At 44.2% G+C, this 142,759-nt stretch overlaps 5 protein-coding genes across 10 annotated transcripts in view; 1 reads left to right on the top strand and 4 right to left on the bottom strand.

Annotated features, from left to right (window-relative positions):
- Window positions 1-32,686: 32,686 nt before the first annotated feature.
- On the bottom strand, window positions 32,687-87,926 carry TGFBI (transforming growth factor beta induced). Of its 3 annotated transcripts, none has more exons than XM_085591287.1 (17): window positions 87,903-87,926; window positions 49,952-50,050; window positions 43,454-43,518; window positions 42,328-42,485; window positions 41,235-41,399; window positions 40,457-40,603; window positions 39,622-39,763; window positions 38,848-39,060; window positions 38,572-38,709; window positions 38,194-38,339; window positions 37,894-38,030; window positions 37,260-37,390; window positions 35,272-35,396; window positions 34,308-34,410; window positions 34,040-34,119; window positions 33,566-33,590; window positions 32,687-33,407 (listed from the first exon to the last, which is right to left on the bottom strand). In XM_085591287.1, the coding sequence occupies exons 1-17, from the start codon at window positions 87,908-87,910 to the stop codon at window positions 33,352-33,354; spliced, it is 1,938 nt and encodes a 645-aa protein (XP_085447413.1). In that variant the 5' UTR covers window positions 87,911-87,926; the 3' UTR covers window positions 32,687-33,351. The 3 variants fall into 3 exon arrangements, with proteins under 3 accessions (XP_085447413.1, XP_085447414.1, XP_021405109.1); XM_085591288.1 differs by lacking the exon at window positions 87,903-87,926 and adding an exon at window positions 55,766-56,080; XM_021549434.3 differs by lacking the exon at window positions 87,903-87,926 and adding an exon at window positions 54,177-54,380.
- Window positions 87,927-89,211: 1,285 nt separating this feature from the next.
- On the top strand, window positions 89,212-94,356 carry LECT2 (leukocyte cell derived chemotaxin 2). 2 transcript variants are annotated; one of them, XM_085591289.1, is made up of 7 exons: window positions 89,212-89,299; window positions 89,858-89,990; window positions 90,818-90,969; window positions 91,483-91,653; window positions 91,976-92,090; window positions 92,594-92,745; window positions 94,112-94,356. In XM_085591289.1, the coding sequence occupies exons 1-7, from the start codon at window positions 89,254-89,256 to the stop codon at window positions 94,210-94,212; spliced, it is 870 nt and encodes a 289-aa protein (XP_085447415.1). In that variant the 5' UTR covers window positions 89,212-89,253; the 3' UTR covers window positions 94,213-94,356. The 2 variants fall into 2 exon arrangements, with proteins under 2 accessions (XP_085447415.1, XP_077642883.1); XM_077786757.2 differs by lacking the exon at window positions 94,112-94,356 and adding an exon at window positions 93,143-93,380.
- Window positions 94,161-107,385, bottom strand: FBXL21P (F-box and leucine rich repeat protein 21). 2 transcript variants are annotated; one of them, XM_021549471.3, is made up of 7 exons: window positions 107,276-107,385; window positions 103,920-104,041; window positions 102,406-102,546; window positions 99,513-99,962; window positions 98,690-98,812; window positions 98,032-98,203; window positions 94,161-96,900 (listed from the first exon to the last, which is right to left on the bottom strand). In XM_021549471.3, the coding sequence occupies exons 4-7, from the start codon at window positions 99,882-99,884 to the stop codon at window positions 96,257-96,259; spliced, it is 1,311 nt and encodes a 436-aa protein (XP_021405146.1). In that variant the 5' UTR covers window positions 99,885-99,962; window positions 102,406-102,546; window positions 103,920-104,041; window positions 107,276-107,385; the 3' UTR covers window positions 94,161-96,256. The 2 variants fall into 2 exon arrangements, with proteins under 2 accessions (XP_021405146.1, XP_021405147.1); XM_021549472.3 differs by having other exon boundaries at window positions 103,920-104,015.
- Window positions 107,386-123,570: 16,185 nt separating this feature from the next.
- Window positions 123,571-126,147, bottom strand: LOC110481057 (uncharacterized). The gene is made up of 5 exons (XM_085591291.1): window positions 125,921-126,147; window positions 125,783-125,827; window positions 125,657-125,683; window positions 124,810-124,938; window positions 123,571-123,814 (listed from the first exon to the last, which is right to left on the bottom strand). The coding sequence occupies exons 1-5, from the start codon at window positions 126,026-126,028 to the stop codon at window positions 123,707-123,709; spliced, it is 417 nt and encodes a 138-aa protein (XP_085447417.1). The 5' UTR covers window positions 126,029-126,147; the 3' UTR covers window positions 123,571-123,706.
- Window positions 126,148-132,843: 6,696 nt separating this feature from the next.
- SLC25A48 (solute carrier family 25 member 48) overlaps window positions 132,844-142,759 on the bottom strand; it is a 14,778-nt gene continuing 4,862 nt past the window's right edge. Inside the window, exons 3-8 of one of the 2 annotated variants that reach the window (XM_085591290.1) lie at window positions 141,317-141,388; window positions 140,406-140,658; window positions 138,969-139,217; window positions 137,633-137,766; window positions 135,215-135,344; window positions 132,844-134,649 (exon numbers count right to left, since the gene is read on the bottom strand). In XM_085591290.1, the coding sequence (XP_085447416.1) occupies window positions 135,222-135,344; window positions 137,633-137,766; window positions 138,969-139,217; window positions 140,406-140,658; window positions 141,317-141,388 (831 nt within the window). In that variant the 3' untranslated portion in view covers window positions 132,844-134,649; window positions 135,215-135,221. The remainder of the gene's footprint in view (window positions 134,650-135,214; window positions 135,345-137,632; window positions 137,767-138,968; window positions 139,218-140,405; window positions 140,659-141,316; window positions 141,389-142,759) is intronic. The other variant, XM_031506012.3, reaches the window with a different exon arrangement.

The raw sequence follows: 142,759 nt of genomic DNA, 5'->3' as shown, positions 1-142,759 counted from the left end.
AACTTTACAGGAAAGGACATTTAGTGTTGCCAGGAGGGTGAGGAGGTCAGACAACTGGTGGTTAGTCTCACCCTGGATTACAGGCAGGAATGCCTGGCTGGGGAGGTGGGGCTGGGCTGGCCACCGTGGCACAGGCTCATGGCCAGTGGGACATTGGGGTGCCCCAGTGTGCCCCCCATTTGCACCAGACCTCTTTTGTTTGGGGGTGCAGAGCACACAGCGATCTCATTCTGCATAGCCAAACTCCCAGGGAATGATCAACAAGGAGAACTTAATGCCCTGGAAAAATTTAGGAGATTAAGTTGGAGTAAAGACTACCAAGGAAATATTTAGGAAATCCCACAGAAATCAAGTCATATTCATCCTTGTTAACCATGAAAATGCCCAAGATCAAAGAGACCTGTGTGCCCTCACTGGGTGGTCCCAAGCTTTCTGGGCACAGAAGCCAGTGACAAACCATCCTCCCAGTTGTAGGTATTCTCATAAGGAGCCGCAGGCATTGCTGCTTCATTGCACTCCTGTAAGGAAGAAACATGGTGAGGGTGCTGCCCCTGAGAGTATCAAACCCTGCAGAGTGCTCCTGAGGGGACAGCGGCATGAGAACTCCTCAGGTCAGCTCTAATTCGGCCAAGGTCGCTGAAATAGAGAGTGAATAGAGAGTAAAGCCTAGAATAATGCTGAGCCCACAAGCTGTATCTTAGTATCAAAGTGTAAGATCTCACAATGTTTTTCCTTTGGTGCTGCAATGTCAACCCCACCCCCGGCATTTCATTGTAAGTTATCTCAGATATTCACTGTGTTCAGTTTATGTTCATCTCCATCTATTTTTACAAAAAAATAAACTCAAATGCACATTGGAGCAAGACAGTATTTCTCTGGAGTATCATAAGACTGCTTGATCACATCTTTTCCTAGCACTTGGTCCATAAGTTTAAGAATTATTTTGTTACACTGAGTACATAGTTGATAGTTTAATGGCTGGGAGTGATTGTTCTCAAAATATGGATGGAGTTGTCATGAAAATACATAGCTAGGGTTGCTAAGGCATGGTTAAATTAAGGCATGCATTGAATTCTCTGTTGTTTTAGCTGTTCTTTCCTTGCCATGTTTGGAGAACATCCTATCCAGTGCAATCCTCCAGGACATCTTCCTGGACTCCCCATCAGGCTGTGACTAACCCAACGCTTTGAGTCACCAATCTGCCATCCCTGGGCTCTGGCCAGGCCCGTGCAGCAGTTCAGGGGCTGTGACTGACCTCCAGCTCTGCCTGTTTTGCAATACCAGGAATTCCTTCCAACCCCTTTGAACTAAACTCTGAACAGACTTGCACTTCAACACAGCATTTGGCTCCATGATACACAGGAAGATTTTCAAAAGCATGGAAAAGTTCAGACAACAGTCAGAACTAGTTTTCTAGAATTTGATTTTTAAGGGTTTTAAAAGCACTGATAGCAACAGATGGGGTCCGAGGAGATTTTCAGAAACACATATTGAAAGTGTCACTCTGGGTTTGCCTCCCACAGGCCCATGCAGCAATTTGTTCAGAGAAGGGCACCACAGCAATTCCAATTATAAACTCAGATAAAGAAGATTTTCATTGAGTATTTCTGTACTTCTGATAGACCACAGCATTTCTGGCTTCTCTTGAGAGAGCTCAGCTGACACTAGTTACATCTCTGGTCATGGGTGACCTGTCACTGGGAATATTTTAATAATACAGCCTTGCTTACAGACATTATGTGTGTGGGTGGGGTATGGGAAGCATAATTACCCTAAAAGGGGCTCCCTATAACCAGCCCACTTCAATATTCTCAGTAGGTTTAGTCTGTGCCTCCCCTTCACAGTTTATACATCCCCACACACAGTGAAAAAGAATATGTACCAAATCCTTATTTTTGAGCAAATATCTGTGGGAAAAGAACATTATTGTCAATTCCATGCAAGGTCTCAAATCCATGCAGGTATTCGAAACATGACTAAAGGGAAACCTTCAGATTGAAATTCAAAGAGAAAAAAAAAAAAAAAAAAAAAAAAAAAAAAAAAAAACCCAAAACAACCAAACCCAACAAAAAAAAACACAGCCCAAAAGAAAATCAAAGGCCAGTCTATGAACATGTGGAAATAAAATTTTCAGACTTGCTAAGTGAAACAGAAACAGAAGCCCTATATTTATCTTGGAACATCCTATTGCTCTGGACAAAGGAAATTCACAGCAATAAGAGCTAGCAAAGAAAATAGTTTATCATCAAATCTAGTGACACAGACTAATACCTAATCATTGCAACTGCAATCAATACCTTTCTTGTAAATTCAGCAAATAAATATTCAATGCCCTGTAAGTGAAGATGACCCCCCAAGCCTGCAGTGAAGATGACCCCAAGTACATCCCAAGCACATGGGAAAAGGATCAAAACAAAAAAGCACATGATGGTTCTTAACAGAAGTGACATTATCCGTGGCAGGGACAAGCACACATGGCCTTCAGATCCATGTAAAACAATACCAGGGCTGCAGCAGGGCTGGGACTGGGAAAAGCAGATGCTGCCCAAAGCAGGATCTGCTTGCAAAGTTTAATGTGCACAACACACATCAGGAAATCAGAGCCCTTTCATGAGTCAGAAGAGCTCATGGAAAGTGCATTTCCAGCAAGCATCAATGAAGCAAGTGACAGAGTCAAGGGGCAGAATTCAGCCCAGGAGCCCCAAGTTCATTTGGCCTGGTTGAGTTTGTCTGTATGTTCAGCTTCTTGGTAAGAAAGGAGCCAGCTACAGAAACAAGGCCTGGCTTAAGGTCAGGAGCTACTGAAAAATGTAGGAACAATTCTGCAGCATTTCCTCTTAGAGATTCTGTTATTCACAGCAAGGAGCAGAACATTTCAGCTGGTGCTCATTCATATAAAATTAAAAACTCACACAAAGCACAAGGGTCCCTGAGACTCATGGAGAGGGGGGAAATCACCCCCAAGCCATGTATTTTTGACTCCTACAAGGACAAATTCAGTTTAACCCTCAAATCTAGAGCTGTTTATGCAAATGTAAGAAAACATCCAGATTTTAATATGTGCCAAATTCATTGCTTTGGCTAGAGACTCAGATTAACTTTGGGCCAGTGTAACAGACTAAATGATGTTGTGAAGTCACCTTCACAGTGCTTGCCATAACTTTATGAACCAAATACAAGATGCAAAGAGTTTTAGAAGCATCCACAGGCAATATTGGCCTCCTCATACAGTACAAAGCTGTGCAGACCACATGGAAGTTCCAGTATTGTTTCTGACAACTAAAACATCTTAATTATTTTAGCATTAAAGGGAGTTAGCAAAAACATCTTAATTCTTCTGCATTCAGAGTAATAGACGTGGAAAATTTAAGCCATGTTTACAACTGAGTTAGAGCTAAGACACAGCTCAACCATGAAAAAAAAAATAAATCTCACTAGATAAAATAGACAAATATTGGTGGTGTTTACATTCACGGTGTTCATGAGTATCTCCAGAAGAATTATCTCCATGAATGGAGATAATTCCACACTTCCATCTCCATGATGGAAGGCATGGAGCTTCCTCTGTGTGTGCAGTTGGGAATTAATTCTTTTCTGTGCACACAGCTTACAGATGGGAGAGAAAGAAACCTCCACGCTCAGCTACAGCTGCCTGTAGGAATAGGAAAGGTCAGGTCACCACGTTTCAGGTCCTCCATTCCTCTCCTACACCAAGGTATTTGCAGAGAAATTTCAGAGCTCTAAGGAGGCAGCAAAGACTAAAACTTTTCCTTAGCTGTCGTTACCAAGCACAAAGAAGTGATGCTCAGAGTCCCAGCAAGGAGCTGCAGACATCTGCATCCTCAGTCCTCACCACTGCAGCACTCCCAGCCTCCATGGATCTCCTGGGGGATCTTGTGCAGCCACTGCACAAGCCACTGCAGCTGTGCCTGGGGTCAGGTGAACAGCAAAGCTCAGGCCAGAAGTGACCTGGGAAACAGCTGGGTCTGTGCAGGGAGGTGCCACAGCCCCGAGCTGCTGTTGGCTGCCTGCCTTGCCCAGGGCATCCAAAGGGCATTCAGGGAGTGCAGGGGCTGCCCAAGGTTTGGCATGTGAATGAGTCTGTCAGGGCAAAGGAAAAGCAGGTTGTGACCTAAAGCTGTTCTTTCCATTCCTTTCTAGACAAAAAAAATCTTATTCCAAGGCCCAGAAGATTATTAAGAGCACAGGGGTGACACCTTCACTAAAATGATTTTGAAAAGAACCCTGTGCTTTTTCAGAGTGTTATCTTAGGGAGTGTTATCCCATGGGCATCACGTGAGGCTAAAACTCCTCTCCACAGCCCTCACTCTCAGTGAGCCCAGCCCTGGCACTGGCACACGAGCTGCCAGCCAGGGAAACATGCAAAGCAGCCACTTGAAAAACAAAATTCCCCACTTTCTCGTGCATGTGGAATGAGCATGATTTATCTGGGAAGGAATTTGCCCTCAGTGTTGATCTCCTTAAAAGAGACTGTAACTAAAATAGCTACAGGCCACTTGAAAATTAACCAGTTGTCGTGTGCAGTGGCCTTCCCATTATTTCCCCTCATGCTAAACCCAAACTCTCATCCCAGTATCCATGTCAGTGTGTCCTTAGCCCCTCTTCCCAGCAGACAGGGCAGAGATGGGTGTCCCTGCAGGGTGATTGCTAATTCCACAAAGGAGCTGGAGCACCACTCTCACTGGCAGCTGGAGCAGAAGCGCTGTTCCCAGCCTGCCTGGGCAGAGGGCTTCCCAACAGTGGCAGAGTTATTTGGGAGGCAGGGAAGAAGCCAACTGACAAAAATTGCTCACCCAGACAAACAGTCAGGACTGCAAGTATCAGGAAGCAGGATTAGAATCACAATTTGTTGGCATGGACATTATTGGCTTAATATTGTTTGTGAAACCTAAAATGAATTGACTGTGGGGAAGGAGGGGAATCAACCACCCACCAAAAAAACCTCGCAAACAAAACAGTCTGTCCTTTGTGGGTCCGTATACAAACTCTCCCACACAGCCTGGGACCAAGTTTTGGATCAAGGCCTCAGCTTGGCTTTCATTTACTGGCCAAAAACAACGGAGTGGATTTACAGGGGGGCAGGGCTGGCAGTGTGAGGGAGTTGTCATCTCCTGGTGTTGGCTGGGCTGGTTCATGTTTCCCTGTCTGCATCCCAGCTGTAGCAGCCTTTGCAAGGAGGAGGGAGAGGATTCCAACTCACTTTAAAAAGGTCCTCATTCCTGATGAGTGCTCAGAGCTGGGTAGGATTTAACCCCTAATACCTACAACTGTCTGTCACCAAGAAGTGATATCAAATCTGAAATGCCTGCGGTGATGGGGCACACCTTGGGCAGGAGAGCTGCTGAGGGCAGGGAATGCCTGGGGAAGCTCCAGACAATCAGGTGCTGTCCCACATTAAGGCATCATCAGGATGTTTGGTCCAGCATCATAAAGATGATGATACCACCTGATGTAACAGCAGGTTTACCAAGTCTTTTAACTCAGGTCATTATTCACAAAAATCTTTGGTTCAGTCTTTTGTTTAGAAAAAAAAAACAAGAGGTTTTAATGACCCTTTAAAGACATCACTAAAAGGACTGCCAGACTAACTTGCCAAAACAGCATTACTGAGCTCCTGGAAATTCATGGCAAGGAAACGTGGCTTTAATGTACCTCATTGAACTCCTCTTATTCAGAGGAGTCAGCAGGTGTATTTCTGGGAAGCACTCGAGATGCTAATGGAGACAGCATGCAGTCAACAGCCTGTGCCTTTCTAGAACTGGAGTTTCACTATTGGAAGGAAAAATACTCTTTTTCTCTTCTACCCAGAGGTCTCCAGAAGCAAAGGGATTTTTTCAGTCTCTCAAGATCCAGGCTTTTTATTGCTCTCCACTGCTTCAGCCAGAATTTGTCCCCACCTCACTGTGCATGTCACACAGTTCAGATACCTCATTCCAGCAAACTTCCCTTGATGGACCAATGCCTAAATACAGAGGCACTTATTTATGTACTACTCTTGCAGTCTCAAAGTAAATACTAAGTGATTTTCTGGAGCACAATTTGAATATCTGCCCTAAACAGCTGATTTTTGCTCTTGGAGCAAAGCAGCACAGCCTGGCTCAAGTGAACCAATGTCCACAGGAACAAAATCAGGGCGATGTCACAGTGAGACAGGAAAGATCTGTTTGAGGCACAGAACACCCTCACTGTCCTGCTCACTCACCTGGGGAACTGCTTTACACCTCACCTGAAGCACCACTGCAGTTTCTGTACTTGCCTGAAGCTGTTGCAGTTCCCAGGACCCAGCACAGCCTCTCCCATTTTCCTTCCTGCAGACCCCCAGCAGGTGCAGTCCCTGCCAGCCCCACACTCACACAGCACTCAGTGCTCCAGGCTGAATTCCTATTTTTTTGTCAAGAAGAAACTGAAAGCTGCCTCTTGTACTTCCCAAGAGAGTGAGTACTGACAGTGACTTGTGAGCCCACTGTTTTACCCCACAGATAAAGGCTCTCAAATTATTGAAGATTCACTGATCTGAAAGCGGGATGCTGTTACCACTGCTTATCCTGGCCTCAGGCAGAGTGGAAGTGGAACAATTCTGATCTTTGCTTCCAAAACTGCTCCATCTGATGGTGAATAGATGTAAAACATATCCATAACCCTAGAAATGCCCTTTGCTCTAATCTTCCACCCCAAACACCAGCTCTTTTGGCACCTCGCAGCAGGGTGCCAGTGCTCACACCCAGCTGTTCAAACACCTCTTAGCACAGAGGCTCAAGTGCTTAGGAGGGGGATGTTATGCAAGTGCCAAGCACAGCTACCTGTGGAAGGGACCCCCCAGACCACCAATTCCAGTCCAACACCCCGAGGGCAGCAACCTGGCACTTGTGTGAGAGCTTAAAGTAAGGTGATGTCTGTCCCCTCCTCCCCACGCCTGGCAGTGCTCCCAGATGCAGCCTGGCCCCATCAGAGATGCTGTTGGTGAGTGTGCAGAGAGCAGTACCACCCCCAGGTTCTGCCAAAGGAACATCCTCTACTCCTGGGACCATAACAGCAAGGGGAGAATGAGAGGAGGGGAAGAGACAGATCTTTATTGCTTGCCTTTGTGCTCCCCAGGCAGAGCAGTGCTGGGGACCTCTCCCTGCTGGCCAGTTCTCACTCCCCCACTTGCTGCTGGTGCCAAGTGTGTGCAGCAAAGATCATTGCAAACAATTGCATCCTAACACAAGTCAGGAGACAGTTGGAGGAGATAAAAATGGAATTATTCTGTTATTTCCCACAACAGAAGTCTAGATTGTGCTAATGAGAGATGAGGATGCCTTCTGCAAGCAGAGCAGCTTGAAGCAATGATGCTGTTTCCCTTGTTTCATTAGACCTTCCTGTGTGAAGAACACAATCCTTCCTGATGTCTTGCATCTGCTTTGCTCCATATCCATATTCCTTTTTCTCCACTTATTTTCCTTTCCATGCAGGTATTTGTAGAGCAGTACAGCCAGCAGCTGATGGGCATGAGCTCCCCAGCCCCTCTGCCCTCCTTTTCCTGCTGTGCAGTGGGTTTCTGGAAACAATGTTGGATTGCTCCTGCTTACTAAATCAGTCCTGGTTTTTACAGCACCATTTAAACTACTTCCTCAGGAAATTTCACAGGCAGGCATTGATTTCAAGCAGAAAATATCCCAGCAGGAAACTTAAAAAGGAAAGATGTGCTGTAATTATATCTGTTCTGGGCTCACAAGGCAGAGGAAGCCGAGATATAAACTAACACATGCGCTAGAGCTATAAGGTGCAGTAATGCTGTCATTAATACAATTAAAGCACTCCAGAGCTCAATTCAGAGCACTGTCCTTGCAAACAGAGTTTTGAAGTGCACAGCTTTCTATTTGGTCACACACGTGATCCCAACAGCATCAATGCTAAATGGCACAGACCATCTCCTCTCATCACTCCAAATCCAGTTAGATAGGCACAAACAGTTAAATAACCCCGACAATTTCTGGTTCACAAAAAGAGTGGACATGCAAGTTCGGCCTTTCAGCCAATTTCTAGAAACAATTAATGTTTTGATAGAAGAAAGAAAACTGCACAATAAAAGGGGATAAAGAATTGGAGACATATGAAAGTACTTCACACTGTCACAACAGCGGACATTCATTTTACACAGCTTCTCTAAAACTGCCCTTTTCTCACCCAGTTTAGGATCTGCACATAGAGTCTGCCCTTTACCTAACTGAAAATTTATCTGTGGTGCCTCTTTCTTTCAATGCATACATTATTTACAAAGCATGGATGGGTTTTAGGGTGATACTAATTTTCAAGTGAAATTCCCAGATGAAGAAATGACGGTTGTGGTAGAGGATGACTAGATTTACAACTTCTTTTGTTTCAATTAAACTGATATCAGGTCTGTTCTCTGAAAGGAAAAGCCTACAAACCAAAAGGTATATCCTGCTCTGGTAGTGTCCCAAAGCCAACCCCCTCACGTTGGGCAACGTGGACAGTCCAGAGCCAGACAGTATCACATACAGGTTTAGAGAGGGATTAACTCTGTTAGACAAGATCATTGGGGATGAGATTGAAACTACAGACCTCGTAGAACAGGCTGCAGGTGGGCATCAAGAACAAGAATGTTTTCACTTTTAATGTCCTTGAACCTGTACTGGTGAAGACAACTTCCTGCAGGGCCAGTCCTTCTCCAAAGCAGCAAAACCAATAACTTCACTCAAGAGGTGAATACAGTGAGGATTTTGCTGAGGTTTAGCCATACTATTGAAAAAAAAAAAAAAAATCACTATGCAATTCTTGTATCTGAAAATAGAAATTTGATGTTTTTTTCTGAAGTAACATTGTCATTTGTATTTGTGACATACAAATATCACATTTATTTATAACAGAGGGAAACACTAATTATTTTACATCTCTGCTCAGAGCAGATTTACCTCTTGTAGTTTGCAGAGGGAAAAAAAAAAAAATCTTATTACTGGTACAAACAGGTAATTCGGGCATAACTTTATAACAATGTTTTGTGGACGGGCATTTCTGGAGACGCTCCTTTCTCTCCTGGTGACTTGCTCCACTTTCCTCACTGGAGAGCTGAGGAAGAAATCAAGTTTTGATTTGCGGGCTGGGTTTTGCATTGCTGCAGCACAGCTATTTATACTCTGGAACAATGGGTGACCTTGGCCCGGCGCGAGCAGCCCGTGCTGCATTGTCCCGAGCATTCCCACCCCGCTCCTGCGCTCCCTGCCCTCCCCAGGGCTGCCCAGCCCTGGGACGCAGGGTGGGGACATCACAGAAATCATAAACAAAGCCAGGCGAGCCACAAGGCTCGGCAGACAGCGTCTCCAAAGGCGGGGAGAGGTGATTTCTCCCTCCCGCGGCCAACAGGGATAAACTTCCCTGCTGACCTCTGTCATGGGATTGTTTCTGTGCTGCCAACAGCTGCTTCTTCCAGCACAAACCTCTCCCTGGTGGGTTTCTTCCTGGCAAACAAGGCAGGTGTCCTGGTTTTCCTGCCGGGCTGTTTTTGCACTAAGGAAGCGGCGATAGGAGAGGCGCAGGGCGCACCCCGCTGCCCGAGCCCCGTGCCCGTCTCCCGTGCCGCGAGGGAGGGGGATGCTGCAGCGCCGCCGCCCTCGGGCGGAGCCCGGAGGTGCCGGGGGAGCCTGGCCGGGCTCCTGGGCAGATGCCCGGTGTGTGGAAGCGGAGCCGCGGTGTGCCACCCCGGCAGGGCCAGCAGCGGCTGCCAGCCCGGGAAGGAAGGGGTGTCAGGAGTGCTTCCCTCGCTGGCCGCGGGGCCGGCACACAGAGCCGCGGTGTCCTGGCAGTGTGCGGTGCTCCGGGCCGGGCAGTGTGTGCTCCTCCGGGCCGGCCGGAGCCGGGATCCATCCCCAGCAGAGGGACCTCTTGCCCCGGGCTGGGAGCGCCGGGCTCCAGCCCTGCCGCTGCAGCATCCCCCGCGCCCAGCCCCGCTCCGGCTGCCCGCGGCGGATCGGTGCTGCCCTGCTTCTCCCCAGCAACGCCTTCAGCTCTTCCGGAGGAGAGCCCAGGATTTTCTGGCCTTATGCAGGCAGAGTCTCATCTCCCGCAGCACGGGGCACGAGGCAGCCCCACCTTGGCTGAGCCCCCTCCCCGCCATCGGAGCTCCCCTGGAACGTGTTGGCTGAAGACAAATTCCTGCAGTGATGGCGAGGAGCTGCCACCCTCACTTTGAGCCCAAGCTCGGATGAATATCTCTGGATACAACTGCTAAGCCCCAGGAGAGCAAAGCCCTGATCTCATTTTCAAAGAAAAGACACATGCTCCTTGTTCCAGCCTCAGCTGCCCCATGTGCATGTGAGGAAGGAGGTGCAGGAGTGACAAGGTGCTTTCAGCCTTACAGCTTGGCAAAGCTGCTGAGGAGCCACCACTGCAAGAGATAGGGAGTTAAACATGTCAGCAACTTCTACCCTTCCACACCCATCCAAACCAAACCTTGGTGAGCAAGAGAAAGTGCACATGCCCATGAGACAGATCAAGATCCAATAACCATTCACTGGGAATCACATTCCTTTTCTATCCCGTTTAGACCAGAACTTTGTATTTGCAGTTTAAATCCAAAGAGAGAGAAACCATTTCCTCCCCCACCATAACATTTGTGTAGGGATTTAATTCTGATTTTCAGACATCCCAAGCAGAGTGGAATTGAATTAGTACATTTGCATACAAGGGCTTAAATAAATTGATTCCTCATCTCCCATTAAAATCCACTTTCTTGTGGGATCTTCCCATCCACACCTTGGAGGAAAGATGGAATACCCATTAATGCCCCAAACCTAGAAGCCAGATACAATTAACCCCTCCATGGCTAGACTGGAGGCTGAATGGATGAAGGGGACATTACCAGTGTCTGTTTAAGGCTGCACAATTTCCTCCTCCCTCTCCTAACAGGACCCTCAGCTGGCAGGTGCCCAGGGCCAGCAGGAGCCTCCCATGGAAGCAGTACTGAATCCAAACTGCTCTGGTGGGAGATGATTTTTTTCTCTCTAGCATGAATCTGAGTATAATTAGGCTTCCACAACAATTAGATTAGAGGTTAGATTGCCTCCCAAAATCCCCAGGAGAGCCACAGGAACAAGGAGAGGATATGGAGCTGCAGTTTGTGCCAGCACACACCTGCAGCAAACCCCAAGCAGCCTCACAAGCAGCACCCTGCAGGTCACGTAGCAGGGCACGTGTGACCCACAGCAGCCACTGCCTCCCCTTCCCCAGAGCAGCAAAGGCAGCCTCAGAGCAGGAAGGCTGGATGGGCTTTAATTGCTGACCCTGTTTGCAGAAGAGGTTCAGGGCTGAGTAAACACACACAAACATTTATGAGCAGAAGTCTGCCATTAGGCCCAGATTCCAGATGGTTCCTTGGACAGGCTCTGGGGTCGCTGCTCTGTCGCAGCATGTGTGGTGCTTCAAAACCTTTCTCTGGAAATGCTCAAAGCACAGAGGTTTCCTTCCAGACCCACATTCTCAGCACCACCTGGTGCCTCCATCTCCCACATCACCAAATTTTACAGAATTTGGCTTAAAAAGCCCCTTCTGCCTCACATCCTCACCAAAGAGATGGCTGGCAGTTTCAAATTTTATTTTTTCTGTTAAAACATACACCAGTTGTCAGGAGTTCTTTGCTCACATCTAATGGCACCACAGTTCAATCGGGCTTTGAATGCACCATAAATCATATCTAGATTTTTAAATATAAAGGTAATTTTGCTGTGGAACAATTTTCAGTGGTGATAGGAATGGTAGTTCTAAATGGTACCTCAAAAAAAAAAAGCTAGTCATCCATATGCACGACTCCACCTGTTTATTATTAAACTTTGTACTGTTTAATAGTGAGATGGCAAAACTCCCATCTCAAAATTGCCCCCAGGCTTTGCAAACATCTTGTGATCTCTTGCTTGAATGATAACGTCCAAAATGAGCAGCCTTTCCATGAGTGAGAGATAATGACTGCAAGAAAGAATCACCAGGGCTCTGCATTATGTGCAGATTAATTCTTGTATTGATGTTAAGGGGGTTTCCTCTCCTGATATGATAATTTCCTTTAGCTGCTGAACTTGGAAGGAAGCCATCCCTGTGCAGCTGGGCAGGGCTGCAGTGTACTGGCCATGGAGGTGGTGTTTTTGGAGGGGAGGGGGGCTGCTCCCAGCTCTCTGCTGCCCCAGTTTCATAGTGTGGTGTCAGGGGGAGTCATCCCACAGACTTCAGCGGTGAGATGCTCCAGCCACACTCTGCTGTCTGGCAGAGGAGGAAATCCCCCAAGCTCTCCCTTGGGGTGCTGCCCACACAGGGCAATTTCTGAGGGGGCTGCTGCTCTGTGAACACAGCAGGCCCTTGCCAGCTCCTGAATGTTCCAATAAAAAGCTCAGGTGATGTTTAGTCTTAGTTTTCCCTCTTTGGGCAAAGGGTTTCTCCTCACCTGGTGTCCTTAAAACACCCCAACCTTTCCTGGCCCTTTGATAGTTTAAAACTATTACTCTTTGTCCTAAAAAAGGTCAATTTAAGTTAGATATAAGGAAGATTTTTACAATGGGGGTGGTAAAACACTGGCACATGTTCTCCAGCCAGGTGGTGGATGCCCCATCCCTGGAAACGTTCAAGGTGAGATTGGATGAGGCTCTGAGCAGTTTGGTCTAAAAGGTGTCCTGGGTCATTACATGGATGTTGCACAAGATTACTTTTACAAGGTCCCTTCCAAGCCAGACCATTCTATGGTTCTGAGACCCATCACTTGTTTCCTGCTCCAGCCTTTTACCTCCCCTCCTTGGCACCCCCCAAGTCCCTCTCCAGCCCCACAGCTTTCACTCAGTGGCACGCATGTGCAGATGTTGTTTTGATGGGTGATTGAGCAACACCTCCCTGCAGCAATCTCCAGGCAGCACTGCACCAACATCTGCTTCAAACCCTGTTTCCTCAGTGTCCCAGATGTGATTTCAGCACAAAGTCACGTTTCATCAGTAGCTGAAGCAGTGATGCTCTCAGGATTATGTGTTTGCCCCATCACACTGAGTGCTGCCCATTAGCACTCCACAGGCTTGAAAGAAACAATTCAACAAAAAACAAAGCTAGAAAGGGGAAAATATTCACTACGGCCAAGTTGAACTCCCACTGAATTCCCTGTAAGTGTTTCCACTGACTCCAGGGGGAATTTGCTCCAGGGCCAGTGGCTTTCCAGGAGGCAACCTATAAATGGATAATATTTCTGTGTGAGTCATCTATATGTACAGCCAAATTTAGCTTCTTTCTCCACTAGGTCTTTTGTCTTGTCGTTTCTGTTTATGTAAGGAGCTCTGTCCTTCTGTCACCTCAACACTTTCGTGATCAGACACTTGACATCACACACAGGGTGGTAACCATGGGCTGCAGAACATGAAGCATCACCTCCCAACTTTCTGCTTGAACATGAATTTATTTCTTCCTTCATGGAATTGTAGAATTGTTTTTGTTGGAAAATACATTTAGGTTAATCAAGTCCAACTCAACACTGCCAAGCTCACCACCTAAGCCACCTCCCCAAGTGCCTCATGTCTTTTAAATCCCTGCAGGGATGGTGACTCCACCACTGCCCTGGACAGGCTGTTCCAATGCTTGACAGCACTTTCAGTGAAGAATTTTATTCCTCATATCCAATCTAATCCTCCTCTAGCACAACTTGACACCATTTCTTCTCATCCTGTCACTTGTTACCTGGGAGAAGAGACCAGTTCCCACCTGGCTACATCTTCCTTTCAGGGACTTGTAAAGAGCAGTAGGGTCACCTGATGTCACCATTTCCTTATGAGCATCACCTTCTAAAACTGAAATGTGTCCCCTCTATTTTGACATAGCACGTTGCCATGAAGGAGAAAGAGGGTTTCAGAAGAAACCTGGTTTGTAAAGGTGTTTTGTTAGATGGCACCAAAGCATGTGCTTGCCCAGACTCAGGCCCAGGGAGCACACCCAGGCATCTGCAGTAGTGCTGTGGTTGTACCAGCTGCAGTAGTTGCCAGCTAGCTATTGCATCCTCCCTCACTGATAACTTTGTCTAAACAACAACATAAGAGCATGGAGTCTGGAGAAAGATGTCTGGAATTCACGATGGGAAATGGCTTTCCAAGTCAGAACAGGACACTCAGCTGTTACCTGAAATCTGGTGAGCAGCAAGGGAGCAGAGAAGGAGCTACACCCCCAGCTTTGTAGATCCAGACACCAGAAATTAACCAGTAAATTCTGTGGCTGGAGAGTTCAAAATGTTTAAAAGAAATAAGCAGCCTTATCTGTTAAAAGGGTTTAAGCAAAGTGAGACCAAGACAGCTCTTCAAGAACACCCAGAAAAACAATCAAACATAGGAAATAAATATCTATCTGCTTCCCCAAACTACCACTCAAGTCAATTTGAAGCAATTTAGAAGCACCTGATGTGTTTTGAGAGTGGATTGCTGAATACACTGTTAGGGAGAAGTAATGTAGTAGAGAAAGCATTGAGAAGTGATGAGACCTCCCTCAGACCATGTGTTTGAGGCAGAAGAAGAAACAAGATCTGTAATTACTCAAAGGAAACATTTCCAGAGCCAAGAATTATCCAATTAAAATAAAGGCAGATAAATACAGGACAAGCCTGAGGACAAGCAGCAACTCCATATTCCCAAACTGGCCCTCTGTAAGCATTTTCTGCCAGAAACTGGACTTTCTGGAAAGGCACAGCCAACCCCCACTTTGGGGGATTCTTATGGGCAAACAATTTGTGCCCTGAAAATACGATGATCTCATTTGCCAGCCTGTGTCCTGCTGACCTGTACCTCAGGCACATCACATCAAAGCTGAGGCTTTCACCAGCCACATCCCTCCTCCATGAGGAGACATGGCCTCAAAGGCTCACAGACCCAGTGCAGAATGGGATATTGTCAGGGAATGGCACCTCTAAACACTGTGACAGGGTCACATTCAGAAAGCAGAAGAAATGCAAATCTCCATCTCCTTAGCAGCTGTTTTTCTGCAGGAGCCAGGAGAGATGTGCTTGGCTGGCTGCCTGACATGCCTGAAACACATCCCTGCCCATTTGAACCTGCCCAAACTTCACTCCCTGCACTGCATTCCTGCAGTACTTGGCTTAGAATCCTGGAATTGTTAAGGTTGGAAAAGACCTCCAAGATCATCGAGTCCAATCTTTGCCCTAATTCCCCTCTGCCAGTTAAACCATGTCATGAAGTGCCACGTCCATTTGTTTCCTGAACACTGCTAGGGACAGTGACTCTGCCATTCCACTTAACTGCATGATTGGCCAAGTGTAATCCTAGAAGGTGCTGAACTCCCACATTTTTCATAGGCTACAGCCAGAGGTTCAATGGTAATGTCAGAGATGGTCAAAGTAACTTTTTTTCAAGCTGTGGAAACTGGGTGTGGAGTGGCTGCCTCCTGTCACCTTCCTGGATCAGCTTCCCTACACACCTCAGTGCTTTTGTTCCACACCTCATTTCTTGACGTTAGAAGTTAAATTGTCCTCACATTGAAAAACAGATTTTCTCTGAGGGAGGAAAACGTATTAAAATATAAATATTAATGTAATATTACCTCTAAAAGTATAGTTGAATGACAGTTCATTTTTCCACCTTAAATGTAATTCTCATCTTTGAAAAATTCCATTAAATTAAATTTAATTAATTTATAGCAACAAAATTAGAATCTAGATACCTGGAGAGATTTCCTTTCATTTACAATTCTTCCGCTTTTTTAATTGCTTGGCTCAAAAGCAAGCAGGGATTTTCTTATCAGTCTTACATGCTTATTGTTAATTTTCTTCTATAAACGAAACTCCAGACATCTTCCTTGTAAAAGCATGTCAGAATTTACAGTGGCACCAAACTAAAGCAATAATTCCTTCAGAAACTAAGCAGATTTCATTATTGTCAACATGTTTTTCACATTATAGAGAAAGGTTGGACAATTCAAATGTCATATAAAAGGTGGGATCATTTTACTAGAGGAGAAGACTGCAAGATCTCAGTCCCTTGATATTTTAACAGTTCTAATTTCTCCCACAAGGCAGGGAACAGAACTATAGAAATACATAGAAACAAAACACTGAAACCTTGTAAAATGCTTCTAATTCCAGCAGAATTTGGACCAGCACAGGTATGCAGAAATAACCTTATTTTGCATCTCTTTCAACTTTAAGAGAAGGTTTTGGCATCGCTTTTGGCTGGAGAGACTATTGCTGCATGAAACAGGTCTGCAAGGGGGTTTGTTAAACTGAGGAAGAAGCCAAAGACCTTCAGAGAGAAATTCATCCTGGAGGCCAATGTCTAAATTCCTCTTTAATTCTCTATTTACCTTGTGCAGCCCCAGGAATTCCAAGAGTGCTGGGAGATCAGACATTTATGTTTAGATCCTCTCAGCATCCCATTAATTTTATTTTTGTTTTTAAGGAAGCTTTCTTTGTCTCTTTCTCCTCACTCTCTCCTGCTATAACCTCTTCTTTGAAATTTTAGGGACTACAAGAGCAGGTCATGCCAGGGGACAGTTCCTCAGTCTGGGTGGAAGAGTACAGCAAGGGAATAACAAATGTCAAGAGTCCTTCTTTCTTTAACCCTGAAATTCATTGTGATTTAGAGGATCTGCAGGGCAAAAAGCCCATGAGGTTGTAGGAGAAAGCGAGTGCACAGAGGAGAGCACAGAAAGAAATCTTCTACCATCACACAAGAACAGAGGCACTTTCAATCTGTCATCACTAATGGCAGGACAGTTCAAGAGCAGCCTTTAAAGCTAAAAACACATAGTTAAAATGTGAAAGGGTCCAGAGGAGAAACAGAAGGCCAAAATAAACCCCCCAAAACTTGAGGAGCCTCATATCTTTAGGCTTTTTTCCACAAGAAGAGACAGAGAGGGTGATGCTCAGAGACCTACATCTGTCCACCCTGGAGCTCGATTTCTCCCCCACAGTTTATGTACAGGGTGCTGCTGAACTGGTGGCAAAGGAAGGACTTAAAGGATTTAAGAGAATACTTTTTCCATTTACTAGCCCACACACAGGTTGTTCCACTTTTCAATGGAGTAACAGAAAGTCCACCAAGGCCTGACACTGTTAAATAAATTGAAATAACCTTAATTACATGGCAACCGACACATATTTGTGCTGATGTTTAACAGATGATAAAGAAATTGAAACTTGAGATTCATAGTTGATTTTTGAAGGATTTCCTGATGAGACCTTCAGTGCTGACTCCAGAACAGTTCTGTCCCAGAGAGACTGAGGCTCCAGTGTGCCTTAACATCACTACCAGTGATTGCTAGAAATGTTAAATCAGGAGCCAGGGGGTGAGTGCATGGCCCTTGCCTGGCTCTCCATCTGCATCAGCATTCCAGATTGCATAGTGGAATAACAACCACACAGAGAGCCACAGTCTTTGAAAACCACAGGGCCCAGGCAAAGACCTGAGCTTTTTGGTTGCAATAGAAACAAAATATTTTGTGACTAAAATCAAAGTTAAACGCTTTCTTCAAGACCTTAGGGTCATGCTTAGAATTTAACATGTTGACTACAACCAAGAAAACAAATGGTACATGGTAGAGCAATAGGCAGGAATTCTAATGGGTTTGGTACCTAATGGGACTATCCTGGCTTTGGTTTTGACCAAGAGTTACTATTCAAGTACTGTGCCATCAATTTATTTTTTAAATTAAAAATTAGTCACATCTGAAGAGAGGGAACTGACAGCTCTTGGGTTGAGGCTCAGTGAAATCAGTCCTGATTCTACAGGGCCAAGCAATGGCACTTCTACTTGCCATGGAACATTGGTTAATTGTTGGTTAAAGTGGATCACAGTACAGTAGCATATCTAAAACAACTTTGTGCATGGTGAGGTGGCTGCAAAGGAAAACCCTGGACACAAAAAATATTGTAGACAGAATGAAAGCTTGAAACAGCAATAAATTTAAGGAAATGTTTTCTGAAATCCCTAGGCTGTCTATGTACAGTCTGAATATATTAAAACTGCTGTGTTCTTTCCACAACTGAAATACTTGACATGCTTGAAGGAACCCTATATAAATAGGCAAATAACTTGCTTATATTTGCTTTAGCAAAACTGCCATTTTTGATGGCACTGGGCCGTGAGCATTGATACAGCAAGTTGTTTTCATTTTCAAAATGGAACAGAAAAGAGGAACAAGCAGCATGAGAGACCATCCCAGGAAAACAACACAAAAATTTGCAAAACACCATGACAAGCAACATTCTGCAACAGCTACCTCCTGTGCCCTGCTCCTGTAGGAGAAACTTCAATGTCTGGAAAGAACAGCTAGTGCAAAGCAATAGGTATTTCCAATGAGAAATTCTAGTTTCTTTACCTGTCATTAAAATTTTCACTTTTGTGTGCAGCCTTCCCTGACCTCCTTTTCCAAGCGCTTCAAAAGAACATTCACTTTCCATTAGCTGCCTACCCTTCGCAGGAGATGGTTGCTTTGGAGAAACCAGCCAGAAGCTTATTCAAAAGGCTACAGTTTGGACATGAATGCAAGAAGGGAATAGCTTTCAGTATTAAAAAGACATTTTCCATTAAAATTTAGATGTCAAGTGAGTAATTCAGCATGTGGAAGGCTACTGCTGGGAAGAGATGTTCGTGTGGTAGTTAATGAGCAAAGGTCATCCAGCCCTTACAGGCTCTGGAACAGCCTGGCTGCTGGAGACGAGACAAGAGGAGCTGGACTCAAAGTCTCATGGCCTCAGCCCAGCCTCTGCTAATGAGTCATTCTGATCTGGGAACATTTCTTCAGCACAGCTGCCTTCAGATCAGAGCACTGACATGCATGGCTGAAGTCTTCAGAGACACAGGAGAGTCAGACACTGTTTCCAACATCCCCCTCAGGAACAGGGAGTTCAAATGCTCCAGGCTCCACTTATGGACCCTACTTACTCATGCAGTACAAAGAACAGCAAAAAAAAAGGACAAGAACAGCCTGAAAATGGACAAAGTGTTTTCTCTTGAAAAATACCCAGAGATGCAGAGCAGCAGATCAGGTTGAGGGAATGCACAGAATCCCAGAGGAGCCACCTGGGCCAGCTTGTTTGTGGGCTCTCTTGAGGGAGAGGAATCCCAGACACCTTTACTAGAGCCAGTTCTTTGCACCAGCAACAGAAGGGAGGCTGAGGACTGCTCCTAAGCATCAAGAGACACCTGGAGACCAGCATGACCTGTTTTAAGAAAGTTTTGCAGCTACAGAGCAGTTCTCAGTTGCCCTGTTGCAGACCAAGATCTATTCTACCATGTGTGACTTAAATAGCTTTACCTTTATTCCCATGATTTAATGAATTTGGGAGTAGCAGGAAAAACTCCAAAAAAACTCCAAGTAGCTCATATATTCATCCATTTGCTTCTGACATTTCTTCTTTCCCTTCTCCTCCCTTGGCCTCTCAGGGCCAATAACATTTCCATGCCATAAGCTGGAAATAATTAAGGCAGAGACAACAGAAAAACATCCTTTACAGATTAGTTCACGTAAGTAATTGCATTAGCCTTTTCAGCAAACTGTGTTAAAGCCAAAAGGCTCCTGGCTTCAGTGGCTGCAGGAGGTTCCAATTATAGTCACCCTTGAACAAATAAAAACACAGGCTTGCTGCAAGTGACAGCAGTTCTGCTCCTATAGTAATGGTGTGACACAGTTAGGACATATCTGACTGCCAGAGACATGGATATCTATTCTCCAGAAACAAATTACTAGAACCAGAAGAATGTGGATGGAGTTTATAGTAAACATCATTACACTACAACCTTACACTGGTGGTAGGTTTTCTACATAAGGCTCATAAAATGCAAGGCATCTGTCTGTGCAAAATGTAGAGTGATGGGGAAAAAAATCCTCATTAAAATCCAACAGATGAAACACAGAACAAATTCCAGAGTCTCTGCCAGACTGAGCTAGCAGCAATTGCAGCCACTGGAGAACAAGCCTTTATAGATGTCTGTATCCCATCAGCACATGGTTACAGCAGGATGGGTGCTGGAATCCTGGATGCTGAGAATTTTAGACTTTCTGTGCTGAAAGGCACAGACTCACAAGAGAACACTGCATTTCACCTGAGGCTGTGGAGAAGACTTTAAAAAATGATTGATAGTAGGGATTACTGGGTATGTACTTGGTTAGAAGTCTGTAATATCACAGGATGGAAAACTTAGTTTGGGGTTTTAGAATATAGAAATAAATGTGAAGCAAGATGGAGGTTTTAGGGTGAAGACAGGTTGTTCTTCTTGACCTTCTTCCTTCTTCATGGATTTGGGTGATGTTTTATGATTGGACAGAAAAGTCTGCATTGTGGACTTCGGGGGATCAGTTATTGGGTTAAAAGGGAAAATAATCTAGGTGTCCTTTCTTAATTGGATAGTTTCGTTTTAAAAGACCTTGCTAATGAAAAAGCTGCCAAATTCACTGTAGTGAGACTGTTCCACTGATAAGAAATAATAAACACCTGAGTCTGAACATGGAATGCCATCTCAAGTGCCTTCAATCCCGACCACGAGAAACCAATAGATGGGGAATCATTCCCAAGAAGATTTGTGCCATGCTCTGAAAGGCCACACCAACGTGAACATGCACTGTCTCCATGGATGGAGCTGCCCTAGGTAGCCCTGGCATTACATTATATACTGCAGTACATAGATTTTGTGTCTATTTACTTAATGTTTATTTGAGTGGAGAAGCAGATTGCCCAGGGAAGCTGTGGATGCCCCATCCCTGGAGGCATTCAAGGGCAGGACAGAGCTGTGAGCAACCTGCTATAGTGGAAGATGCCCAGGGGAGTTGCAACCTGGTGATCTTTAAGCCCACACCATTCTGTGATTTGCTGGTGTGATAGCAGTAGCCAAAGCACCTTTAGGGCTGAGCTGCAGCAGCATGGGACTTGCACTTGGTAATCTTCAAAGGTGCCTTCCAACCCAAACTCTTCTGTGATCCTTCCAGCACCATGGGAGCAGGGAGGGGCCAAGTCAGGAGCTACTCACAGCCACAGAGGCAGGCAGGTGTTGAGGCCATCACAGAAAGGGCTGTGAGCTGGTGCTGCACCATCACACACTTAAATTCTGGACATGGTTGAAAATAGAAGGATAACAGAAGGTTCCAGAAAGGTGTGGACTGAAGGAGACAACTCAAGGGTACATCCATGAATAGATCCCAGGTGGGTGAAGATCTTTTAGAACTCAAACACAAGTCTTTGCTTTTGGATCAGTGTGTGGCACATACAAGTCACCAAAGGGTGGGACTGTAAGGGGTAAGTCAGCTCAGGAAGATAAATGTGCTCCAATCCATGGGGTGAACAAGCCTGGAATGGCTCAGAGGTGCAATTCCCAGCTGCTGGGCACTGTGCTCTTGTCTCTGAGCCTGACATTGTGCTACAGCCTGAGCTGTGTGTTGTTGCATGTGAGTAGGTTCAACCACAGCTTCCAATACAGCAGAGCCTCAGAGCCTCAGTCCTTCTGAAAGATCCAGTTTCAAGGGTCTAATGGAAATTTTGAAGTTGTAGTCATTGCTTTTGTGATGAAGAGCCAGAAGCAGGCTGTAAATAGGCAAGGTAAATTCTAAGACATGGGAGGATTTAATCAAGCTATTCCACTATTGCAGTCAGGAAGAGTCAAACCTGCTTAAACCTGACAAATTAATTCTCTACATTGTGGAGCCAAGAACAGATGCAAACTTCCTCCTAAATTCCCAGATCCCCAGCAAGTTCGGTGTGCTTAGGGAATGCCTCATGATGGCCCATAGAGCACTGGGTGGCAGCTTAGGTACATCCTCTCCTCCAGACTCCAGAAACCACCTGGAGCTTTGTGAGGAGCCAGCCAGCTCAGGAACTGCCCAACATTAGTTCACTGCACTGCCTGAGTCCTCCCAGAGCCTTGTATGATCTGGATGTCTTAGGTGGGGAAAAGCACTAAGCTGCACCTCAGGAATGGGAGAGTTTCCTCTTGCCTAAATCCAGCCCAAAATACCAACCACAGTTTCTCCAGTCCAAGTGTGAGCTATGCTGCAATTGTCTCTATCTCTGACCAAAAGTCCCACCCAGGTTAGAACAAGAAAGATTTCATTGTGCCGAAATTTTACATTCAGTGAATCAACAATTCACAGCAAAGAAGGATTTCACTGGAAAATTCCTAAACCAGATCTAATTTGCTCCTAAATGTAATAAAAATTCCAGACCAGATCCTCAAGAGTTTCAGCTCCAGTGCCCGAGGCGAGGAGGAACGATGGCACCTCAGCAGTGAGCTGGCACACAGCACTTTGGGCAGCTGTTTTCCCAGTTTACCTTACATAACCCAATTTGCAGTGGGCAGCTGCAGTTAGATCTGTAACTTGCTCCTTTTCCCCCACCTTCCTGCTCCAGCTGTTGGTGATCTCTTGCTCTGAGCTGTCTGAAATCCTGCGTGTGGCTGTGGCTGGTGCAGACCAACGTGCTCATGATTCAGTGTTTGCCTTGGTCTGCAGTGAGTCAGCCTTGCCTTCCAGGACATGGCATTCTCCTCCCATGTGGTGTTCTCCACAAAACCCCACCAAAGAGACTCTTGGCATTGCTCTGTTCCTGCCATTCCCTATGAATCCATGGAGTCTGGGACACAAATGTCAGAATAGAACCTTTGCACCTATTTATGTTAAAATAGAATTACAAAAAATGGGTAGGAATCAGGTAAAGCCTGTCGCCCTGTTATTTTGAGAGTTTTAAAGTTCTGCTAGAAGTTCTTATGCTTTCTGACATTTACATATTTCAACTGAGTTTTCTCATGCATGTTCATGTAAATAATGATTGTTTTACATTTTTCTTTGTAAGAAGAGAGAATTGATGGACTATTGGTTTAACCAGTGTGGTTGGAGAGGTGACAGTTTCACCCTCCAATCCACTGTCATTTTTGCTATTGTATATGTAGTGGAATCAGAAAATAAAGATAGCTTTTTTGGGTTCTTTTTCTTTCCTTTTACATCTAGCCTACTTCTGTGAGTTATTTCGTGTCACAGTGTGACAAATGCCCATCCAAGCTAATGGGCACAGAATAAGAAGTAACTACAGCCCAAAGCCACCCACAGCACCCTGTTCTGGAAAGAGCAAAGTTCTTTCTAAGCCAGGTTCTTATTTAGAGCTTAGTGGTAGGTAGCCAGAGTTTTCTCATCAGTTAAACAGAAAATGGATTTGATTGCTAGCCTTTCCAAACTGGAATTGTAAATAGAGCTCCTTGTCACAGCCATAGCATTTGACCACAGCTCAGTTGCTTTGCCTTGTATCTGTTGTTTTGGGATGCTGCTGAATCCCTGTGGCCACAGGAAGACGTTGACCATGGAGAACCCAAACAGGAGTCACAGGACAGCAGACAGGCAAGAGCTGGGGCTGTTCCATCAGGGCTGATGCACAAAGGCTCAGAGCCAAGCTCAGCTCTGAGTTTCCTTGTTTCTATCATCGAGGCTTTGAGCAGCCCTTGGGTACAGCCCTTGGGAAGGATTATGAAAAGCAATACCTGGAGGGAAGGTTGGTGTGGAAGAGCAGCCAGACTGACACTGTTAGAGCTGTAGCACAGCATCAAAGAGCTCAGGGACCTACAACTTACCCCAGGGCAGGGAAATGCCTTAACTGCTTTTTCAAGCCTCACTTGGTGACACTGGGTGTTCCTGGTTTCTTTGGGGGCTCCTAATGCTTTACTCCCTGTTAACTCCTATTTAAGTATTAACTAGGAAAGAGACAAAACATTTCCCTTTGCTAAGAGATGCCCCTCCTGACTGCCACACATCTGTGAGGCTCAAAGCCACATTTCTTTTGCACTCTCTGGTTTGAATTAGACTCAGGAACTTGCTCCAAATGCCAAAACATGGAGAACTCGTGACTCATGCTCCATCATGCCTGTCCTGGCCCTGGGGATCCTGGTCCCTCCTGTCAAGGAGGGAAAGAAAAACCCAGTGACACTTTAAGGGGTATGGCAGGAGGGTGCTGCAGACACAGGGAGCTGCTAAGGAATCTGTACATCGTGTGTGCACTGAGCCAGGATTTGAGAGCACAAGTCAAGCCCCAGCTGCAGGTGACTTAAGGTCTAAGATGGATGCATTCCACAGCAGGACAAACAGCTCCTGAGGGAAAAGTCACTCAGGCATGACAGAATATAGCTTGGCAAGCCTGTGCACTCAGAGAGATGCAGCATCCAAGGGAGGATTGACTCTGTGGTGACAAAGAACTACCAAGGTATCCTGTTAAAAACCTTGTGACTGAGGATATCTATGGAGATAAGATCCAATGGTCCCACTTTTCAGGCTGATGAAAAATTCCACTTTGTTTCCTACATATTATCTGGAGTGACAGTGTGAAAAAGTAATGGCAATGGGAAGTTTTCTGTCATGCGTGGGGAGAGAACAGACAGGATTTCTGACTGGAAGGATGGAGATTTGGCCCCGTGTGCATCTCCCAGGGTGCACGGGTACCAAGTGAGAGATACCAAACCTAAAAGCTGAAAGGAAAGTGGTATTTTAGAGATTCAACTCCTGCAGTTTTCCCCTGTCATGAATTTCTGGATAGCTGGCAACGTAGCACACCTCATTCCCAAGGAAGCTGGCAGGCACCTCTGAGCACCTTTTGTGTCTGTGAGTGTTCAGCCAGCATCACTCCCCTTCATCCCACACCAGGCTGAGACCCTCCTTTATCACAGTTTCACAATAAACTCAACTACTCACAGGGCTGCCCCCTGGGTGCTTTATTTCCCACTCAGAATTAAAACAGATCCATTCAAGTAGAAAAGCTATGAATAAATTTGCTGCTGAACTCCACACTTTAAACTGCAATAAAAGCTTCCTGAGATCTTACTACCATTAGTCTCTAAAATTTACAAGATTTCTCAAAACTTCATTTCCTTGGACAATCTTTTTGTCTCTTAAAATGGATTCTGCTCATCAAAACCCACCCAGAGGGTGCAATGCAATCCAGTCTATGCACTCTAGAGCTCACCATGCACCATTGACCTGCTTCAAAGAAAATTGACTCACAAAGAGAAAGTGGATAAGGATTTGCTACCAAAGGCCAGAAGTTAAAACCAAACAAATTCTCAGCATCAGAGAGCTCTTCTCATTCCACTAAGGTACTATAGTGTACAGAATTGAATTGAAGAAAAGAGATGAAAAATATCTGTATATGGAGGTAATTGTGGGATGGTATCAACTGAGTTATTTTGATAATTTATTTTTCAAAAGAATCAAAATTGTTGATCTACACCTCGTTTTGAAGATGAAGAATACAATTTCATATTTTATATGGGCACTGAGGACCTTTGCTTTATTCCATCTCTATTTTAATATCATTGACTGGGAAATTACATGAATCAGTTTTTCAGTTTTTTTAAAAGCCCAATAATGCTTTTTTTTTTTTTTTTGCCTGAAGTTGTGTTTAATGAATTCATGAATGGCAGAAGTTGTTTAAAACAGCTAATTCCAGAAAGATTTAGTGTTACTTTTTCCCCATGTTTTAGTGCTCAAAAATATTGTTTCAATACCAGGTACTGAATTATCAGGAATAAGAAAGTCCTAGAAAAGAATTTTAGTGGGGAAGTAAGGCTGGGGAGGAGGAGGGAAAGAGGGGAAAGCCCAAAACATAAAGTGTAAAATAAAATAGGGCTCCATTCCCTCGGGTGGCCACTGCCCCCTTGCCTGATCCCTGGCCCATTGGTTTTAAGTTCTGTATTCTTATTTTTTTTCCCCTTGAAATTACATTAACCATGTCTGTGTTGAGATACAGCCTAATTTTCTCCTTTAAAGCCACCTCCTATATCATTGTGCAGACACACTGCTTATATGCAGATAGAAAATGGCCTGGCTGAAAGAACCAAGACTTCAAGAAATCATGAACTTCCCTCAGGATATGGAACACTGGAAGCCTGTTGCTATTTAGACTTTTTTTTTTTTTTTTTTTTAAATACTGATCTTAGCTACAGTTTACTTTCCCCGCTTAGAAACGTGGAAAAGTTTGTTCAGCTTAAAATTTCCTGTTTGGCATCAGCAGCTGCTGGCTATAATATTTATAAATATTTCAGCAGACATTTCGAGGGAAATCTGGTTGCAATTAAGCAGTGAGTGATGGGGCTGTGCCGTCCCTCATCCAGGCAGGACCGAGGTGACCCCGGGGAGGAGAGGGGCTGCTGCTGTCTGAGCTGGGTGTGACACTGGTGGTGACACTGCAGGCAGAGTGTCAGCAGCCAGCAGCCCGGCTGCAGGGGGTCTGCCTTCAAACAGCAACGTGAAATCACTCGCCGGTGGTGTCCAAATCCAGTAGCTCAGCAGGAACATTTGGTCAGCAGGCCTGGGACCACCTACTCGGAGCCTTGCTCACTGTGCTTCCCTTGCCCCAGTGCCCTCAGGCATCCCCAGGCTATGCAGTGCAGAAACTCATCCAAGCAAAGCAACCCTCCCAAAGCTCCTCGCATCCCAGTGTGCCATCCTCTCCCTGGTACACCAGCCTCAGTTTCCCCCGATTTTCATCAATATGAGCTAAAGATCAGCAAGTCAGAGTGAAGGGCAGAAGGAAGAGCTCAGATGAAGAAAAGCCTTTGATTCCTCTGGCAGGTCTGTCCAGAGCTTTCTGAAGCATTCACCTCTGCAGAAGGAAAGGCAGCTTACTGCCCCTCAGGCAGCCACCCCCTCACTTCAGGGCTTCCCAGGGCAAATTTCTTCTCATCTCGTTTAAATAGCCTCCAATATAATCTGATATGGTCCTTAACAAAATAAAGCCTCCACACATCTCAACATTTTCTTGGACTCAGATTTTTGTGCAATTGATGAATATCATCCTGCATGGACACACTTTCAACCCTGGGTGCTCCACTGCTCTGTGCTGGGCAGAGAGGGAGAACGTGGCTCCCCAGTGAGCCAAGCAACCCCAAAAAACAGTCAGTGGTGTTGCCTCAGAAACCACTAACCTGAAAGAGCAGCTGCCCATTTTGGTGCAAAGGTTGCTGAGCAAGGGAGAGATTACTCAGAGGAGTGGCAGGTGGAGAGGACACGTGCCAGTGAGCTGCTTTCCCCCCTGCTCTGGTTGTTACCTCCCTGATGCTGCACCTACACCAGGGTGTAAAGCCAGGGCACTCCAGAGCCTCTCCACTGTGTCCCGGTGACACCAGCCACATAGCCAGGGCCAGCTGGGGCCTCACGGCAAGCAGAGTTCCCCACAGCCAAGCCCAGGCAGTCAGGTGTGAATGAGCATCATTCCTGCCCTGTCTGCACTCCTGCTAGAGGGCATCTCCCATGTCTGCACCAGGAGCTCTACAGCACAGGGAATGGTCCAGGCCATCCTACTGTGGCTCACAGTTCAGTGCTGATCCTGCTCACTGTCCCATCTGTTGGGTCCTTAACTCAAAGCCTCTGTAGCTTCAGAAAACTTTGGAGCACAGGTCATTTTATTACAGTTTACCTAGCTTATTTCAGAGCTACACCAGCAGGAGTGTAAGGCAGAGGCAGCCCAGAAGAAGAAAGACCATAAAATAATTCTGCAGTAAAAAACTTTTATGGGAGAAGCGACTTTAAGTTCCTCATTTGCTGTGTTACGTAAAAAGAGGCAAAATATGCTGAGCAAATAAAAGGCAGAATGGCACAGCCTCACCCCCAGCCTGTTTCCTGTCCTACGCAGCAGCACCACGAACTCCTTAAAGAGCAGCATTTCCTGAGCCTCAAGTGCTCGCAGATGCTGCTGTCCTGGAGCACTTTCTGCTGATGCTCCTCAGTTCCCCTTGCCTTGCGTGACTACTCTGCAGCTTGCCTTTGTTTATTCCACTTTTTCCTGCTCTCTGGTTCTGAGCCACAGAAAGGAACCAGCCACTTTTGCTGCTTCGATCCCTGGCTGGTGCCAGCGCACGTCCGCGGGCAGCGGCGGGTGTGTCCCTGCCACTCACATGAGCCACGGTTGCAAAATCGGGTCCCTTCAGCTTCCAGGGCAGGAATCACAGAGTCACACAATGGTTGGAGTGACTGAAAGATCATTTAATTCCAAACCCCCTGCCATGGGCAGGGACACCTCCCAGTAGGCCATGATGGATCTATCATTGTCATGGTCAATAGTTCTGTCTGAAAACTTTGTGTTCTGGGTGATGAGAAGGGTGAGGATCTGTTGCCTGGGTGAGGATCTATTGCCTGGGTGAGGATCTGTTGCCTGGCTATAAGCAGGACCAGGTGTAGCCAGGCTTGGTCCAGTCACACATCCTGAACTTTGAGATGCCAGCTCCAAGCTGGAAGCCACATCACCACCTGAGCATGTGTGGTGCCCAAACACATTGGTAAGAGAACACACAACTTGTGCTGAGCAAGGGATTAGGATGCCTAGAGTTTACAGCAAATGGATGGATCTTTGTATCTGTTATAAAACCAGCCTTAATTATAAATTAATGACTGTTGTCATGGTCATCATGATACTTGATCTTCCTTCAGAGCAATCCTCTGGCTCTTCCCTTGTGGAGGTTGGTAACTTCCCAAGTGCTACATGTACAGAGATAGTATTGTAATCCTTGGGGATTATCTGGGATTTCCACCTAAAGGCTCCTGACAAAGGTTGTTTATCCCAATTGCAAACTTTGAGACAAAGGTAGAAATCTAGAAGACTACAGAGCAACACTGGTAGAAATCCTGAAATCCAGGAATTTATCCTCCTGCCTCTGCAAAATTTAACAAATGCCCTGAGATGTCCTCCAGCTTCTGCACAATTATTTTCCAAACAAGAGATCTTGATTCGTCTCCCAGAAGGAGCAATTAAAATAGAATGAGTTTTGCATTTGCCAGCTAATAGGGCTTGATGCACAAGCTGCATGTGAAAGAAATGTGTGATTTCCAAATTGAGATGAAGTCCCTTTGGAAATGCTGAACAGAGAAAGAACAGACAAGTCAAAAGCCAGAGGCAGCCAAGCCCTCTGAAAAGCTGCAGAAAAGTCAAGGGTAAGTGTAGCAGGACAGATGTCTTGGGTCAGCCCATGGCACTTCTGTAAAGAGCTTCTCAGTATCGTGAATGGCATCATCCAGCAAACCAACCCTTGCTGTCACCTTCCTTTCCAGGAGGTGAAAACAAATCCTTAGAATATTCTCCCTTAGCAGGAGATGCCTTCATGTGGCTCACCAGACACTGCTACCCTCTGCTCCTGCACCAGCTGACTTCTAGGAAAAGTGCTGAGCTTTTGCAAAGTCATCATAAAAATCTTACAAAACAGTAAGGGATCATTCACTGCTGGAAAGAAGGTCCTCCTAAATATTTTTCTTTGGAGAATTTACAGGTTTCTGAAAAAATCTCTCAAATGTGTCTCCAAAAAGGGCTCCAAAGAAAAACAAAATCCTGCAAGAGTTGCCTGAGCCACAGCTGAATGCCTCTGATCCCAACTGCTCCTTTGAGCCTGTCTTTCACCAGCAGTACCATTACCATTGTTTTTTCTCTTCGCTCCTCCTGGGACACCAGCTAACTTTCCAATAAATCACATGTAGAAGCAAGAATTTCCCTACAGCACAAAAGCAGGAGCACAGTTTTCCAGTGACAGCATATGGGTGGCTTCCCCTGTCTTCAGGTGACCCTTTCCAGAGGTCACCCCCCTGCAGCACATCTGGCTGAGCTGCCTTGGCTTCACTCAAGCCTCTGCCTGGCCTTTGACCCAGGCAAAGGCTTTTGCCTTTCCACTGCTCCCACCGAGGCAGAGCTGCCTTTGCCCCCCCCAGCCCTCCCAGCCTGGCTCCCCCACCAGCACTCGGGGCAGGGCAGCTCCAAACCTCCTTCCTTAGCCAAGCACACAGAGCTCCAGCATCCCCTGACACTGGAGGAACACGTGTTTTCCACTACAGCCCTGCTTGTGAGATCTCCCTTGGAACAAAGCTCTGCGCTGCTTTTCCTCTTGCCTTAAATATCTTTGCAGAAGGCTGCCAGATAGCAAAAGAATTTTCTAGAAGAAAAGCACCTCTGGTTCATAACTCAAGATGCAAATGAGCAAAACCACAACATGAAGCTTCTCAAAACACAGCATTTTGAATTCAACATTTGCTTTCCCAGCCCTTCAGAGGCACCACCTTCTGTTCACTGCTCCAGCCCTGGAGCACTGGGGCTCCTCTGGCTCAGGAGTGACCCACGAGCAGCAGCCTGGCCGTGCTGGCATCATTCTGGGACATAGAGCACACACTTAGAAGCTGTATTTTTCCTAAATGGATTTCTGCATGCATTTAATTACTTTGCTTAACTGGAACTGCTGCAAATGAAGGAATCATTATTCTAAAAAATAAACAAGGACAGCTGCACATCCCTGCAAATTCTCAATAGAAAAACACTCTTGACTCCTAAGGAGGGAAAAAACAAGATTCTCTTCTAAAAGACTCTCATTTGGTCTCAGTTTTCTGGTTTTGCCCCAGTCCTGAAGGGAGTTCCCATGGGGCACAGACGTGGTTCAAGGTCATGGTGACGTTCAGCCACATCCTGGGTTTCATGTGGAAATACTCTGACAACACTGAGAAACCAAAACCCCCTGGTGCAATATGGCTCTGTGCTGAACACCCCAGTGCTGTTTGGCACTGAAGGCCAATCCTAAATGCTGCTCATCCCAAGGCTGCCCCGACCCTCACTCAGCAGCTCCTGAATCGGGCTTTGCTTCTCCCCTTCCCTGAGTGTGGTTTTCTGAAGACTCCTGCAGCTCTGGGAGGGGAGGGGTACCCAGGGCAGTTCCAGCTCCTCCATCACACCACAGCCCTTGCCTGGGCCATCCTCAGGTTCCCACACCCAGCTGGGCCCATGGGAGCTCTCTGCCCCTTGGCCAGCACTTCCCCAGGGAAGTTATGTTTTGCCTCAGCACCAGCAACTTCCTTCTTCCTTTCACTTCCACCTTTTATCATATTTCAAAAAATATTTAAAATATTTCTTTAGAAAATGACAACTAAGTTTTTATTCCCATCATTTCAACACTGGTCATTTCCCTGTCTTTCAGCTGCTCTCCTCTTGCTTCATCCCTGGGCACCCCTTGAAGGCTGAAGCGTTAACATCTCGCTCCCCTTGGTAGAATATTGGCAGCACTCACCCTCACATTACTGCATAGGGGACAGTGACAAATCCATGGGGAAAAAATATCCCCAAAGTGTCACTGAGTCAAAGCAAGGGATACAATCCCTACTGATCAACTCAGACAGCTCAGCCACTGATCGAATCCATCTGTGTATCCCTCCCTGAACACAGAGGGGTGAGAAATCAATTTGGAGCAGGGTAAGCATTAAGAACTCCCAAGAGTTTCCACCATGAGCTGCCTGTGGGAAGGCACCCTGTGATGCTGCCCAGGTTGTAGGATCACAGGGAAATGACAGAGCCAGCACAGCAGGGAGAGCAGCCCCCACCCACAGCACCTCAGACGATGGAACAGGCAGCAGGAGTGAGGGAGGGAGCCCTGCCAAAGGACCAGGGAGAATAAGCAACAGGAGAGAGCAAAAGGGAATTGGGTTGAAAGGATAATGCATCTCTATCTACTAGAAACTAGGGACTCATAAACCTGGTGAAAAAGCAAGCCAAAAGCAAGCCTAGCAAAGCCAGGCCACACAAAAAGCACAAAGGAGACCATCACCCTATCACCACACCTAATACCTGCCCAGGAACCATGGAGTGAAAAGCCAGGGCTGTATTTCCAGAAGATGAAAACTGTTGTCCCAGCAGATGGGACTGCCCATGGTTATTAAGCTCAGCTAAGCAGTTTCCCCTGCTCCTGTCTACACAAGTGGCTTCATTTTGCAATGAAACAATTAGTCACCAAGCCAGATGCCAAGAAGCTGTAAACAAGGGGCACTCACCTAGATGAGGAGCAGACCTACTTTCCACCCTTTTAAGTTGTGAGGACTTTATATCTCTCAATTATGAAGGAAGAAAAAATAAAATAGAGCAGATTTGACATGGATTTCCCTCTTTCTCAGGCTTTGGAAGGAACAGTAATTAGTTTAACAGCAAGAAGCTGAGCCTCTCCCAAAATCCAATCCCCTGATACAATTAATCTACCTTGGGCTGCTGGGATTAGGTGGCTGAAAGTGTTCCTCCTCAGCCTGAAATACCAGGATTGTATCAGGCCAGAAAAATAACAAATAAAAATGAGGGGGGTGGGGAGAGGGGTAGTGAAGAAGAGAAATAAAAGAAGAGATAAAAGAAGTGCTGGGCATTTTTCACACATTCAAGTTACGCAGATTACTCCAAGCATGTGGGATTTCACTTTGGGCTTTTTATAGAAGGAGAACTATCAGGGTATTTCTCTGCCAGAGCAAACAAAACAATCTGAGTATTTTGTGTTCTGCACTTGACACTCTTTTTCTCTTTTTTGCCTCCTACTCCTGGGTTTCACCAAGGTAATAACTACCAGGGAGTGACTCTAAGCCATGATGGGGAGTAAATGCTGTTGGCAGCATGGAATGTGAGCTCCAGCTGCCAGCAAAGGTGGCTGAGCACCCAGCAGGAAGGATGTGCATGGCTGCCCTGTGCTCCTTGGAGAGTGGCAGTGACTGCTCGTGAGAACAGCAGCAAAGGATGATCAGAGAGGAGAAGTGCTCTGCCATTCCACCCAAGTAACTGTTTGACCCATCAATGTTGATCCAGCCCTCCTGGATTCAGTCTGATTCCCCTCCTTCCCAGTGCTCAGGTTTGATCACCTGGTGCCATCAGGCAATTCAAACCAAGCAAAAACCCAACCAAGCACTGTCATCACTTTCCATATTTATATTTTTGATTTTATTTTAAATTTTTATTAAAAAAACAACCATTATTAAAAATGAATCACTTACTGGAAGGCTTCAGCCAGGGAGAACTGTCATTTTAAATCTCATGAACAAAATGCAGCACAGTTATAACCCATAGACATAAAAAAAAGACCCCAGTTAAAAAAAAAAAAAAAAAGAATACGTCAAACCATAGTTTATAACTATGCAATTTTCTCAATGTCAATAGAGAGAATTTTGTTAAAAGCCTGCAGATCAGAATTTCATGGAAAACTTAAAATCCAAGGGAAGAAGGGAGGACATGCCTGTTTAAAAAAATAAAAGGCCCTTGGATGTACCTATCAAGCACAAAAAATTGAAAGTTGGTGAATAATTTTATTTTAAAAATAAACAAAACAAAAATGAAACAAAACAAACAAAAAAACCTCAAAGCATTTCCTTGGTCTGCGAACTTTAAAGTCAAAACCAAATAAAAATGATCTTAAAATATATACATATATATGGCTTTTCATTTTTCCTATCCGTTTCATTGCAAACAAAAATAAATTTAAGGGTGGCATTTGGTTTTTAAAAACGGTTCTGTCCTTCTCTTCAGCTGTCAGCCAGAGTGGATGGGATGGAGGCACTGACTCGTGGTTGCTCACGATGGGCTCAGAATCCCCCCGAGTTCTCCTTCAACCTCGCCAGTATCCGGGTGTACACAGGGGCTGCCAAGGAGAAGAGCGAGTTGGGTGGGCAGACACAAACCATCCCCCTGCCCCTCTCTTCCCAGTCTTGCTCTTAGGGGAAGGGAACAGGAGAAACCTCTCTTTAAGGATGGGGGGACACAATGGAAATTAGGAATGAGCTGGAGAGGTTGTTTTACCTAGTCGAGGATTCCTCTGAGAAACCTGCATGGAAAGAAAGCACAGGGTTTGCATAAATGCATCACTCCAACAGCCACAAGAACAGTTTGTATGTCAATAAAGTTATCTTTAGTCTCCAAAAGCTATGGATGGATGACTCTTCATTATTGGAAGCTGATATATAATAGTACCATGCCAAGGTTACATTTACAGTGTGCTGCAAACGGAAGTTTTGTGTTGCAAGATGTATTATTATTTCTTATATTATTAAATATATTATATTATATTTATATTCTATTATATTAAATATATTATTAAATTATATTATTAAATATATGATATTACATCATGCAAGAAGACAGGATGGATCATTCCATGGAACACATACACTCGCTTTCCTTGGAAGTCAGCATATGGATATGACATGATCTTCCAATAATTATTACCAAAATGCGATTTCAGCAGTTTAACAGTGAGAGGTTTTTCCCTTTTACCTTGGATAATGCAGATGCCTGTTTGAAGATTTCTAATGCGGGATCTGCAGGCTCGTCACCTCTTTCTTGTGGCCTTGAAGCTAAGGGTGGGACATTGAGAGCATTGAAATACTTGTCAGAGCATGCAGGCTGCTTCCTTCCACTATTTTCTGCTGAAAATCCCACAACAGACTAATATTTCCTCACCAAACTGAAGCAATTGCCCCGTGTCCCCAAAGCAGCTTTGCTGTAACAAGGTTGCTCTGGACATTTCTCACCATGGACCTACCCTGTGGCTGTAAGACAGAATTCACTGCATAAATGACACCATTTGTGGCCATGATATCACTTTCAGCAACAGGCTCCTTGTTGATATGTATTACGTTGTTCTTCTGTTCAGTAAAAGAAAAAATAAAAATGTAGATAGATGAGAATCTTCTGTCATTTCCAATGTTATTTAAAAAAACCTTCACTTTGCATTCATTCATTTACTGGATGGCTGAAGCACTTTCATTCCTCTTGCCAATTAAGGAGAATATAAAGACAACTCATAGCCTGAGCAGTTTGTCCTGGAATGGCTGGCAGGCTTTGGACTTCCTCAGTGCAGCTGGTTGGGAATGCTGTCCCATGGCAGCAAGCACATCCAGCAGCACCCTGCCAGGGGGATGGCTGTGGGGATGGGATCAGGACAGGGCAGAGCAGGAGTGGACATGGGAAGAGTCCAGGTTGCACGTTGGCCAATTCAATGCACCTGGAAACACAGTCCCTTCCATTTTTTTTTCCATTGTGTTTTCTTATGCATAGGGTGGGTCGTGATTGCTTATTTTCTGAAATGATTTTTTTCCTCAGTATAGGATCCTACATTCCCTTATGTAGTGTAGAGTTTTTGAAATGAAATTATATATCTAAATAAACTCTGCTGCCCTAAGGGAGCCCATGCAGGGATCATTTTCATTACACAAAAAGATATGTTAGCTGAACAAGCTATTCATTTCATTTATTTATGTTTTCCCTCCATGACTCAAGGTTAAATTTATAGCAGCTCCTGGAAATCATTTACAACTGGTCTTCTGGGGAGAAAGCTGAAGCAAACCACATTTCATTCTTCCAGCTTGTTGAATTGAACCATGGCAACAGTCCCTCCAGTACAGCCCAGAAAACACTGGTGGCACAGACATGCTTTGGTCCATGACATGGACAGCCAAGCACTGGAGAGCCCTGCTGACCACAGAAGCCCATCTGAGGTGACTCACCATGCTGACCTCCAGTTTGTCTCCCTGCATGGATTTCAGCCTCACCAGGGCAGTGACCGCGCCGCTCACCAGGATCTCGTCAGCCACGTGGAACTTGAGGATGTTGGCAAGCTCCTTGGCATTACCTGTGGGAAGAAAATCTTCACATCTGCAAACCAGCATCAGCAATTGCTTCCTATATCTCACGTGCTGGGATGGAATTACTTGGAAAACACCACAATTTCCTGAAAGTGTGGAGAACAATGTAAAATTGAAAAAATAAACCAAACCCAAAAAGCTGGCAGAAGGACCTGGTATGGGCATCGAGGCCGTTCCTGGCCGGGCAGGTCAGGTTCCCAAATCCAGAAGGACACTCTCCCAGTGTCCCACCTTGGTACCTACCAAGTCTGCCCTACACATGAATTCTCTCTTTCTTAGGTTTTCATCCCTCATTCTCTCACTGTGCCAAGTGAGAACCTGCTTCTCGGAATGAACCTGCTTCTCTTGCTGCTTTCACTTCCCAAGGAAGTCTGGGATGAGGTGGGGAAAAACCCATGTGAAATAAGGAAGAAGATAAGGCATTCTGGTATTTTCAAATGTCACCAAGGCCACTGTCACTTGGCAACAATCCTCACAGCTGGGTAGGAAGGAGAAAAGTGCTGGAGACACTAATGTCTCATGGACTGATGCCCTGATACCACCCCACCAAGTCTCTACACATACAGCTGTGCTTTGAAACAGATTTTAGGAAGATAAGGTGCTTTCCTTGCACCATCTATTTCCCAGAAGAGGTGGTGACACACACAACACAGGCCAGCAGCACTTCATCTTCTCCTTCAGAGGACACAGGGCCACTGGCAAGCCACACAGACACACAGAGTCACTGACAAGTCCTACAGACAGCTAGTGCAAAGGTGGCCTCCATCCACAGAGCAGCTCCCTCAGCAAGATGGACTTTTTCTTTCAATGCTTTCAAAGATTGCATGCAAACTTTTTTCCATTATGGTTTTCCTTGGGTGGCCATAGTTCATTCTGCACATCCTCACCAGCAGATCCACTTCTTCATCACAGGCATAAGCTAAACATTTGTGTGAGAAAAGAACATCTGAAGTGTCTACATCTGGGAATCTTCATTCCTGCAGCCATTTACAATGGCTGCAAAACACTTCTGAAATATTTATATATTAAGCATAAGACTGGACTGATACTACTGGTTCCTCATCCCTGCACTTAAAAGGATAACCAGCTACCATGGGTAGATGCTTCCCAAATTATGATGTCAATGTTTGGCTGGGTTTTAATGACAAGAAGACATTACATTCAAATACCTGACATTGTTTCCAACCACAACCAGTTTTCAACATGAACAAAATAAAAGATCATGCTGCTTATCCAGAAGGGAATTATTAAACATCCCCGTGCCTTTTTCCACATCCAGCCTGCATGCCTTTGCTTTTCAGGATACTGGTCTTCATCTGAGCTAGAATGTTGGCTTCCCAGGATTAGACTGGACCTCCTGCTTTGTCCATGTACATGGAGAAGGAGAAACAGCCCCAGCCTTTTATTATTTAAATTTCATAGAGTGTAATTTGAGGCTGTATGTGGATCATGTCTTCTCTTTGCAAAACTTACTGCAGACACATCCTATGTTTTCTAGAGTCACATTCACACTTCTTTCATCCTTGAAAAAGGCAGAGGCCTCACCGGTTCTTTTAGAAATATCTGGGAGTTCTCACTTATACCACCAGTACAGCCAAATTAAAAGTCACAGTGAGTTTGTGACACACACTACAAACATATCTTCTAAGAACACAGGCAGTAAGCCCCACTTGGGGAATTCAGTGCAACTCTCTGCATCCTCAGCTTCTGCTCATGCAACTCCACTGGGTAGGAAGCTCATGCTTCCAACAGACGGAGCCAAAGAATGAGATACAGCATGAGATACTCCTCCCAGTATCACAGCAGTCACACACAGCAGCTTATCCCCTAAAAGTTCTGGAGATGCTCACCCAGCAGTTTGTTGAGCTCCCCCTGGGGCATGGCTTGGAAAGCTTCATTTGTGGGAGCGAACACCGTGAAGGTTCCCGGCCTGTTGAGGTTCTCTGTCAGCCCTGCAGACTGGATTGCAGCCACCAACGTACTGCAAAGCAAACATGCATCAAATGCTTCACTGCAAACCACTTCACTGGTCAGCAGCGTGCTGGGCTCAGGACAGAGTTACAGTTGTGAAATCCTGCCGGGGTCCAGCAAATCAAATATCAAAATGGTGATTAGGGAGGAAATGAGCCTGTGGAGTCCAACCAGAACATCTGAGAAGTGGCAAAACAGCCTGGGAGTGCTGACTCCATGGGGACCTGATGGTATGGAGAGTTAGAGAGGTCTGGCTACAGTGGATCTGGTGGGCAGAGATGGCTTCAGAGCCAGATTCTTACAGTATTAAGGGAACCACTTACTCTTGGCTCACAGTTGATTGAGGGTTATTTGAAGTTTCACTCCCTATAATTTAGAGAGACCATGGTTTTGGATGAACTTTCTGTGCTGAAAAAACATATACATTGTCATGACTACGACCCATAATAAATATAAACTGCTTTGGCAGCTGTTCTGATTCTAATTGGCACTTGGGAAGAGCAGAAAGGTCACCTGAAGCGATGGTCTGCCTTGAGAACATCCATCACTGAGCCAGTCGGAGGAGTCAACATTTTGTCCACACTAAAGAGGGTCCCAAACCTTCCCCTCTTGTCATGGGCAGCAATGCAGGCGTTTTCAATGCAAAGGTTCTGCAAACACAATCACAGAAAAGAAGGCTTCATTAGAATATGCTTCAAAAGAGAGATGTTGGTACTTTCCACAATGCTCATTTCCACTTTTGATGACAGCTGCAGCATCAGAACACTGAGCATCACTCAGCACCACAGAGCACAGCACACGGGAAGGACTCACATTGCGGTACACAAAAACTCTCAGCTCCTTGTCCCCCAGAGTCTGAAGTTTCTGTCCATGATACAGGTATTTAGAGGAGAGCTGGTCTTTAACAATGTGGTTCAGAAGCAAGTTTCTCATGTTGCTGTCAATAACAGGGAGTCCATCTGCAGCAAGAAGTATGGAAAGAACAGTGATTCACTTAAAATTGAGACACTAAAAACCATTCAAATACAGAGCATTATCCACATTACTTTTAAACTGTAAACCTAGATGCCACTGCCTCAAGGCATTTGAGAAAAGATTTTCGTATTTGTGCACTGAAATTTGGCTGAAAACTGTTTGAAGGAGATCTGTGGCCCAAACTGATGGAAAAAAGGGATTTAATCCCTGATTTACCTTTGAACACATCATTCACTGGGGCAAGGAGGGTCACTTGCTCACTGCCAGTTAGATGAGAACTGAGACCAGCTTGTCTGAAAAGGTCTGTAGACTTGGAAACTTCAGATTCTTGTGCCAACTCAAACACAGTCTTAGCTGAAAAGAAAAGCAACACATAGTGACCTTGCATTAAAGGTTATCCACTCATCACTGTGCCCCCTAAATCCAGGATTTCCTTGGCAAAACAGACATAAGACAGAGAGCAGAAAGAATGCTGCAGAGAGGCACCAGTACCTGAGTCTGGGATCAGCAGCTCATTGACAAAATGCACAACGCCGTTGGTTGCCAGGACGTCCTTGTTGGCAATGATGGGCTTCCCGTTGAGGGTCAGCTCTTCCCCACTGCAGCCCACGTCCAAGGTGGTTCCTTCCAGAGTCTCCATGGTCAGGCCAGCAATGATGGCCTCAGCACACATGGCTGACTTCAGGATGTGATGGTTCAGCAGGTCTGTGGGAGAGGAGAGGGCCTTAGTGAGTTGCAAAAACCAGCTGTGAAAGTATTGCAGCTTTCAGGGGTCCAGTTCAGTGGACCCCTGAAATGACTCCATAAAATGCAGTCATTTTAAATTGAGCTGATTTTAATTCCACAGCCTGTGAAATAAAATGCCTAAAAAGAATCACTTTTTATACACTTCTGCCAACTTCAAAAGGCTTCATGTGGGTACTTGACTCACTTGTCAGAGGAAGTTACATTGATTACATTTTACTTTTCTTGCATCTTGCTGCATAAATGGAAATCATCACTGCAAAAACTGCTAAAAGAAAACTCAGAAAGGGGACTGCTTCAGCTCTCTCATCCATATCTGGATGCCACTCCTGCTATGTCTACACATCTACAACCAAAGGCAGCTTGGCTGTCCAGTTTAAAAAGATGGACTCTGTCACATCTGTTTAGTGCAGCTATTGTCAGAGTGTATCAAGCAGCTGTTGAATTGTCCTTGAGAAAAAATTTAGAAGAACTGAAAAATACTCTTCAGTCTCTCAATAGCCTCAGCAAACAAGCACTTACCCCTCAGGGCTTCTGGGTCTCCCAGGATCCTGTTCAGTGTTTCTCGTGGGATCTTCTCAAAGGCCTCGTTGGTTGGAGCCAGGAGTGTGTACTGGCCTTCGCTTTCCAGCAAGCTGCTGAGGTCAGAGGCAGCCACAGCAGTCTTCACAGAGATAAGGAGAGAGGGAAAAACACATTCAGCCAGAATACAAAGGTTAAAAACTTTGTCCAGTGGCACACTAAGGGCCAGACTTCTTAAGGCTTTTATAATTTCAGAGGACTTCAAAAAAATCCTGAATAGCTTCATTCAGTACTTTGGTCCCTTTAAAAATTTGACCCACCCCCATGGTTCTTTGGTGTTCCCAGAAATTTGAGTACAAGAGCCCTTTTTTTTGGCAAGACTGAGACCTAGTTTGAATACCCAGATATGCCTGGAAAGGCTCACAGTACTTCCAGTGAATAATTCAGATCAGAACCCACAGCTGGCTAACTGCAAATCCCCTGTGCCTTTTCCCTAATTTGGCAAATATCAAAGCAAATAAATCAGGACACATCTAATTGAAACAGTTAACATCTCCAATGGTTAAGACTGCCCTACAAGAGTGAAGAGACAGACTCAGTCTCTCTATTTTCTGAGCAGCCATAGAAGGGTGACAATTATTGTCATAAAACCCTACTTGCACTCATAACAAACACTTCTCTTCCTAAATCAAAAGGAGCTACATTGGTACAAGGATTTCATCAGCAGCTCCAGGGTCACAGCCCAAGACACTGACAAAGCTCTTCAGGATGATTCATTGGGAGTGGGATGCCTGAGCATCTCAAGGAGACGTGGAGCAGCCATGTGCTGACTGACCCGGAGGGTTTCCAGGCTGTCCTCAGTCTCAATGATCTGCTGGATGCTGTTGGTGGTGGTGGCAATGACTTTGTCGATGACATGAACCACTCCATTGGTGGCGTGGTGGTCAGCTTTCAACAGCCTGGCACAGTTCACAGTCACAATCTGCAGAGGAAAAGACCCATGGGGTGTTACTTGCACTAAAACCAGAAGGTAAAGCAGCCTCTGCTGCTTTTCTATTTCTATTTCAAATGCAGTGAGAGGAGTTGTATTTCCTTAAAATACACACCAAAAGTGAGAGTGTTCTATCAAGAATGTTTGAAATATTTCAAGCTTAAAGAGCTTTGAAAATCATCAGTGGTTTTGTCTACCCTCAAGACCAAGAAAATAATAGAACCAATTCTTGGGCAAGCAGAGTTACACAGTAGTGTGGGAAACTTCCCTGCAACAGCATTGAGGAAACCATCTGCTTAAAAATATTCTTTTCAAACTCCTTCATAGTATGTATCTTGAATCAATAGCTGTCAACCTAGGTGTTACAGAGTCCTGGAGGTCCCAGGAGCTGCAAGGCAGCTAGAAAGCAAGCCTGCTGTGGGTAGGTTTAATATGAGGCAGAGCTTCTTTAATGCAGGTGACCATGCACTGGAACAAGCTGCCCTGAGAGGGTGTGCAAACATCCACTCTCACTGGAAACGCGCAGAACCACTGGCACAACCTTGTGCCGTGTGCTCTGGGACCACCCTGCTTGAGCAGGGAGGTTGGGCCAGGTACCCACTGCAGTCTCTGAACGCCTCACCCCGTTGGGATAGTGGTGGATCTGGATGGGCAGGTTCTGGTACATGGAGCTGAGCGTGGTGCCGTGTTTCAGATCATCCGTCAGGACCCGTTTGTCCACCATGTGGTAGCGGAGGGCGTTGAGCAGCTCAATGTTAACATTACTCACTAAGGAATCCAGAGTTTCCTGGAAATCAGAAAAATCAATTCTTCAGTACTGAGTGCAATTAGGTATCTGTTAGAGAGTACCAGGCTGCTCCCAAGGTGCTCCCAACGTGGGGGTGTGGGCATGAATATTAAGTGATTCATTCAGCCTCATGCCATTTGTGTAAATTAAGAGCTCAGCTTTCTCGAATCTTTATCTTTTGCCAAGAGCTCTGACACCCAGTCCTCGGCTCACAAAGGGATGATTGCAGCTCCAGAGTGGGATCATTGCATTGAAATGAGCAGTAAGGCAAAAGGGTCACTGACAAATACACTAAAAGACCTTTCCTAATAGCATCATCCCTGCAAGGGGCTCTGCTGGGGCATTTGGGACAGAGGCTTGGCAGTGGCAAGACCCATAAATATCCCTCCTCCCTGCCCTAGTAGTTGTTCTTGTTCACAGGGATGCTTGACTGGGATGGGAGCAGCAGCAGGACAGCAGTGACCACTTCAGGAGGGGAAATATCACAAGACATGGAAAGATAAAATCAAAATGAACATAAAGGAAAATGTATCTCTAACTGAGCACGGGACACAGTCATGTGGGAATTACTGAGGCTCCAGCTGGGACTGGCTATTTGTACAAATTAAGAACAACCAGAATGGCAATGTATGAGTTAACAAGAAAACTGGTAAGGAATGGGAAGCTTCTTGCTTCAGGTCTCAGTTCAATCTCTAATGGTAACAGGCAGGGAAAGCTGAATGAGGGGATTTCTATATCCACATCTCTCTGGTGATGGGATCCTTCAGAAGCAAAGCTCTGGAGCTGATGGGCCAGTACAATGAAAACCATCCTGGAAATCCACAGTCCTTCCTCTATCAGTACTGTGTCTATCTGCCAGACCCCTGCAGAGCTGGATCTCCACTAGGGAAAATCAGAGGAAAAGGAGGAAGCAGAGGAATTCTCTTACAGCAGACAAGGATGCCCAGGCCTCATTACTGGGAGCAAAAATTGTAAAACTTCCAGGTCCTTCGATTTCTGGCCTTAGGTTGGAGCGGTCGGAGTAGAGCTGTGTGGTGGCAGACCCAACTACTCCCAGGGTTTCATAGATGTTGGAAAGTGGCAGAGCTGAAAGAAGAGAAGGTCAAGTTCCCAAAAACATCATTCCTCCTTCTGGCTGAATTAAATCATAGCTGGTGAGAACACTGGGAAATTAAGCACATCAGGGGATTGGTGTCTGTTCAATAAGTAGATAATAAATAATTACAGCCTGACAGCTTCACCCTCAATTACAGCAGTGGAATCCAGGATCCACTATATTCTTGCAAGTTTGAATGGACTTATTCTGGGTTTATACTAATGTGATTTAGGCAAGCAAATATATTGATTGCTTTCACCCAGTCCTGTTTGTATTCAGGCTTTTGGGATTTGGTGTTGGATATTGCTGGTCTCAGTGCCCACTGACCAGCCCATGTGGTTAACTTGGAGGCATCAGACTTTTGTGGAATGAAGTGTTCTCAAAGCAAAAGCAGAATATGGCTTTCTTCAATAAACCCAGTTTATTCCCCCCCAATATCAACTGTATTTTCTCCTAAATAAAGCTTTGCTAATCTCATCCTTGCCAAATGTTCAAGGCCAGGTGGGACAGGGCTTGGAATAACCTGGTCTAGTGGAAGGTGTCCCTGCCCATGGCAGGGGTTGGAACTAGATGATCTTTAATGTTCCTTCCAATACAAACCATTCTATGAATCTATAAAAATGCAAATGAGCAGAGATTGGCAGAGCTGTCTATTACTCTATCATTCCTCTGAATTGAATTTCCAATATAGATATATTACTTGCTGGAATATGGCTTTCCCATGCTCGATTAAGTTCAATTACATCCAAGGTTCTAAGTTGTCTGGAACTTTTAGCATGCTTTGGAGCTGATCTGACTCTTGGCTGGTGCTCCACCGAGTCCATTTTGGACTTGTTCATGGCAATATTGTGTAGAAATTGCAAAAATCAAATCCACTTTGAGCAATTTTTTAACATTTCCCTTTACTAGGCAGCTGTATAATTTTAAGAAGTCTAAAAAATGTCAAACATATTTTTACCAGCTGGGCAGCCTTTTTCTCCAGGAACTTTTTCATATCCAGGACAGCACTCGTAACTGATTACTCTGCAATAAGAGATGGATACAGCAGATTAACCAGCAGTGTCTCACAGCTTCTTCTCTATTTGATATAATTCTGGGTTCATCCATATTGGGGATATTTCCAAGCAGACTCTCCATTAGAAATACAGACTTCAACAAAAGACTAACCATACTTTTATCTCCTTCAGGGCTGCATGTTGCCAGTTTCTCCACAGAACAAAAGCAGACAAAATTTCTTCTAAAAAATCCACTTTCCAGGAGACTTTATACAAACAGTGGCTGGAAACTGATTCCACAGTCCCAACGAGACTGCTAGTGCTGGTTCCTCTGGGCACATTTCCCATGGGATTTGGGGATCTCCTCGGCTGACTGCTGCTGTCACATCTCATCACTGTTCAGGCAACACCCACACTCCACCGTGGCTGTTTGACCAAACCAGCCAAGCGTTTCCCTCTCATTTCACCCTGCTTCTGTCCACCACCAGAAATTATTTGCTTACTTATGGCAAAACCCACAAGACAGGTCTGGAGGGAAAGGGTTCTCAGATATGTGCATTGGCACAAGGAGTTGGGAAAAGCCCTGCAAGGAGAAACTCCTCCATGGGTGGGATGTGCATCCACAGGGCAGTAGCAGAGCTCAGCTGTGTCCCTGTGAGCAGCCTCAGAGAAGCAATTCCTCCTGACTGGCAGCACTTTACCCCATAAAACCAGAGGGGTCAGAGGCACCAATCCAGGCTGTTCTGATGATTTGCAGACCCTAAATAAGCAAGAGCTGCCTGAAAACTGCATCCATCATCTGTAGCTCAATGAGAAACAATCATCTGATTATCAAAGAGAACATGGCTTGAGATTAAGAGGGAGAAGAAAAAAAAGAAATCAGGAAAACAAAAATCAACCCAGAAGTTGCTTGCTTATTTTTCCCAGGGGATTCTTTCACCTATTGCTCTGTGCTTGGTGTGAAAGCAACAAGGCCACCTGATTGATGGGCTGAGAGAGCCAGGGAATAGATGTTCCTCCCAAGGACAAGCATTTCCTCTGTGCTCCCAGCTGAATTTGAGACAAGTAGGATGCTGTATTGCCCAAGGTCAGCACACTCACTCAAAGAGAGAGGAAAATCCTCCAGCTTCAGATATTTGTCATCATTTTAACAAACAGTAGAAATGCCTGGGGTTTAATAGGGAATTCTTCAGGGTAATTAAGAGCCAGAAAGTGAAACAAATACCTGCTTTTGTGTGACAGAAGCAAATAAATTCTGTGTCACGGTTTCCTAAGAGAATTACAAACCAAACCCAGACTGATTGTCTAGACATTATATATTCCATGTGGGAAAGAGTTTGCCTAAAGCAATCCCTTCCTTTGACTACTGGAGATCTTAACACCCTGCTGCTCTGCTTTCCCAGCCCCCTGTCTTGTGTTCATTGGAAACACACACTTTCTTCCCCCACCACTTCCCTCCCCTACCTCCAATTTTTCTCTTTTTCACCCTAGAAACTAAATCCAGTCTAGACAGTTCCCTTGGTTCAGACCTGTAATCAAAGATGAAGAGCTGATTAAAGAGAAATCATTCCAAAGTGCTGATGAAGGCTTTAAAAGCCTCACTTATGGATCAGTTGGAGACCAATGAGCTGCTCCAAAGGGGCAGGACATGGATGCACACAGCCTCTGGCACACTGGCTCAGAGCTGCCCCTGGTGCCTGCCAGGAGGGGAGGGCACAGGGAAGGGATGCAGACACCTGGTCAAGTGGAAGGTGTCCCTGCCCATGGCAGGGGGGTGGATCTGGATGGTGCCTGAAGTCCCTCCCCAGGCACACCATTCTGTGATTCCATGACTGCACCTCCTGCTTTTCACTGGGTTTGTGGGCATCTCCAGCAGGAAGGGAAGCTCATGGCAAGAAGCACCAGGGCAGAAACGGGGCCAGCTCCATTTGGGCAGGGACTCCCTCAAATCCCCTGTCTCACTCTCCCACTGAAGGTGGCCTTCAGCATCACCTGGTGTGTGTCTGGCACATCACCATTCCGAGCTCTGGCAAACTGCTGCAAAGGGCCAGAGGAACACAGAGGTGCTCAAGGTTGGCACCTACAAGGAGCCAGAGATGAGGGTCATGAAACACAGATTCAGCTTCAGGCATTTGGCCTCCCATGGCTGGTGGACCAGCTGGAAACAAAAAATCACCCAGCCCACCCAAAGGCACCACTGAAGGGGTTGCTCAAGAGTGGCCCCAGGGTCCTGCAGCCACCTCTAGTCCCCAGAGAGGAGCAGCAGAGCCGTGGCTGAAGGATGCTCTGCATCTCAGTCTGCCTTCCCCCACACATCCATAGGGAGGGAGGCTGCTCTTGACACACCCTGCTCCATCTGGGTGAGAGCCACACTCTGCTGCCCAGGGAGGAGAACTTCCCTGGAGCAGCTCCCAGGCACTGCTCACACCGTGGGTTCTGCACAAAAGCCTTTGGAAGTGCCCAGTCCCTCCTGCAGCCCGTGCGCCGGGACACAGCGATGTGGGTGAGTTAGCACTGCCCTCACACAAAGGGCATTTGTCATCCCCTCTGCAATGCCTCAACCACAATTTCCTGGCCTCCTCAGTGAGTAATTTCATGTCAAATCTATAGTTTTTTAGCCTCTGGTTTTGAAACATTATTTCTTTAATGTCTATTTGTGTCCGCCTGCAGAAGAAAGCTCCTTTAGTTTAGGCTTTTATTAGTCATTGTTCCACTGCTGTTGCATTCTTAGGAGCTGAAATTAAATTTAAAGTGCATTTTTCAAGGTAATAAAAATAAGCTTAGGCATATATTAGTGAAAAAAGATCCATTTGTAATAATTTCCTGTAATAAAGCCCATATGTTTTGTTTTTGTAAAATAAGTGCCAGTATTTTTTTTTTCTAAACTGAGGAAAGTACATCACATGAAAAAAGGAAAGTTAATTTAAAAAGGGGGAAAAAAAAAAGGGAACCTATTAATGGGTTATTCCTCAAAAAATAATCAAAACCAAAATTTATGAATTGTCTTCATTCTCAAGACAAAACAGTGTGTGGAGATGTGTTCTATTGCAACCCCAATTCTGGAAGAATGAGTCCAGTGCACAAGGGAAGGAGAAAAATATAAAATACACAGACAAAATGATGAAAATATACCTTGAATGAACAATTTCTTTGACTTTGGAATAACTAACAGTGGAAAGTTACCTAATTACCAGAACACTTTTGTCTCAGCACTCCTTGAAATCAAAGCGGTTTCAGACTTCTTGCCAACTACCTTATCTCACTTCATCAGCAAAGATAAAAACTCTACAAAAATCCTCTCCCTAATTTCTCTGTAACCGTGTGAGCCAATACTTCAGCAGAGAAAAAGAAACTAAAAAAAAAAAAAAAAAAAAAAAAAAAAAAAAGCAGATAAAGAGGTAGAAGTCTCCTTCTGATGCATGAATTAAAATTTCCATTCTGCATAAACAGCCCCAGTGGACCTACTCCACCCCTGTGGGCCAGAAAATGCCTCCCAACCACCAAATCTACAAACCCTCCAAGGTGTAACCCTTTGTTTGTGCCAGCAGCCACGGAGGAGCCCAGCACAGCTCCTGCTGCTCCCCAGGTCACTGAGCCCTCCCAGCCTGGAGCAGCACCCAAAGGTGAGGCACACTCAGCCAAGACTCCAGAACAAGCACATCTGTGTTTCAGGCTGGCTTTCCTTGCTGCTCCAGTCTCTCCAAGCCTCCCCACACAGGATGTGATCCTTCCACAAGGAGTGAAGTCATGCTACAGGCTGCAGCATCTTCTGCCTTCCTTGCTGAGGGATGAATTTCTCTGCTCAGAGGCAGCTCTGCAGGAGCCCAGCTTTGCTCCTCAGCAGTTCCTGCTCCCTCACTGACTCCCTCCCACTACCTGTCTGAAAAGGTGCTCAGAGCAGGAAAAGGAAAGAAACCAAAGCAGTCAAAGTTATGATCCCAAAGCCAGGCATTTTCACCTGCACCACACACAGCTTGTGGCACCACTGACCGTTCAAGCAAACACAGGGGAAAACAGCCAGGTCAAATGTGAAGTAGATGAGATGGGCCAAGTGTCTCCTCCCCAGGACTGCTGCTCTCAGGTGGGAAAAACATTTCAGGAGGAGGAGAAAATGACCAAGCTTCTGCAGCTCCACCATCCCGCCGGAGCTGATGGAGGGGATCCCCCTGCATGTGAGAGGACCACCCACACAGCTTTAGGAGAGGACTGCTGACTACAGATCCCAAGCAAAGGCTGGATCCACCCAGTTATGATAAATGTGCCAAATCCTGATTTTTTTTTTTTCTAGGATTTAAGGGTATTCTCAAAACCTCTCATGGACCAGCTTAGTCCATCAGGAAGGGCCAGTTTGGAGGTTCATGCTGAGCACCATCAGCTGTGCCCACCAGATCTCCTGGGCTCTGACACCTGAGCACGCCACAGCATCAGACTCCGGACACTGCTGTAGGAATTTGACTGCTACAGCATAATGCATCCTGTCCTTTATAGCCCAAATGACTCCTGATTGCTTCCATATGCCAGGCACACCACGTCCAGTGGGAGCCATTCAAGCAAACATTTGTAATCAGAGCTGTCCCAGGGTCCCCCGGAAAATCTGAGTCAAAGCACGTGTCTTTTGTTCTGCACCAGCACTGCTACAGGAGAAAGCAGGGCCTGGGCTCAGGAATGGCTGGGAGGAGAGAAGACAATAACACCCATTGTGGAGATGAGGTAAAGTGAAGAATAGTGAGCAAATTCTGTGCATAATGGAAATATTACCTCATAGGTTAACATGCAGGTTAATGGTCTGTGCACTTTTCTCTCAGTGATGCATCACTGGGTGAGACACTTGGGTAAAAGCAGAGAAAATGAGGTAGAAGAGATCACCCCATCTCCTCAAATGGAATAATGAAATACTGCCAGATGCCAGTTATTCCACCTCCTCCTCGAGATAAGTGGATGAGTGTCTGTGCCAAATACTGCTGCACACTTGGTTTACATAAGTTTAGTTTCTCACTTGCTTCAGAGCTAAAGAAATCCATGGCTGGACTGCTTTGCCTTCCAGTGACCACAGCAGCAAAAGTCTCCCACATACACAGCTGAGTCGTGTTTTCTTTGGAGACATACTGAGCTACTCTGTTATCAGAAAAGGCAATGATGAAAGGCAACTCGTCCATTTCATGTCAAGGAGCACAATTACTCAGCCAAGATGACAGCCTGAACTCAAATCACCCAAGCTAAGCCTTCCCAAAATTTTGTTTGTAGAATTAAGGGGAGGGCATGTGGTTGCTTGTTTTTACAATATTGCTTTTCCTTTTCTTTTCTGAAAAGACAATTGGACATAAGGAAAGCAATGGTACATGCACACTACATGGTACAGGCAGCAATACATACTCCTGAAGTACAGACTTTTCCTCCTTAGAGCAAATTCACGTGAAGTACAATGGAAAGCCAAAAGCTGTGCACAGCCATGACTCCTGGTTTGCTTCTTTCCTCCCCACAGCAGCAGCACACATAAATCCTGACAGCCAGGTGTCACAGCTAAACCAAGGCTGTGGTTGATGGCAACCACAATGCCTCAGTGAAGAGCAGCATGTTGCTATAGATCTAATTACAATTCACACTGAGCCATACGGGAAACAAATGAGATTATTTTCTCCTCTCTCTTCTGGACCCTGGAGATCTGGGATGAGACCTGGCCCACAGCTCTGATCCCACAGCCAGGACTGCTCAGGGAATCTTTGCACAGAGCCTGGGTGCAGCAAGGGAGCCCAAAAGCCCAGCCTGGACTACAGCAAGGGAAAAGTCTCTGCTCCTGCTCTAAGGCCTGGCAGATAGTCAAGCATGCATAGCCTTTATTATCTGCTGACTGCATCTTTCAAAAGAATGTCCCGAGGCTGCTCACACAGATTCTTCATGCAACAGCTACTTGAATATTACTGTTTGCAATGTTAGATGTGGAATTGGCCTGCAAGTCTGATTAACTTTCCTGGTGGAGTCAGAGAGTGTTGGCTAAAGCTGACACCTCTTTCCTTTTATTTGTTTTCCCTTCCAAAGCAAACAGATGGAGATGAATTTTACATTCTCTCCAATATCCATCAGCTCCGGGCTGCCTTTTTTCCCCTTTTTTATTTCTTAAATCTAGGCAGCATTGACCCTATCATGGAGACAGGCAGTACTAGAAAACATCTGGCACACACTTCATTACAGCACAGAGAGCTATATAAGTATATATAGAAATGCAATTAGAATAAACCACCAGGGTTTACATTTACATGGCACTTTTCATTCTTAACATCAAAGTGCTTTAGAAAAACAAGCATTTCTTAGGGGGTAAAAAGCTAAAACAACTTTTAACATAGACACACGTGACACACACACCATGGGCTCTGACATCCCACATCTGCTGTGTGCTTCTGCCACCCAGCACCCACTCCACAAGGGGGTCTTTGGGAGACCCTGCCTGGCACTCGGGGACTTACGTGGACTTCCCGCAGATCTTCCTCTGGTACCACTGCTTGCAGTTGGTGAAATATTTCCTGTTGGTGCCGATCAGCTTCTGCACCGCGCACACGTTGGGGCTGCAGGGAACAGAGCAGAGGAGGGTCCTGTAAGCCTCCCTCTTTCCAATGCTGACCCCCAACACACAGCCAGACCCCACCTGACAGTGCCTAAAAAGCCAGCTGGGATGGCAAGGCAGGAAACCTTGAGAGCTGCAAGTCAACTTGCTCAATTTAGCCCTACAATGAAGTGGAGGAAGCAGTAGAAGAGATCTCTCCTGACTCTGCCAGAGTGTCTCTTTCTTCACTGAGTACAAATTCTTGACTTTTTTTCCATGTTCCACCTCTCACCAAAATGTAAAGAAATCAAGTGAAAATCCTTCCGTCAGAATTTCCATGGTGAACATCTACTTAAAATCAAAAATCAGTTAAATCCAAGAAAGTTATGCAGCAATACAAATCCTTGCAAAAGAAACCATTATTTTATTGTCTAGCACATAAAAAAGGATAAGAGATATTTTATCAGTCTACAGACTTGTATCAAACCTAGAACTTTGGCTGTATGATAGACTTGGCAAATTCTGGACATGGATGCTGAGCTGAATGAGGGGAAAAGGGGCAGTGGCACTGCCCTCCCCTGTTTCAACACATCAGATATGACAGCACAGATCAAGAGGGGCTGCACCAGCCCATAAGGTACCCAGAGCTCCTCCTCAGTCAAAAACCCAGGTGGTTGGTGTTCCATGTGTGAGTAACCCTGCTGAGAGCCGACTGCAGCCTGCAGCTTTCTAAGAAGTGGTATCACCATGAGCAGAGATGTGGTCAAGCTGGAGCTGGAAGTTTCTTTGCTGCTGGTTTGGCCAGCACAGCATTTCCCTGCAGTGCCTAGCTCACCATCTCTGTGGTTTGTGGCCAGCAGCCCTGGCCACATGTGTAGGCAAAACATGATCAGCACAAAAGATATGATTTATGGATCTGGGTTGCAAGGCCATCAACTGCCTCTGGGCTTGACCAGAGGTGTAGCAAATGCTCAAGCAGGCTGAGGATGCTTAGCCCAGCTGAGGCTGGATTCCCAAAACCACCACCATGTCCCAGTTGCAGCAGCATCACTAAAAGTATACACAGTATTGGCTGCCAAGCAGATGAAAGGAAAACAAATGATTAAGCAAAACACATAAATCATCACTTCAGCCTGTCAGAAGTGCTCTGTGCTGTCCAAGGCAGATTTTTCATTTGCACAAACGAAACTCCCAATGGGGTCTGGAGATGCTCTTGTGAAGGTCTTGTTGATGTGCTGAGGAGAGCAGGCAGCAGCCTGTGTCCCGCTGCGTCTGGCCGAGGCGCTGCCCGCTTGCCCCCCAGAATGAACAAAAGCAGAGTTTGCAGCCCAACCACCAAGTCCTCCTGTGGCCATGCTTGCTTTTCAGCAGCATCCCAGATCGGGCCAGCCTGCCATCATTAACCTGAGGGTCTCCTGTAGCTGGCTGACTCCAGTGCCAGCCTCTGCGGGAGCCTGGCTTGCCTTCAATGAGCCTTTGTTGGTGTGGCTGCTGCAGGGCCCTGCCGAGGCAGCATCCGACCCTGTGTCCCAGGCACCTCCATCCCGCCCCGAGGGGAAAGAGAGGACCCGTGGCACCTGGGGAGACTCAGCTCATCGTTCTCTTGTTACTGCCACGTCCAGTAATGGTAGTTTGTTTCTTCATGAAAGGATTTCATTCAGTTCCTGTATATAAGGCAGGGAACAAGGGGCAAGAACCTACTGAAAAAAAGTTAGAAATTACAAAACCAAACTTTCAGCTGGTGCAAACTGGCCCAGACTCAGCAACTTCCAAGCCAAATCATCACTTAGAGAGATGTCTGTGCTCTCTTACTCAGCCCACCTTGGCCACCCGGCCCGGCCGTGGCGAAATATGGTTCCAATTACATGGAAATTCCAAACCTTGCCTCGATTTTAGCATCTGGCTGACGGCAGTGGACAATCCCTCTAATATTCATCTTGACAAGCCTGGCTACTGAAGGACTTGTTTGATCACTTCCCCCACATCCCCAGGAGCAGCCTGCCAAGAAAACCCTTGTGCCTCCAGGACAGGACTTAACTGCCTTGCTCCCTCCTCCCTGCCCGGGACTGCAGCTCTGCGGGGCCGCTCCTCCCTCCCTGACTGATGGGGGAAAACTTCTTTACAGTTTTTCCTCAGTGTGGAAAAATCCCCGCTCAGGAGTGTGTTATCAATGATTCCCGCAGGCACGCTGTAGTAGCGGCTCCCCGCATTGCATGTTCTGGTTCCTTGCCCAGTCTGGCTTAAAATGAATTTGTCAACACTCTTCTCTCTCCTCATTGGAGTTCATCACCTCTGCCACGCCGTTCCCAGCCAGCCGCGCTGACTCCAGGATAAAACTGCCTATTGTTCCCCTTCAGCCAAAGCCTTTTGCTTGGCAGCAGCAGCTGGGAGCTGCTGGGACAGGGGCTGCCCTTGGGAAGTGGCTGAGAAAAGCAGGGCTTAATGTACAGCCCCAGATACCTGCAATGGATGTGGCCACGGCACTCCCCAGCATCACGCTGTGCCCACAAAGCTGGCTGGGTTTGGGAAGAGCACTCCTACATATTCATCTTCAAATGTTAATGTTCCTTATGCACTTTTCAGCTCCTCTCAATGACTTGAGCTGGTTCATTTTAAAAAAAAAGTTAATTAAGACATACAAGTTTTGCTGTAGAGCCAAGCTCTGCCTCCCAGCTCACCCTCGGCTCAATAGGGGCATTGATGGTGTGGGGGATGCTGACAGCAGTGAAAGGGTGGCAGTGCTTGTTGCACATCCCTCTGGAGCTGGCTCCTGCAAGCAACACAACACACCCCACATCCAGGACGTTTTTGGCTGGTTTTGTGCTGCTGTATCTCTTTGGCACATCATTAATCAATGCTCAAAATTCCATGTATGTTCAAAAGTTAGCTTGGTATAAATCACTCTCTCCATCAGAATGGGAGCAGTGAGCAAAGAGCTGTGGTCAGCTACACTGGGTTTATCTCAACTCAGATGGAAGTTTTGGCATTCCAGCTCCTTGTGTTTTCCAAAGATCTCGGGCACCAGAGTGGACCAGTCACATCTTACCCAGTGCCTCTGGTAATTGTGCAGGGAGTAATGCAACAAGCATCTCTCTGCAGAGATGAGTGTAAAAGCACTGCTCTACACCAGGATTGCCCTAACTTATTCAGCCTGAGCAAACTTCAATCTCAGGGCTATCAGCAGAACTATTTATTTAGTTTCACATCACATAGAGATGGTGAACAAGACTCCTGTATTTCTACGTAAATCACTGCAATTCTGGCATTACTGACCTATTACAAATAAATATCAGCTCAGAATTTGCCTGTTGGATTGTGTCCCCAGTCATGCATACAAACAACACATCCCTTGTCATAAATTCTAACCTAGATCCCTGCCAGAGCATGTGTCAAATTGCAATATTTAAATCTTGGGAGTTTTTTTTTTTTTTAATTTAAAGCATTTCATGACCCTGCTTCCAGCAACACACTTAAACAGAAGCTTAAACTCAATCACTGTCACTATCCTGAGAGATGGAAGCCAGCTGAAAGGTCTTCCATCCTTTCACCATTCCTAATTCTTAATAAATTTTTAAAACAGTGGGAACAACTATTAACACTGGGTTAGTTTTCTGCTTATTATTGAAGACTCAAAGTACTCACTCCATAACAGGCTGTGTATCAAGCAAGAGAGGTCCACATGCATTTTTCCATAGGCCTTATCTTGTAAGGTTTATGAGTAAGTGATTATTTCTGTCAAGAAAACTTCCACGACTAACTGAGGTTTCCAGTCAAAGAGTAAGTTGATGCTGACTGCACGGAGACATTGAAGTGATTTTTCTTTTTTTTTCTTTTCCTTAAAATTTATAAAAATGACAATTCTTTCAACGAAATCTTTAATGGCTCAAAATCCAGGGACCTTTATACCCTTTTCCCTTAACAGAGATAACCTCAGAACCGACATCCGCAACACTAAGTTCCGTGATGGAAAGGGGGAAAAGCTCCCGAAAGACAAAAAGTTACGCGGGGACGAAAGAGAAGGAAACGAAAGCAGCGGTTACCGAGAGCGCTCCGCACGGTGCCCGCGCAGAGACCCCGCAGGGACCCGGGCAGACCTGGGGAAGAAAAGGCTTTAGAAGAGGTTTCCCCGCATCGCTGCCTCCCCTTACCCGTGCTGCCGGCCGCGGAGCCGGCTGTGCTGCAGGACCTGCTGGTACGGGGACTTGGCGGCGGCGGCGAGCCCGAGCGCCAGCAGCAGCAGCGGCAGCGGGCGCGCCATGGCCGGGCGGCGGGACGGGACGGGACGGACCGGCACGGCACGGCTCGGCACGGCACGGCACGGCACGGCTCGGCACGGCACGGCACGGCTCGGCTCGGCGGCAGCGAGCCCCGTTAAATGCGGCGGCAGAGCGGGGGCGGGAGCGGAGCCGCCCGGCCCGGCCCGGCCCGGCGGGAGGGGAGCGGAGGAGGGGAGAGGGGAGAGGGGCCGCCCCCCACCACGGGCATCCCCCGTCCCTCCGTCCGCCCCCCGCCCTTCCGTCGCTCCGTCCGTGCCCGCAGACCCGCCGCGGCGCGGGGGGAAGGCAGACAGGGATGTTTTATATCCCCCTGCCCAGACCAGCGTTTCGTCTTCAATTTCTTCTCCATCCGGACTTTTCCCCTCCATCCTCCCCCCAGTCGGGACGCAGAGCGGGTGTCCCACCGACTCCAGCCCCTCCGTGGTCCCCCTGCCCGGGGGCTCTCCTGGTTTCAGCCCAGCGCTGCCCACGCCGCGGGAATGTCACCCCAGGTCCCCTCTGTGCCTCCCGTGTCCACCCACTCCCAGCACTTCCAGCACTGGCAGGGGTCACCCTCCGCAAGAGGTTTCTTGTTGCTTTTATACCAAACCAAATGAAATCAGGAGCTCTTAGGCCAAGAAAGTTGGGGGTGTTCAGTCTGGAGAAGAGAAGCTTCAGGGAGATCTTACAGACCCTACAGTACCTAAACGGGGCTTACAAAAAGGAAAGGGAGCAACTTTTTATATGGGTAGGTAGGAAAAAAGAGAATGGCTTTAAACTAAAAGCAGGGAGATTTAGATTTTATATTAGGAAGAAATTCTCTGTGAGGTTGCCCAGAGAAGCTGTGGCTGCCCCATCCCTGGAAGTGTTCAAGGCCAGGCTGGACAGGGCTTGGAGCAACCTGGAACAGTGGAAGGCATCCTTGTCCATGGCAGGGAGTTGGAACAAGATGAGCTGGTGAGTTCTTTCCAAACCAAACCTCTGTGTGATTCTATGATTCACTGCAGCATCCCAGTGTTTGTAAAGGATTTGCTCTGACTGGACTGACATCAAAGTTGAAGGGTTCTTTCCTCCCTAAATCTGCCTGGGAAGCAAAAGGGGTCCTTTGGGGCCACTTGCCCTAAGGGACAGATCTGTGTAAAATCCTCTTGCGGCTTTGCAGACTGGGCAGTGGCCAGAAAGGGCAGCTGCTCAGCAAAGGATGGGAATTTAAATGTGTCCAGCGAGCAGCTGCTGAGCCAAAGAGAAAAATATCAAGCACTTTAAATTTACAAGCACTTAGCAATATCAAGCACTTTAAATTTACACATTTTTTTCCCCCACAATAAAATAATCTGATCTGCATAAAATCTATTAATGCTTATTGGAAAAAAAAAAAAAAAAACAAAAAAACAATTAAACCATTCCTCAGTCAGGTTTCCTCTCCCCAGGGAGTGTTTCATTACTTCCTCCATCTAAATAGGTAAATAATGAAATCTTACCTGCAAAGGCTCATGACTCCAGCATAAAAGATAAGAAACAGAGGTCTCAGGTCTTTCTGAGGAAAAGGTGATGTTTTAAACCCTCTTGAGCATTGCCTAAGAGCCTCAGCTGCACCTCTATATAATGGAGGCAATTTAATGAGCCTCTGATTCTCTGTTTAAAAGAGAAGAGTGATCTATGCTCTACCCAGAAAGGGGTGACTTGGTTCCCCGTCTCTGGGCAATGATTTTCAGCTGTGAAGCCTGATCTGATGCTTGTATATTTTAGCTCCTCCACAAGCTATTACAATTTTTTTTTTTGCCAGGGGAAGTCTTAAAACACTTAAAAAACTTAATCACAAGCGGAGGCAAATCAAGCAGAGGCATTGCCAACTGCTACGGCCCCTGAAAACAGCAGCCAATTGCAATTTCCCTGAAGAACATCAAAGATCCCACGTGGTGGCAGAGCCAAGCCTCTGAGTGTAGGCTCCTGCCTTGCCCCCACGTGCTAGACTGCTGCTTTGGGAATCACAAGGTCCCTTTCACTCACAAAGCTGGTTTATAGCTGTGTGATCTTCTCTCCCAGACACCCCAAGGAGCAGGAACCCCAGGTCCTCAGAAGAGCATCTTTCTCCAGGAGCACAGGGATGAGCTCACCAGGACCCCCGTGTTCCTATCACAACCTTCCAGAACAAGCGTTGATGTCCTTGAGACACCAAACCCTGCACTGTGTCCAGAAGGAGTTTATTGAACCCAGAATGTTGGAAATCAACTTGACAAAGGTTTTTCCTGGTGTTTTCCTGGAGATTCAGCCAGCAGGGAGTGAGGAGGGCCAGGCAGCTGAGGGCTCAGGGTGAGTGTGGGGAGGGATGGGCCAGCCCCACTGCCACGCTGTGCCCAGCACGGACAGGTTCTGGCTCCCTCGAGTCACATGCAGGCAAATCCACTGCTTTTATCTTCCACTGCTGGTTTGCTTCCTCCCCATCCCTCACTCCCCGTCCAGCTGCCTCCTCGTTCTTCTTCACTGCATCTTTATTCATTATTCCTCTCCAACAGGACTTTCTGTACTGACTGAGCTTTCAATTAGCTTCTAGAATCTGTTTGAGAGCAGTTCAAGTGTTGCAAAGAAATATTTAAATATGCTTGGCTATCAGACTGTGACAAACCTATTTGTGAATAACCAGTGCTTTGATTTGCACTTGTTTTAACCTCGGCCTCCAGACGGATGTTTAGTTTGAAATGAAATCCAGGGGCAGTGGACTCTCTGCACACTCATACAAATGCTCTAAAATCAATCACGTAGAAAATTGCACTTACACAAATAGACCCTTCTGTACACATTTCTGACATAACAGCTGCTCCACCAAAAGGGAGGAACCGAAAGACATACCCTAAGCCAAACGAAGAAGTCTTCAGCAATAATAAACATCTATTATTTAAAAAGCTTTTCCTGTATAAACAAAACTGAAGGTTGAAACTACTGAATCATTAAGACCATAAATATTTTTCATAATAATGTTCTGTGAGCTTCACAGAAAGGCCAAAAGGAGAGCTTTTGGAGAAAAACCACCTTTCCACCTCTCTAGTAATAGTTTCAAGGTAAATAATCAACCACATGAAATTAAAAGTAGTTTCTTTGTATTTGTCTGCCATATTAAATGTCTGCTATCCTCAGAAAAATCTCTAATTCCCAAAATAAAAAGTCATAGTGATGTTTGGTAACTCTCACATTCCTGCAACAGGCTGAATTTCCATTTCATTCAGAGCTCTACTTAATGGTGATTTCAGGTTGAATTTCTTTCCCCCAGAGCAACTTCTGCTCTTGTTTTTACAATAAGAAAAAGCACTGAAATCAGCTCTGAGCATGTTTGTTGTGCTTTTGTTTGAAACTCATCAGAATTTATTTGGAAGAATAAGAATGTGATGCATCATTCAGCTGTCTCCTGTGTGTTGCTGGAATGCCAGGCAGAGGGATCTGCCACGGCCGGAGGCACAGTCCTGCAAGGGACACAGCAGCATCAGAGCAGCTCCCGCATCAATGGGGCTGAAGCAAACAATGAATGGTCCAGAGAGGTGGATTTGGATTATCACAGAGCAGTATTCCCTGGTGACAGCCAGGGAATAGATCCTGCTCTGGTCTGGGAATTCAGAGGAGCCAGTAACTGGTGGGAAATGACAGTAACCACAAGCTTGTCCATACATTGGTGTGAGATACAATCATCTCATCCCACACCCTCACTTTGTTCCCTGTTTTCACTATCCATACCAACATCAGGGGAATATATTTCCCTTCTGTGTCTTTTTAGTTCTTTTGGAACAACTTCTTCACCCCAAATGCTCCTGCATTTGCCTTTTGGGTCTGCTTTCCATGTCCAATGTGCTAACGATGTGGCAGATGGTCCTTCACACCGGGCTCTTGCTTTCACACATCAGTCTTTGAAAAAGATCCTGATAAAGATCACATAATTCTCTTCATTTCCCTTTGCTGTGTCCAGATCGTGCTGGAAAAGGACAAGAGCTAATCCCACTTGCCTCTACCACACACGGCAGGGAATTAATGGGATTTATGTTTCAGCTCCACTCTAAACTGTGTCCAAAAGGCTCTCTATATATTTGAAGTGTTATTATTATGCACAGTAGCATACTAATAAAATAGTAAAATACATATATGTACAGTAACATTCAGTAACACACATAAAAGACCAGGTTGGAGGGGGCTCTGAGCAACCTGGTCTGGTGGAAGGTGTCCCTGCCCAAGGCAGGTTTGTTGAATAAGAAGACCCTAGACCATGTGTTATGAACTAGTTCAAACACAGAAGAGCAAAGAAAATGAAATCTTTGTGAATAAGACAGATCAAACACAGAAAAGTTTGAAATATACCCCAAAACTTGATTAAAACCAAATGAAGCTAGATGTTGGTTCCAAAGAAAGTGATATATTTTATTTAATAGTAAAAGTGGCAAGCAGAGGAAAGAGAAAAGAAAAAAAAAAAAAGAAAGAAACAGGAAAAGAAGTGTGCAGGGGCAGGAGGGCAGGGAGAGACTGACAGGGGTTAGGTAAAACACATCAACCTTTGGAGGGTCCCAAGGACACCCCGTGGTTTCCCTCCATCTGGTCTTGGTGGGGTGTGTCCCCTGCCATGGTGCCAAGTACAGAGTCCAGGGGATTGACACACGTTTGGGCCAGGTGGGAACACCCAGGTTTATCCCTTGCAGGGTCCCAGTCTAGCACTGTTCCCTGCAACACTGAGGGTCTGTTGCAGGGTCTGGGGACCCCTTTGTGGGGCCTTTGATGGGTCAGGACACTCCCTCTGCTGTCCTTCACTTGGGTTTCTCCCTGGGTGAAGGGGCCTCTCATCTGAGCTGCTCTGCACAGCACAGGATGGGTGTTCAGTGCCTCTCACAGAGGCTTTTCCCCACACACCCAAACTCTCCTCACCCTTTGTGTGAGGGTCTGTGCCAGCCTGGCAGCTGCTGACCCCAGGGCTGTGCTCTCCACCCTGAAGGTGCTCAGCTCCATCCCTCAGTGAATATTATTCTTCCTCCAGCCCAAACCTGAGTCACTTTATTTTATTCCATCAACGAGCAGTCCCGGGCCTTAGTCAGGATGTGGTGGTCTTCTCTGCAGCTGTAATAGGGTTTTGCTATAATAGGCAAAAGTCCTTCATTAAGATGTTTTAGCCATAAATTGTAACATTTCAGTCTCTGACACCAGGTTGCTCAAAGTCCCATCCAACCTGACCCTGCCAACAGCCACTGGCAACCTGTGCCAGGGTCTCACTACCCCCACATGGGAGAATTTCTCCCAAATATCCAACCCTGCCCTCTGTCAGTTTAAAACCACTCCTCTCTGTCCTGTCGCTACATGCCCATGTAGAGGTACTGTTTGTTTGTCTCTTCTGTGATTAAAGGTGAAGATACTGTTGTAAGTCTTGTTAGGTCTGGCCCAATTAATCTCCACTGAGCAGTGCTAAAGTGCCTCCCCCAAGCATTTAAGCAGGGTTGTTGCCCTGAGTTAAGATGGGACAGGCACCCCTTGTCCTGTCCTCAGGGGCCTCAGGAGTGCTGGCCAAAAAGGCAATTACACACAATACTCTGCTTCCTTTTAATATATCATTATGATGGATGAAATACGTGCTTTATCTACTCTTGTATAAAAAAAACAATTCTATTACTTCATCGTATTAAGCTTGCAAGTATCTTCCCACATCAGATACTTTGAGAAAAGTATTTTTAAGAACACCTCTCTGTTGCTGTTGCTCTCTCATCTGCTGACAGGCACACACACAAAACAAAGCCACTGAATCTCAGGCACAGGGCTGTGGGCCAAGCTGGTGTCTCGTCACCTGTTTTCTATTTTCCCCTCCTTCCCATTGCCCAATACTGTAGATATATGATACAGTAGATTTACAGAGCAGGATGTCACAAGAAGTAGCAATTCAACTTTCAGGGAATAATTCAGTGTCACTTATTCATATCATCCATGTATATGAAAAGTAAAGAAGAGAGATAGAAAGCTGCTCCCACAAGGCATTCTAGCTCTTGCATGTTCTCATTTTATTCCTTATCCTGCAATTCATCTTCTTACTTTCAGCAAGCCAGCAATGAAGTAGAAAACCCCTAAGAAATCATATTCTGACATATCTTTCTGGGGAATATTCATTTCCATGCATAGCTGTATAAGCCATGGAGAAGTCTGTGGCATCACTGGAGAGCAAACCACTTGACAAGCAGAGTCTGTGGACCTAAAAAGGATAAAAGCAAGTTTTTTCTGGCCTGCTTCATCTGATTTAAAGGTCTGATAGACGCCCAGCATCAGCACAGTAATCTGCTGGGGTTGGCCCCAGGCCATGTTGTAATGCAGGAAGAGAGCAAACATTGGAGCATCCTGAGCCAAATTACAACTGACTGTTATTTTGGGATGCTAAGCTTTGAAATCTGAATTCATTTAGTTTATTATGATATATTGGAACTTCCTTAAAAAAAAAAAAAAAGAAAAGGAAAAAAACAAACAAAACCCAAGGTACTCATTAATTCTGGTTAAATAGAACAGGCAGAAGAAGGCATTGCCTGCCAAGAAGATGCACAAACCCCATTATGTCAATAGACCATCGCATAACCGGAGGTGTAGCCAGAAGGCTGCTCCTGTTGGCCTCCAGACTCTGGATGAAGTTCAGCTCCCTGAAAACATGACAAAACTCTGGCTTCAAGGCCAGCCTCAAAAAGTGCCTATGTGGCTCAGAAGAGTAATTTCAGATTTTCACATTTTACTAGGCTGTACCACATGGCAATGTGGGCATTGCTCACAGATCATGAGAATCTGCACAAGAATCTCTCCATGCATTGCATGTGTTATGCAAGAGAAGAAAAAGATCCTTAAAGCACAAAAGTGCCAGCACCTTCCCTACTGTACCTTTTCCAACATATTATCAATACTTCTGAAGTAATCCCAAAGGTTTATCCAAGCCCTGTGGGTTCTTGCAGTTAGGAGCATATTAAAAATATTTAGAAACAATAAGTTCTGGGAAGGTAAGAAACTGGAGAACAACAGAGTGTTTCTCAGGGCTGCCTTGCCTTGTTTGAGTCATACCTTAAGAAGAGATGCTGCATCTAAGAGAAGAAATAGGGCTTGAAATAATCATGAAAGATAAAAATGATTGGTATCTGTTACATGAAGTATTTGCACATCCCTGATATCCCAGTTCTGTAGAGTTATACAAGTGTTCAGGAAACGTGCTGATGTGGCCCCGTGGCAATTAGGGACATAGTTTAGTGGTGGGCTTGGCAGTGCTGGGTCAATGTTTGGAAATGATGATCTTAAAGGTCTTTTACAACCTTAATGATTCGCTTTGATACAGACCTGACACTGGAGAGACACTGCACAAATGGGAGGGAGAAAAATGACAGATCTCTTGGTTTCTGTAACAGCTTGGAAAGATGTCACTGGCCACTCCACATTGATCCCCACGGGGCTGGACTGTGTAGGCACAAGAGCAAAACAACCTCGTGCTCTCCTGCCTGGAATCACACCATTGGCACCAAAACACCTCCTCAGGCTTTCCTTCAGCTTTGACATCACACTCTGAAGGTGATTCTATACCTCCCCAGCTCCTTCATGTCTAGATTTCACCTTTTCCTTCTGCTTCCTCAGACAGAAACACATCATTCACCACTGTCTGCTTTGGAGCTGCATGTTCAGAAAGCAGTTCTTTCCCTCAGTCCATGATGCACATGCACCTAGAAACCCCAAAACCACAGGGACACACACTTCTCAATTAGCTGTTGCAAGTCCATCATCACCATGAGGAATTCTGGGGTACTTACACCTCAATTGATTTGCAGTGGTTTTCTTGTTACAGCTGAGCAGATAACATGACAAGGCTAGTGATTGTTTCTAGGAGGGGATGATTTAATAATATAATCTGCAGTGCTTGCAGAGGCTCCTTGATAAAGGGCCAGGCAGAGCTGGAGTGGTTTGGATCCATTTCCTCACCACTGCTGAGAACGAACATTGCAATATGTGTCAGGAGGGTTGAATGGAAAATAATTGCCTTCATTATGCAAGCTCAATGTACAGACATATGTTCCTGGATAAAACACTTTTACAGCTAGCCAGGGCCATGTCGCTTATTTTCCATAAAATATGAGGAGCAGCATTTTCTGCAGGTTTCAGTCAAGTATTTGAAGCAGGCACACACTGATTTGTCTTGCAAAGCCCAAATTTCTGAGCTCATGCACATGTAGCTTTATCTCTTTTTACAAGAGATGTGTGGGAATAGGTCTTGTAGAGGATGTCTGAACATGCACCAGGACTTTGGCATAGCTAAAGCAGTGAGAAACTGGAGACATGGATTTTATAGGAGACATAGCACGTCGTAAAGCAAGACATCTTGGGCTAAAATCCAGTTCCTCTTCTTTAGGTGAACTGAGCTCTTGATTTTGGTGGGCTTCTCACTCAGAAAGAGTCAACAAACCCAGCTTTGGGCATTGACGGGAAGAATCAGAGAAGTGATTTCTTTGGTGTGATGCAATAGCAGTTTGTATTCCCATCAGCCCCAAGTGCCTGGAAATCTGGAATTCAAATGAAGCAAAAACTCACTACAAATAAAGATTTTCTTAAAACCAAAGTAGTTTCCACCACTACTTTTAAAAAGCAGAGCTGCCAGCTACTGAGAAAGTGAGTAAGTGATGCTCTGGCCTGGGAGGATTCCAGTAGGATTAGTCTGGCAGTTCTCACACAACCAAGACGGACTAATTTCTTCATTATTAGTTTTTGATTCTTCTAAGTCTGCTTTTCACAATGGTTTGGCACTGTCCACACTCATCACTCTCCAACTCTGAAGCTGGCAAGTGGACACATTTGCTTCTTTTATTACAGCACAGGGATGGGCTGATTTACACCAGGAGCCCAGCGTGCTGGCAGAGCCAGGAGGAGCAGGACAACATTCCCTCCTCCAGCTGCTGCAGGAGAGATGCTCCAGCCATGAGCAGGAACAAATATTTATCAGATGGGCTTTCCAGTCATATGGTCCTAATCCTTGCAGTAATGTGAAACTCCCTGGATGAGGTCATGGTTGCTGAATCCCAGACTCTCCTGTTTTTCTAGAGGCCAGCTCAGGTAGGTGGAAGATGGAGCACACTTATCCCTGCCTGGGGCTGGCCAGGAAAAAAACCACAGGGGTTTAGGGACATGATGTGCAAATACACACCTATGAACATGCACAAAGGCTTGCTCCAGAGCACATCAGGGCTGCCAACACTGAATTTCCAGCACCAGCTGTGGGCACCTGTTGCTCTAACTTTCCAGAACTCAGCAAAATCCAATTGTCAAACTCTCTGAAAGCCCTTTTAAGCAAAAACTCTTCTCAAAATTGAAGAGTATGACAAAACATTTTTAAAATGTCATTTAAAGGCTCTCTGAGCAGATTACTGCTGGGAATACTTGTTTAGCTGGTTAAGGTATCTTTGACTTGCTCATTAGCTTTCACTGGCCTTTGGTTATTTACACTTTAAACCAGGGAACCAGGGAATTCCCTGACCATTTTCCTCCAGTGACTGTTTGAATCCAAAATTGTCCAAATTAGGAATTGTATGTGAATCCTACTGAGGTCTGAGCTCATGGGTCCTGGACAGACCCTTATTATTTTAGCCCAGATGGGACTAAAAAAAGACCATCTCAAAACCATGAGACATCCAATAGTATATTTTTGGAATGCCATGCTTAAGATAATAGTCCAAATAATGTGTCATACTCCTAGAAACAACTTTAAATATGTTGCTCATCAGTACACAATGTATAGCAGCACCATGTCTAGGCATGAGGTTATCTTCAGCAGGACCGAACCAAGGGAAAGAACAAAACCAACTTATTGTGGGTGGCATTTGCAGCTGGAAGGTTTCCCAAACCTCAGTCAAGACGAAATTTGAGTCACTCAGAAGAACCTGACAACCAAGTACTCAAGGAGATTGAAAAGGCAGATCATGTCCCTTATTTTGAATCAGACTTTAGCTGTGCATTTTTCTGTAAGACTGAGTGATTTCTGAGCATAAACCAGAGCGGCCCCTTTACCTGCAGGCAAGCTCAGGTCTCCCACACACGAGATGTGTCCCAACCAGATTTGACTTTGGGAAATCTCTCTGCTGGTTTTTGCCACAACTCTTCTTTCTTACATCACAGGAGGATGAAAACAAGAGTAAAAACCTCTGGGTCCCCATGTCTCTCCCCCAGGTCTGCAGCAGTGGGAGGACTCCCACATTTGTCTCAGGTCAGCAATGAGGTCTGCTGGGGTCATCCTGCACAAAGACAGGGTCACAGGCTGAGCCTTAAAAGTACTCACAAAATCTGGGTGAGAGTTTGTAGCAGGAGCTGGTCTGGGGTGTAGTGCAAGCTCTGCTCATCAGCTCTGTAGGGAATCACCACTGAGCCCCAAACAGTCTGACCAAGAGGGGAAGGGGGCTGGGGAGTCAGAGAGGGGAGAGTCCCTGAGCCTGCACTACCCTGCAGAAACCCACACCCTGTGGGTCTGAATGTGTTTTACTTTTGGCACACTGTAGCTAACTGCAGTAAATAACTGGAGAATGGAAAAGCAAGAGAAAGTGGTGTATGCTGCAGAATGCTGCTGTTTACCCTCTTTCCTGAGCAGGTCCTTTATTTATTTCACATGTGGGAAGAATCAGCCCTTGGATCTTCAGTTTTCTCCTTCTACCTCATTCCCTTCAATCCATCAACCAGTGAGATTAGCAGTGTCACAGGATCCAGACCTTTCTGCTAAATCCCTTCCAGATGTCCAGAGCCACAAACATGTCAGTCACTGACAAGAGCCTAATGACAAGTGGCTCCCTGTTCATTAGTGATGGCTACTGTTTCCTGGCAGAAGAGCTTCTTCTGCCCTGCCTCCAAAAGCCGGGAGGGTTTTGCAGGGAGGGGTTTTTTTACTTCCCCACAAAGAGGGCTGCTGTCTGATGGGTCATGAGGAGATCTCCATCCCAGCTGGTCTTGAGACCTGCCCTAGAGCTGCTGCTGGAGCACAGGGCTCCACATTGCACAGGTATTTTAGGATCTGTAGAGAGGAAAAAAGCAGCAGATCTGTCTCCAGCCAGTGGGGTTTGACAGCCCCAGGCTGTGAGGTTCTCCAAAGGTTTGGTGGCATTAGACTTCTGTGCTGGTAATGCCAGCCCCAGGGAGCCAGGTTGGAACTCAAGCAGGCACTGAGGTCAGGATGGCTTTGGAGAAAAGGAGCAGGTGGGAGGGCTGGCTGGGAGCAGTTCAGGATAAAAGAGAGGGAAATCTTCTGACTGTTCCTCCCACACAAGCAAGGAGAGCCCTGTGGTGGGGTTCTTGGCTTGCTCATGGAGTCAGCTGTGACTCTGTGACAAGGGGCTGTCTCAGGCACAGAACACAACAGGATTTTGGTTCCAAGCCTGCCTGCCAGGTCCTTTTCTTTGCCCAAAGACATGTCATGGTTTTTTTGACCTGTTGCAATACATCAAATTTTATCACTTTCTTCAATTGCATTTTGATCAGTTTGTGATTGCTGTGTTGGATTTGTCTTATACCTCCATCTCCACACAAGCTCAAGAGGTACTTTGTCAAGCTAAATTATCCTCAAAAAAATCAGTACTATCCATTGTGGAGATTTCTGAAGGTTATATTTTCCCCTCCTTTCATTGCAGTTAATGGATAGAATTTTTAAAGTACAGCTGGACAGGAAGGCTTGTTTCTTCCATGGAGAGTGCCAGTCTCCTTACTGGGATGGGCAGGCAGGCAGGACTGATGCAACACCCTTTGCCATGCCCCAAACCACACCACCACAAGGAAATTCAGCAGCCCATCCCACCTTGGCATGGAGACTGCAGTGAGATGCCAAGCCAGAACTTGTGCTGAAGTCTCTGAGAACTGTTCCTTTCGTGCAGCTGCTTATTAACATGACCCTACTTGGGGAGATTTCTTCCTTTATCCTTTGAATTACAAAAAACATTCCAAAACTTGATCCCCATGAAGGCTGGGCATTGTGTCAGCTCTAAGAAGCTGAAAATAGTGATGGGTTCTTTGCAGTGAACAGAAAAACCCACTTGGAGTCTGTAATTTGGATTTATGAATATGAAGTCTGCTCTTTTGACATAATCTTCTTGATTTAAGCTTGTGGTTTCTGCACACAGTTCCCATTAAAATTAATGTAAGTCATCCGAGCAAATATCTCCCAGGTTGACAGGATGAAATGTTCATCTCCTGGAGATTTATTCCTTGTCTGTGGGCTTCAGTGCTGACCTGTGCAGGAGCCAGCCCACAGCCTGTGTTGGAGCTCAACAGGACCCTGAGTGACGAGGTACCAGGTGTCCAGTGGGGACACACAAAGCACCAGGGAAGGTGGGCAAACACTTCTGTGTGTGTGAAACTGAGTGCAGCCTCAGAACAAGCACCAGACATTTGCTAGATAATCCAAGAGGTCAGCCCTTGCTCGCCTCTTTGTGCTGCAGAGTTGTCATGGGTTGAGATGTTCTGCCTGGTGTAAAACCAGCTTCAGCACCAGCATCACTTCCACAGCAATGTATCATAAATGAGTGAAGCAGAAAATAGAGCAACTCAGCAAAAATCCCAAACAACGAGGTTTGGTTGCAAAACAGGACAACCATGTGCTGTAAAAGAACACAGATACCTCCTCAGAGACATTACTGCCTCATTTTAACTCAAATCCACTAATTTTTGCAGGGGATAGCTCACATCACATCCATTTGAAAAGCAGCTGGAGGCTGAACCCTTCCCAGATTCACATCAGCCAGGGGAGCCCAGCATGGCCAACCCTGCTTGGAACCAGTGCTCCAAATTTCCTGACACCAAAACCACTCGAAGCTGTGTCTGTGTGACACTGAGCCCACAAGTGCTGACTCAGCTCACTGCCTCTCACACAGTTCCCAGTGATGGTTTATTCCCTTTTTCCTGCACTGCTATCAGATCCTTGGCCCTAGGAGAAGACCACTGGCTCTCTCCAAAATAGGATCACAGAAGTTGGGAGCTTCAGGTCAGGTTTTCCCTGAGGAAATTTGGGGACACATGTCTGCCAGAGCCCTGTCCCTCCTCTCCCTGCCTGGAAGGTGGGTTTGCTTTCCATCCCCCCACCCTTTCCCTTGCTTCCTGCTCCCTTCCCCAATGCTCTGGGGAGTTGCCTCATAGAAATTGTTCCTTTAAGTAAATGGAAATAAAGGAAATCTCACCAAAACCCCAGAAAGCTGCAAAATTGGGGTCCCCTGTGCTAATATAACAGCATACCTCCTTTCCCTTGAGCCCTGTGCATCCCCAAGCCTGAACCCAGCAGAGCTGCCTCCAGTTCCTCCCAGTGTCTCCCAGTGCCTCCCAGTGCCTCCCAGTGCCTCCCTCCTGCCCTCCTCGGGCATTGAAATAGTGAAACCTAGTCTGTAAAAAAGTAATCAAGAAAATTTCCTGCCAAGTCATAGCTCCAATTTCTGTTTATCTAGAAAGAAACCCTGCTTCTCTTTCTTCACATTTTTTCAGAATAAAAAGCAAATAAAGAGCCTAATGTGAGGAATTTGAGCTAATGTTATAAACCCTGTAAGCAGTTAAATAATTAGAGATCTTCACTGGTATTACATGAAGATGAATGATTCCATACAGTCCAAAGCTGAACCGTACTCCTGCTAAGCACCTTAGTCTTAACTGTAGGAATATAGGAATATCATATATAAATCTCTCCATCATCTTTTCATGTGGAAAAATGAAGTGCAGTTGGTTTTGAAGATCAATGGAGTTGCTGTTTTCATTTTACTTTATTATGTAAGCATGCCACGAGGGAATTTTGGCAGCAAGCGATCCGAGAAGCCTAAAAATTACGTTTGTTGGCATTAGAGCAGTAAGCAGGATTTTTGATCAGTGGTAAGGTATTATTTGTTCATATACATACACATGCATCTGCACATATATTTTCAACACGATGCCATAAATCACATGAAAACACAGAGCAGATGTGCTGTGCTAGTGGGGCTGTCATGCCTTGGTTGTGCTTTCCTGGGAGCTGACCCACAGCAGGCTCAGCAGAACATGCCTGATGGATAAAGTAATGGTGTTACTGGAAAAGAACATTTGTACACGGGGCTAACCTGCTTTTTAAACACGAGAGGTGGCTTGTCTGCTTCGTCAGCTCCTCGGTGAGTCAGACTGTACGCAGATGGTTTCATGAGAAGAGTATTTTCCAGTAATGGCTCATTTGTAATGGTCTGTACATCCAGAGGACAGGTTTCTTCAGACACTTCCTGGCCCATGCAGGGGGATACAGCAAAGCACGGTCGTGTTTGAAACACTTCTGGACCCAAAAGATGAGCAGCCAGAACAGAACGAGTTAAAAATGACTGGTCAGAAAAACTGCTTACAGATTGCAAAGTCATGAGGTTTCCATCTTTCTTTCTCATGGGGAACTGCACATGGGGTGCAAACTGGTTGTATTTATTCCCGCTGTGCCCAAGCCAAAGGATTTGTGTATCAACATCCCAAATATGCTGCCTGAGGCAAGATCTAAATAACTGTTTTTCTGAATAAACTGTTTAAATTCTGCTTGGCTCACTGCCCATATTTCTAAGGGCAACACAGTGACTGCTGCAGAGATACACGGCTTTGCCATCCCGTGTTTCCCTACACCAGAGGTTGTGAGGACTAAAATAATAATTCTCTCTATAGATACATAGCAATTTATTAGAAACTGAGGATTAATGCAGCAAAATCATCAACAGCAGCAAACAAAATACAGAAACAAATTCACCTTCAAGCAGCATTAGAAAGACTGTAGCACAAAGCAATTCCAGAAGTATAGATACCTTATAATATGCATTTCTTAGATTTTTCCAGTCTAATATGCCATCATAGCTTCCTTGTTTGAAAAAATTATCAAAAAACCCCACCATAACTGGGTATTTGTGAGGACCTGGCACAACAGGAGACCAACAGAGAGATCCAATACAAAGATTTATGTGTAGAAAGAGATGGGCAAATGAATGAGTCACACAGGACCAGCTGGTTGCCAGTTTGGCTCTTGGCAATATTTCCAGCAGTTTTTCCCACATATCTGGGGACTTCCCCTCAGGACATGTCACTCTGGGGATGTCAAGAGCACATTCCTGCAGGGTGGAGGGGGCAGAGGACACCTCAGCCCAGTGGCATTCACGGCACAGGGAGAGGCCAAGATGAGGCAGGACCACAAGAGAAATGTGGCAGAATTTGCAATGCCCCTGCAAATACTTTCCCCTTCTTAGAGGAGAAAGTCAGCAGCGAATGAAAAATTAGAAATGTCACATGTGCATGTGGGCTTTTTTTTTTTTTTTTAAAAACCCAAACACACCAGTTTCTCTGCTGTGCTTGCCAAGGGGCATCTCTAATTCATCCCCTTGGCCATCTCTGTTGAGTTTTCCTCTCTACAATTTGCTAAACAGTGGGATTTCCATGGTTACCACAGCTGGCTGATGGTAGGATCAAACACTGTGTGTTTTTGCTGGGGGTGCAGACACACCAGAGGGTGCAGTGAGAGCCCAGTGAGCCCTGCTGAGGGCACCGAGGGGTGTCAGGCACCAACCCAGGCCAGAGGTGATGGGGGAAGGTGCTCTGGCCTTGCTTCTCCGTGCTCTGGGGTAGAGATGTGTCCCCTTGCTGTGGCTTTAAACATCTGGCAAGGCCACAGGGCTGACCCTCAGGTCCCTGCTCTGGGATTACCCCTTGTACATGCACCAGCACCTCCAGCTAAGGCACCAGCACAGCTCAGCTTGGCCAACTGCCAGCATCCAAATATTTTTCCCCATCCTTTTTTTTTTTTTTTTTTTTTGGCATACGCATACATAAACAAACACAGACATATTGCATCAGTGGAGAGTTCATAGGAGGGAATTGCTCTGCTAAATTCAAACATTTTATTAAAAAACCAAACCAATGCAATAATTATTTTCCACCAAGATCATATATTTTCCTACTTTTGATGTCTATAAAGCTAATTTCAATCAAAAGGTGGTATAATTTCCTGCTTTTGAAGTCTAATGAGTAAATTGCATGGAAACCTCCATAAAACAGAGAACTCATTAATAAATGTATAGTCTCTTTGTCCAAGACTTCCAACTTTAAATCAAACACACAACAACCAGATGTTTTTCACATTACTGCATTTCAAGATTTTACTGGAAGTGATCTCATCATACATACTTAATGTAGGTATCCAACTGTGCATGTTATTTGTATCACAAATCAGACTTTGCAGCTTTAGAACACTGTGTGGCAAACACAGCTATTGTTTAAAGTGGATAAAATTTGTGCTAAGCTTACCACAGGGAGATGAAGGAGCCCATACTGGATGCAATATGCTGATTTTGATGAGTGTCAGAAGTGAGGAAATTGTTTCACTCAAAAGTTTGAACTTATTTTTAGGAAACACTGAGCCACTGTTTCTGGAAAAGATATTGAATTTAGACAATCTAGTAAATCAAAAACTTTTCTGTTTTTCTTTGAAGTATGAAATTAAGTGAAAATGAAAAAAAAAAAATTGAGACCAGGACAAAGCTGAAACAAGATGTACTTTTTTTCAAGAAGAGTGAAAACGAAGGCTCACTTGAAGGGGGAGTGGAGGTGGAATAACTTTTCAATAGGAAAGAACTGCTTCATCAGTTCTGAAGAACATATATACAGCTAGGTTAGGATTTGAACTTTTTGCTAGGAAGTATGTCATGCTGAGGGAACAAAGCTTCCTTTTCTGAAGGGATGCAGAGCACAGGATGCAGCTCAGCTTGCAGAGCACGGCTTCAGCTTGCTTTGGTCATTAGGGAAACACCCTAATGGAGCAGTGAACTCAATACCCTGTTGGAAGCACCCACTATGGAATCCTATTAATTGGTCACCTCTTAATTGCCAGCAAGAGCTGGCTGAAAGTTTTCCAGGGCTGTTTATCACCAGAGCAGGGCAGTGGGCAGCTGTTTGCTCAGGGCCAGCTCACAACTCCTGTTCATTGCAGAGAACCTGAGCAACTCCTCTTCCCCCAAGTCCAAGCGAGACTGACTTACGAGTTTAAGAAATGGTGCAGGATAATGTCTAAGGGGACTTCACACTCTTTTTTTTGTTCCTTTTTTCCCATTGGAAATTTGCTGAAACAGAGTTGCTGAGTCCCCCACTCGCCACATCTCCACCCTGAACCAAGGGGCCACGAAGACAAGCAAGAAGGAAGAGAAGGAGGAATAGCTTTAAACTGCCACAGGGGAGAGTTAGATCAGATATTAAGAAGAAATTCTTCCCTGTGAGGGTGATGAGGCACTGGCACAGGTTTCCCAGAGAAGCTGTGGCTGCCCCATCCCTGGAAGTGTTCAAGGTTAGGATGGATGGGTTGGAGCAACCTGATCTAGTAGGAGATGTCCCTGCCTTTGGCAGGGATGTTGGAACAAGATGAACTTTAAGGTCTCTTCTAACCCAAATCATTACATGATTTGATTTGAGAAATATGTGAAAGGATCTCATCTTGCCCTCCATATCATCCCCATATCATCCTCCAATTCATCCCAACCTGCACTGACACCATTCTCCTGCAGAGATCTCTTCTGCTCTGCTACTGCATTCCAGGCCACCCTCAATAACAAATGGGGGCCTCAGCCCTTCCACTGAGAAATTATCTCCAGAAATGAAAATGCTGACCTTCACACAGGTCAGCTTTGACCCACAGCACAAGTCATGGGGAAACTGGAACACTGACTGACCAGCATCTGGCTGGTTTCCTCTTTGACAGATGTGGGAAGTTTACCCAATTTCTCAGACTGCTCACTGGCACGGGGAATTACTCATTGTCTCTTTCTACCAGGAAAACAGTGACAAGGAGCTGCTGAATTTGTGCCTCTCGCAGCTGAATTGTCTGACTCCACCACATCTGAGCAGGTTCAGTGGAAACTTTCCAAGCCTGGTGTAAAAACAAGGATCATTTTGGCACATATAAACACAAAGAAATGTCACATTTAAACGAGGGAATTTAGAGAAATAATAGGCTTTTCAAACAAATTAGCAAGCCCTTTAGTGATGCCTAGAATAAAGAGATCAAAGAGCCATAAGCAGGAGAGCACATGGTCCCAGGAGAGCTGTACCCACACCTGAGCTGAGCTGTCCATGGGAGCAGCAAGTGTGAATATGGAAGCTGAAATGCTCAGTGTGGGTCCTGCAGGAATTAGATCACTCTTTGGCCCTCATTAGATCAATGCACAGGGCTGCTGCAGCAGCCAGGCAGCGAGGGGGGCTCTGCCTGGGTGCACCAGCACATGCAGCATCATCAAGGTCTTGGCTCTCTCTGCCTTTGCAGGAAGAATAAATTTGGTGCATTGCTCACAACACATAGCCCATCAATAATCTCTGTAAGATCTGTAGCTCATTATGAAGAGAATATAAACTTAAACTAGGAGGCTGAATCCAATTAGGCTGCATTGAGTTGCCATGTTCCAGGTCTTAAAGAGACCACAAAAGCCCCACCCCACTGGAGATGTACAGTTTACATGCTGGCAGTTCAAAGAGCAGATTTTGTAAACCCACTGATCATTTCTGCAGCAGTCCTCATTATCCCCATGCCAATTCCTGTCAATCATAACTGGCACTGTGAAATAAATAAGCCCCCAGACTGCTGCAAAGAGGTTGGGAACCTTCTGGAGACTTGGCACTCATGTCACTGCTCGCCAGTGGAGGAGCTTGGCACAGAAGCTCCTTGCTATGAGAATATCAAGGCCTTGATCAACACAGCCTGCAGCATCAAACCCTGGTCTGTAATCCAGGGGAATTATCCTCTGCCCCCTCTCACCAGGCACTGGCACACAGAGCCCACAGCCCCTGGGTGAGCGTGAGGTGAGGCTGCTCAGCTCTCACCATGGCTGCTCCTGCCTGAGCAGGGCCAAAAGCCCTTCAGGCTCTTTGCAGGACCAGTGCTTGGGGATTTTTGTTCTTTTGTTCTTCTTTTTTTTTTTTTTTTTTTCCAATTTAAAAAACCATGAAACCAGACTTTGCTGACCGAAACTTGACCCCCGGCAGTTCTCCAGCACAGCTTGGCTGACCCTTTTTGGCAGAGGAATTATTCACAACTGGTTGATATAAGGGTCAGAACCAAGCTGATGCCTTGGAGTGGCTACCTAGAACAGAGGCTAGACAAGGTTAAGAGAATAAAATGAGTATTTATTAATGGCCTTCAATAGGTACCCTGAGCAGTCAGGAGCCTCTGAGAGGGGCTTCACCCAAGATGGACAATAGTCATCACAAGTTTTTCATACAGTTTAAAGTTTGGTCTTTTTGCATATCAGAGGCTAATCCTCCAATTACAGCTTCAGGTAATGAAGTCATATTCCCCCAGTTCACTCCCCCCTAATTCACTTTTGTTTATAATTTTCAGTGCCTGAGGCTATAGGGTGTCCTTGACTTTCAGGCCTAAAGTAATTGTTTTGTCTGACCAAAATGTGAAGACAGTAGCTAACACTCTATATGGAGTTTAGAGTTATGCACTAATACAGTGCAAGATTTGCAAAATATAAAGGCTAAAATCTTAAAGCATCAAAGTGACTTCTGAACTCAGTACCACAAGGAAGGGCTTCATCACTGGGGTGTCAGACTCCTGCTACCAAACTGTGCATAGAGCATGGGCACTTTTTAGAACTTGCTATTCCAAGGGAAAAACTCACATCAGTCTATAGAGACACTGGAAGGAGCAGCCTTTGGGAAAAGGTTTTGTACTTGCTGCAAAGGAAAACTAATTTTGCACAGTATTTGCATTTTGGAAGCAAGAGTCTAAAGTTGAGATGATCCACTGGATAATGCTCTCCTTTGGCATCTGTGATACTGAGAACTGCTAACATGAGGAAGGAAATATCCTGCCCCCACTACAGACACTGGGATCAGCACGCCCCAAAAAGTATTACAAAATTGTAACAGCTGCAGCACACTTTGATAGATAAAGGCTTCATTAAAAAATGCAAGATTAAATATAAAAAGACTCTTATAAACCTCCCATCTGTTGCCTATTGACAAAGGTTTCTGACAGCTGGATACAGAGTGTTTGCTGAATGGACTATAATACTGCAATATTTTTCTCTAAGATTTAGTAGAGATTGTTTTTGTTATGGGCATTAAACAACTTCGCTTTTCAGGAAGCAAAAGGGCCTTGCAATCAAACAAAAAAGGATAAAGAGAAGTGAGGGAAGACAACCTTTCCTAAAAGCTGGCTCTGGAGACAGAAAAAGCCACTGCACCCTCTGCTGGAGCCTGGAGAGGGACTCCTGGAGACTGACTTCAGGCAGGCTGCACACATTTGTGCTGTCCTGCACAAGAGAAATCAATTTTTCCTGACTATGTCTTTCCAGTTGTACAGCACAGATGAAAGCACAACGTGGCTCACAGCAGCTCTCATCCCAGTTAGGGATGCACAGTGGTGCAAATTGTGCTCTAGATAGCAGGAATTATAAATTCAGTGTCAGCCACACCTACAAGGTAATGGGGCAGCAAACAAGTTTGCTTCCAGCAATATTTAAAATTAAATATCCCTTTAGACTAAGTATCCAAAGTGCTCAGGGACAGACCTGCAGCAGCATCCAGGAGCAAATGGGGGAGATCCAACACTACTGGCTTGGGAATATCTGGGTCAGAAATGCTGGGAGAAGGGCCAGGCACCCCTGGGGTGCTGGGGTGAAGAGCACCCACAAATCAGCTGAAACAGCCCAGACATACTCCAAACCCAAGCAGGTTTGGGGATCCTCAGCCCCATGTGAGCTCCTGATCACATCCCACTGCTCTTGGGGGAGCATGGCCAAATTCTGAGGGGAAACAGAACAAAACAGAGGCATCATTGAGCTCCAGAGCTGGGCAACCTGAGATAGAGAACTCCTAATTTCCATAACAAACCATTAGTCCATGAGGTTTTCTAGAGCCACAGGTCTTCCCCAGTTCACAATATGATCAACTAATCCAAAGCTGTGTGTCCAAGAAGGACTTTGCAAAAACATAGGAATTTCTTATGAGAGATGCAGGAGCATGCAGACTACCTGGAGACAATTGTTTATGTCTTAAAAGGGAAAAAAACCCTGCCCTATCCCTCATTGCACCAAAGCACCAAATCCTAGGGATGTTTTAATTAATCCTCACCCACCAGTGAAAGGAAACTCTTAGCAGGAAATACTGTTTTCAGAGAACTCATAGAGGAAAGTTATCAGCACAAAGGTAATAAAACCACAGGGAATGATCAGTGAATTTAATGGCACAAGAAGGAGTTATTTGCAAACCCTCTCTCAGTGGTGAAATGCAGTTAGCAAACCTGGAGCATGTGTTCAGCAGCAGGGTGCTGATACCACTGGAAATGGCATTTAAGGTATCATGAAGCAGCTGTGACCCCTCAAATGTATCAAGGGAGACCCTGCTCATGTCCTCCACTCTGAGGGATTGTTGCCCACAAAAAAGACTTACTGCTGGATAATAATTGGCAGGTCAAAATTAAATGGGATGTATTTTCTCGAATTTATTTTTAATTAAACTAGAATTTGGATTATTTCAATAATGCACTCTGGCCCCAGCATTTGTGGCTCTACTGTAGAATATCTCCTCACTCAGAGGAGCCCAGGCTCATTTTCTGGCTTGTCAGCATAACCACATCTCTCCTCTCTCTGCACGGCTCCCCCTGTTATGTCAAACATGTCGACTCATCTTCATCTCAGAGCTCCTCAGCTCATCCCAGCACTGGTCTTCTCCCACGTGCTGTCAAAGCATCAACACCCACCTGCAATCTGCCAGCCCCACTCACCTCCACTGCCAGAGGCAAACTCCAGCCAGTGCCCTGCTTGGCTGCCTCCTTTCCATCACCCAGCTACTCTCCTCATGCAGGAGAGCTCTTCTCCACCGCCCAGAAACCATCCTCAGCCATCCCCTGGAAGTTCCCTTCTGCATGGAAAAGCCAGCTGAGCCCTTTCCCCTGGTGCTGGCCACCGTGGTGTCCCTCTGCTGTCATCCTCCGTGGGTTCAGCCCTGTGAGCCCCTCACCCATCCCTGCCAGGAGGGAGCAGGGGCACGGTGGGACCACCAGCCGTGGAGCAGCGAGGCACTGGAGACACCAGCAGCACCACGAGGGCCATGCAAGCTCCAGCTCTGGGCTCTTTGCAGGGTCAGTGACAGTTTAACAATGCCTTCCCTTCATTGTCTTACCAAGAGCCTTCTGTGTAAAGCAAACAAGTCCAAGCTCTTGAGCCAGCTGTGCTGCACAGCTGGATGCATGAGCCCCAAACAGCCCCAGGCACTTTGCATGGAGGCAGCTCCCTGCTGCCTCCCTCCACTCTGGGAAAATCCAGCAGAGCAAGGGAAAGAGGTAGAGAAATGGCATTTAGACAGATATCTACATTTTAGCAGCAACAGACTTTGTGTACTTTGAATGCCAGTGCAAGCTGGTCTTTTTTCTTCATGCCTGCAACCAGTCCCCTCCCATGGGAAGGCTTGGGCAGAGGCAGGGAGAGAGGCTTCACCAGAGCAAACATTTAACCAAATCTTCCCTGAATCAGGACCATAGACCTTGGGAGGGATTACTTGACCTGCAGTCAGCAACTTTCTCCACCAGCACTAAAAATACCCCTGAAAGAGCTGTGGAAATGTGATAGCTCAAACATTTAGCAGTACTTCAGGCTAGACAGTGGTTTATAATGATATGGTTTATTATAATTTCTGCTCAGGGACCTGCCAAGGGGCCAGTCCCACGCAGTTTGTATTTTAGTGAGGACAGGGCCCTGCCAGCCTGAAGGTGAGGGGAGAGGTGGTGTCTGCCTTTGCCCATCAGCGAAACCAGCACCACATTTCTGTCTGCAGCTTTTCTAAATCCATCAACAGCTCCTCTTAAAGGGTAAAAGAAATCTGCTGAAGACAAAAGAGTAGCAGTCACCAAAATAGCTGTACAACTTATTTTTATAGTCTTCTTTATGTGTTTTCATAATTAGATATCCAGTATATTGCAGTTCTCCATCCTGTTAATGCCAAAGCTCTGAGAAGTTGTTTGTGGACTGATCCCAGAAGCTGAGGCACACGGGCAGGGGAGATTTGGGATTGTGGGCAACACAAGACCTGTTTGAGGATTTTGATTTAAACTACTCAAGGTGAGATAAATATCTCTTCCTTCTTCCAGATGAAAGCAAAGGTGCTAGAGCACGACCTTGGATGCCAGGAGGGGCAGGGATAAACAGATGTTGAAATGAAGGGGGGAAAAAAGCAATTTTTCCATTTTGCCCACAAACATCTGCTATTAGAAGGCACCAGGTCATCATTTCCTGTCAGATAAAAAGCAGAGAAGGCAAAAGGACTTGTGCACTACACAGCCCTTCCTCAACACACACAAAACATCCCCATAAACTCCAACAGTGGGGCTGAGCTCCCCTTAACAAGGGAAGGAACAGGACAGGTGTCAAATATATATATATATATATATATATATATATATATATATATATATATATATATAGAGAGAGAGAGAGAGAGAGAGAGAGAGAGAGAGAGAGAGAGAGATACATATATAGACACACACACACACACACACACACACACATATATATATATATATATATGCACACACACATACACACATTCACACCCCACAGAGACATTTTATCTCTACCTATACACAGCCATGAGAATTCAGGGAGGTTCCAGGGGGATCAGGACAGGCTGCTCAGTGGAACTGCCTTCACCTGCCTTCCATCAGAGGGCAAGGCAGCCCTGCCACCTCCACTGCCCCCTGCACAGCCCAGTTCATCCCGCCAACACCGAGTGCTGCCCATCCCTGGCTCTGCAGTGCCCAAAACCAAGACCTGGCTGGGACCAGGTTTCCACAGGCTTGTCCTGGATGAGCCTTGATGTGCCAAGGTGAGCTCTTGCTCAACAAGTATTTTGGGAGAAAAAAGCATCCAAAAATACTCCCCAGCCCAGCAACAGGACGAGAGCACTGATGGGGACCACAGGGAGTGACCATTAACCTGGTGGGACATGAGGGACATCCCAGCACCCCAGCAGGACATGGGACTGTGCATAGTGATGGAGACCCAGAACCCCAAAGAAATTCCTTTCTGCTGAAACGTGGATGAAAAATTAAACTTTATAATATTAATAAAGATTTGCAGGAAACGCTATGTTTATTTATAGTGCTGTGCACGTATGTTGGGACTTACTATTTTTAAATGGATGCGTATTTTTGAGAACTTTTGGGTTTTTTATTACCCTTATTAATTTTTATATACATAGAATTTTATAATAGGTTAATGTATATTCATTTTGTTGATTTTATAGTATACTTATAGCTAGTTACACTTGTACTTAGTTTTTGTCAGAAAGTACAGAAAGAACTCTTGGGTTATTCTGCCCTGTTTGTTTTAAGGTTTGAGGAGTCTTTTTTATTTTTTATATTTTAGTGTGGAAATGTGTAATTTTTTTTTTTTTAGCTGGGGTAGTTATGCTAGGATTGCAGTTACTAGATTTAACAGCATATCTAGTAATCTTAAGGTGGCACATTTTACTTAAATTTAAATGGTTTTTACTCTGTTAAATTTTTACTTTGCCTCGCTGCAAGAACCAACAGCCAGCTGTGCACAGAAAAGGGCAGGATTTTAAATGATAGAGGATAAATAATCAATGTGGTGCAGGGAGTCACTGACAGAGATGTCCTTGCCTGGGCATCTGGTGGGACAGGCAGAGGCAGCTGTCCCCCAGCCAGGGCAGCACTGGGGGACAATTGCAATGCCAGGATTGCACACAGCAATGCCGTTGCTCACATTGACTAATAAAAAACCACCATGTGTTTCTGCAGATTGAAGCAAGGCTTCTTGAAGAACCACAAACCCCTTCTTCTCCACGGGCAGAATGTTTCTAAACTATTTCCTCTGAAATGCTGCAGTGAAGTCTCTTTCTAAATTACACTCATTAGTTAAATTTGGTTTCATTACCATCCTTTCCCTTGGAGCCCATTACACAAGCTGGATGCTGCATTTCAGGAATCCATTACATGCTAACAACAATATTTCCTTTGAAAAAGTAATTTTTAAAAGGCTTTTTGATGTTCAGTGATGTCCTATTTTTTTGAAGGTCCAAAATGTTATCAGAGAAGGGAAGGCAAAAGCTGCCTTTGGACATCACAGTGCCCTCTAGAATGCCCCTCTAGTTCATCCAAATTATTATTTTTATAAGAATAACCAACAGAATCAATAAACAATAAGTTATTATCTCCATAAAACAGCTTTTTTTTCTTCTTTTACACTAATTCAGGCCCTCTTTTATGCAGTCTGGAGCATCTAGGAAATAGAAGTGAAACAACTCAGAGGAAAAGTGTGCTGGCACATGGGATTGCAGCTTGTCATCTCATATGGTTCCTGTGGCATTTATCACCAGCAAGAAAAAAAAATTGAGGAAAAATAAGACATTGCTAATAGGCATCTGCAGTGCTGTGCCCCAGGGCTTATCTCCTGTAAGAAATTAAACTAGAATCTTGCAAAACCTGGATATTTCCAAAACCTGACATTCAGGAACGCAAATCACCCTCTATCCCTCACTGCCATCTACCCATACGCATGGATTTCGCTCTGTTTGGGTCTCTGTTTAAGCACATTGAGCTCTGTCAGGCTGTATTGACTGCTGGATGGAAAAAAGCAAGAAGGATCTAGTCTGATGGGTCAAAGGCCAGAACAGGCTGTGAGTTTTCAGACACCTGTCTTACCAAAAGAGCATTTTTAGCATAAGTTGTGGATTCACATCCCTTAGAGCATTGCCAACCACTTTAGTCATGCCTTGGTACTTGGTAAAACAGAAAGGAAACTATTATAACTACTTGCATCCCTTCCACAACAGGGGAAAATAACTCTCCTATTGCTAAGTGACAGAATGAGTCAAGCACTTCCTCTTCAGTGAAAACTTTATTAGATCTCAGCATGGTTACGATTTTGGAAATTGCTTTTAGAGAGTTTTATGAGTTTGAGAGCTAGAATTTAATGCCATTGTCTTTTAAATTTAATCTTACTTGAATTACATTTAATTTGATTGCTCTGTGGTGCTTACTTGCACATAAGCATTCACCATTTTGCTACTTATTTATCCTTTTGCAAGCAAGGCACCCATCCTCCATGGTGCAGCCCCCAAATACAGAGCAGTGGGAATTCCTGCCCCACAGGGGGACCTGCAAAGCCTACAGAGCTGCAGGGTTTGGGGTTTCTTGTGATTTTTTCCCCCTTCAGACAGACACACTCTGTAGGCTCTGCAGCCACAGCTGAAGAATTGCCTGTGCCTCACACACACCTTCCCCTTTGCTCAGTGGCTTCCAGCACAATTTGAGATGGGGAAAAGCCCATCCTGCCTCAGTCCCACACAATTCCCCATCTCCTTCCAGTGGGGCTCCTTCACTTTCCCCCCACATAACCCCTGCCCTTTGCTGCCCTTGTCCTGCTTTATCTCTCCCACACTCCTGCCACCGATGCAAAACTCAGTAATTGCCAATCACTGCCACCTGTCTGCCAGGATTTTTCTGCAAATTTAAAAAACCCTTCCAATCCACTTAGGAATAAGCAAAATGTGAAGAAATTGGTTGGTTATCTGCATTGCTCCAAGCCTTGGGATGTTGTTCATATACACAATAAGGCCAAACCCCCATGAGATGCAGCATGGTGGGGGAGAGAAGGCAGGCAAAGCATCCACTGCTCTTGCACAGCTCACCCAAAACCTTCATGAATCACCTTTACCTCCCTGATCTTTATCTCAGGGTATAATGCAAAATGTCAGCAAGTAATTTGGTCTTTTCCATGTTTAATTCACTCAATGTGAAAACTCGTCTCACCAAAATCGAAGTGAAGCCAACAATTGTCCTGGAGGGGTGCCAGGAGCCAGGCCTTGCAGACCCTCACCAGTTTCTCCTCTTCCACACTAGTGGCAGCTAGGCAGAAGTTTAATAAAAGAAAATCCAATCTGCAGCCAGGAAATCCAGATTTCCATAGAGCTCTTAATCTAAATTTCTCCATGTGGCACAAGAGCTGGAGCACATTTTTCTGCAGCCCAGAGTGCTGGTGGCCCTCTCTGGGGACAGGAGCACAAGCCAGCTGTGTGGCTGCTCTCCTGTGGGCCAGAGGAGCATCAGGCATGGTGACCTTGCTGCTGTGCTTGAAGGATGCTGTTGAAGCTGGTGGGTTTCCCTGTGGCCTCTCACCACTGTGCATTCACCTCCACTGCTTTAAACTGAGTGTGCAACAAGAAACTGAGAGTATTTAGCCCTCCTGATGTTTATTAGAAGAATTAGGAAAAAAAAGCCACTCATTTTCTGAGGAAACGTAAAGTTGATTCACTCATTCTTTTCTCCTGTTTGATAGCTCAAACAAAATTGGTAATTAACAAAATTAATTTAGGATGGTGCAATGTTATCTGAGCCCTGAGCACAGGAAGCAGTGCACAGAAGCAGCTGCTATATATAATTTTTTTTGCCTATATAGTCTGTCTAAGCATATTATTTCAAAATTTTACATTTTTCAAAATGTCAAATAGATTTTCCCTGCTATATGTATGACATCTGACAAGCAGGAAAACAGCACACCAAGAGAGTTTTTCTTCTTGAGGAAAAAAATCACTCAGGGATCCAAATGGGAGAGCAGAGTATGGGAAGACAGTGGGGGCTTAAAACCCCTCAGGTAACAGGACCAGCACAATGCCCCCTCTGATCTTGCTGATCTCAGGGGGTTGTCTGGAGCTGAAACACCTCATCTGGTCTCCATCAGGCAACTCCAGCCCAGCATCAGCTGGTCAAGGATTGTGGAGAAATTTCTTGAAGAAATAATGTTGATTGAATAAGCAAGAATCAGCTGAGGCATATTGATTCCTGCCAGCATGCCTGGTTTCTTAAAAGCCCTTTACTTGAAAATCAGTACAGAGCGTGTCCAGAGATGTTTCTGTCTTTAATGCAAGCACCTTTGACTTCACAAAGAATACACAATTCACAAAATAAATGAATACTGCCTAGGGCCTGGGATCTTTTACTTAGGAAAGGCATTAGATATTTCCTGCACTCTTTTAGGTCAGGCCTCCAGTGCCAGCACGTAATTTTGCCTTCCTCTTCCCGGAGCCCAAAGGGGAATTGTGCCTGCTGAGCTCTTCCTTCAACACTTTGCTTCTTCTTGAAGCATTGCTGCAAAATCTCTTATAATTTTATTGTCATTTGTATTTTGCTACTGAATGTTACAATTTTGGCAGGCTTTTAAACCATTTCATAAGAGGAAATTTCTCCTTCTGTCTCTGCCATGTTAACAGGATTCTGAATGAAGATGTTTTACACCAAGCCCATCGAGTGCAGTGGCCCCATAAGAAGGGAGTGAAAATCAATGTCCTGGTGCCCATGCAAAGGGTGACTGAGGAGTTTTATTCCATGGATGTATGGTTATTCCATATCCAGAGCTCAAGAGATCCTGTCCCAGCCTGTGAGCTGCACACCAGGGTCAAACCTCCAGCCCCACTTGTGGGGCACTGCTTGGGCACAGATAGTCACTCCAGCAGAGTGGAAACCAGTGAGCCTCAGCAGCTGTTCCACCTCAGAAGTATCCATGAACAAAATCCTGGTGGTTCTCTGAGCAAGAGCAGACTCAGAGTAAGGTACAGCACCTGCCTTAAAGCTGTTACCGTGTCCAACCCATCGCTGTTCTTTGGGTGGGGGCTGATGCAGCAGGGCAGAGGATGTGGGAGGAGATGGATCCTCAGTGCTCAGCAGCCTGAGCCCTGCTGCAGCTCATTCCTCTTGGATTTCACTGCTTTCTTTCAGCCAAAATGAAGATTTCTTTAATAAGCCAGAAATTTCACTTTGTGCTTAAACATGGAAAATCACATTATTAAAGGGCTGCCTCACTACAAATTGCTTTGAATTTCTTTGGTGCTGTCATAGAGTTTGGGCTAGGTTCTGCTTTTTTAAGGCAGCTGGGGAGAAAAATCCTGTATATAGCTGAAACCCAAATCTTCCCTGGGGCCCATTACCAAAGCCATAAAACAACACTGATGAAGTAACTCATTCCTTTTCCCCAGACTCCTGCCTCAGGATTGCCTTGGCACACTCAGGTTTCTTTTTGTCCAAGTGAGGCATTTCTTTCCATTAGTAAATCAGCTGAAGACTTTCCTGGGACAACAAGCTCTTGTTAACAGGACAGGGCTCCTCAGGCCAAGGCTGCCAACATGCTACTGGGAGTGTCAGGGGCTAAAGTGCTCTGCAAGTGCTGCAGGCTCAGGCATTTCCCAGCACAGCTCCTGCCCTGGGGAAGCAGGGAATCTGCTTCTGTGGGGGCTCCGTATGTCCTGGCAGCACGTTTCATTCTTCTAACTACTCAAAGGTGATTTCTGCACCTGTGAGAGGTGCTGAACCTGCTGTGTCTTATTCACCCTCCCCAGGAACCACTTGAATTTTGCTATGAATGAAAAATCAGCATGTCCACATAAATATTCAGCCCCACCTGCAGAGGTATATAGCGAGGAGACATTGAAGGCAAGTCAGTGCAATTGACTTGTGAAAATCTGCTGTGAAACAAAACCCTAACACCTTTCCTTCTTCTCCTTCTTTTTCTTATATTTCAGAAGTCTCCAGTGTTATCCAGGTTGACAAATATTTAAAAATTGATATGAGGAATTTGATTGCCCTCATGAAAGAAAGAGTCCCACCTACGATTCACTTGTTTAAAATTCCATGTTCTAACACAGTTATCAGCTTATATTTAAAGAGAAGAACCCACTCAAACCCCCACCTCTCCATGCAAAGCCTAATGAGAACTGAGATGACTTTTGTGACTGAGCAGGGCTCTGAGCCTCCATCAGCACCCCAGCTTTGCCCCTCCAAGAGTAGCATTTTCACCTCTACATTAATGACCACAGCTCAGCACTTTCCCAGTGTGTCCCACAGACTGGTTTCCCAAGCATTTTCAGGGTTCCATTATTTTATCAGAGCTTTTCCAGCAGCACAGGGATGCTCCTACATCAAACCTTAGTTTTAGCAGGGGCTGCCACCCAGCAGCAGAGAAGAGCAAATAAATATTTCTTTCTATTTCAGGTTACAGACCAGTTGGGGCAAACAGTATAAGGAAATCCAGTTTTATCTTTTCAGTCTATTAAAAATTAACTGGGTCTAGAGGAAGGATAAATACAATGTGCAGCTGACTCTGGGAGGGAAATAAAAAGCTGGTAAAATAGACAGTTCTAGAAATGTTTAAGGTGAGGGGAAGGAACAGGGACAATTGGGTTTTTGAGTAGAGAACTAGCAAACTCAGCTGGGTAGATTTGCTTTGTTTCTGCACAGGTTCTGCACAGATTCATTTCCTTCTATCCCTTTTGTTTTGCAAACTTGTATCACAAGGTCCCAGACTAACTGCCTGAAGTTTCAACCCAAATCTAAGCTATGTCCTTCCATTTCCTCAAGCTCTAAAGGATTTCTGGAGGGTTCAGCCAAAGCTTTGTCCTCCCCAGGAAATAGAACACAAGTAGCAGAAAGTTATTTTGTGTTCTTCAGTCCACCCTACAGAAACCAGCCTGCCTCAGGCTGAGCTATGTTTGTTATTAAGGGCAAATAAATTCGAGATGGAGCCTTCAGTCAGAATTGTGCAGTAGCACAACTTCAGCTTTGTCTTCAGCTCATACTTAGTGAAAAGGGGGGAGAATGGCTCTGCCACAGCCTGAGAGCTGCTCCACACTGAGACCCAGCCCTGCCCTTTGCTGATCAATGAGCACAGCCTGCTGATAGCCGCCAGAACTACAGCCTCAGCCCTACGCACAGTGCTGGTAATTGCTGGGGCAGAACTCCTCCCACTTCAAGCATCAGAACCTGGAATTATTAGCCAGTGCAATTATTATCAGGAATTATTAGCCAGTGCAATTTGTTTTATGTTCTGCCCACTGGATTTTCACCACAAAAGCCTGCACTGCAAGTGGCATGAGTAAACTCTTCTACAGTCATTCTTGTAATATATTTCATTTTATGAAGATTAGCACATAGAATATGATTCATTTTTCAGAGAAACAGCTTTTAGGGATTTTTAATAACCTGTTGTCCACAGCTCAGCTGGGAGTTGAGTTCTCAGCACTGACTTGTTACCACATGAAACACTGTGCTAGCCAAGAAGGACCAAGCCAAAGGTAAGATACAGGAAGAGGATTTACTTTTTCAATCACCTGCCAACAAACCTGGCAACCCTACAGTTGTGGGATTGTAAAAGGACCAAGAAATAAAATGCTCAGCACTCATTTATGCAGTTCACTGGGGAACAGCCCCTTCAAGGGTAGCAAAGAGGGAGAACTATCAATTTTTGGACATTGGTTGAATCCAACTGTGTAAAGGAAACAATGGAGAAACCAGCCCTCACTGGTGGGCAGCAGAAGTGGGAGGCAGCATGGCTGGAAGGAAACCACAGGGTTTGCTGGGGGGGTAGATTTGCTCTGGCTCTTGATTTGGCCCTGGCTTTGCTGATGTTTCTGCCCAAAGGCCCCACTGCCACTGCCCAGGCATGTCTCAGTTTTCTGGGGTCTTTTCGTCCAAAAATCTTACTCCATTCTTCTACTATGCAACTTTATTTATTAAGAGATAAGGTTAAGATAACAAATAATTTTAGGAGGACTAGTCTAAGGTTTGCAAGGTTTATGTACACATGTGTGGCAGGTACCAGCCCAAAGCCCTGGTAACTGTTAGTTTGCACTGCTGAAATACATCATTTATACAGCAGAATCAGGGTATCTTGGAAAGGCTGAACAGCAAAGGAGGGATGTCTTCAGGACAGCATCAGGCTTATCTCCTTCTCTGCCTCTTGGGGTTCTCAACAGCAGAAGGACCTGCAGCTGCTGGAGCAAGACCAGAGGAGGCCCTGGAGATGCTCTGAGGGCTGGAGCCCCTCTGCTCTGCAGCCGAGCTGGGAGAGCTGGGGGTGCTCACCTGCAGAACACAAGACCTGAGAGCCCCTAAAGGGACTCCAGGAGAGCTGGGGAGGGACTTTGGACAAGGGCCGGAGTGGCAGGACGAAGGAGAATGGCTTCCACTGCCAGTGAGATGGGAGATTGGGAGGCAATTCTTCCCTGTGGGGGCAGTGAGCCCCTGGCACAGGCTGCCCAGAGCAGCTGTGGCTGCCCCATCCCTGGAAGTGTCCAAGGCCAGGCTGGATGGAGCTTGGGGCAACCTGGGATAGTGGAAGTTGTCCCTGCCCATGGCAGGGGGTTGGAACAAGATGGTTTTTGAGTTCCCTTCCAAACCAAACCAGTCTCTTATTCTGTGATTCAGTGATATCAGCCCAAACACTCCCATTTTCCTGCTGAGCAATTGCTTAGTCCATCAGAAGACCCTGAAGGGTTTTCTTATGCAGCCACTTAAGTTACTACTGACACTAAAGGGGGAAAATGGAGACCTCACACCCTGTGCAAAAGAAAGGAATCAGCATTTCCCAATTCAACCCACCTGGCTCCCCTCCATCGTCATGCCCCCTTGCCACTGCAGGGAAGGAAATGGTGCAACTGCAGCTCCCAGGGGTGCAATGCCAGGGGTTGTTCCATATCCTTCTGTTACTGGGTGCTAAGTGGCCAATTCATGGCTTTCACAACTGCACTCACCAACGGCTAAATCAACAGCTGGAGCCCAGCACAAGAATCCCTCCAGCTTCAGCTCTGAACTTCCTCATGCCCCAGGTGAGAGCTCTGCTCCTGCCAGCTTCCCCAGGAAAGATGGGGAAGGCACTGAGACATCCCAAAAGCTCTTTTATTAGGAGTACTTTACCACACGTGCATTGAATATATTGCAGTAGCAATGGCATTTTGATGTGTTTTTGAAAGACCAGAGCAAGATACAATGTTGTTAGGATCTCTTAGAGAGAAGAAATAAAAATAAATGCACACAGTTATGAGCAATTTGGAGTCAGCCCTGAATTCAGGAGAGATGGGGAAAAAATTGCAAAGAGCAGGCAGCTTAGAGCCATTTTACAAAGCACCAGGATGCAAAACAGGACTCAAGGAAAACCTTCTTCAGTGTCTGTGCATCCGTAACACCTCCCCTTCCCGAGCCTACCAGCTTGGCTGGCTTTACACTAATCCTTTCCTTCACCAGACTTTGTAGAGCAGATTGAAGTTCTGCAATTCTTTCCTTGGTAAAATTTGGAGCATGTGAGTTCACAGGAGTCTATAAAAATCAGGTTTTCAAGGCAGGTCTGCCCCAGGCTAAAGTTATCTAATGAGGTATTTAAAATTCTCCCACTGCAAACTGAAATAAATCACAAATAAAATCTAGTTGAGAGAGATCATTATTGCAGAAATCCCACTGGACACCCCTCAAATGGGAATGGCCAGGCATCCTCTGAAAAAAAAATCTTTATTTTAAAATGGTTTTGATTGCAGCAGGGAAAAAGCTTCCAGCAGCCAGTACTGAGCTAGCCAAGCCCAGAAACACTTTACAACCTCTCTGCTATGAAATCCTTATTTAAAATACCACCCATACCACCTCCCCTGCTGACTCCTGCTGTTAAGGAGAGCTGAGAGACTTTGCAGAGAGCTTGTGTCAAATGAAGGAGAGTAAGAATGAATGTTGTTTCTGGCAAGGATCATACAAAGCCACACATCCCATCTTTCAGTTCAGGGATAAGCAGCATTTCCAAACCCTGAATGTCCACTAAGAGCCCTTACCAGCACATTGTGTCATTTATCTGCCAAGACTCCATTATATGAAGCAAATTACAACAAAAGCTCCATCCAAACTGGACTGAAGGGACATAACTTTTACATAAATATCTGTTTGGTGGTTATGAGTGTGGAAACCAGCAGCTCTTCCTGGCAGGATGGAGAAGAAAGCAGCAGGGATAAAACCAGCCAAACCACTTGTTGTAACCACAGGGAGGGCTAAAAGATTGTTTGGGGATTAAATATTGGCTGTAAAGAAAAGCTTGGAAACACAAGTGAAAAATTTGTCTCCAACTGCTTGTTCCATGGTGGTTTTCAGAAAACAAAATGTACAGATGCTTTTGCAAACTAGAAGTGGGGCAGACATACATCTGTTTCTTCTCTGAATAAAATCTGTGGGACTTCCAGAGGTTTCTGTAACTTGAAATACCAAATAATTTTTGTAAAAGCACCATGAATCATTTAAATTTCATATTATCCAAGATATGTCTGTAAAGAAAATCTAACGCTTTTCTGTAAGTAGTGCAGAAAAATCAAACTGAAGGATTACCAGAGACACAAAGTACAATTAATTTATTATAGTACAATACCTGAAACCAAGAAGGTACTAAAGGCATCACTTTAAAAACTAGAATTACTGAACTTCAGGCCAGTTTTACCCATGCAACGTGGGTTTGCAACATTTGTTTCAGAACTTGAAGATGTTTTAATAAGTATTGCATGTTAAAAACCCAGGGCTTCAGTGAACAGATTTCATGGATTTAAGTGGAATAAATGACAATATCAGCTCAACCAGAAAAAAGAAATGTTTTAATGCAAAAGCATCTCTTTTTCATTACATAAGTGAATACTCGTTAACGACAAACATTTCCTGTGTTCTTGGTCACAAAGCTCTGGTGGGCACAAACACCCAGGGAGAAATGAGCAGCAAAGGACAAATTGGTGACATCCACTCTGGAGCTTTGACCACCTTTTCCCTTCAGCTCAATCCTTTGAACCACATTTGTGGTCCCTACCATTTTTGGCTTAAATGTGACCTTGCTCCAGGAAGGGGAAGAAAAGGTGTTAAGAAACAGCTCAACCAGAGTTTCCTGAAATGTGGTTCATTTCCATCTCTTACTGCTAAGAGCCCAATTCTTTTATGCATCTTTCCCAACCAGCTTTAACAACTGCCAGAGCCTGCAGGCCACCACAGTTCCCAATATGGCAACACCACCTGCCTGGAGCCGTAATACTTTGCTTGAGACTGATTGGCCAAGACAACAGACTTGGGCTTTCAAAAGCACATAAATACTTCAGGTGGCAGCTGTTCAACGTCTTTGACTGGATCAAAGAACACGGGTGACACGGCCCCAAAATGGCAGGTCTCAGTCTGGTCACTCTGGTCAGCTTGGTGTCCACTGGTGAGTTGAGATTGCTGTAATGCAGCTGGGCTTGACTGGGTTTAGGCAGAAAATAATGAATTATTGACATTCACTTGAACATAAATAATGCTGAGGTTTTTTCCCTCTAGTTTTATGAGGAATGGTGGTAATATGTACAGTTATGACTATTATAAAATATGGAATTAGGTGTGCATTAAGAGACATATATTGAAGTAGTGGGAGGTTTCAGAAAGAATCATAAAATCATTAAGGTTTGAAAAAACCTCTAAGATCATGAAGTCCAACCATTAACCCAGCACCATTAGAAAGTAAAAATAATTTATTTCACAAACTATTTTTAAACAATTTTATCTATAGCTTTGCTTTCTTTTTGGTTTATATACCTTACAGTAAGACATCAGGGAAAAATGGATCAAGTCTATACAGCAGGTTGTATACTACGGTTTCTGAAATGACAAACTCCTTGGAGCTCATGTCTTTCACTTTAAACACCCCATTTTGTCCCTGAATACTTTCTGTTGCACTGGACTCAGACCATGGCTGAATTTTGCCTGTTTTTCCTCTTTCCATGTGAAGTTTTCACCAAGCAGCTGGATGCACACCCGCCCCAACAGCAGCACCGGCACTGGGCTCAGCTCTGCAGCGGGAACCCCACCAACCGCATCCGCGGCTGCGACCGATACGGCTGCGGGAATTTCGGCGCCGACAGGTAACACGGCTGCCTGGGGCCCTGAGTTAAATGTTCAGGCAGGAGAAAGTACAGTTACACAGAGCTGACACTCAGAATGAGAGAGTACTGCTGTCTGCAGGACCTCTCACTGATTTTTGGGATGTTCCTCGGCAATCTTACAGAAGCACAGTGATGCCACTGCTGACAACGGATGCAGGGGTGAAGGAGCAGGAGTGTTTCATGAATCACAGAGTACAGGAAACAGAAGTATTGCAAGGATTTGTGCCATTTACCCTTGTTGCTTATACTCCAGAAATTTAACCAACACTCAGCAACAGCCGAGTAGATTCAATTACACAAACTAAAAATCTGTCAGCATCACTGTCTTTAAGTAGGGTCCTCATACAACAACAGGTTGTATTTCTCTAAAAAAATGCTTTTATATGTAGAATGCATTTTCTTGTCATCTCCTCTCCCCAGGCTCTAAAAGTGTCCATCTTCATCATGCAGCTTCCCAATTTCTAAGTGAGAAAATGCCAGCCAAGATTCTATTTTACGTGGTATAGATTTTTTTGGGATAAAATGGTACTTTTCTCTAACAGTTTGAAATACCCCATGAACTTAGGAAAATAAAAAAAATGCTTAAATTTGAAATTTCATCCTACTGTGAGGAAGGCCAGAGTAATGTGAACAATTTACAACAACAACAACAAAAAGATGCTTCAAACCTGCTACTTCTGTCCAATTTCATTGCAGGTAAAAAATTTTTGTTAGACAAGCTCCAGCTATCATCCTGTATTAAGTGACCAATTGAAACTTAACATTAACCTTGAGAGATGTCCCTAATTATGTATTTCTGCCTCCAGGCAGAGTAGCAAAGAAAAGCATATGGGTGTGGATGTCATCTGCTCTGACGGAGCCACGGTGTACGCTCCCTTCAGCGGGCAGCTCTCGGGACCCATCCGGTTCTTCCATAATGGAAATGCTATTGATGATGGAGTCCAAATCATGGGAGAAGGCAAGTAATTAACAGCAGGTATGCTGTGAGGTATGCACAAGTAATCACTTCATTTACCTGAGTGAGGTTTCTGTGGTTCTTCAACTCGGGCACAATGCTGATTAATCTTACATCCTCTCTAGTACATTGAAATATTGGAAGACAGCACCAGCAGGATGTAGTCCTTTCCTATGCTTTTCTTGGAGAGGAGGGAAGAAAGGAGTTGAAAAACAGGTGGCAGGAAAATAACAACCCCAAATCAAAAAATAGGAAATGGTAAAAATAAAGCAACGGAAATATATCCTCAGTTTTGCTGAGAGGATGTTTTCCTGGCTCTATTTTCCAACACCCTTTTTTCCTTTTTGCCCTGACAAATATAGTAATTTTGATTTCACCATTGTTGGTACCTTGACTACATTTCTGCTTCATTCTAATACTCTCCAGTAAGAGGCTGGCAGAGAATGCTTCTTGCTCACCCCAGGAGAAGATGCAGCTGATGTTTCCTGACCCTGCTTCCTCTCCTGTCTCTCCCAGGTTACTGTGTGAAGCTCGTCTGCATTCACCCCATCCGGTACCACGGCCAAATCAACAGAGGGCAACGACTGGGGAAAATGCTGCCAATGCAAAAAGTATATCCTGGCATTATTTCTCATATCCACGTTGAGAACTGTGACCACTCTGATCCTACTCATCTGCTAACACCTGGTAAAAACACCCTTAACAACAGAAAACGCAACTCAGAACAAGACTAGATTTGCACTCTAGGACCTGTGATATTCTTTTTGAATTTTTATTTAAAGTATGTTTCTTCTGTGAAATAACCCTAATCTAGAAATATTAGCTTAGGTCTACATTACATTTCCATTTCCTAAAGGATTACAAATTTTATGGAGAAAAATCCAACTAGAAGCATGGGATGTAACGTCAGTATGTTCCTACCTAACTGTAAATTAAACATAGTAGTTGCAAACATGGAAGTGATAAAACAATCTAGAACTTTGATATGCTGTGTTCCTGTGTTTCAAAGCTGTTCCACCATTGCCACAACGGGATGGGCGCTGGGCTGCAGTGTGTGCTGGAAACCCTACCAATGAGATAAGAGGCTGTGACAAGTATGGCTGTGGATACTATGGAGCTCCAAGGTAATATATAATTGGAACACGTGGGGTTTTGTTCTATTTCCACTGAAGTAAGAATTAAACTTTGTTTAGGTCATATAAAAATTACAGCTTTGAAGGCTTAGACATGAGAAACTTTTAGGCTGCCCATGTTGTTCATAACACCTCTCTGTTTGGAGCTTTTTATCAGACTAAGCCATGCCTGACCTGACCTAGTGTTGGGAACACTCATGACTCAAGCAGAGAGTTGGACTTGATGTCCTTCACACAATGAACCTTTCTGTGACTCTATGGTTTTACTACTCTGTGGTCTTTATTTAAAGACCTGGAAGAAAGGCATTTTTCTCCAACAGGTCATCACCTTACATGACATTGCTTCACCTACACCTTTTCAGATCCTTCAGCCGGTTTGCTGAGACTGTTTCTGTCCTAACAGCCCTTTTCCAGATCTCACCATGCGCTGCCTAACCTCTCTCTGCAGCACTGGGCCTGACCAGAGGTTTCTATAAAGATGTGTTTGTTTCCAGACGCAATGGCAAAGGGAAGCACCGGGCAGTGGATGTCATCTGTGCTGACGGGGCCACCGTGTACGCTCCCTTCTCTGGCCAGCTCTCCGGGCCTATTAAATTCTTCCACAATGGAAATGCCATTGATGATGGAGTCCAGATCAGGGGACCAGGTAAATAGCTGTCTTTTAACATTTATTTGCCTTGAGCTCATATAGGATGCATTACCTTGCAGTTAGCCAAGTAGTTTAGCCATGTTTTCTTCCACTTACAGAATTTTTTGCTCCTGCTACAATGCAAATAACTGACTTCTGCAGAATGTTTTCAAGCTTTTCCCTTTCCTACAGCACGAATCCCCACCTTCTCCTTGCCTTCCCTCTTCTACCATGTCAATCACTCCAACCACTATCTAATTTTTATGATCACAGTATTTCTGCTATTTTGTTATTTCCACTATTGCTATCTCAGTGGAAAAGACAAGACAGATATTGTTAATATTTCTGAAATGTAGTACAGAAGAACAAATGCTTCATCAGTCATCTGAGGTATTCCCTCTTGTTTTTTCACCAGAGTTCTGTGTGAAACTACTCTGTATCCATCCCATAAGATACAGTGGTGCAATTTCCAAGGGACAAGTCCTTGGGAAAATGTTGCCGATGCAAAGAGTATTTCCTGGGATCACATCTCATATTCACATTGAGAACTGCGACCGCTCGGATCCTACAAGCAATCTTGAAAGGGGGAAAGGGCAAAGAGATTGAAATGGAAACACAGTAAATTCCAAATAAATCCATCTCAGCATCCAAAACTTGTTTTTCTTCCCATGCACACTTCATACTATCACCTATCAATACTTTGAACCTTACAAAAGCAGTGTCTGTTGGATGGCAACAGAAAACAAAAATACACAAAACAAAAAAAGATTTGAGTTTCTGTTGGAATTTGCATTTACCAGAGCATCAGGAAATTAGCAATGACTAGCTATAAGCTTTCTCAAAGTCTGAAAATCAGCTAAAATGTGAAGTGCTCACTCCCTCCTGTGGCAGAGAAGGTGCATTCCTGTCAGCTTCTTCCCTGAACACCAGCTGGCCTCATTTGTTCAGATAAGGGAGAAGAACAAATACTCTAAAAAAATCAGTTCATCCAAATTCCCAACATTCATCAATGCAGGCCTATTTAACTGGACACTTGCTGACATTCAACAGCCACATTTGATTACCTTAAAGGTCTTTTCCAACCTCAGTGATCTGTGATTCATGGCTTCACAGAAACACTGCCTGTGTGAAAGGGATAATATTCAAAGCAGCCTTTTAAGTTTCCCCCTGAACTGTAACTCTGTCACCAGTGTTTATAAATACACTAACATTGTTCTGTTGGCTAGAGGGAGGACTCCAGGACTTCCCATCAACTCACAAGCTTTGTCCACACTCCATTTTATAGTCTGCATGTCAGGCTTCAGGCACAAAAGTGAAATGACAATGGCTACTTTGCCATTCTGCAGTCTCTCCCAAGGCTTTTCTCATACATTGCTTCTAGCAGGAGAGGACCCCAAGAGGACACAGTGCAACAGATGGATGAGTCTAGTGCATGGATTAAACCACTTTATTACACCTCCATTTGAAGCAAATAACACATATTGAACCAAATACTGTTTGGAAATTTTTCAATTTCGCGTTTAAATTATAGTCCCCTGGATTATGAAAGTGTTCAGCTCACAGGCTCTACTAACCAGTCAGACAGATGCTTCTTAACTGTGCAAGAGGCAATAAAGCATTACTGACTCAGGGGTGCGTTACCTTGAATCCTTGGGCTTCCAGCTGGGAACAAGGTGTCCAAGAAAAGGGTGGTTTAACCCTTTAGCTGTTGTTTTGTGGAAGCGGGGGAGAAACTCACTTATTCTCTGCTGTGAATGCACTGGTTCTGGCTGGGGTATTCATTTGCTTCACAGGAGCTAGAATGGAGCTGTGGATTTGTACTGCAAACAGCACTGGGGATGTTTCTGCTGTAGCTGAGCAGTGCTTACAGAGCCCAGCCCTGCTCTGGGCTGCCCCAGCAGGCAGGAGGCTGAGGGAACACAGCCAGGACAGCGGATCCAAGGGACATTCCATCCTGTGTGACATCAGGCTCAGCATACAGAGCTGGGGAAGGTGGAGGAAGTGGGGTGTTTACGGGTGGTGGAGCCCTACTTTCCTGGACATGGCTGATGGAAGTGGTGAACGGATTCCCTTTTTGGGGGGTGCCTGCCTGTGTGACTATTAAACTCTTTATATCCAGCCAGGAGTTTTCTCACTTTCACCTTCTGATTCTCCACCCTATCCCTCTGGCTGTGAGGGGCTCAGCTGACAGCCAGGGTTAAGCCACGACAGTGACAACCACCACCAGCAAATTCTTGTAGACTTATCATCAATAGGAAGATGCAACAAGAGTGGCACCAAAATAATTACAGCAAAAATTTATATACAATGCATTAAAGTTTACAGTGTGCAAAATGTTAACACAAAAATACATACTCTAATTTACATCAACTCACCATGCCTTTCCCCTTTTAAGAAAATAAATATAATACAATCTGTCTCAAAAAACAATTAATAGCAACAAGTATTAAAACAGTCCTGAATTAAATATTTCAGGATTACCTTCAGCAAGTCTTTCTCTAGAAATCAGGGCTTACACAAAGCTCTAGAAGAAACAGGTGAAATTACTACTGTCCATTTAGTCCTCTAAGTGACAATTTTAAGTGTTATAAATTCTTGATTCCAAATAGAAATGGATCAAAGACAATTGTATTGCATTTGATCTTTCCTTCTTACTAGCTACATTTATGAAGTCTTATTTCTTAGCAAGGAAAGCATGGAACAGCATTCAAACATTAGTCTTTGATTACAAAGACTTGAGTCCAAATCCAAAGCTATTCCTTACTGTCCTGACAGTTTCCAAAGTGCTTTATTATTCACTCCAGCAATCAATCTAGAGCCAAACTTATAATCAGTAATTTTAACAAAATCTTTCTCATCCTTTTAACACATAAGACAAAAACAACATACTGTACAATGCATTCCCTAGTTTTGTAATCTGACAAAATTACTTAAAGTGCAATTTAAAGCTGGAAAATTTTTTCTAAGCATAAGCTTATTAACATTTTATTATACTGCCATGAATTTAAGCTAGATTATATCTGATTAACCCGGGATCATGTATTTTAATATACAGGCTTTTACAATTTAAACATGAATTATTTTAAAAAATAGCTATATAAAACATCATGATAAATGATACTGTACTCAAAGTTCTATCCAGCTTTCCACAGATAGATTTCCTAAAGGAAAATAATTTCTCTTCTGACTAGATCAAAAGAGTAAACAAAGACACAAAAAAACCTTCCAAAAATGCAAACCCACTTTAAAGTAGATGGAATGCTTAAACTGAAGCTCAGAGAAGGCCAAATTCACTGAAGTTTGAAGCACCTGTAAACCACAGACATACTTTCAGAGCTGTTAAGTACACTTAAATCTATTTTCTATTTCAATATATAATTAATATTTTAGAGTGTTTTGCTGTTAGTCTAATAGAGGTTTTCTCAAGGAAGAAAAACTTAAATCTGGAAGTTTTCACATTTGATTTTTAAATGTTTTATTTGCATAGAAAGCAACACTCTGATTCCACCATTTTATCCACAAAGAGATTTTACCACGTCGGCATCATATCAGGAAACCACATTCTTCCGAGGTGTTTGGAGACCTCCAGATGAAGCCGATCTAAGCTGTAATCACTATCTGGAATCAGCACCTCCTCCATGATGGAAAGCTGAGTAAGCCTGCCCCCACACATCTTTACAAATTCAATAAAACCTCTGCAGGTGACTTCGCACTCCCCCAGCCCCATGGCCGTTAAGTTCTTGCAGCGCTCAGCAATCTGGATCAGTTCATCATCCAAAGGTTGAAGTCCATTGGCGCACACGACCAGCTCGATCAGCCTGGGGCAGTTCATGCCAATGCGACCCAGCATTGCCTTGCTCACTGCACGACCAAAGTACAGGTGTGTAACAGGTGTCTCCTCTCTGAAGAAAGCATCAAATTCATCTTCATACAAGAAGAAATACATCACAATGTTGACTTTGGGGGAGTGTTTAACAAGAGCATCCCAGCTTTGCTTTTTAATGGTGTGAAACTGAACTTGACCAGGATTCTCACTCACGACGTCAATGCGAAGGTGCTCGAGATCAACATGTTTTTCACTTGAAAGAGCCAGCAGCAGTTCATCACTTAGTATGTAGTAGTTCAAAGCCAGCTCCTTAAGTCCATGACACTGATCGGCCACACAAAGAATGCCTGAGGAACAAAAAAGTTTACTCTCTAAAATGAAAAGTGAATATAAGCATAGCTGTTCTCTGTAAAGCTGGCTTGAATTTTCATGCTTATATCCAAACCCCATGAATAACCCAAGTTCTAGGTATCCCAAAATTTTAGAGAGTTTTGGCCATTAACACTTTAGGGTAAAAGACACGAGTCACATTCATCTGGGATCTGCGTATCTCCTCTTTGCCACTCCCTATGCACAATTTCCTCAGCTTTGAAGAAGCAACTGAAATTAAGTTAGATTCAGCTGAAGTTGCCACCAGTCCCTTCCCTAATACTCATTCCTTCAACTTTCAACTATTTCAATCACCACCACCCAGTTTAACAGCTACAACCTTCTGTGAATTAAGACCTAAATAATGTTAGTTCTTCCTAATCTGCTGGAATATGAAGTACACAGATTAAGTAATTTTTTGTGGACTCCAGAAAAGAATACAGGAATAGACCAGACCCAGACTCCGTTTCCCCAGCACTAAGGTTTTGGGAGAAAGCAAAATGAGAAGGGACCCTGAAGGCCTCTGAACTTTCAGCAAGGGTGTATTTTGAAGGGAGTGAGTCCTTCACCAACCAATGAGGAAGTCACCAGTCCCAGATCTGGACACACCAGGGCACTCTGGAAGCTGGAAACAGAGTCTAACAGCACAGTTTTCTGAAATTTGTACACACTCGCAGCACCTTGGAAAACAATTGCTGACAACTGTTATGATCTCCTTTATCCCACCAAGCAGTAGCTGATTCATGGATCAGGGGTTCTGTGGTGTTCCCACAGAACACTGGTGAGTGAAGTTTACAAATCTGCACACATTAAGGAGCACCCATTTGGTTACCCTCACATAGTAAAGCAATGAACACCACATCCTTGCACTACTTTTGAAGGCCTCAAGGCCTATCATCAGAGGTAGCAAAGGAGCTGGAGAAAATGAGAAAATATCCCAAGAATTCCAGAAAATGCAGTGAAGTGAGCAGCACCCCCACCTTCCTCGACCCAACTCATCCACTAACAACCACCTCATTCTTCACCTTCCAACACTTCAAACTCAAGACTAAGTCAATAGTGACACTGATACTTTATGACTCCATTTTTCACATACATTCAGTACTCACCAGCAGGTGAAACATGTGGACAGCTGCTCATTTTTAGTAGTTTTAGAGTATCACTGTTGTTAGCAACAAGAACCTTCAAGGAAGGATCATCAAGGGGTGTGTCATCAATCTTGATTGATGATAATGACTTAGAGTTCACAAAAACTACTGTCAGTGCTGATGCAAAATGAGCCTATTTAGAGAAATTGGAGAAGGAAAAAAATTCTTATGAAAAGATAAGCAAAACTTCAGTGCTTTGACCTCACATTCTACATAGGTAAAAAATACAAAAATAAACATTTCCCATGGATCCTGTTTTTCATGTAACAAAGGATTATTTCAATATAAACAGAGGGGATCTTTGTTTAAAAACATGCTGCTGCATGTGACAAAATTAACCTTACACTCATTATTTATCTACTCTGATTTATCATTTCACTGTAATACATTGATAACTACAGGGATAACTGGACACAGTGTTGAGCCTGAAGTATGTGGAGTTTTTCTGCAGAAAAAAAAAGAAAGTCTTTATTTTCCAGAAAGTAATTCCTCTGTTACTTCAAAGTAACCAGAGACTGTTTCATAAACATTACCATCAACTTAAGAACAGAACATTAGGAAATCTAAAGTGATTTAAGAGTGAATTAAAATATGCTAGTTACAGTTTGTAGAACTTTACCTTAGAGACATTCATGAAGCTTGGTTTTGCTGTAGAGATCAAACCCAGTGTCTTGATAGAACAGTTCACCAACTGAGAAAGGATGTCGCAGGCTGCTTCTGCTGACTCAGTGCTACTATCAACCTATAAAAGCAATTTAAAAATAGTGAAGTCATTCTGCAGTATCATTTAGAAAACAGCACCATGGATACTAAAGACTGCAGGCTCCAGATCTACTCAGCGCCCGAATGCAATCATCACAGGCACAAATTGCAACATTGACTGAAAATTTCAAGACCAGAAAGACTTCAGGGAAGTTACTATTAGAAAATCTTCCTGAGTGTCACTGCTGGGTAATTCTAGTCTGAATACATGCCTTAAATCTAAGTCTTGTCTTCAAACAACCTCATGTTACTGCAATACTGTAACAGTACTGGTGCTACAATACACTGTGATATGTATGCATTTTTTTAAACTGCCAATTTTTAGAGCTCAAAAAAGACTTAACAAAGTCCTTGCTCCAGCAAACAAATCCATTTTATCTACATGCATCTTAAATAATGAACGGATTCAAAATTTGTAAGCCTGAAGGGTAACTTTGAACAAATCTCTTATTTTGCCTCACCTTCAACCTCTGTTTTGCACAACATTTCTTTACTCTGCAGAGGTTAGAGTGAAGAAAATGGGATAAAACTGTCTGCACACATGGGAATAAAATGTTGCAGTAGTTGCATTTTGAAACATAAGACTTGCCAGGTACAACCCTTAAGGCAGCTGACACAGAACAGCTGCATCCCTCGTGCTCAGTGACGTGACACTGACCCACAGCTCATCCACAGCTTACCTTGAAGCTGACGTACTGCAGATGGTCAGCGTGCCTCTTGATAATCTGCTGAATGAGATCCGGATGTGTAGACTTTAAATAAGAAGTGGCTGGCTGGCTAAGTTCAAATTCAAATCTCCTCCAGAGATCTGGGATGTGAAAAACTTCATTCCACCTTCGACAAACAGAAGATGCCCTGGCTCGATCCACTAAAGTCAGGAACTGAAAAACACGCAGAATCACGTGGTGTGGAAGGCTGCCCCAGTCCATCGAGGTGCACAGGTCAGATTCCCCAAACCCTGAACCATATAAATTAGTTTTCTGTTTTTTGCTTGTCTGTGATGTTCCAGGAGCTTCAGTTCCAGCCACCACCTTCTGCCCAGCTCTCTTCATGGTGGAAGTTTCAGAATGTAACAATCCAATGTATTCAAACTGCACAGGTTCCTGAAAGGTGTCACGTACAACAGGTCTCTAGAAAAACACAGAACATCAGGGGAGGAAGGGAGAAAGGCCAGTGGAAACACGGTATGCAATAACCAGTTAAAAAATTTTAAATACAGCATGTTATTATGAAAAGAAGTATATCCATATGTCAATATCCAGTGCACAGATGTTGTCAAGGACCTTCTCCCTCACTACCTTTTATTTTGTACAATTTGGATTGAATCTGGAGAACTTGGACTTGTTAATTTACCAGGTACAGTTTCATGTAGTAGTATTTCATAGTACATAAAGAATTTTGTAGGGATCAAGAAGTATTTAACAGCAATTTAACTTAGAAGTAGAAAATTGATTAAATTTAAATTCAGTTGAGAAACTATGGAATCTATTCATGATCTCTAAAAAAGGTTTATCAACTAAAAAATCTAATTCATAAACTCCTTTTTGAAACACAGATAAAGCTGGAACATTCAGAAGAGTCAGACTGAAAAGTTTTGCCCACCTTCCTCAGTTTGTTTTTTTCCAAATAAAAGCCAAACAGAGGAAAGTGTCAGTACAACCAACAGTAAAAAACCTCAGAGGTCACTTTTCAAAGCAGGGCAAAGTAACTGAGTTCACATGCTGTTTTTCAGCAGGAAAAGGACAGTGACCTTGGAAATGAGCAAACTGCACAGATCTACTTCAGCAAGGGACGTCTGCCTCACGAGCCAGAGCTCAGAAAAGCAGCATAAGAAAAAAGCTCTGCTGTCACAGGCTGAAGCAGTGCAACCTAGCCAAGTCCATTCTAGACTGAATTCTATTGTTCAGTCAATTTTCAATAACTGGCTTTGCCACTTCATTTTAGTAGAAGTTGAGGCCCCTTCTCAAATATCCCACTAACCAGATGTTCATCCAGACCTTCTCTCTTCCCAGCCTGTGTGAAGTATTTTCAAAGCAAACATGCATTTTTCGAGAAAGAGCATATATCTATTTTTACTGAACAAACTTCCATGGCAACCCCCACAGCTTGCTTTTTCTGGATTGAAAACTTTCCATAGTATCTTCATTATGGGGGGGGAGTGGGAAAGGCAGAAAAAAAACCCCCCACAAATCTGCGTATTGCAAAAACAGCTTCCAAAATACATACTATCCTATCAAAAATTAAAAATTTACCTGGCATTTTCCCCAACCTATAAAACCTGATCTGTTTGGCTCATGAGTGTCTGATAAACTTCATTTTTATGAAAAGAAAACATGTATTCTTTGAGAAGCTGGAAAGAAAAATGTAGCCAGTTTATTAAGGGCTTTTCATACGACCAGTTTCACTACTGCTTGACTTCCTAACAAATTATCTCAATCACCAAAGAATTTATTTTAGCAGTTGTTATACATATTCACACAGTCTATTTAAATTTACATTAGTGATTGGAATCAGCAATATTTATAAGCCAGCAACACTCTTTAAATTATATTAAATAATAGTTTTTCTTCTCTGAGTAGACACATGGCTTATACTAACAGTGTCACTATTGCAATGAAGATGCAGGCTCAGCATGAATAAACATTTTGCTATTAGACCATCAAAATATCATATACACAACCATGTTTTATGACTTTAGATTACTTTAAGTCCCACAACAAATGGGCGCTCCAAACCATTAAGTGTGGATGTAGTAATTAACCATTACAAAACTCTCTCTTACAGTTGATCACAGCATTGCTACATTTAGCTTTGAGTCAAATATACCTGTTGCTTGTTTTTCTTCCTCCCTACCTGAAAAGAATTACAGACTTGGCTGTTTACTAAAACAGAAGTCTGAACAAAAAAATGAAATTGAACACATGCTACTGTTTGAGAAGCTTGTCCTTGCTATTGCTACCCTCATGCAGATCTGCAACATCTTGGTTAAAGATAGGTTTCTGATAAAAATGGAAATTTCTCCTATCTTACTTGAAACTTACTTGAACTTCATGGGTGCTGATTTGGCTCCCACAAGGAAGCTCTGACATCTGAGAGCAACCAGAAAGGGCATTTCCCTAAACCACAAGTCAAGCTACGGACCAGAAGCAGCACTCCAGATGCAGGAAGAGATGCAGCAAGGTGTTGCTGATATACACAGCATCTATGCTCTGCCTGCTGGAATTTGGCCAGAACTTGTTCTTGTTGCTACAGCCTTTAGAAACTGCTGTCTCCAGAATTTCTTTGTTTAGTATTCCACACTACAGTCGTTTCTATCTAACAAAATGAGTTCCTATTATTCAGTGTGGGATGCAAAGCCAGAAAAAGGTTCGACTGGTAATGCATTGTAACATTTTTAACAAACATGAAGCCCCAATATTTACTGCAAAAATAAGAATCCTTATTTTATTCTGAATCCTTATGAATAGTATATAATTTAAAGCATAACTGAAGCTGGCTAAATGACAGTCCCATGTGATATAACCCCAGCAGCATTCAAATGACAGGTTTACACACACACAAACACAACCCTACCTCCAAAGAATGTGGAGGATCCTGTCAAGTTACCAGCACCTTTCTGGTATCTGAACATCCATCCCACTGTTGAGTCATCCTGTATGTGTGCATGGATTCCTTAACCAGAAGGCAGGGATGGGTCCCAGAAGATGAACCGACCTGTGAAGCCACCAATCAAAGAAAAACTGTTCTGCAGTGTCTGGGAAACCCACAGACAGGACTAACATCAATTCTGGAACAAAGACTGAGACAACAGAACCCACTGCTCTGAGGGCAGATGTGGAAGCAGAGCAATGTAACAAGCACATTCGTTTTACCAAACATTATCTGAAAAATACCATTTAACTAAGGGGAAGGTGCAATTGTTGGCAAAAAATAGCTTTTGCATTATCTACAGTTTTAGTCACATAAGCACTCTTGCAACACAGATACAGCTCTGAATTCTTGAGTATTACCCAAAGAACAAACCTTGATAACAAATGGGGCTTTTTTCAGCCTACCCTCTACCAAAACCATGTGAGTCAAAAGTTATACTTAAAGACAGGACCTCTGATACTTTGACATTTAAAGACTTGACTTTCAAATTTACTCACTTTTATTCCAAAAGTATGCTTATTGCACCATGATAACCTTGACAGTAAACAAACAATTGTGGCTAATTACACTCTATCTGGAAAAAAATATATTAATAATGTACAAATATCCTCACACATACTAATGAAAAAACTATCCTGTGTCTTAGTATAACAGAGTATTTTGGTGCACTACAAGAAAACAGACCCAAACCTCCCATATATCCAGTTACCAATTTTACATTATCTGAAGATGCTTTAATGGAATGCTACAAGAACAGTAACATCCACCTCACTAAATCATGACAGCTTTTAGAAACAGAAGGTATTTACCAGGTATTGTGTTCAACCAGTAATATCATCTTTAGAAACCTTCCGATGCTGAACTTCTCTATTTTTCTTTAAGAATGGGACAAGACTTTATATTCTCCCAGGTCCTATCATCTTTACAAAAGCTACCCAATTAATATCAACTTTACTGATTCCAAGCTTAACAAAGGTGTAGTATACATTACTTATGAATACATGAGAAGCAGCCCCCATCTTCCACACAAAATCAAACTCAAGTACTGCAATCTGTGCAAGTAATGCTGCTGCTCAGTTCACACACCAGAAAATTTAGAGCTGGGTAGTCATGCTTGTCTATAAAGAGAAAGCTGATATTCATCAGCAACTCTGTGGGTGACACCTGAAGAAATGTCATTTATGGTGGCATTGTATTGCAAAGTCTACAAGCATTACGTGTTCTCTCTCCTGTGAAGTGAGCAGAGTCTGTACAGCACATAGAATTCATTTTCATAAGTACTGTTAGTGTCTAACAAATAAAAGGTTTATAATGCCACACATAAACAGCATGCTTAAATAACATAACTGAGAGCACAAAACACAGATGCAATTTCAAGATTCAACAGGGAAGTGTTTTAAGTTTAAAAAACAGATATTTTGAAGCAACTTTCTTACCTAAAGAATTCTTCCAAGTTACAATAGGCAACAAATGAGTGAACTGAGGCAGCTGCAGCCATGGGGCACTCACATGCATCTGTCTGCTTTCCCCTCCTGTCCAGATAAAATGCCACAAAAACCTGCATTAGTTTTGGAAAAAAAAAGATTTCATATTACATCCAATGCAAAAATGATGGGGAAATACATTGATAGATTTTATAGATTTTCTTGTTTTTGTAAAGGAGCTTGAGGGGATCATCTCAAAACAAGGTAGTTTATCCCACAATGCAAATATTATCACTGAAAGAAACATGAGGTCATATTAAGTATAAAAGTGATGGGAAACAAATGCTGCAACTGCATTTACATTTCTTGGTCAACAGTACAATGGAAACAGCAAGTTATTCAGTATATGCATTATCATTATCACTACTAGTGAATCTTGGTAAACAACACTGTAGCTATGGAAGTAATCTAAGAGTGATGAAAAACAGAGAAGAAAACCCACCCAATGTTTTTTCCTGCCTGCTTCCCTTCTGTGGCAAGGCTGTCTAATGGCCTGGGGAAGGGTGTGATGAACACAGAGGCCACAGGGCTCAGCCTCCCAGCACAAACGTGCACAGCCCTCGCCAGCACCTGCCAGGCCTGGCCGCAGTCACACGGCAGGAGCTGCTCCCGACGACAACAAAGCACCAGCCCGCAGCCACCTCCCTGTTTATGAGCTCCAGGTGACAGCCCGGGCCACCTGGGAACGTGCATCACAAGGCACTGCAGCAAGGGGTTCAGATTAAACGTCTCTTGCCTCCCTCCACAGTAGTTTAATATCACGTTACAGGTGAGTTTGTGTTTCAGAGTTTTCCATCACATGTAATCATTGAAAGCTTTACCCCCAGGAACATCACAAAAAAAAATTATAAAAACACAACAAAACCCTGAAATCTTTGCTGTGATAATCTTGTGTTGTTTATATTGCTTTTACATATCCCATCTTGGGGGTGGGGGATGAGTACCCTTCCACCTGCCCTGAGCTCAGGATTTCAGTATTCTTCCCAGCATTCCTCATGTGGCCACAGGCAAAAGTAATTACTAACAGTAACCTGACATCTGAAAACCAAGGAAAGGACAGTAATATCCTTTTATATTAATAATTGTATCAAACATAGGTAGTCAATAAAGACTATCTATAATGCTCAGCAGGTTTCTGAATTTCACAGAGATGGGACTGGTTACCTGTAACAGCCAAATAACCAAGAACACCCCTGAGGAAGAGAGCTTCTCTTGAACAGACCTGTCCCAAGACTCCTCCGAAGAGAAGGAAGCTCATACTTTTACACTGCAGGTAAGAACTAGCAGATAATAGATTTTAGATAATACGTTAAAAAAAAAAGTTCCTGGAAGTGACTGTTAGCAATAAAAACATGATCAGGTGTACATCTAATGTACATCTGAGTGTCTAAGGCCAAAAGTACCATCCAAAGCAATGTAAATCTTAGCTCATGTAAGCAGAAATGTATATAATAATATATTATAGTTATCAGAGATGCAATCAAATACTGTTGTTATGCAAACAACAGTAAATTGTTATCTAAGGTAGTTATCCAAATGATTATCAAAGATAAACAGCAGCAACACAGTCATTGAAGGGAAACACTTTGATAACTGCTGAGGTTCACCAAATCTATTAAAATCCTCATTTGTATAAGGAAAGTATCAAAAATTGGTGCACGGCCCCCATACAGCTCTACCTGTGATCCAGTATTTTGACAGCTGCATGTTATCCTACTCAAACTACCTCAAATACACTAAAGCCAACAGGATTCTGAAAAAATCAAGTTAATTAACTGTTTCTGCAACTTATCTTGCCAACAGAGCTGGTTAAATTAAGATAAAATTAAGACATTAAAACCACTCCTGTGGCATGGGGGCTTGGTGGGGGATTTGAAAAGTGGTCAGCAGTAGCTCTGGTAAACAAGCCTTCACTGGCTGTTCACTACTTCCCAAGCTACAACATCAGTTCAAAGCAAAGGTTTATTACTGTAACCAAACGTATCACAGATTCAAGCCACAAAGAAGTAACTGCTTCCTCTGACTTCTAGATTTCCCTTCCAGTTCTTAACCCTGGGACTCAACAGGAATTAACAAAACACCATAAAATCAGGTTTCTAGTAGAAACAGTAGCAACCAAACATAAATGCAGAAAAAAAATGATTCCTTGAAAAATAAAAACCCTTCCAAATAACCAAGCTTGGAAGCATTCTGGGATAAAGCAGGCATCTTTATAATTAAGCTTTAACTTTCTAACACCTGGAAATCAATGTTTACGGACCTGCCTTACATGGCTGAAATACTGGTCCCATTAATCAGTGTCTTTAAAGAAATGGCATTTCAGTGACAGCACCCGAGGACACCCCCTCAGAGCCTGTCTGGGGAACAGGAGCAGCACAGGGCAGGCAGCCCTGGAAAATTGCTATCACCACAAATTCAACCACTGAGTATGGTGCAAAACATAAGTAAAAAACACATTTGAAGCCTAATTCTCAGAAGATCTAGTCCTTCAGGATGATGAGCTCAGAGATTAAGCTTTTTCTTCATCTAGGGCATATCAGACTTTTAATGGCTGGTGTTTTTGCTTCTGAAGAGGATTATTTAGGTTTTTTAATCAGTCCTTATTTTTCTCAAAACTGATTCTCTGACTCAAGGGATTTACCACATTTTTAGCATGTTTATAACAAACCCTCAGAGTTCTAAAAATAACCACATTCAGCTGAACATCTTAATGCTTACATTAATTTTAACTGAAGAAATACAAATGCATTGCCACATTTAGTACCATTTGGGTGGTGAAATTTAGATATTGGGTTTCTACAGATGCATTATTTTTAGAAAGAAGCCATCTCCCCCCTCGCCCAACGCCCAAGCCCCCTCGCTTTACTCAATGCCACATCTGAAGCCGCACAGCTCTGCAGAAAAGCTCTCTTGAGGGTTCACCTACACACCCACGGCAGGAATGAAAAACAATCGTTACTTCCATAGGTTATCTTGAAACCTTCCTACCCGACTTTAACCAGACACTGCAGCTCTTTACGAGGGAAAATCAGCTGGCAGGCACCGCGCTGCCGCAGCTCGGGGAGAGCTCCGGGGATGGCACAAACAAAACCCAGGGTGCCGCACAGCGAGCCCCTCCCGAGGCTGGGCGCTCAGGGAGAATTTAAGACTGTCACTCCGTCAGTCAATCTGTCAGTCAGTCTGTCTGTCAGTCAGTCAGTGCGTGCGTCAGTCTCCGCACCCCGGGCCGCCCCCGCGGCCTGGCCTGTCCTCCCCCCTCCCCCGGCCGCCGCGCAGGGGCCGGTCCCCGCGGCCGCGCCGCCGCTCACCGCCGCCGGTGCGCGGCTCCCTCGCAGCGTGAGGCCGGGCGGAGGCGCGGAGCAGCGGCAGAGCAGGGCCAGCAGAGCGGGGCCAGCACCGCGCTCAGCCCGCCGCGCCCGGGACACGCCGAGGGCGGAGCCGCCGCCCGCCGCCCCAGCGCAGGCGCCGCGCGAGGCCGCGGGCGGCGGGCACGTGACGGCGGCGCCATTTCGCGGCGGCCGCCCTGGGCCCGCGGGTAAAATGGGGGGGCTGAGGGGCGGCAGCGCCCACAGCACCCACAGCGCCCACAGCACCGACTGCCCCCACAGCACCGACTGCCCCCACAGCACCGACTGCCCCCACAGCACCGACAGCTCCCACAGCGCCCACAGCACCGACTGCCCCCACAGCCCCGCAGGGACGGGCTCCGCTCCTGGCCCTCGCCCGCAGAGCAGGCGGCGCTTGGTTCCCCCTCACTAAGCCTCCACCTCAGAATCACACAATCATTTACGTTGGAAAAGACCTCTGTGATCATCGAGTCCAGCCTGTGACCGAGCACCAACACGTCAAACAGACCGTGACACTGATAGGGGGATGTGTGCTCGCGGCTTTCCGAGCCATTCCGTGGGTGAGGGCGTCTGTTTCTAACAGGGGTATGGGTGTCAGCATCTTCGAAATAGGTCCTAGTGTTTCTACCCACTTCAAGCCACAAGTTTGTTATGGAACCCAGACAGTTTGACTCCTGAAACAGACAAATGCACAAGCCCGAGTTTCTGAACTTTGGGGTAAAATTACAACTTCAAGGGGGAGAATGGGATATGGGGTAGGCGGCTAGGAAGACTGTACCTTCCTACTGCCCCAGCTGATGGGGAAAGGAAGAGGACAACATCTGGCCAGGAGTTTAGGACAAAAGGAGGCTGTGCCCTCTGAAAGCTCTAGAGACCCCATGGGCATGTGCCCCAGGGACTCTCCCCCTTTATTGGGCTCTTCTGTCTCCTTCCGGGACACTGGCTTTTCCTAGTGTGATTTTTGGTATAGCACTGAGTGTCACGTCTAGCTTTTCCTTTAACACCACCAGGAATGGTGATTCCACCACCTCCCTGGGCAGCCCATTCCAATGTCTGATGGCATTTTTTTGGGAAGGAATTCTTCCTAATGCCCAGCCTAAACCTCCTCTGGTCCAGCTTCTGGCCATGTCTTCTTGTCCTATTGCTGGTTGCCTGGTCACTGACTCCCACCTGCCTGCATCCTCCTGTCAGGGTCTTGTAGAGAGCAAGAAGGTCCCCCTTGAGTGCCCTTATCCCCAGGCTGAGTCCCACAGCTGCCTCAGCTGCTCCTCCCCAGACCTGTGCTCCAGACCCTGCCCCAGCCCTGTTGCCATTCTCTGGACCCATTCCAGTCCTCCAGTGTTTATGAAATGAAGGCTCCAGAGCTGGACACAGCCCTGGAGGTGTGGTCCACCAGTGCCAAGCACAGGAGTCAATCCCTTCCCTGGTCCCAATGACCATGCTGTTGCTGATACAGACCAGGTCACATTGTCCTTCTTGGCCACCAGGGCACACACTGGTTCACATTCATTTCCTGACACATGTATTTTCCATCATTTCCTGACACAAAGTGCCTGTAGGCCCTCATCGTCCTTGAGCTAGGGCAGCCCTGGCCTTGGAAACTGCCCCAGGAGCCTCTTCCAGGGGCTGTTCCCTCCAGGCAGAGCCATCCCCTGCCCTTCCCATGGGAGCTAGGCGTTGAATCACAGACTCAAAGAAGGGTGGTGTACAAGCAGCTATTACTGATTTTCTAGCAATCTTTCAGCCAAAAAGGGCCCTATCCTGAACAGCCAAAGTTTCCCTGCTTGCTATGTGTATCCTCTCTGGGACCTCTCCAAAGCACCTCACTGAGAGAGAGCTGAGCACTGCATCATGTTCAAACTGCAGATGCCCAAAGTATGCCTTTTAATGTGTTATCTAAAGCATAATTTTTAAAGAATGTTGCCGATTTAATCTATGCAGAAACACTGCTCATCGCTAATCAGTGCTGCTTTTATCATTGTAGTTATATCTTGCTGTATCTGAACAATGGAGCTTTTATTGCCAACTGCAAAACACTTGCAGCCACGGATTTCCTGGCTCTTGCATGCAGCAATTATTTACCAATAACAAGCCTTTATATAATTGTTTTATGAAGAGCTAATGCTAAGTATGTACAGCATTTCCATGGTAGATTATATCTGCCCTACATAAAACCAAAGCTGACAAAAGTTAACTATTTGTGTGACCTCAAAATATAGTTTATTCCCACCCATCTAAAAACCTAAAAAATTATCATGTCAAAAGGCTAATTAAACAAACTGAAAGGAATATTTTTCATACAGTCACTGTGACATCTTCAAATTCTTCAATTCCTCAAATAATCTTCAATTTCCTCAGAGAGATAAAATGCACCACACTCTTAAAATCAGTATAGTTTAGAAAATCTACCAAAATTACTCTTGCCTATATGGTTGACTGCTTTAGTCAGAGTTTACAGGAAGTAGGAGATTAGGTTCCAGGTAAATTTTTTCAAGTATTTTGTCCCTAGAAGATGATTTAAAACTGATTTTTTTCAGTATATACTGCTATGAAAACCATCTTCAGCTTAGTAGTTACTCTCTGTAGACAGTAGTAGAGGATAGATTGTAAACAGAGATTAGTGCAGATTTGCAGCTACTATCTAAATCCACCAGTCATGGGTTTCTCTGGTGCACTGCCAATAACATTTTGGGCTGCTGTGCAGAAACAGGTTCGAGTGTACTTTAGAAAGATTCACATAGGTTAATCTCTGAGGCTTTCTGTATATGAGTTTCCTGTTTTGATCTGGTCTAGCAGAAACACATTTTATACCTAACTTAAAATGGACAAGTATAAAATAGTACAGAAGAATTCTATGCATTTTATAGCTGTAGTCATTATTGCTCAAATGCTTACAGGTGTACATGAATCAAAAATAAAATCAGCTATGGATTTGACAGTACTGGAAGGAAATAGGCACAAGCATGGGCCCACCCAGGAGATTCTGTCTTCTACTCATACCCCAGGGGCCTGACACCAGAGCTTGGCATCTCCAAATCCTTCATGTGGTACACAACGTGCAAAGATGAAGGGAAGCTGCATCCCTGGGTCATGGAAGCACAGAATGGTTTGGGTTGGACAAGACCTTAAAGGTCGGGCTGCTCCAACCCCGTGCCGTGGGCAGGGACACCTTCCCCTAGAGCAGGCTGCTCAGAGCCCATCCAGCCCGGCCCTGACGCAGGCAGCTACGCTGCATACAGGCTCTGCTTTCCTAAGCCCTTACTGCCCACGTCAAAGCCACTCAAAGTCAAGCTTAGCCTTCCTCCTGTGCTTGTCTCTCCTCGAACCAGATTTACAGAAAGATAACTTCTCGTGTTTATGGTGATTACAGGAATGTTTTGCATGGTAATTCACACAGGTTTCATAATGCATACTCTTTCTGCACTTTGATCAAGAATGATATGCAAATTTTTTATCACTGAGCTTTGAAGTAGTAATCAAGAAAAACAGTTTGAATAAAGTCATGAGTTAATTAGTATAAAAAAGCATTCAGGAAATCAAAATTTCCCTGAGACCTAAGAATGAATATGTGTCAATTCAGAATCAGTATGCCATGAACTTGAAAGCTTTACAAGGACTTTGTGAAAAGTCTCAAAATTATTGGCTGTTTTTTAACTATTTTTAACAGACAGACTGCAAAAGTCAGGAGAGAGTTCAGAAAAAAATTAAGGAAATTAGGGTGTTTATTGTAACATCAGGCAGGAAGCTGTACAGTACATTGTGCTGTACAAAGCCGGTTCATACAGAGAAGTTTCCAAAGGAGCTCACCACCAGCTTTTTTGACACCCATACTTTGGTATAGGTGAACTTAATTGCAGAACTTACACATTTTTATTACAAGCTCTGCTTCATTTTCATTGTGATCATGATTCTGAAAAATCCACGTAACCAAAGGACACAGCTCTTGGTTGAGTGCTGTCTTCAAGTCTTGGAAGATCACAGAGAAGTCCATGGTGCTGGGCTATGGCTGGAGTTTCACACAGGCCCCATAATTTCCATGCTGAAGGGTATTCAGGGTCAGTCTTAGCTTGGCTCTGAGAGCAGTTTCATTTGTATCAGTGTGCTAAGCCAAATAATTCCTATGTTGTAGACATGCCTTTTAAAAGTTTAATTATAATTCTTAATTTAAAACCCAAATACTTAAACTTTGTGATCAAACTCTGCAGCTTTAACAGTTTAAACCTAACATTGCAGACTGGAGCAGTGAATGAGACTCGTGCCCAGAAAGTGGGTTAGTATGTCGTGTTTGCTGGAGGCTCGTGAGCTGCTCTGCTAGACACCAGCTGCTGCACAGGCAGGCAGCAAGAAACAGCCTGTCTGGGGAATAGAAATCACCCAAGTTATTTTGTAAAAGGTTCTACTGTACACACTGAACCTGAAACACAATTAGGAAAACAATGGCTTATCTATATGACTCTTTGCAAAAGCCTTCCTTTATAATTATGAGGTAAAACATGGGTTTATATGAGCAAATCTTTACGAGATGCACTTTTAGAAACACAGCAGCAGTCTAATATTGTCTCTCCAGAAGTAAGCATGAATCACTGAAGGGAGTAACTCTAGGTATGTTGCAATCCAATCCCATTGTTGAATTCTGTCATTCTATAAGATATATTACAGATATATTACAGCTCCTAGATATATATTTATGCTAGACATACATTTTAGACAAAATTATTAATAGGTACAGTTAACAGTGCCCATCAAACTGCAAAACAAGATCAGAAAATTAATGATAGACGTGCTGTTTGTCTTTTGTGTCCAAAGAGCCACGACAAAGGTGTATTAATAATTTATAATTTGTCTGAAAATAAACTGTGTGGAGAAACTGCTGTATTCCTGTGGTGTACTGTAGGCCTGTTGTTCAAACCTCATTGGGACAATGTGTTTTATTCTTTAATTTAAATATATAGATATATAATTTCTATCTAGCAAAAACCCCAGTTTTTCAATCATTAACTTTTTGCAGAAAGTTCCAGTATGATGAGGGTTGGCTGGGAGTCAGGGGTCTGGCAGCCAGCTGGGCAGGGGTCACCACCAGCTCAGCAGGGCAGGTGCACAGGTGACAGCCAGGTTCAGCCACATCACGGAGCAGGTCCCTGGGGGTGTGGCAGGTCCACACTCAGGCCAGGTCAGGATTCCTGGCCAGCCTCAGGGGTGGCAGTGGCTCCAGCACGAGCTCCTGCTTTGCTCAGGGAGGGATTGACAGGCCAGGGCTGAGCTGAAATGGGCACTTGGAGCCTGGGGCAAGGCTGGGGGTGACGCCTGGGCTGCTCAGGGCTGTTAGGGCCTATTAGGTTATTAATGTATTAATTCTGCCACACTTTCAATGTGTAACTGCCCACTAATCTGTAAAGCATGGGTTATTTGATCCTCTGACTCAATATTGTCTAAGCAGAGTTAAAAATAACCTGCCAGCTAATTCAGCTTCTGTTTATTGGTGTTGGTATAGAGATCACAGTGTCTGACCTGAGTATTGAAATCCTCTGAAATGGCCCGATCCACTGAAGTTCTGATAAATGTGTTTGAGTTGAGCACACAACAAATTGTCTTTAAGGTGACATCTTTAATACTTTTGGTTCTGATTACCCTCTTAAAGAAATAGATGCCCTTGACACTGAGAAAACACAGGCCTTGGAGAACTAAGGGTGTCCATAACAGACAGCTGAAGATTTGATTTGATCAAAAAATAGCTGATAAATGAAATACCTGGTAAGTCAGCACCTGATGTAGTGGCAAACATTTTGAGCTTTAATACCAGAAAAAGCTTTGTAGTTTTATAGCTGAGTTATAGCTTGGCAAAGCTGCTTATGAAGCCTCCAGAGCCCTGTTTGGAAGATCTCAGAGCAGGTAAGAAAATTTTGGTTGAGGATGGTGTAAACATACAAGACCATGCTCCAGATAAGAGGAAGGGATTCAACAACTGTGCAAGTTCACTTTCAATCTTATATTGAGATCATTTATACTCTCTCTGTGTCCTTATCTTCTTTTTCTGCCTTTGCCAAGTGCTGGATTTTTTTCTCAGATTTGAGAAAATCTGTTCACCCAGTTGGCAGGAGGAGGAAGTGGGTGTGTTGCAGTTCCTGTGCCAGGAAGGGAAATTCTAACAGCAATAAAGGTTATAGAAGGGATATCAACCATTTTCCTCCACCTTATTTGGATTTTATCTATGGGGCCAAGGATTCATGCATAGAAAAAATAATAATTTAGCTTTAGCAACCTCATCTTCCTTTTAAATTCATTTTACTGACAGTCTTCTTCACAGACATATTCCTGTTCATTCTTTTCTGTACTATGCACAGATAGTGGTGGTTTTTTATTTCTTTTTAATGTTAGATCAATGGCTGATGAACAAAAAAAAATGCAATCGCATTTTTACATTCTGTGTGTACTTTCAGGTGTTGCTATAACATCACTTGGTCACAAGAGGGAACTCGCATATCAGTCTCTGGGATTTATTTTTATATTACAACTTGGAGGACTCTGCAGACTGATAGAGATACTAGGATATGTCTGTGTGCCAGGGGTGTAAATGTGTGTATATACACATCTATGTTTATTTATATATTCATGCCTTTTAATTACCGAAGAAGGGAAACCACTCATAGAAATAAGGAACAATAATCCTATCAGGCATGGCAGTAGAAAAGAGCCTTAGAATGGCCCAGAAATAGCTTTTTTTATGCTCATGGGTATATATTTACACTCACAGATATATGCTTATGGGTTTTGGCTTATCTCTGTTCCCACTTTGCTGTTCTGTAAATCTCAAAACCAGTACTAATGGTATGAAGATGGAGCAGAACATGCTTCCTCCATCAGAACCTGACTAGCAGGGATTATTCTCACCAAAAAGTTTGAGCGGCCCTTTATTTGAACTATCTGCTCTTCACCTCTTCAAAGAGTCATTTGCTAGCCAAAACTTCACAGGACTTGGGATATTTTCCAGAATTCATGGTATTTAGTGTATATTATTATAATTTGATTGTTAAATGCATTTGCTAAAGAAGAAGACTCAATTTAAAAAAAAGACTAATTAATTTCCAATTTCTGCTAGGTGTCAGTGGCAACATCATGGATTGTTATCCAATCTGCCCAAGGTTCATATTTCTAAAATAAATTAGGTTATAAATCCAGAGCTTTCTAACCTGACAAATAATGTTGTCCTCAGAACTTGGTGTCCAAATCTTCCTACACTGATGTTCCCAAGCAATTGCTCAGTAATCCTGCTATTGTGTTTGCAGGTTCCTCAAAAAAACCACATGTTAAATCTCCCTAATAAACTGAGCACAGTATGGGAACTTTTCTTTGAAGCTTGCTGCTGTTTCAGTCCAGCTCCTGGAGAAGATGGCCTGTGCGCAGCTTGCAGTTGAGGATCTGGGCTTGCTGCTATCTGAGCTGGAGGTGCTCAGAGTGGTTGGTTTCCTAGGAATAGGGGTCAGCTTCCTCTGTGAACATGGACCACCTTGTCTCACCCCTGGGGTGTGTCTGGTCCCTCACACGTATTTTTTTAAGCACTTTGTCAGATTGTAGTGGCCCTTTGGCTTATCACATGGCAGTGAAGCACTGCAGTTCCACAGCAGCAGGGGATAGACCATCGGGTGGCACTTGCAGCACTCAAGCAAACTGCTTGGTTTGTCTGTCAGGTGCATCATGTCCTTTTTGCATATTTTCCATTCTGTCCTGTGACTGTTTGAGTTCCTTAGCTCCCTTCAGGTGTTATTTCTGTACAAGTGCTACCCTTTAACTACAGCCTTGTGGGGAATGTCCTCACCGTGGCTGGAGACGCTGCTGCAGATGCAGGGGGTGTTGGGCTTCATGTCACTGATGTGTTGAATGGGTTTGGGGCCCTTTAGGAAAAGAGGTGTCCTGCACCAAAGGGTGATTAGTAGAAAAACTACTGCATATTTTGGAATCTGTGAAGAGATGTTTGGATTCAAGGAGCCCAGAATTGATTCTGTTAAAATGGTTCTTGTTTATTCAGTGAAAGTCGCTAAGGATAGAAGTCAGCTTTCCTAACCTAAATTCACTTACTGATCTATGAATCACAGTTGATATTTGTCAGTTTTGATAGATAATATAGCTCCTGGTCCTGAAACTTCTAAGAGAAGACGATGCATCATTATCTATAATCTCTACATCTTATTTATTATAGAGTCTAATTATTTATATAACTCCACCACACCTGTGTATCATTATCTTGTTAGTCTGACTTCATGGGATAACAAAGTTTGCACAATCTAATTTTCAAAATCTTGAAAGACTGGGATTAGTCCAGGAAAACTACAAATAATGTTAGACCTCAAGCCAGGTGTAGCAGCCAAGAACATGTCTCATGCTGTTAGAACTTACCACATCCTTTGAGAGGAGGAGGCTCTGGGGAGACCTTATCACTCTCTACAACTGCTGGAAGGAGGGTGTAGCCAGGTGGGGGTCAGCCTCTTTTCTCAGGCAACCAGCTGATGAGAGGACATTGTCTTAAGGTGCTTCAGGGGAGGCTTAGGTTGGACATTAAAAAGAATTTCTTCCCAGAAAATGTGATTAAACATTGGAATGGGCTGCCCAGGGAGGCGGTGGAGTCACCATCCCTGGAGGTGTTAAAGGAAAGACTGAACATGGCCCTCAGTGCCATGGTCTGGTGACAAGGTGGTGTTCAGTCACAGGTTGGACTCAGTGATATCAGAGGTCTTTTCTAACTTAAATGGTTCTGGGATTCTGTGATTCCATGTGTGGTACCACAACCTGGATGTGGGCACAAACACTGCTAGAAAAGGGAAGAAAGACTCTCTCAAGGCTGTATCTTTTAACTGCTATATTTTTGTGTGCTGCTGATTCTGGAGTTGGTTTGTGTCTTGATATACTTTTAGATGCCCTTTACTGATGTGTCTTTTTGTAATATATACAGCCAAATTACAAGCCTGGATGGTCCTCTTTGGAAAAGAGTGTGTGGTTTTTTTGAGTCTGGGCTCTAGCTAATCTAATCCTTGTAGATTAATCTGACATAACTGGTTTTCCAGCTTTATCAGGAATTTCGGTAGGGATGACTGCAAATTTGTAGTGTGATGTATAACCAAAGCATAGCAATAAGTGAGCTTCATTTCAAAATGGAGCTAGAGGAGTGTCAGCAATAGAACCTAATGACAGGTTTGCTTGATTCCAAGAAACATTGGAATCAAAGTTTTTTGAGGAAAAATTGAATGGGAACAAAATCTTGTGCTCTTCATTATTAATTCTCCTAAGGTTTTCTCAGAACACCTCATTGAAAAATAGGAATTTTTCCTTAGTTTTCAGTTGCCAAAAATGAATAACATTTCTGAAAGTTTTCAGTATAGTTTCCCAGTAAGAACAGATAGGTGTTGCTTGAAAATAGTTTTGTTTTGAGACATCATTTAGGATGAAAGGATTCATCATAGATCCATCCATTGTGTTTACTGTGTCAGATAAGACTTGTAAGGAGTGATAATTCTGGCAGATTTCCTTTCATTACTGATAAATCTGAATGGATAAAACTTGCTGCCACAAGTACTTACCCGGGTGTTGATTGAAAAGATACCTTTAGTGAATGTACTTGGACTTGCCTTTGTGAACAGAAAAATTGACAACTTGTCCAAGTATAATTTATTGAGATGCCTAATCTAATTTCAAAATACACTTACTTAACTGAGAGCACCCAGTGAGGATGCAGTCTCATTCTTCTTTGCCCTCTCCTTCCTGTATGAAGAGTTGGATGGAAAATGAACAATTATTTTTCAGTGGGACATTTTTCCATCCCACATAGCCACGTTTCCTGCATACAAAACTGTTCAGGTGTAGCCACCTTGTTCCAAAGCCCAGGCATCTTGTTGTGACCCCATCATTTCCTGGGGTCAGTAATAGCAAATGTGTCACTTGCTGGTCAGTATCTTCTAATCACTGCTTCCCTGGAGAATTTTTGGAGCTTCTGTTTTGATATTATAGTCAGCCTACTTGCCAATAACTTCAGATACTTTGTTTATAGCAGGAATTTTCTGTGTTTTGACTAAGTATATTCTAAATTACTTCATAAGATATGGGTATTTAAGAGCATGACCATTCATTGGACATATCATTTGATAAATATGTGTAGTATCAAACCAGTAGCACACTAGGCTTCTGTATGCCTCCACTGGCTAGTGCCTGATGCATCTCTCATCCATACACCCAGGCAGAGATTTTGCTTATTAACTTGGTAATAGTCCTTCTTTATTATGTTAAATAAGTGTAAAATGAGAGTAATTTAACATTCTTGTTCATTTCTGTAGCTGGTATTGCCTTGCTGTCAGCACTGGTGGGGTTGGCAGCAGAGCATTCCTGCACCTCTTGCTTCTGCTTCATCCACACTGCTCCACTGCCCCTGTGGTTTCCCTTCATGCAAGGGGAATTTTCGGAGCCCAGGAATCTCTGGATCCCTATAATCAGTTTGTTCCAGTGCCCAAGCTTTTTCTACCTAGTGGACCTCTGTAGGAGGTAATTAGTAAGGAATAAAGTTGTCAGCAGTTATTGGGATATTCTGGCCTTCCAGTCTGTCCCAGGGTTTGGCAAAGCTCAGCAGGCGCAGTGGCAAGAACAGCAATATTCCAACAGCAGCATGGAATGGCAGGTCCCACGTAACCCAAGAAGTGTGTTTGATTCATCCCTGGAGGTGCTCAGGGCCAGGTTGGACAGGGACCTGAGCAACTTGGACTCTTGGAAGGTGTCCCTGCCAATGGCAGAGGGTTGGAACAAGATGGGTTTTAAGTCCCTACCAACCCAAACAGTTCTATGATTCCCTCATTCTTGCTACTCTTTTTTTCCATCTCTTTATGCTTTGTATTAATTAGGGCATTATATTGAAATATGCAGATTATATCCTGTGCTCAGCTCTCTTCTTAATTCCACAAAGATCAGTAAGAGAATTATTGAAATGGTGAAAACTGAATTAAATTAACTTGCACATCTTTCCCTCAGTATCACAGAGTGTATGAGGAGCAGGGAGACTGTACTTTAAAACTCATAAATTTCTCTTCCCTGTTCCTCAAAACTGTTGTACAACTTTTGCTGCCTCAGTCAGCCATCAGTGAAGGGTTCATTGGGCCCTACATACCTGTTCTCTTAAACCCTTGTGGAATGTCCTAAAGCAAATGGTCTGTAGGGTACCTTGCTTCTGAGTAGGTGGCAACAATTAAATGCATGTTTGCACTTTTCCTTCTCTTTGAATGCCACAGCCTCTATTTCTAAGTGCACTATATTGCTGAAAATCCCTTGTGGTCAGTAGGGATCTTCAGTTTCATGCTTTCCTTTCTATTCCATTTTACTTACTTGCATGATGTCAGGCATATGGAAGTATGGCAAAATGAGAGTGAGAAACTTCGTGCCACTGTGGAACAATCTTATATCAGTGACTGACTTATATCCTGCCTGAAGTCAATGTTAGACAGAATACGTCTCTCCTCTCCCACAGGCTGCTTGTAAAGTCAGAACTAGGCAGATCACTATCTTCATCTCTTAAGTCATGATTTCCCTCTTCTTTTGCTCTTTTACAATTCCAGTTTGTGGGGAGTCAGTGGGAACTCCCCTCACTCCTGGGTTTTTTGTTGACTTATTGGGAAATACTTATTTAGTCTGAAATTTATCAAATTAAAAATAAGCAATATGAACACAATGAAAAAATCAAGGGCATCTGTTTTCTTGTGAAGTATCTTGATGATGCTGTTTCTAACATGAGTAAAAAGAAATATTGCTGGTATTATACATGTAAAATTATCTTTAAGGTAGTTTTGTACTTGCTGGTTTTTTTTTTTTAGATTATAACTTGATATAAGCTTAGGATTGTATTATGTGTTACTTCACTACTAGATTTAAGACAGCAGAAGTAATTTAGACACATTGCTCATTCATCACTGACTTTTTTGTATGTGATTCACAAAAAATATATATATTGCAATAAAGACATTGTGTTACTGAAGCTTTTTGCCTTCTCTTTCCAGCTCTTTCACTCCTTTATTACCTGAACTGTATCTGTATCCCAATAGGAAGAAGACGGTGTTTATTTTGTATTTCATAACACTGGTGTGAAAATTTAGAATTATTTAAAGAAGTTAATGGAAGATGACAAAAGATTTATTCTTTGAACATGTGCAACTTGTGCTATGGAGTGTGTCCATGAGGATGCTGCATGATACAGATTTATAGATCACTTTGGTTGCTTCTATGGTCCTGAAGAATCTTTAGTTCTCACTTTTGGAGATTTTTCAATTGATTGAATCAAAACTGGAAGGCAAATAGAGAAGATGGGAAGGGAGCTGAAACCACCTATGAGCAGGTACAGGTTTATCTGGGACTGGAAACTGTAATTCCTTTGGCTTTAGTCTTCCTAGTACCACCACCTGATATTGTTAATATTCTATAACTTGTGATATTATTGAGTCTTGACAATGTTAAACCCTGGTGTGTGTTGAACTTTACCATCAAACACTACCAGCCTTCAGAAAATTGTAAGATGGAGAGAAATGAGTGCTCCATCTTAACTCCTTTCCTTTTCTGTAAAACTAGAAGAGTGAGGCTTGTCCACATGCCTCAAGAGGGTGTTTTGAGGATAACCCAGATAAGATCAGCTTTCTTTTACAAGTATGCAAAGCTTTTATACACCAAGTGTGATTTATGGCTGTGAGCATTTGAACAGCAGCCTCTCCTTCCCATAGCATGGCATATACCAGACTTGTTCTTACAGGGGTGCAGGAGATTAAGGGAAGAGCAACAACATGCCAGATGCACTGGGGCAGTTCTAGTGCCTCCAGAAATATCTTCAAAAGCAGTTTTCATTTATTTGTCATTGGAGACAGATTCTTATTAGACCTTTGACACAGCTCAGGGCTTGTGCTTGTCCTGTAGCAGGTCATGGAGTTAGGTAAAATCCATGCAAGGTAACAGACTGCAGCACAAGAGCTTTGGCTCTTCTGCTGTACTTCTGCCCTGATAAGTGTCCTAGCAGAGACTCCAGCAAATAAAGCTGTCCTAGGTGAGTTTCTGTAGACAACACTACAAGTTTTGCAATATCCATGCTGCTATGTGGATGCCTGAACTAAGAAAATTCTACTGTGGAACTGCAGATTTTGTGAATGGGTTTCTGGCTGACTGTTGACAGCAACAAAACGCTTCAAAGAGTTGTGTGCTAGCTGCTGTAGCAGGATTGGGAGAATCCCTCTTTGCTGAAGGGCAAAATAGCTTCTCAAGTTCCTTTGGGTCACTCTTAGCATATAACTTTTTGCTAAGGAAGAAAATACTACAGTTGTAGTGGTACATGATATAGAACTGGTCTGTGCCTGCCCAACACTGAACTCTCCTGAGCAGGCATTCCTGAAAAAAGAGGTGCTTCGTACACGGATAATGGTGCTACTTCCCACTTTGCAAAAAAACAGCCACTCCTACCCTGCATCCTCAGTTACCAAGTGTTTCTGTCTCTGAATTCATAAAGCAAATTGTCCACCTTGTCTCCAGGTTTCCTGTATCTGATGTGAGGTGTACAAACAAGGCAGGTGTGTAGCTGTGCATGCTTGAACACAAGCATGCACCCTGCCGTGGGCTCCTGGGCAGGTTTGAAGTGCTGGAAGAAGGGCTCTTTCCCAAAGTCACTGTTGATTGACAATTAAGAATTTTCAATCTATTCCACGATATAATTGACTTGTGCAGACAAGTTATCTTGCATATGGAATGTCTGACCTTCTTCACCTCCCCTGTCCCCCCTGCCCGAGGCCACATCCTCTCTATCAGAGCATGGTATGACACATCCCGCTAGAGAGCTGCAACACAGAGATAACTGAGATAACAAAATAGGTGCTTGTTACGGTAATTAAGTAGCTCAATGGATTAGTTGCCTTTTGTTTTCATCTGTCAGTTCCCAATCCTATCGAGAGTCAAACACGAGAGTGAGAGTGAGAGTGAGAGGAGGACCAGGGGCATCTGCTGGGTCCCGAATCCCCCAGGAGCCGGCCCAGGGTCAGCTGAAGGGATGTTCTGGCCTGCCAAGAGACATCCAGCCCTGCCCACAGCCTGCCCTGGGGCTTGCGAGGTCTTGCAGGACATGAGTCTCGGGGAGAAGATCTGAATATGCCTGTGGGGAGGCAGACAGTGAAAATATTTAAGGGATTGCCCCATTCCTGGACTCACAGGAGCATGGGGAGGTCACCAATGTGAGCAGACACTTTGCAGCAGCTCCCAGGGCATCGGTGGCAGTTGGCAGTGGAGCTCTTATTTCAGGTTGCACAATGCTGCACTCAATGGTTTAAGCACACAGTGATCACTTCTCTCAAGCAAGTGCAAACAGAGCCATCAGATAATATATTTTGCAGATGTATCTTCTGCAGTTTAAAAGATGGGGTTTTTGTTGGGTTTTTTTTCTTCAAATTCTGTGCAAGAGTTTCTTACTATTGTTTCTTGAGTGGAAGTTGACTGACTATATTCCAGTCTTGCCAGCTTATACTGGACTAAGCTGAATTTATTATGTATCTTTTGCTTGTGTCATGATTTCACCATTCCTGTATTGCATAAATTTAATGAAGTAAATTTGGGAATAAAACTTATTAGGCAAAGATTTTTTTTTTTCTTGCAGTCCTATGACTTGGGAAGTCTTTTGCTCATCTATAAAAATGAATCAACTTCTTTCAGATCTTCCTCTTGCTACATAATATGTCTAGACACAGTGCAGGTGAGCTGCGCACACCAAGCAAAACATCAGCAAAACAGAAAGACTGGAATAGCTTGGATTTGCACTTGGAAAATATTAACAAGCCTGAATATCAGTTTGGTGGAGATGATACTTAGAATTTTGGGATCTAGCATTATAGAGTCAATATGGATGTTAATGAACCTTTTTCTTCTGCTTAGAGCCAGAAGCAGACATAAGCATTGTGCTGATTTTTCAGATGGATATTTTGTGATTGAATCATTGTGCTGATTCAATTGTGGATGATTTTTCTTTGCGCTAGAATGCAAAAAACCAATTGATTATTTAGGGGAGAGCTGTCTGAGCTGAATGGTATAGAAAATGTAGGAGGATATGAAAAAGTGAGAAAAATGAAATAGTTGGTTTATTTCTTGGTTTCATCTTTGTAGGTGTTAACAGAAAATAGTTTTTATATTTTAGCATTTGTTATTTCTTTTTCATATTTGAAACAGGTGGCAGAAACACTTGAGAAAATGCTTCTGATAAGTTACTTAAATTTAACTCCTTTTATATTGTTGTATCAGATGCATTTCTATAACCCAGTTCTGTCTTTTCCCCAAGGCCATACAAATGGGAAGCTTAAGAACAACAGTGTAGATGAGAATTTCCATCATGCTTTTGATCCCAGAAACATGTCCATCCCATCAATGAAATCAAGAGAAGAAATTACATGCTTTTTGTCTCTTTCTGGAGGTTCTGAAAAATCCACCCCGCTCATTGGAGGTGGTGAAATTATGAGTCCTTGGAGATATTTAAGATATTCCACCTCAAAGGCCCTGTTGCAGTGGTTTTACTCCTCTCTGAGCCACAACAGAGATGAAATTTAGGATTTTCCCTACTGTGAAGAGATCTAAGTAAGATGGTGGTAAGGCTAGAATAGGTGGCTGAGATATGCATCTTTTCTTACATTGTTTGGTTTCTTTTTCCAACAAAGCTTCATTTTTGACTCTTCTGTTGAGCTGAGTAGAGAAGTGAGAGAGGGGTATTTCTGAGCTCATGGCACTACAGAAAAAAAGCCAGCATTAAATACTGAGAAAGAAACAGTTGTCCCCAACACATTCCAAATGCACAACCCTGTTAAGAGCTTGTAATTAATCCTGGGTTTGGTCTTGTCTTTGTAAGTTAAGATGTTCATGAGTTGTGTACTACTGAATATATAGGAGGAAAAAAAGTGGCTATAGGCAGGAAACCTGCAGCTTTGCAAGGAAGAAGTTAAGTGACTTATTAATGGTGTGTAGGTATTATCAAAAAATAAGTGATGCAGAAAGAAAACACTGATTTTTTGTTTCCATCTCAAGTCCTGAAATATTTCTTGTGCTATACAGTGGGCAGAGTATGAATTTTGCTGGAGCATCTCATATTGGTGAAATTGTTGGGCTGGAGCTTTGCAGAAGCATTTTGACACCTGCAGGTATGATAACAAGATGTTCAAACCTTTCACCAAGTACAGAACACAAAATGAACACTCAAATACATTTTGTGCTCAGGTAAATTATAATTTTATTGGTTTATTAATGATTATTTCTACCTTCTATATTCCAGTTAGACAATAAATACAATAAATAACTCTTCTGTTCCCTGTTCTTTTCAAAGACTTTGTATTTTTAAAAATCTTAAAAAAAACAAAAACAACACTAAGCATTGAATTTATCCATTTCTTGATAGGTTGTCAGGATTTTTTCCAGAAATTCCTTCACATTTCCCTTGGCTTCATATTGGCATTGATCACCGTGTGCCAGTCTCTGTGAAAGAAATCACAAAGATTGGGTTAGCAAAGATTTTAAAATTAAATAAAGAATTTAGACAAACCAGTGAAAACATACATTATTTGGTGCTACAAGGATTTCAAAATCATTCCCCAGAGAATTGTTCCTTGAGAGGTGAGTGTAAGAATGGCTTTTCATGGTGACTAAGAAGGTGGCGGGTGGATTGTCATGTCATTCTATATATTCAGTTCATATATCCAGTTACAGCTGAATCTAAACTAGGCTGTTTCACCCAGAAAACAGTGTGGATACCGTGAGGAGCTGGGTAAGACTGGGGCAAGGGGTCAGTGTCTCAAGGCCACCCCAACTACTCTTCCTTGCAAGTTTGAAGGCAGCTTTAAGGAGATGGAGACACTGCAGTGTCAGCATCTTCTGTGCCTTGCTGAATCACACAGGAGCTTAGCTCAGGATGTAAATAAAGGATGTTTCACTGCCTCAGAAAAGGCACCTGAGGCAAGACCCAGAGCCTTCCTGAGCATCATCACCAGCTGCAAGATGCTGCAGGTCACAGCTGCATTTCAGAGCCAAGAATCAGTGAAGACAATGCTGCTTAGGTAGAATTAAAGCTGCAGCAGAGAAGGATGCTCTGCCCACCTGGCTCCAGCAACTCCTGCACATCCAGTTCCCAGTGTTAGGTCATTATTATTTAATGCCAAAACGCATTTTGAGAAAGGAGAATAGAAAAGCAATTTAAATAAAGCTCCTCTCCCAGAGATCTATGTTCAAAGGCTTTGGAGAAGAGAAAGGGCACAGTGAGCAGAGCCCATCTGATCCTTCTTCCTCTGCCAACTTAAAAAAACTTTTCACTGCCTCACACAGTTGCAACTTTTTCTGGCTCCTGCACAATATGAATATTTAAAACACTCCTGGAATCAATGAAACACTAATCTGCAAACACTTAAATTATTTTAAAAAACCTTTCTTTTGTAAAAGACAAAAAAAAGATCTGTAGAAAAGTAAGAAATTCTTACTTTACAGAGGCTTCTATCCAGTAGAGCCTGGAAGGTCAGGTAAAGCCTTGTAATTACTGGACTGGGAGATGTGCTGTTTTCCATCAGGTGTTTGGTGCCATCCACAAAGCATGCCAGTTCGTGGCCACGCTGTTCAAAAAAGAAGGCATTAGAAAAACTCAGAATGCATTCTGCGTTCATCCACGGAAGGAAGAAATTTGTATTCCTAAATGTGGCAGCAGCAGGTCACAGTCAAATGCAGTGTATTTTGCAACATATTGAAAACTGATAGAAGACCTTTGAGGGGACTGTAAAACACTGAATTCTCATGTATGCCATAAGAAACAACTGTACCATCATTCAGAAAACCTCAAACTGTAAACATTACCTCTTTGAGGCATAGTTTCAGCTAATGCTGGAGCTTCACCACATCTGAGGAGGTTTAAAACAATGAAATAGTGCTGGATACACCTTCAGCTAAGTCAGAGCCCTGACTTAGCCCAGGTTCACTTAGTATTTAGATTACTAGTATCTCTAGCCCAGGTTCACTTAATATTTAGGCACCCAGTCATGAAACAAAGCCTTGCAGAGATTTTTCAAGCAAGAGCCTGCATCTCTTGACATGAAAGTCAAGCCTACAGAGGACTTTTGCCTGAATCTGGGCCTGATTCTGATTGCTCTGTAGTGAGAAGACTTCTGCTTCCTTTCCCACAACTATTCATCAAGCTCAGTTTTGCTGCTATTGGTGTATTAAAATCTTCCTTATAACTGAAAGCAAAAGTTACATAAGGAGCAAAGTGAACAAACAAACTCAGTTAATACCAGACTTCTTTAACATCTACAAGAGCTTGAAAAGAAATATACTTACTTCAGGAATGGGGAGACACGAACATGACTGAAAACAAAAAAGAATGAGTGTTAACGTCCAGCATTCAATGTACAATAACAGATTTTTTTCTTAGTCTCATTATAGTCTCAAAAGCTGTGTACTCACACTGGTAGCTGTCTGCCTACATGGGCAACTCACAGAACTATCGTCCTGGAAGAAGAGCAAGTGAGAAGTCAGTATTTACTATCATCTCCTGCACAAGCATGGATTTTTTCAGAATTAAGATGCTAAACAGCCACTTACAAGTAGGCGCTGTGTATAGCGGATAATTTCCCGGACACCACAATACTCTGCTTGCACAGAGAGCAGCAGCCAGGAGAAGAGTATGTATGACAGCATGCTGGCATTCATGTCAGCTCAGTCTGATGGGTGACAGAAGAACAGGAGGACGCTCCTTTTAATTGAGTCTTCACAAAATTCCCATTCTAATATGGAAAAACCCAATTATAAAACTGATACCAGGTGCCCACTATTTTTTCCCATAGCTTGGATGGCATTTTAAAGAAATCAAACATGGAATTGAGTCACCTACTTCAGTGACTTTAGTACTGTGGAAATTCACAAATGCTCCTCATAAGTGATTAATTTGAACATTATGATATCACACCCCAGCAGGAAACAATGGTTAAAAAAATCTATGAAAGGTCTTTTTTTTTTTTTTTCACATGTGGGGTTTGCCTCCTGCACTAATGTAAATTATAGTTACATGAAAGCAAAGAGATTATAATGTTTCAGCATTGCCAAAGTTTCTGAGAAAGCAAACTGATGTGCTGCAGGGTGCCTTCCCCCAGACTCAGAGCAGGACTTTGCTCAAAGAAAGCTGGTGACACTGCAGGGGTCCATGGAGCAGACAGACAGATGGATGAAGTCGTGGAGCACTGCCTGGACAAGTTGTCAGACTGAATTACATCCAGAGAGCCATCCCATAGTCCTTGGTGATCTCACCTCTGCTGAGTGCAGGTGCACCAGTGTGCGGCTGAGCGTGGGGCCCTCAGAGTGCAAACAGGCTTGCATCCCACCACTGCTTTTTGAGCTGTAGGGACTGGATGCAAATGTAGTCCTAGGGAACTCAAATGGTATTCACTTGGAAATTCCCTTGGAAACTTGGTGGCCTCTCCAAATACAGCTGAGTGCTGGTGAGAGCCCTCCCTGGCCACAGAAGTTTCCTTTTTGCAAGTTGCACACCTTGGCAGAGCAAATGGTAGCACTTCAGATTTCTTTTAAATCCCCAGGGTTGACTTCTAAGCATCCCTTCTCTTTGCCATAAATCCCATTATGCCTTAAAGGTCTCCTCCAAAAGCTTGAGACTTCTTCACGTCAGTCTGAAGGATAAGTGTGATCCCTCTGGAAACTGTCCTGGAAAGAGAAAACACTGAGCTACAATTAGCTGTTTTTTCTCTGGCATTTGCCAACAAGCAATGGGTTCACCTGCCTGAGTGTGGCTCTGCTACCAGCAAGGGGAGCAGAGGAGGACCTGCCTGCTGCTCCTGCCCCTGCCTCCCTGCCTGCACAGCAGCACCTCCTCTGGGCTGGGCTGGATGCTTCCTGCTGTGGGTGGTCCAGTGTGGAAGGTGTACAGAGCCCCTAATTAAGACCTTTCCATACACAAGATGTAATTATGGACATTGGGCAGTGAGCAGAACTTCTTCCCAGGCCTACAGCCCAAAAGACAAGTTCTGTATTTTTGTTCCTAAGTGCAAATGAGACTAGCAGAGCTTCCAGAGCTGCTTCTGAGCTGCTCCCATGCCCGTGGTTCCTCCTTGCCCACAGTCACTCTCTGCCAGCAGTGCCAGCATTATCTCTACATCTTAGCATTTCTATTTGATTGCTTAGTGAGATCTGTATCACACTGTTGTTGCTCCAGGCTAAATGAGTCTCAGAGAAGCTGCATTCAATTTACAGTGAAAGAGAAGTCACTAGAAGTCAAACTGGCACTGAAAGATCTTTCCATGTATTGGTTAGAGCCCAGGTAGATGAGGTGCAGTTGCAGCTTCTCTTTAGAGAGTTTAGATTCTTTTCTGGCATTTAGAGTCTGATCCAAGGCTGTGGAAATGAATATCTGATGCCATCCCAGCAAAAAGACCAACTTTTTAATAGAATATCTTCAAACATTTAGCTTTGATATTTTAAAAATATTAATTATGATGACAATCTGCAGGAGGAACATATTTTCACAAATAGATTGTCATTTGCCAGTTAATTTTCTGTCCTCATGTCTAGGTAGCTGATCATCCATTCTTTTCCCTTAATCTCTCTTTCAGCAACACAGAACAAAATGTGGAGGAGAGAAAATAAAAGTTTTTCATCCATGGCTCAAAAAAATGAAATAAAGATCACCAGTCTTAAAGGTGCTGAGAGCAGTAGCTCATAGAAACACCCCGGAGGACACCTAAGTACAGAGACTCTCTGTGGTCAGTCTGGGGCAGAGCCACACAGCAGCAGGTGGTGTCCCCATGTCCTGCCACTTCTCTGCTGAAGGATGGATGAGGGATGCAGTGGGCAGGGTGCAGTGGAGGAGCAGAGTAAGGAGGGGGTAGAGAGCTCCATCACCACGGGTACTGCCAGCACCTGGGCAGCCCGTCAACTTTCAAGTGATGGGAGATTAACATTCCAACCCTGAACAGATTATTTGGGAAAGGTGAATATATAAAACTCTCCAATGTATTTCTGTGGTATCCTACAGGCAGTTTGTTCTGGTTCTTTTGGAGACTCTAATGCCCTGCACATTTTTGTGCAAATACTTATGTGTAAATACTTTGGGATATATATTTTCTTATAATGCCTTTACTTTGATGCTAAGTTGAATGGCCAAACATGCTGCACAAAACATCAGATTTCCAGATTGGTATTTTAACCTGGTTTGCATAAATCTCCAGAGTTTATGAGTTCTCATGAGTTCTCATGAGAGAATTTGCATCCCAGTGTAGAGTTTCTAAGAATCTCTACACATTTGGGTTTTCTAATGTAGAAAAAAACAATTCCCTGCAGAGGAAAAACACCCAGGTTACGAACCAGTTTGTTTTACGTTTGCTTTATGCACTGATCAAGATAGAAGAGATACAAAGACCGCAAATTAAGAGAGGCTGTTCATAGTTTCATTTTCCAGAGATAAAGTGTATTTTTTCCCCTTTCTCTTAGATAAAGATGACATATGCTAATGTAGAAATCAAGGAAAATAGGGGCATTCTAATCCCTTTGTGAAAGGGTAAACCATAGCATAGTAATAGCAAGAATACTTATAATACAAAGGCATCAAATCCTGATGAACATTTCAGATCAGGGAACATTTCAGATTCAATCCAATCCAAGAGGGAGTGCACCCCCTGAGAGCCACATGCTGTGCTCTGCACTAGCAGATGGACCACAGGATGTCCTCAGGACTCACATTAGCTTCTGTAGGTAATGGAGCTCTCATTACTTTCAGAAGCGTTTTAATTAATTTGAAACCATTTAAGCTTATTAACAAACACTAGTGGCACTCAGGATCTGGGAGAGGAGAGAGCACATGAGCGAGACCTTCAGGACTGCAAGTCCTCCTTGTTTCATGCAATAGTACTGTCACCAGAGCTGGCCTAGTTTCAGCCAAGCTTTCCATGTTGCAATGATATTTAGCAAGAGCTGAGACATCTAAAAGAAAAAAGCTCTGACAGCAGCAGGCCAGCCATGATGTGTGTCATGCATATTGAAAAGGTTTCCCACAACCAACCATCTCTAAAAGCAGGCAGAAGGCAGCAGGAATTGATCATAGAGGTCACCAGTTCTCTTGTATGTTAAGATTTTTCCTAGTGTCCTCTTCCAGTGTCTTCTTTTGTGGCCTTTCATACCAGGAAAGGGAAACATTGAGGGCTCTCACATCAGAAGTCCACTCACCCTTCTTTGCTTGTCCCACTGTGCGATGACCCTGTGTGCTGGATTTCCCACTCAGCACAGCATGCAGAGGGAGGCTGAACATGCAGGACAGACAGACAGCACTAGGCATTCACTCCATGGCTGTGTTAGAGCTTTTCACCAGCCAGCCCCACATCGCAGCTCACTTTTCACGCTGGAAGTGTTGAAAATCCACCTGCAGGCTGCCTGATGGAAACACAGCAATAGTAATTTAACAGCGAAGCAGGGATGGATATTGGTTCCCACCTGGTTGCATAAGTAAGAGCAAGCTGGCCCTTATCCATGAGAATTGGCAGTATTTCTATACCATGTGTGAAGTAGGCTACATTAATGATAAAATGTTTTGAAACATGGGAGAATAGAGCAGTCCATGAAGATGAGCTCAGTCCTGGTGCTTTCACAGAGGTGAGGCCATGCAGGTGCCAGTTTAATGCAGTAGATGTTGGTGGCAGGGCAGACTTAACATGTTTTTTCCCGCTTGCAAGGTTGTGGTTTCTCCAAATCTTTCTCCTTCTGACTCAAGGTTATCCATTGCTTTCTCCATCACTCAGAGGACCTTTGTATTTTCTTCAGAGACTGCGTGTTGTACAGCACAGTAGCCTTGGAATTTCACCCTTACTAAACAAGGATTTCTTGATGTATCCAGCACTTTATATCTTACAGTGAAACTGCACATGGGACTTCTAAAACCCCTTTAAAAATATGCTTCTGCTGCACAAGTGGCTCCTAACAGGTTGGTTGTTCCATCTGTGTCTGATTCTGGAGCTGTCACAGGATCTACACTTTAGGAAAACTGCCTTGAAAATCAGTGTGACTACTTAAATTTCCCCTCACTTCATGGCTTCATTCCTTTTGGAGCTGTCTCTGGAAGGATACTCTACAGACTCTGGAAGGATACTCTACATACTCCAATGCTCATCTAAACTTGCAGTGATCAGTCTGTGCAATACTGAAGGAGCATATACAGGAAGAAGATGGCTTTAGAGAGATGAAGTTTTCTTGTGCAGTTTACATTCAATTTAGCACTTCAGCTTCTTCCCACTTGTCTCTTTGTATCTCATAATTCTTCTGGCTGTACACTTTACTTTTTTTCATTGCAAGTACAAGACAGGCATTGGCCTTCTTGGCTGACATGAATGCCACACCTAGAAGAATGTCTACTATAACAATCTCTATGACAAAACAAAGAACTTCAGATAAATCAAAGAGATATATCTTAATGCCTGCAAAGACGTCACCAACTCCTCTGTCTCAGAAAAAGAGAAACTGAGATGTGGACTGTGATCTTGCCTTCCCCTGTGGTGGGGAAACACCAGGCAGGGACTCCCAGGCATGAGAAAATCTCAGCCTGGCCTAGAGCCATCATAAAATTATTTAGACTGGAAAAGACGTTTACAGGCCGGGTTTCAGTAGATGCTAAAACTGCTGGGAAGCCTCTTCACACTCTATCCATCATAGACATCACAAAGCTTCTCCCAGCCCCAAAGACTTTCATCCAGGTCAGGGCTGTTTTCTAGAAAAATGTATTTTCAATGGGAAATTGGTTCCTGTTTGGCTGGGGTTTTTTTTCAATGAAGGAAGTAAGCTGCTGTTACCTCTTTTTCCTTTCATAGTAGTTTATAAGGTGTGAAAAACAGCCTGTATCTCATTAAGTAATACAGGGTGTTGTAAGAGCTGGAATGCCACCAGAGACATGAAAGTTGGGCAATTACAGACTCATTTGAGGGATGACAGGTCTGAATATGCTTTCACAATCCAGGCTACAAACACATTGAAGTATGTATCCCTGGTGCTTCTGGTCTGCCTTCTCATTCTTTTGACAATTTCAGGATTTACTGCATTTATTTTAGAAATGAGGGGCTCTGTAGACACTTTGAACAACCTACCAAGCAGATGGCTTCTACCCTTCCAGCATGTGTGTGGAACACACCACTGATGGCAGCTCAGTACAGACACAGCACTGACAAAGGAGCTGGGCCCACAGTCTGAATTCTGTTGACACAGGGGTTTTCTTTCTTGTAATTCAGAGACAAAATCACCAACATATATAATCAGTGCCCCACTGAATCAGCTATCTGTCTGTCTGCCTGCCTCCCAGGAAAGGCTGTTTTAAACTCCCATCACCAGGTCCCTGAAAAATTCTTTGGAGATCCTAATTTCTATCCATTAATAATTATAGTGATATTATTTCCAAAAAATAATGCATTTGATATTTCATACAGGAGATTATTCACAAGACACAGACTTGTCAAGTCTCTGTGTGTATAAATTTTAATTGCCATCCCTCATCTTTGGGACATGGGGCTGGGCCCCAGTGGTGACACAGCCACACATTCACTACTGCAAAAGCCAGGCTAAACAGTCTATCAGTCTCCATGTGCAGGGATGTCAGACCCATAGAAGGGTTTGGGTTGGAAAGGACCTTAAAGCTCATCTCCTTCCAACCCACTCACCATGGGCAGGGACACCTTCCACTAAACCAGGGCCTTGTCCAACGTGGCCTTGAGCACTTCCCAGGGGTGTGATCGGTCACAGCGAGGGGTATCACAGAGTGCTGTGCCTCAAAAGCTGCTTGTCCCAACCCTAAAGTGTCCTTGGTCACCAGCAGTGCCCCAGAGGCAGCCGAATCTCCTGCACTGTGGCCTGTGCTGCTGTCACCCTTGAATCCCTCGTGCTCCAGCCCGGAGCTGCTTCGTGGTTTGTCTGTGAATGCTAATGGCATGATGCACTAATTAACCAGTTGTGTCCAGGGCTTGCCCCCCGTGCTGCCAGCCCAGAATCATCCAGAGGCTGTGCAGTGTGGGGCTGCCCATGGGGAAGGGAATGTGTGCTGGTTGGGCAGCAGAACTGGCAAGACACAAAGGAGTTGCTTGGCAGCTCCAGTGAGAAACACACGCCCTGCCAGGGATGAGGATGCCATCAAGTGGCCAAAGCTTTGTATTCACTTCCCACTTGATCTTCAGGATTTTATATTTATGTTATATATATTTATATCATACATATTTATATAATTTAGAGTAACTTTCTGCCCTCTGCTCCCTTTCCACTCCAAGTTGCCCAAGGCTCTCCCTGACAGCTCCTTCTGGCAGGTGTGTGCTACATGATAGTTTTGTCCAGACAAATCCTGGGCTCCAGTCTCAGAATTGGTTTAATTGGATGAATCATATAATGAAACATCACCATGCAACTCCAGCATGGGTCTCAGGGCTTTACACTCAGAGAGCACTGAATGGATCAAACCTGGGCACCATGAGGGCAAGATCATGCAGATACACATCTTGTTGTGAAGTCATCAGTTTAATTCATTCATGATCCATTTTACATTATACAGGCAGATGAACACATCATTTATTTGCATTAAAAAATAGTCTGCCCAAGTATTATCCCTGGAGACACATGATATTATCCATATAAAAAAACATGTTTTACATACATCCAGTAAAATAAGCAGCATGAAAAGGATGAATCCTTAAATGCAGCCAGCAACAAAAACTTGTGTGAAGGCTCATCAATTTTTTTCCATATTGTTTATTAAAACTGTTCCATATGTCTAAAGAAGGTCAAAGGCACTGTGAGACTTTTGAGATGAAGCAACACCAGCTGTTTCTTCCCCATTTTAAGGCCAGGTTTGGGAGAACCCACATTTCTATTTTTAATTTGGGCCCCAGTGATGAGGACCCCAGAGGTGACCCCATGTCCAGGAACTGCTCAAGACCCAAAGTTTTAGGCACTTTCTGCTGTGATCTTCAAGTGTTGTGACCAATTCTCCCATTCATCCATGGTAGAGGACATAGAGGTTTCGCTTTCCTGTTCCTCATTTTATGGAGGAAAGCTGGACAGCTGCTCCACATTGACTTCAGAAACTTTTTTTTGAAGGCATCTGCTGAAACTGCAGTCACTGGGCTTTTCCCCCAGAGATCTTCTCCAGAGGAAGAGCTGTTCCTCTAGAACATTTCCCAGATGAAGTGTTGTCCTAGATTATTCCCTAATGTCATGTGTCCCTCTGCACGTGCCTCTCCTGCCAGTGCCTCCAGAGTCCTCTTGTCACTGGTTCTTCTTGGGCTTTGGCATCAAAAGCTCCATGCTTAGAAAATAAATCCTAAGGATATTTAACAGCATAAACAGAAAAAAAATCATTATATAAATGATCTTGGAATAATTAAGATGAAGAGGTAGACCAAAGAGAGACTGGGCCTGCCCCAGTGGTCTCAGTGGGATTCCAGCGAAGAGTTGGAGGTCTGAAGTATGCTGTGTCCTAAAGAGACTTCTTTGGTGATGGTCTGCTCACAGCTACAAAGTGATGTCTGCAGGTTTTTGCAGCTGGCAAATCATGTCAGGGAGCTCAGAAGGTCTAATGAGATACCTCAAGCCAGTCTGTGGAGGGCTGCACCAGGCAAGCTGTGTAAATTAATAGGCAGCCTTCTATATGAAAGGCAAACTTGTTTTATTGTTTTCTGAATTTAACATCCTCCTATTTACCAATTTAATTTATAACTTGGATAACTGAAGTTATCTTCAATTGACTGAAGTTGTTGAAGCCTTTACATTTTTCATGGTAATGTGTGAAATTGTGCCAAACTGTTGTAGAACACAAGTGTTTGTATGAGAGGAGTCACCTACTTCTTTGAAGCTGAAAGCAAGCTAAGATTTGGTGGGAATCCAGAAAAAGCACCTGTGTAGCCACTGCATTTCCTCCTTTCCTTGAATGTTATAACACCGGGCTGTACCAAAGATGTTCCCTTGGTGATTTTACGTGGGCTGGGCTTGGGTACATCCCTTGGGAAAGGGAACTAAGTTCTCTTCCTGGTTCAGTAGGAAGTATGTCATTGGTGAAGAAGACCACCACCACTACCAGAATTACTAAGGTGCTCTTAGTGAACAGTGAAAGATTTGATAATAAAATAGTCTTTGGGTTTGATTGAGCTGGAGCGATTTTCGGAGTCCTCCATGGACCACGTGTCCATTGCAGTTGCTGAAAGTGCAGGATTGGGAGTCTTCAGTCGGAGCAGCTGAGCCCTCACCAACACCACACTGCTGGTCTGGCTCAGGAGGTAGGAGACTTTCTGGTCTTCTTGGCAACACTTCTGAAATAATAAAGAAAGAGATTTATCAAGTACTGCAGAAAACAGCAAAGATGGCCAAGAAAAATCTTGAGTATCTAGCTGTTAAAAAAGTTGCTTTAATTCTTTTTTAATGCTGCTTCTTTGTGCAACTCCAAGTTAATGAGGGAAAGGGTGAAACAGCGACTTGATAGTCAATGCACTTTAAAGAGCTGAATTTCATGTCTTTTGGAACAAGTGAGGAAAGAATGCTGTGCAGGGATTATAGTAAAATAGTATTTCAAAGCTTATAAAATATTAGAGCGTAATCTCCTTTCAAATTTTTATTTCTGATTGATATTAATTAAAATAATCACAACAATCAGAACAGATTACAGTGACGGTCAGGAGATGTGGACTGAAACTAAAATCTATTGGCACATTTGCAGTCTGCTCTGAATCTCACAGACCCAAATTGTGTTTGGCTATTCAGGTGTAGGTACCCATGTCAGTTGTACGACTTTCAGAGGACCTATACAATTGCAATTCTATTTGATTCAAAGATTAATTCTGTGATTTTAATAAAGCTAGGGGGTCTTTATGTGCTGACCTGGAAGTCAGGGATTGGTCTCAGTTTGGCATCTTTTCATTGCTTTGAGGGAAAGCTCATAGCCAAGAAACATGGCTGCACTTGATGGGAATCCTCTCACTGTGTTGACCAGGAGGCCCCTACAAAAGACCTGTTGGGAATGAAGCAAGGTTAGAGCATAGGAATATATGGACTATTTTAAGAAGAGGAAGAAAACATTGAATGAAGTCATGGTGGGATTCTGAAGGACCAGATTTTTTGGGTTTGCTTGGAAGATGCGCTCCCACATCTTGGGAGCTGAGGTGTGCGCTGGGGAAGGGGAGCACAGAAGTCACTGGTTTGGCATCATTGTGCTCCTCACTACAAACACATCCTGGTGTGTGCTAGGTGTGCACAAGCTGCTCACTTTGGGGTGAGTCTGCTCACAATATGATGGTTCCAGGGGGATCTCTGCTGGCCTGCTTCTCGCAAAATCACTCCATTAACCACCAAGGCTCATCACCACAAGTCACTAATCTAAACACCACAAGTTCAGAATAGATGTGAAAAGGAACATCAGCAATCAAACCCCTTTCCAGGATTTATAACAGCAAAGTTCCCACAGCTACTGTAAAAAAACATGAAACATTTTGGCCCCAAGATCAGAAGCCCTTAGATTTAAGCACATAACCAATTTTCCCCCTGAAATTATTGAACTCTACTAAACATCATCATATCTTGTGTCCAATAAGTCCTAAGCATAGTGCTGACTTGTTTGAGATAGAATCAAAACATGTTCACATAGTTTAGATAAAGCTTGCAATGTGAAATTGCAGTTTTGGAACATTAGGATATTATTTATTTATTGGGGTGATTTATTTTGTTAGGAAAGAAAAGTTTCTGGGAGGAGATTTATTGTTTTTGCATTATCCATAAAGTAATATGAGAGACTCAAGTTAAATAATAATGAAGGTTTAGGGTGAAAAGTCCAGAGGCATGAATTTTGTTTATCTGAGTGAACACACCTGGCTGTGGAGAAAGACAAGGGTATAACTGTGTTTCTTTGTGTACATCAGGCAGTTATTTCCAGCACTGAATATGCTGTTCCTTTGTCCCAGAATGAAAACATCCAGCCCTGGGTTTGTCATTTGTCAGTTATGAGTCTTCCAACATTTAAAAAGATTTCCTAATGAGAGCAGGATCTAGTCTTGCTATCAACTAATTACTCATTCTTACTGGTGGCTATGGGGCAGGTGTCAGATGTGACAGCAGAAAAACTACAAGAAGTATAGAACTCCACCAGAAAACTCTTCTAGTTGTTAATTCAGGCAGGACAAGGAGGGCAGAGGATGGGGATGAGGATGGAGAGAGAAGGGAAACCCATGGAAATTCCAGTTTCAGCCACCCTGCTGTGAAAGTGCACACCAAGTGGAATGCACAAGGCAGGTACCGTAGAGCCTGGGCACCCTGTCCCCCATCTGACTGTCCAAGCACAGTCCTCAGCATCTCTCCAGGTGCCTGTGCTTCACATGAATGTGACTTTCTTCACTCGGTGGCAAAAGCTGAGCCAGACCACGGGCTCCTGTGACAGCTGGCATAACATAGTGGCATGTTGGCAAATACTGACTTGTGATTTTGCAGGTTATTTTCCTCTTTGTATCTTGTTACATTTATCTCAAAATGTGAAAATTAACTCTTTGAAGCCGAGACCGCATCTTGTTCTGATGATAAATACAGATTTATTTCAATATAAGAAGCTGTTACTTCCAAAATCATGCCTCGGCAGCACAATAAAGCTGCAAACCTTTATTCTCTGCCATTCACATTTAACTGAGGCAAAGTTTGCAGGTAGAACAAATATCTTTTATTACACTAACAGACAAGGTCAGAAAAGGGAGATAAGTTGTTTGGCACAAAGCCCTTCTTCATGTTCAAAACTAAAGCAATTGTCATATAAGAACGCTCATATTCAACTCTACCTTGGTGCAAAATGAGGGCAAGTAGTGCAAAAGTAGGATTAGTTCCACCAAAGCATTGCTCAAGGTGATAAGACACATCCCGAGTGCCAGGACAGTCCCACTGGAATCAACTATTGGCACCAAAGTCAATGGGAAACATTTGGTCTCTGCATTTTGCAGAAGAATCACAGAGGTAAGACTTTCTACCTCTGATTTATGATAAGTCAAATTATATCCATGATTAAGTGCACTAACATGAAATGTTGTTTGAAGTGAATTACACCAGCAGTGTGTGACCCCCCCAAGTCATTAATTTCTTCATCATGTAACATGTGTTATAAGTCTCACTATTTTGATTTAAAAGGAATCAACACTAGAATTGCCTACTGCCATAATAATAATTTAGCACTAACTGGCTTTAGCTGTCTCTCAATACTGCACTATATTTTCCAATTGACAATTAAATACCTAATAACCAGATTTAACTTCAAATGTCACTTACTTTTAAGCCCTCATTCTGGTAGCTCTGCAACATGCAGTCAAGGGTCCCTTTGTACTGGTTTAAATAAACTCCATCTGCCTGAAGTCGACTTTTCACAACATCCATTGGAGTAGATACTGCCCAGGAAACAGCTCCTGGAAAAATGCAGAAGTATTTGAATAATTCCTTCTCTATACTTCCTTGCCTGCAGGTCAGTGAACTCAGAAATTTGCATCTATCACATCATATTGTGTGATTTTCATTCAGGGCATTCACCCTGCCAGGCACAGAAATAGAATTTCTGGGAGAAAGTTCCCTGTTTCTGGAAGAAGTGTTCAGATTTTGGAGGTCATGCTGCTGCTCAGATGCAGGCAACCCAGAAGGGGCTTCTCCAGGTGCAAATACATCTTCTGCTGTGCTTCTGGTGGAACGTGGACATGCCATGGGAAGAGCCTGAGGTGCTGCTTGGGATGATTTCAGAAAAAACTGAGTCTTCTGATAATTCCATTGTAAAGCGAAGTGTGAGCTGAGGATACAAATAATGGGTAGTTGTATTTTGGGCTGCCAGGATTAGGCTCCACGGAGTGAGATACCCTGTCATACCTCTAAAGAAATGCCTATTTCCATTGTTCAGCCTGCAGCTGAGTGGAATGGTTTGCCTCTGGAAAGATCAGTACATGACTGCCAATCCATGGCCCAGCTGGACAGAAAAGAGTTTGTCTGGACCTATGTGAGTGTCCACACTAGGAAAACCATCCAGAGGCACCAGGAGCCTCTTTATTTGAGGAGAAGGCATTCTGTTATCATTGCCTGAGCTAAGGTTTGCCTTGCCTTTATGGATCTGCAGTTTAGAAATTACCAAGAAGTGAGGAGCAGGAGTAGGGGTGACCTTTCACATGGTGGGAGCACACGTGCCAGTTTTACTGGCAAATGTACGTATGGAAAAAAGAAGATCAGTAACAGTCAACTGGGCTTCTGCTAGGTGTGGGTGGGTGCACACCCTCCTGGTGGGAAGCCAACAGGTTGAAGTCCTCTTCTGGAGGCATCTTGGCTTCCACACATCCCTGGCAATGTGATTGGCAGGCTGCCCTGAGGTGTCCAGAGTGATGAAGGCGCTGTCTGTTCTCCTCTTCACTGACAATGAGCCCAAGGAAGATCTGATAACACAACTTCCATAAAGTTTGTCAAGTCATAAAGTGCAGCTGTGGGAACCCAGCCCTGGGGAAGGAAGGTTCAGTCCCATGTGCTCTGCTGGTGTTCAGGAGGATGCAGTGGCTCTTGAGTCACCCTCATAATCTGCCGTGAGAACCTTCCTGTTCTGGTTTTGGCAATGCTGTGAGGAAGTAAAGGTGCTTACCTGCTACACCCCCTGCCAGCCAGATAGAGAAGAGATTAGGGGAAATGCTTCCATGAGGAGTTATCCAGTCACAGAACATTGCGTACGGGACGAAATAGGCGCAGTACCCAGGAACATCCCTCAGGAGCATTGCTATGTTGCCTCTGTATACTCCTGGTATCCCCTCTTTCTGTAGGATTGTCCTTAAGCAGTGAATTGGGCCTCGGTACACAGGAGATCCAGGAGCTGTGGAATTTAGTTTAACGTTTGCTACAAAAAAAAAAAAAAAAAAAAAAAAAAAAAAAAAAAAGTTACAACTGTTGGAATAGATATATTGCCACAGAACTCCTCTCCAAAGCCCACTGCCACTGATTAGAAGTCACTGCCATCCAGTTTATTCTGGGGTCAGCAGATAACATGAGGAAAAACTTTTAGGAGAGAGTATTTAGATCCATTGTCAGAAAACATGTAGACACTTCATACAGATTTTTCTCAGATGAATGGCATACCTCCCAATAGGTATGTGCCCAGTGAGATTTCCAAATAAGTTTAAGGCAATGTGCCAGATTTTCATGGATTTTAACTTAAACTTAAGATGAAAGCCTTATCTCTGAAAGCCTTAGCATATTCAGTCTGCCCTTCCCATGCAGACCAAGCTGTTTTTATAAAAGGCATTAGATGTCTAAGCCTCATGGAGGCTTTAAAAATGGGCATAATATTGTTTTATCAAAGCAACAGAAAAATGCCATCATTTCACAGTTAAATGCCATGACTGTAATTGTGAGAAAGGTGAAATGCTGAATCCAAGCTGTTCAGCTCTGAAGCTGCTCCATGTCTTCATTTGGCTGTGCATGTGCTCTATTGGGGTTTGCTCCATGCTGGCAGCCTGCAATGGAATTCAGCTGCTGTCTAAAGCTGAAGCAGCTCCTTCTGCCTTGTGGACAAGGAACAGCCACCCACTGCCATCCTGCTGGTGTCCCCTCCTGACCCATCCTGCTCACACCTGGGCTACGTGGTTCCCTGTATGCAATAAGGTGGTTTTTAAATGTAAATGGGAAAATTCTGCTTTTGAACAGAGAAAGGTGAAATGAGGTTTATGGGCAAATATATGTGGGACTGAAAGTGTGCAGAGGGCGATGGGGAGCTGGCATTGCCACTGGCAGCCATGGTGCTGCTGCTGAGATCTCCAAGGGACCCCACAGCCCAAGGACTCAATTTCTGCAGCTCCTGGCTGTGAGCAGACCTGCCTCGTGTTCCTTATAGGTCCCAACTGTCCAGAAATGCCATTGATAAGAACCCTTCTCTTGTGCTGAGCAGGATGGGGTCCATCCTCAGGCAAAAGGGGGAGTTTTTAGCCCAACTGCAGCAGCACAAAGCAGCAGAAAGCCCAGAATTGACCAAAGTTATAAAGCTCTGTGTATGTACCAAGGACTGGAAGACAAAAGTGTTGCTTCCTACCTTTGGTGTAGGGCTGTGTTTGCATCTGTAGCCTTATCTTGACCAGTTCCACGGGGGTGCCGATGCCCACGGAGATGACTCCAGCCACGACGCTGGCCAGAGTCATGTCGGTGAGCGAGGGCGCAGCGGCCGGGTCCCCGTGGCGGAGCTGGCTGAGGAACCGCTGCGTGTTGCTGAAGACTCCAAACACCACGGAGCTGTAGATGCCAATGCTGACCAGTGGGAAGGACATGCCCTTGAAGAAGCCGGCCAGCTACCCAGGAAAGGGAGCAGGGCTTAGGAGACTGAGCAGGACTGAGCAGTGCAAACCCCAGCTTGTCTATCAGGTCAGAAATCACAGAGTCACACAATGGCTTGGGTTGGAAAGGACTTGGAAAGTCGTCTCGTTCCAATCGCCTGACATAGTCTGGGGTGAAATGCAAATCCAAGTAGCAGATGTCTCCTGGAACCAACTGTTTGCACATGCTGAGCAAAGGAAATTGGTTCAAGCTGCTAAAGGCTTATAAAGACTGTGCAGAATATGGGATATGGCTGAAAGCACAGGAACCCATGTAGAAGCGCCTGATATAGACAGTGTTTGTTCTGGCTTCACCTAAGTCAGCAAAATCCTTCTGGGAGACCTTTGCCAGTAGGATCAGGCAAAAGAGTCACTGTGGATGCACCCCTGTGGAGACACTGATCATTCCATGCCAGGGATCTCCCTTTTCCCTATAGGAGTCACCAAGTGGTGACTTAACCTTAGAGATAAGTAAGAAAAGGCTGTAGGGATTTGCAGGCTCAATTGCATAAACTTTATTGGTCTTTATATAACTGCTGGTGTCAACAACATTTTGTACAATTGCTTTATGTATTTATCTATTTATTGACTTGCACTTTCTACCAGCATATTTAGTGTACAATGAAGTACTTACAGACTCATTTCTGTACACAGTGAGAACACAATTGAGTGTATTTCCATATCCTTGTCCAGCTTGCAAACGAGTCTGCAAAAGACATTTGTAAAATGTAATTAAAATCCTATGTTTCTAGCCCAATGGAGGCTCATGCTGCATAAACAAGGTGTACTTTGCTTTGAGAGCAAGTCCTTCCTTAGTCTTAAAGAGAATTGAGCAATAAAATTAGGTATATGTGCATCCACCCTCTTGAACTTTGCCAGAAGCAAGGCTAAGCAGGAACTCACAGCCTGAAGCTCTCTGAACATCTGGAATCAATGACTGTCCAATTGCTCTCCAGTCTGGACCAGCCACCCTGACCCGGCACAGCAGGCTGCTGGTGTGCAGTGCTGCTATTGGCAAGGGCCTGATTTATGTGGAAACTGGAGAGTGGTGTGGTCTTCTCCATTTGGAGACTCTTAGGGAAGGCTGGGATGTGTTGCAAAGAGAGGAGAGGTGAGCTCGCCTGGGAGACTTCTGGGACCCTGCTGCTCCAAGGTGGATTTTAAGACATAAAGATACTAATTGGAGCTAAAATAATTCTGCACCATCTCAGAAATTCTCCATGCTTCACTCAAAAACACAGTTTCAAATAATTTCAAAAAAAGCCATTTTATTTCTGGAAAGCAATTTGGTTATACACCTTCCAAGAGATGTAAGAAATGGCACATAGGTCACAACAAAGCCTACAGGATTAAGCATTTCCCCTTCTCATATATATATCTTTAGATTAGCTTTCATTCAAGCTGCTCACAAGATTGCACTAGAAACATCTTAACAAGGGATGTATTTTTTTGGCTTAAAGTTGTGCAAGGATATGGCAACACTGCTCATTTCACAGCACCTCAGGCTTCATCTTGGCTGAGGCCAGAGCTCATTTGTTATAGAAAGACACACATGCTCCATCAGGAATGTTTTTAGCAAGTGGGGACATTTCTGACTGTATTTATCAGCACTGCTGCTGGCAATGAAGGCTGAAGGGACGCTGCCAACCTGCAGTGGAGGGATGGTGTCCAATCCCATCCACTGGCTTAGCCCTGATTTATATACACCAGGGTGAAGCAGGACATTATTTGGGACTTTAAAGCTCAGAGGAATGTGTGTCTGCCAGAGTTCATGACTGGTGGGAGTTTTCAGATGGCAAAGAGCAGGTTGGATGGTACAATGACTTGGCCCAGGGCCCCGCAAGAGGCTGCCAGTGCTGCCATGGGACCCTGGCAGGAGCAGGAGGGACCAAAGTCTGTGTTCACCCCTCAGCCCAGGCTTGTCCCTCACCCCGGGATGGCTCCAGGCAGCTCTTTGCACACATGGAGCATCCCTGCTCCACTGCAGGCCTGGCCAGAGGCCACAGAGAAGCAGAAGATTCACTGAGCACTCAGAAGAAGCTGGTGCATGAAGATGCTGCCATGGCTTTGTGCAGTG

This window comes from Lonchura striata, chromosome 13 (assembly GCF_050655825.1).
Source record: "Lonchura striata isolate lonStrDom1 chromosome 13, ASM5065582v1, whole genome shotgun sequence".
Lineage (NCBI taxonomy): Eukaryota > Metazoa > Chordata > Aves > Passeriformes > Estrildidae > Lonchura > Lonchura striata.
Note: the sequence above shows the minus strand (reverse complement) of the source record. Positions and strands in the feature narration are given on the sequence as shown.

Coding starts and splice junctions, on each gene's coding strand:
- TGFBI (XM_021549434.3), bottom strand. CDS start 54,286: ATGGCGCGCCCGCTGCCGCTGCTGCTGCTGGCGCTCGGGCTCGCCGCC. Junction 38,340..38,571: donor AGTGAATGATGTGTTCAAAG/GTAAATCAGGGA, acceptor TTCTTGCTGCAG/ATGGACTCCCTGTTATTGAC. Junction 33,591..34,039: donor AGGCATCTGCATTATCCAAG/GTAAAAGGGAAA, acceptor CTTTCCATGCAG/GTTTCTCAGAGGAATCCTCG.
- LECT2 (XM_077786757.2), top strand. CDS start 89,254: ATGGCAGGTCTCAGTCTGGTCACTCTGGTCAGCTTGGTGTCCACTG. Junction 89,300..89,857: donor GGTCAGCTTGGTGTCCACTG/GTGAGTTGAGAT, acceptor TTCCATGTGAAG/TTTTCACCAAGCAGCTGGAT. Junction 92,091..92,593: donor GGATACTATGGAGCTCCAAG/GTAATATATAAT, acceptor GTTTGTTTCCAG/ACGCAATGGCAAAGGGAAGC.
- FBXL21P (XM_021549471.3), bottom strand. CDS start 99,884: ATGAAGAGAGCTGGGCAGAAGGTGGTGGCTGGAACTGAAGCTCCTGGA. Junction 98,813..99,512: donor TGCAGTACGTCAGCTTCAAG/GTAAGCTGTGGA, acceptor TTGCTTTTATAG/GTTGATAGTAGCACTGAGTC. Junction 96,901..98,031: donor TCCACATGTTTCACCTGCTG/GTGAGTACTGAA, acceptor TTTGTTCCTCAG/GCATTCTTTGTGTGGCCGAT.
- LOC110481057 (XM_085591291.1), bottom strand. CDS start 126,028: ATGAATGCCAGCATGCTGTCATACATACTCTTCTCCTGGCTGCTGCTC. Junction 125,684..125,782: donor GTAGGCAGACAGCTACCAGT/GTGAGTACACAG, acceptor TTTTGTTTTCAG/TCATGTTCGTGTCTCCCCAT. Junction 123,815..124,809: donor TGGATAGAAGCCTCTGTAAA/GTAAGAATTTCT, acceptor TTTCTTTCACAG/AGACTGGCACACGGTGATCA.